This window comes from Loxodonta africana, chromosome 19 (genome assembly GCF_030014295.1).
Source record: "Loxodonta africana isolate mLoxAfr1 chromosome 19, mLoxAfr1.hap2, whole genome shotgun sequence".
Classification (NCBI taxonomy): domain Eukaryota; kingdom Metazoa; phylum Chordata; class Mammalia; order Proboscidea; family Elephantidae; genus Loxodonta; species Loxodonta africana.
The window spans coordinates 80767756-80911934 of NC_087360.1; the positions used below are offsets into that span (position 1 = coordinate 80767756).

Sequence of the window (144179 nt, forward strand, 5' to 3'; positions counted from 1 at the left end):
TTCAGTAAATATTTGTTGACCCAATAAACCCTTCTTGGATTCAGCAAATTTTAGACCATGAAAGGATCCTATGTATTTTTGTATTCTAGAACAAGACTTTAATTTTATAAATTAAGAAATTCAGACCCATAAAAGTGAAGTGATTTGTCTAAGCACAGTACAGACCAGGCTCAGTACTGACACCCACTTCAGCACTACAAAAAATGTAATGGGAAGAGCAGGCACCTGAAAATTCCCTAAAACTTGGATTGTTTTGAATTCTGACTCTGTCACTCACTGTCTGTTGAAGAAATTGTTACTCACACAAGAAAGAAAGTTGCTAACCCCTTGACTTATCCATTATCTTTTACTCATTCCCAATATAAGCTCTATTTCTTACCCTTGATTCTGACACTGGATGGGCAGACAACCGACATTCCGATAATGAGTTCATATTAAAAATTTTCTGTGCACTACATGGAGTCCCTGGGTGGTGCAAATGGTTGATGCTCTCAGCTGCTAACTGAAAGGTTGGTGGTTTGAGTCCACACAGAGGTGCCTCAGAAGAAAGGCCTTGCAATCTGTTTCCCAAAAATCATCCATCGAAAACCTTCTGGATCACAGTTTTACTCTAACACACACGGCATCACCATGAGCTAGAAGCTACTTGATAGCAATTGGTGGGGGTGGGGGTGGTGCACTGTATAAAAGCAGTCCCTGCCCTTAAACGTGTTTGGCTATGAGTCCATGTAACCGCACATGGTCACATACAGTTTCTACTGCCAAATACGACAACATAATTAAGGAAATACTTTAATTCTCCATTAAAAAGAAGAAATAGCACCAAAGTCAATGAGTATCAGACTTTTGTCATGACGATGTCAGGCAGATACTGGTGGACCTGACGCAGGACTGTGTCTGAATGTCAGGTAGAGCCTATGTGAGCCAGAAGCCCCAGCTGCGCCCTTAGGTCATTCCTGATCCCGTGTCTCAGTGTCGGCTCACTCTGGAGGGAAACCATGCTGCCTGAAAGAGGTCATGTCTTCTTGCAGTCAGAAAGTCAAGATGAAGCCTTTGCTGCTTTTCAAAGACCTCCAAAGATCCCAGACTAAAGGAGGAAAATGGAGAGTTTGTTTCTGAGAACTAAGGGGAGGTGGGGCGGGAAGCAATATAGAGCAGATTGATGACATTTGGCTTTGTATGTTAAAGCGTGTCCAGTGACCGTCTTAAAGACTACTCCAGCCATTTCACAACTTAGTCACCTTTGACTAAGACCTTTGTTCAAATAAATCCAATGTGTCATTTAAGTATAAATTTTCAAGTTGTTTTCTTTGCCTATTTTTGGTAGATTGAGTGAAAGTTTTAACTTTAAATAGTCCCAGGGTATGAAGGACTATATTAGGTATAAAAAATAAAGAGTACTGGGGCCACATGAGTGGGTAAGAACTAGGAGTGAGGTCACTGGGTCGGCATTTTGCAGAACAAAAGGGCAATAGGTATCGAGCCCCATTTCGTTGTATAATTCAGAAGTCTTAAAGCGCTTGCTTCTAGGATGAACTCGTTAATCCTTTCTGATGAGAGCCATAAACCATATTGTTAAAAACTATCATCAGCTAATAAACAGTCTCACCTGGATATTATGTTTCTTATATTCAGGTACATCTGAAGGGAGTATTGAAGCTTCTAGTTACAATGTTACCCATGCATCTGTCTGTCAATCAAAGCATAAATCATGGGTAACTGAGAGCATGAACCCTCAGGACTACTGGGATGATTTCCCTGAGATTAAAAAAACAAAAAAATCTGGATACACCTTGTCTTGGCTACCCAGTGTTACCTTAACAGAAATACCTCAAGTGGATGGCTTTAAAGGACAGAAATTTATTTTCTCACAGCTCTGGAGGCTAGAAACTCAGATCAGGGTCTCAGCTTTGTCAGTTCCTTCTGTGAACGTCTCCTAGTTTCTGGTGTCTGCTGGCCATCCTTGATGTACCTTGGCATGTGTCCCCCTACCTGCCCCATGTGTGTGTATGTCTCTTTTGTGCTCTTTTTTTATAACTCAGAAATGATTAGATTTAGAACCCACCTTACCTAAGTCACAAAACAAAGAAAACCCTATTTCCAGACATGATCATATTATAGGTATAAACCAAAACCCCTTGCCATTGAGTCAATTCTGACTCATAGTGACTGTATAGGACAAAGTAGAACTGCCCCCATAGAGTTGCCAAGGCTGTAATCTGTATGGAAGCAGACTGCCACATCTTCTTCCCATGGAGCCACTGGTGGGCTCAAACCACCAATCTCAGTTAACAGCCGAGCCTGTAACCACTGTGCCACCAGGGTCCATATTTACAGGTATACCAAAAAACCAAACCCATTGCCATCGAATCAATTACGACTCATAGCGGCCCTATAGGACAGAGTAGAACTGCCCTATAGAGTTTCCAAAGAGCACCTAGTGGATTTGAACCGCTGACCTTTTGGTTAGCAGCCGTAACGCTTAACCGCTATGCCACCAGGGTTTCCATTTACAGGTACAGGGGCCAGGATTTCAATACATATATTTGGGGGACACAATTCAAACCGTAACACATGTCAAAACGCGTCAATAACTCCCCTTTCAGCTGTTAACACTCCGCTGGCCCCATATAGCTTCCACCAAATCCTTGTGTCTCCTCACTCAGCCTCCCTACAGAGCCTGGTGTGGCCTCACATCCATGCCAGGCTGACCAACAAACACAGAAGGACTTTTATAAGTGAGGCAGCTGGCCTCAACATGGCCATTGAAGTGGCCACACATCCTCCTTGATTTATGTAGCCACTGTTCTTGAGTATGCTGAAATAATTATATTTTTTAAACAATTGTATTATTCTGAGCTCACAGTCCACTAAAGCCCCCAGACTTCATTCATATAACCTAGCCATGAAATGATTCATTTTAACCTCATTGCAGGGCTTGATGTTTATCTCTGTTAAAGTTTAAATCGGCCTACCAAACACTCTGTCTTTCTACTTATCCTCTGTTCCTCTCATGTGTATCTTTCTGTAGCATGCCACCTCCTTCTTCCCAAAAATAAAAATATTAAAGACACACAGTCAAGAAAGGGCTGTGTGGCTCCATCAGAAAGACACCTTGCAAGGGACGCCTCCATGAAGACTCTCAAAAATCAGTTTTCATTTACCTAAGATTCATCTAACAACATTTACGTTTAGTACACAGAAAAGTCACGAAGGGTTTTGTCAAATTCCTTGCGAAAATCAAGTGCAGGGTTCTTACACTACAAAGACTGCTACAAATAATAACAATAATATTACATTTCCAATATCAGATTAAATAACTTAACAATGAAAACAGAAGGTACCTGTCTTTACTGCCTATTTTCATTAGGCCCAAAAAATAATCTAGTAAACTACCTAAAGCTCAACAATAATATTAAAAGTTTCAAATCTGAATATGTTCAAAATTTTTTCAAAGACAGTATCTTCCCACATTTCATTATTTCCTTCCTTGGATTTCCCCAAATGAGCCAAATTACCATAAGATGTACCTAAAGAGATTTAAAATACATTTTTATTTTAAATAAACTTTGTAAAAGAAACATTGTTTAAATTTTAAGATTAAAAGACCAAATGGGAGCAAACTTCTACCACCGTACTCTAAAAAAAAAAAAAAATTAAATTACACATAGCAAGTAGGATTTTACCATTTTATATTTGAGATACATACCTATGTATAAACACGAGTTTGTAGTAATCCTGGCAGTATGCAACCACCTTTGACATCGCTTAGTTATGTAAACATTGTTTCAGGTGTTCAGGAAGCAGATACAGTTCAATCAGGAGAAGCACGTGGCTGTTTAACAGTCGACAACAAGCAGGATTATAGCTGTGGTCGTTTATAAAATTACATTGCCATGGAAGTACATCAAAATAAACATTAGCTTAAAGTTCTGAAAATTACAGAAAAAATATCAATAACTGTTGGTCTAGACATTAAAAACAAAAACAAAACCTGATGCCATCAAGGCAATTCTGACTGACAGCAACCCTATGGGACAGAGTGTTTCCAAGGAGCCGCTGGTGGATTCGAACTGCCAACCTTTAGGTTAGCAGCTGAACACTTAACCACTGCGCCACAGAAAACTTAAATAATGCTTTCCACTGGGACTTGGGCAGGAGCAAGAGGCGTCCTTGGCGTGAGCAACAGTGATTTGCCTGTTAGTCTTAGAGGACTGGCAAGCTGGTCTCTGCCAAGGCCCTTGGTCTCTGTCCTCCAGAGCAGCTCCCGCCGGCCCTCCCGGTCTGTGTCTCTGCCCCCGAGTCCTGACACACGATCCAGACCTATATTGTACTGTATTGCAGTGTTTTGAGGGGAATGATCTTGATTTCAAATGACATTTTCCGTTGTCTTCAAGCAAGGAGCCTGTCTTGACTGAGGGAAAGGAGAGCGAAGCTTCTTTTCAGTCTCGGGTTGTGACTATTTGATCTTAGATCAGTCATTTCTCTTCCTCTCAAATGGTTGGTCTCAGAAGGAGGTGCTTGACCTGACTTCCCTTTCAGAAGCTGGAATTAAACAAAACAAAACGTAAAAGGAAATTCAAGTCCCACCAAGACATTTGAGTTTTGAATCAAAGTAAAATGAAACTAAAACAACCGCCATCAAGCGGACTCCAACTCACAGCGACCCCGTGTGTTTCGCGGTAGAACTGCCCTCCACAGGGTTTTCCATGGCTGATTTTTCCGTGGATCGCCAGGCCTTTCTTCTGAGGCACCTCTGGGCGGACTCCAACCTTCAGCCTTTTGGTTAGCCACCAACACATGAACCATTTGCAGCACGCAGGGACTACAAAACTAAACTAGTCTTATAGAATTTATTTTTAAATCAGCTGCTTTGTGATATAAATATATAAAAACCGAACCTGTCAGTTTTAAAAATTAAAGATAGGGAGAAACTTAGCGAAGCACCCATAGGAAACTGTGGCTCTTTTCAAAGATCAAAGATTTGCTCCTGGAAGCGGAATTCACGCTCCCCCTGTACAGCGGTGGAGAGAGGGGAAGGCACTTTCACTAGGTGAAAGAAGCAGAAGCGGCTGCCGTCAGGGTGTTAACACCCACAATCTGTCACACAATTCTTCATGCGGCATTTTATAGACCTCGCTTTTCCTGTAGCCGTCACCTTGGGCTATGAGCTGTCAAAGGGAATGGGAAAGGCCTTAAAAAGGGCTAATTGTCACAACCTTTAATGTGACCTCCCCTGAACTTCTGCGGCAGGGACTACAGCTGGGCTGGGAGGTGAGCATTTGATGTAACTGTTTAAGGAAGAAAGAAAAGCTGCCTAGAAAGCAGAATTCCTTTTCAGTTCCAATATGTTGCTAAGTTGGGGGTGGGAGAATCCATACAAATCGGCCTAATAACCATGGTGGCTTGCTTCTCTCTTAAAGAAGACAATAACATCCTCTGCGTTTACAGGGAAGTCCAGATTTTGTCAAGACCCAGTTGAAGGCAAAAGTCTGCCTCAAAAGATGTGAAATATTTGTGAGTGGGAATGGTGCCAGTTTGGGGATGATTCGCTCTTGGGGGTTTGGGGGGTGACAGGCTCCCTACAGCTGCTGCTGCTAATAATGAAGGAAAAAGAAAGAAGAGGAGGAGACAGGACAGGAAAGTAAGGAATGGGAGCAGGAGGAGGAGAAAAGGGTAATGATACACATTGTTTAAACCAAAAAACAAGCCTTTGCCATGTAGCTGATTCTGACTCATAGCAACCCTATAGGACAGAGTAGAGCTGCCCCACAGGGTTTCCAAGGAGCAGCTGGTGGATTTGAACTGCTGACCTTTTTTTTGGTTAGCAGCCAAATGCTTAACCACTGCATCACCATGGCTCCATAAATTGTTTAGAGGACTAAAAATTGGCAGAATGGGGATTTAAATCCAGGTCTACCTAATTCCACAACCTACCCTTCTAACATTATTCAATTCACTTATAACTTAGGTTCCTCTATTCTAATTTAATTAACCCTCTTATGTGTCTCTGATAATGTGCCTGACTCACCAGACCTGGTTTATTTTCATTGGGAATCCATCCATTCGGCTTTTGATTTACCTGCATAAGCCCCACTGGCCCAGCGGTTAAGAGCTCAGCTGCTAACCAAAAGGTCGGCAGTTCAAATCCACCAGCTGCTCCTTGGAAACCCTGTGGGCCAGTTCTACACGGTCCTGTAGGGTTGCTATGGGTCAGAATCGGCTTGACAGCAACGGGTTTGGTTTTCGGTTAATGTACAGGGAGTTCTTTGCTGTGTGGATCGCCCGCTGAGGTTCAAGATATTTTATGGTCAGTTTTCATAGTCTTGGCTCTGGTTCAATTCCATTTTAAGAGAATACTTGAAATTCTGTCTCCTCCAATAGCACGCAAACACTCTAGGAATCTGATGCTTTCCAGAACGATCTGGGCTTGTTATGTAAGCACAATCAAAGACACTTTTTCAGAACAGAACAAAAGGGATTAGTTTCGCTTTAGTTTAAATTGTCTAAAGAGGGTTTTCAGCTGTGCATCTGTTAATGGCTTCAGTACAAATAATGGAAATAGAACCACGCATTTTTGTTAGTCACCCAAGAAGCCTTGCAGTTTCAGGTTCTTCTTGAGAGAACAGTTACTGTGGCTCTTCTTTTAACAGCTTGGAAAATGTCTTGCCTGATTAGGAAGTCAGCCATTTCACATTCTGACATCTAAAACAATGTGAAGTTAGAAAACCTCACTAATTACATTTCTAAGTAACAGGATACATCACTTTAAAGATGAAAAGCTCAAGTATTTGTGGCGCCTTTCCTTGTTCTTGTTAATCCGATTTTACTTGTTGTCAGATGTTTTATGGGTACCTGCAGCTGAGTTCAAACAAATTGTTCTCTAACTTGTTATAAAAATATTATTTTATATTAGCAGACTTTGTATGCTGAGAATTAGCCTTCCTTCTACGTCTGACGTTTCCTTTACCCATCAGTGTTGGTCCAGACACTTCTCTTTTTTGTTTAGTTTTAAAACTTGAGACAGCTTTGAACTTAAAGTGCTGCCTGGTTTTGAAAGGAGTGCTGATGTAGAATCTGAGAAATGTCTTTGCAGTCCTCATTTTCTGCAGTCTGTTTATCCCTTCTTGTTTTAGAATGCCTCAGCCTTGGTCACACACATCCCCTGAGGCTCTTCTTTTCCGTTTATTTTCTCCATTTAAGGTTAACATATTAGGAGATTAAAATAAGTACGTTTGAAGGAGCTTTCTCAAGGCTCCTGCACTGATGGCTGCCTTCTCCCCTGGCTTCCTTGGCGTCCTCGCAATGCAGGCAGCAGTAAGGCTACTCAAGTAGCATTTCTTAGAAGTGCATCACATTTTTCTGTGTATTCTGGGGGAATAAAGGACACCAAAGTGTCTCTTTATTTGTATCCACTGAAAAATAAGAGGTAAAATTAGCCATAATAAAGTTTCCCTCAGTCACTTTTTAAAGTCAATTGACCTGTGAAATCTTTCTATACAGTTCACTGAAGCGTGATGTAGGTCTTTGAGTGCTGGCCATGGCGGCGCCAAGCAGGGTCCCCGTCCTGCCTCCCCTGCCCTGGAGTGTAGTGCCCGGGCAGAGGGTGGGAGTGTAGCACTGAACACAGCCGGGGGGTACAAAAGTGGGATCCTGCAGAAGTCGTCCGTGTCACTTTCAGCTTACAGCTCAAACAAGTAAAGTGGGGTGAATGGCAGTACTGTGATTTTACACATTCTGTACAAACGTTGGTATAATATTCATTGAGTGCCATGGTTAGTATTCAATTTAAGTTAAAAGGAAAAAAAAGGGTAAAATCCTTCTTCATTTTGTCCATAATTATATCCCTTTTAAGTATATTTTTGTTGCTATTTCATTTCAGTATCCCTCCCCCAAGAAACACACACACACACTGGAAGAGAATAGATACCATTACATTTCGCTGGCATTCACACGTTGATTGTCTTATTAGAATTTCACAGTAGTGATGAGCAAAGCCAGGTTTCTGTAAGAGGTGAACTGCAATAACCACAGAAAGGAAAAGATGGGTGATGAATACAGCAGAGCATATAACGGCAGGAGAAACGGTCAGAAAGGAGCAAGGGCAAGAACCCTGGCAGACAAAGCCAGCAAAGCCAGGAAGCCCCACTGATGCTCTTTTTAGAGACTTAAAAACTTATTAGTTGCCATCAATTTCAACTCATGGCAACCCCATGCGTGCAGGGTAGAATTATTTCATAGGATTTTTAAGGCTGTGACCTTTTGGAAGCAGATCACCAGACCTATCTTCCTAGGCAACTGTGGGTGGACTCAAACCTCCAAGCTTTCGTCTAGTAGTTAGTTGAGCATTTAACCATTTTTACCACCCAGGGACAAAAATCTGACCTTACAAATCAATCAACAGGTGATTTCATGTCAACCCTATCCCCGCTTATCCACTTTATATGAGGTATAAATGAAGCTTTTAAAAATTATTAAATGTTAGCATGCTAATGTGCTGTGTGGGGGAAGCTCATGTGGAAATCTAACAGCCCCCACTCAAGAGCGAAAGTGAAGTGGCCAGGGTTAAACTTCTCTTTCAGAGACCTCTCGCTCTTATAGGCTTTGCTTCCTGTTTGAGCATGTCCTTCCTCTCTAGTCTTAGAGTATGGATAAATAAGAAACTCTAAAAATGGGCCAAGAGAACACACCAGGGAAAGAGTTCTATCTTCTCACATGTCATAAAGTAATAAAGAATATTAAAAACTTTTTTCTGGGACAAGCAGCATTCTGCCAACCGTTTCTAATGAATTGATCCCAGTTGCTATAAATCAGTTCAAGCACTTTAATGTAAAAAAGCGCATTATCTGATATTAAAAAAGAAATGATTTTCTGTAGTAATCATTGATTTCCTTTGTCTTAAAAAAAATAGAGATGAATCTCGTCTTCCTTTATTGTGCCATCAAAATATACATTAAATATTACCTGGCAATAAATTGATCCACGCATGTAAGGTAATGATTTCAAAGTACCAGGGTACTTTTTAAAATTCTGAAAGAAGACATTTAATAATCAATGATCCTTTCAGGTTTAGAGAACAAGAACTATTTGTATAAGTGTTTGTGAAAGAAACTTTTAATGTTTTAAAATTAAAATTCCTCTACATCTGTTCACTTGCCATTTTCATCCATATTGGTTACCATTAAAATATATGTATGTCTATGATCATAGGAAGGAGCCCTGGTAGCACAAATAGTTAAGCGCTTGGCTGCTAATCAGAAAGGTTGATGGTTAGAACTCACCCAGTGGCTCCGGAGGAGAAAGACCTGGCAATCTGCTTCCATGAATATTACAGCCAAGAAAACCCTATGGGGCAGTTGTACTCTGTTGCATGTGGTGGATATGAGTCCAAATCAACTTGACAGCACCTAACAACAACAACATGATCATAGGACTAAATAACAATTTAAATTTAAGTTAAATAGAATTATAAATTCTTCCCACCTTATTAAACACACTTAAAATAAAACTAATGATGATGTCATCCATTTCTGTCCAGTCAATTCCAATTTATAGCAACCCTATGTACAACAGAACAAAACACCGCTTGGTCCTGCACCATTCTCACAATCGTTGTTATGTTTGAACCCATTTTTGCAGCCACTGTGTCAGTCCATCTTGTTGGGGGTCTTCCTGTTTTTTGCTGACCCTCTACTTTACCAAGCATAATGTCCTTCTCCAGAGACTGGTATAACTCATAGATTACATATACACCAAAAACAAAACAAAAGCACACTTTCATATTTTGTGCCAACATACTAGTGAACAAATTAATGCATCATTTTTTTTCTACAGGAAAACTGAAGACTTTAATAACAAACCCTCCAAGGTCAAAATGAATACAGGTATGACATCTCCGTTAGTTATAAACTCTTCAGCCTTGCTCTGTAAAACTTATCCTGGCCCTAAATCATTAGAATAGTGCCCTGCTGATCCTAAATGTGATACTGAGTTTGACTAGATATGTAGTCTAGATCTGTTGCCTTATTTCTTTGTCTTTGTGATCTAACCTGGTAGTCACAAAAGTAGAATTTTCTCTTTTGTTATCTACTCTTACTCTCTTTTTCTCTAATCATATTGCAAAATTTATTCCTATAAATCCTAGGAAGTACTATGTAATTTGTATGCATACACTTAAAATCCCCCATTAAAAATGAGCTAAATTCTAAGGCAAATTGCTCTAATGGAAAATATTTAAAGCTCATTATTCTATAAACTCTTTGTGCCAGAGAAATAAGGCATAAATAAAGTTTTTTAAAATTATCAAATATTACCATGTTAATGCACATGAAAACTTTATGTTTACAAAGTAAGCAGATGGGGTCCCAAAGCTTCATAGGAATCAGCCTCATTAATACAGTCACAACACATATAAACTCCTAAGCATTATATTTTTGAGTGTGAGAACATCTCCAAATAGCCCAATAATATGGACTTTGTAAATGTTTTTGTGATGCATTCTATGTACAAAAATTTTTCCCCAGTAGAAATATTTTGGCTTATATTTTCACCTTTCCACCCTGGAATTCTTATATTTAATATTAAGTAAATAGGTAAAACTACTTTCTTCTTGACATTGTGTAACTTGTTTTAAAAATACCATTTCCTATATGTAAAGGTCACTGGAAAGTTTTTTTTAGCCAATCCCCTTATGGCAGGGGAGAAAGGATGATCCAAGATATTTTCTCACATCAAGCTTGTTACCTCTGTGCTGTCTTGTTATCAAAGTACCTAGAGGGAGGATTAACAACTGATGGTGAGAACCAGTATCTAATCCCTAGATCAAGTGTAGAAGCATGAGCCACTGTCCATCTTTTTGTGGCTGCCCCTCCCGGAAACCTGCTCTAAATGGCTTCAGAGAATGCTTATTTTGCCTGGCTCCTGAGGATGCAGAACAGGCAACATGGGGCTATTAGAGACAGCCAAAAAATAAAAGGAAGGCTTAGAAGACAAGTGAAATTATCACCTTATAAATGAACCAAGTGAAGGCATTTGGACAATTGAAGATGTCCAAATTAAACATGGGAATTGAAAGAAGAAACACTATTAGGCAAAAGAGATTAAAGAAAGCAAATAGAATATAGAACCCATGGCTGATCTAGGATATATCAAGTTGTGAAACTGCAGTTACTCCAGCAGAATGTCCACTTGAGGAGGTTATATTACTCATTGTTTGAGGATTCTCCCTCCAGACTTAATTTGAACATAATTTCCAAATATCCATTATTTTCTTAAGTGCTTATTTTCATATTTATCATAGCACTATTGGGACAGAGGTATGCAATGTGATTATGCTAAATATATTGTATTGATGTACAATGAATTCAACAATTAATCTTTCTATTCATATAATTTAATCCCTTATAGCCATTCTTAAATCTTTTAAGGTTTCTAGGGTACTCAAGTCCAAGTCATTGCTATAGTGACATGAATAAAACCCTCTAAAGCATCTTCTCATTTAGGAGGAGTGAGCTTGATTTTAGATAAATGCAAATTTGCATAGGATTACTTTCCCTCTGGGTGAGTTTAAACATATATGAAATTACAACATACTAATATAAAATAATGCAAATTTATCCATAAAATGTTGTTTAGAAGTGATTGGAACCCCTTGTTTGAAATTCTAAAATAATACCATAATGTTGCTATGAAAGCACACCACTTTTAAAAATACATACACCCTCTGCTCTCTTACTGACATGGTTAGGTTGAATCGACATGGAGGATGACCACATCAGATCACAAAATGGAGGGTGGGTAGATCATTCCATAACTGCCAAATTACATCATTCCATAATTGCCAAACCACTGAGAATCATGGCCCAGCCAAGAAGACACATAACCTTAACCATTACAGCCAGTATTACTGTCATCTTGCACCTCAGTGTTCATTACTGCCAGATGTACATTGTTAATGTGCAAAATAGTTGGATAGTAGATTTTTTATTAAATGTGAAATGTTAGATAACAAGATAGTCAATAAGGGAGGAATTAGTATATTAATATTGCTTTAAGAAGCCTAAGAAAGCATCATTGCTGTATGTACAAAAATGAAGTAAGAACCATTTCCTAAATATCTAATAAATAAAATTGGACTTAGCAGTCATCAAAGAGATGTATTACTACTTAAATACCCATGTGTCAATCACTAAGTTAAAAAAAGATCATTTAAATCAGCTCTTTGCTTTTAATCAAGTACATAATAAACTATCAAAGGGAAATGCGGTCCATTTTTCATCTAAAGTATCTAAACAATGTATAAAAAATATGTGAAGCACATTGTGTCTCCACTCTTCTTAAAATCTGTGCCCAGTGTAATATAAGGCAAGAAAGGAGCGAGAGGGAGACGTCAAATAATCCGTGTGTGTGATTCACCCATACGAGTGTTTTCTAGCAGTAGGCACAGTTTCCAGGGGTCTTGCAGCTCTGGAAGGGGGTCCCAAAAGGCCACAGGTCATTAACGAATTTGAAGGTAAGAGCAGCATTAGAATTCTTAAGGCTGTATGAAAGGCAGCATCCTTATTTTGAGAAATTTAAAAAATATCCTCAAGAAATAGCAGAAAGTATGGGTATATAGGTTCCCTGGTAGTGCAGTACTTAAGAGCTCAGCTGCTAACCAAAAGGTCAGCAGTTCAAATCTGCCAGCTGCTCCTTGGAAACCCTATGAGGCAGTTCTACTCTCTCCTACAGGATCACTGTGAGTTGCAACCGACTCGACAGCACCAAACAACAACATAGGTATATCAGTAATTAGAAACGGAATATAATAGATTTCTGGATTTCAACACTTTGACAAATGTCTCAGCTTTTTCAGTTAAGCTCATTAAAAAACCAAACCCATTGCTGTCAATTCAATTCTAACTGTGGTAGCCCTATAGGACAGAGTAGAACTGGCCCATAGGGTTTCCAAGGAGGGGCTGGTAGATTCAAATTGTCAGCCTTTTGGTTAGCAGCCGAGCTCTTAACCACTGCATCACCAGGGCTCCAGGCTCATTATTGAACTGTTAATAAAGACCAATTTTCCATTTATTTTATCTATGTCCCAGAATACAGAAATTGTTTAACCCAGAGATTTCTCAACTTTTGTGATTCTCAGTGCCCTTTAATTTTTCATAACCCCCCTAAAAAAAAAAAAAAGTTGTCATCAAGTCTACTTCAACTCATAGCAACCCCATGTGTTAGATTAGAACTGCTCCATAGGGTTTTCAGATCACCAGCCCTTTCTTCAGTGCTGCCAATGAGTGGGTTCAGTCAACGTTTAGATTAGTAGCCAAGTACAAACTGTGCCACCCACAAAAGAAATACCTAACAGATCTATTTATTAATTAGATGCAAACATCTTAATAAGCACTTATGTTCTATCAACTTAGTAGCCATATGACAAAATAATACACATAAATTAAAAGAAAACATATTTTTATTTCATTCTGAATAGCCACAATTACTTACTAAGGGGATGTGTGTACCTGTCGGGCAATGCACAGCTTCTTAGACCTTGGAATTAGATTGTACGTTGGCAGTCTCCTTTCCTGGTCCAAAGTGATTTTCGCAGGTACTAGCCCTTTATCACAGCAACTACCAAAAACCAAACTTTTCAAAGAAGTGATGTCATCAAAAGGAATATTGCACAATCTATTATGTTGGAGCTGGGAACCGCCTCAAGCTGGGGTCTACACGGTGTTAAATCACTGTTTACCTCAAAAATGTAAAACACCACCCAACACCCCTGTGAATTCATTGAGTTGCCTGGGGCGCCTCAGTACACATGTGGGTATCTTGGGTTTAACCAGCGACCCTGGATCTCCTCCTTCTGGAATTTTCCTTTTTATCTCTCTGTTTGTTTTCAGGTGTTCAGAATTAAAAAAAAAAAAAACAACTAGAATATAGAATCTCTATTCAGTGATGTCAGTTTTCACTTTCAATGCCCTTGACTCCACACAACCCTTTGAAACCATCAACAACTGCCAGATACCACATATTCAATAAGATACTTGATCTTCTCAGACACGCTCATCCCTCACAGCTATTTTCAATTTGCAGAGTTTATTAAAATCTCTTTGGTGTCTCTTGTGAGTGTATCTTCAGTTATCAGTTTCTACCATTTGCATCTTTATCTTCTGGTTCTTAATTTATAGTCTTTGATTCATTTGACTTATTTCCTTTTAATGTTGTTTCAAGTTATTTTTGTGTTGTTACCCGAATTAGGAAATTGTTACTTTAAGCATGTATTTTAGAAATTGTATTTTGATATGAGAGCCAATTTATCAATTTTGAGGTCTATGTACCTTACTATTTGTGATTTTTACCAATAATTTATTCAAATCAAACTTCCGAGAATCTTTATTAATCTAATTTCCTTCATGTCTAAGAAATGAAAATAGATACTTTCCCTATGAAATAGAGGAAAAAATCTGGAATAGCATGTGGTAATATATAATGACTGTGTTTCCATATTGGTGATTATATTATTTGTCTTTTTTTGTCATGACTTTCAAAAAGAATTAAATTTTAGTTGTTTTGACTCCAGGGGAATGAGCAAAGCTATTTATTGCACATGCCATATGACACAGGAATGTGGGAATGGAATAGAACCCATTCGTAAATAGAACACGAACCTTCCAAGTTTAGAAGTCTTGTTCCTCTAAACTTCTCACAGCACATTAAGGTGGCTTATGCATCCTCACTTATTTTACTTCATGTTGTGATTTGCTTAAGTGTAAATATATGGATTTCAATACACATGTCATTCAAATGTATAAAAACAAATCATTTTTTAAATGGTCATTTTAATATACCATAATTTCAATGCTGTCTTCAATATCAATTTGGGCCAATTATTTCTATAATTAATAATAACTGTGGGAAGACATGAAATTTCCATAATGTTGTGTGTTCCCTTATGAGCCCTATATGTCAAATGCATTGTGCCTAGATCAGCTAGTAACTAACCTCGAGCTATTTTCAGGAATCATAATAGCTAGAATATGGTAAAACCTGAACAATAGATGTGAAAGTATATCATACTGTAAGTCTTAATCCTGACAAACAGAGTAGCCGTAACCACAAAAGCTAGCCACGTGGCTTATAGATTTGATGTGAATTAAATTTAAATGGTATAAACAAAGTTGAGTTCTGTGCTTGTGTCTTCGTTAAAGAAGAAGCATAAAATGTTGACTATAAAATCTTCTGCTGTTTTATTAGCACTGGGATCTATTTCTAAGGCAGGCCCCTGGTTTTTCCTTTGGTTTAGTTTGAGGGTGGGGGTTAGATTTGCAGGTGTTCTCCACGGTTACTAATCCTGACTTCATCTTCCTCGTGAACACCCAGCACGTTTCACTTAAACCGCATGACGTTGCATGTGCTTTCTCCCTTGCCTCGGCCTCTGCTATGTCATGTTTTTGCTTCCAGATAGCGGTGGGTGTGCTCGCAAACGCGCTGCCATGTCCGTCACGTTAACATCTGTGAAGAGAGTTCAGAGTTCTCCAAACCTATTGGCTGCAGGTATAACATCACCAACTAGTGGAACGCGATGGGCGAATGGCTTTACCTGACCTTTATCTCTTTCCAGGATTATCTTGTTTGGATGATTAAAGTGGTTGTAAATAGCTTTCTAATGCCCCACAAGGTCTTGTTTTTCCCATCCCAGTAATAGCTCCTATCCCCTCTGAATGTTTTTGTCCTAAAAATAAAAATCCAAAAGAAACTGATATCTTGTAGAAAACATTTTAAAAATCTAATTAAAAACAACAGTCACCTGCCAAAAATGTGTTGAGTAATTACTAGTGTTGAAAACTATCGAAGTTTCCATTATCTCATGAACTAAAGAAACATACTATTTAGTTATGATAACTCACAGATTCTTTTGTTGTTTTTTACCTAAAAGCTGGGGGGAGGGAAGCAGATAGGAGGTTAGGGAGAAGAATTGGCAGGAAATCCAATCTTTGTTAATTTACTTCTTCCTCAAACACTGCAAACAGAATGATAGAGTATTTGTTTTGAACAAGACCTTAACCTTCCTTAGTCCAATCAGCAGACTCATGTAATATATATTTTTAAGCATATCAAAATCTTGACCAATTAAGATTAATCCACAGGTATAAATATACTCTATAAAGTAATTTCAGCATCCACGAGGGTGGCCGTCTGTATAATAAATGCCTCTCATAACTACCAGATGGCTCAGGCTTGCCTAAGCCTGAAGGCAGGATCTGCACTGACAGTGGGATGCCACTGGGAACCCAGTAACCCCATTGTCTCCAGACCCTGAAATATTCCTAAATCTTTTGGTTGACTGGTTGGTTGGTTGGTTGGTTGGTTGGTTGGTTGGTTGGTTGGTTGGTTGGTTGGTTGGTGGCTGGTTGGTGGCTGGTTGGTGGCTGGTTGGTGGCTGGTTGGTGGCTGGTTGTCTGGTTTGAGGGTTCCTTGGTTTTTATTTATCATTTTAGTGGGGTTTGGGAGCAGAAGTGGGAAAGGGATGGAGAGTATTTAAATAATTTTAACTCTCCGTGTGTTCATCACTGTGTCCTTCACACACACACATTCAGTAGCTGATTAAATCCTCAGGTGTCATTGGCTTTAAGGCCACTTGATCTTACACTGCCAAGCCTTGTTGGGGAACAAACAAGCTTCTGTGTAGAGAATCCCACTCTGCCCACCACCTCCAATCTACAAGTGATTTCAATTTCCAAACTTAAATACCAGGCCAGGGGCCTCCATGAAATATTAAAGACAACAAACAAGTTGCATTTTAATGTATACAGTGTGATATCAATTTGATTAAAAACAATATATATGTGTATGTATGTGTGTATGTATGTGTATGCAAGTGTTTTCTAATGAAAAAAAAGTTAGAAAGATTACAACTGTTGTTAACATTGGATGCCACAGGGAAACGAGAATGAAGGAAAGTAAGAAAGCAAATAGAGTCCAGGGGCATCACCTACTTGGAAACCACTGACGTTTAAGCAAGTGTAGCCCTAGCCTAAACGACTGGGATGTGAGCCACTAATGCACATGCCAGGGAATGTGGCAGTGCTTCAACAATGCCACATGGTTACTATTTATAGAAGCAAGCACAGTATTAGATGGAACCATAAGAGATAGCTATTTTGGAAGGTCGACTTTGGCTGAGTATCAGCAATTTCGTATTATTCAACTTAATAGAAAATATTTAATGCTTTGGAATTAAAATAGTAGAAAAGATTTAATACTTCAAGAATATGAAATTATCTTCAGTAATAAGAATACTTGGTGGCTCTGGGCCATTTTAAACTTTACATCAGAAGAGTAATAAGATTTCTAGAGTACGAAATTAATTCCCCTGAAGTTTGAGTTTAATTGTTATTTAAAAAGACAGATCTTTTTTTATCAATCTGACACATAAGGTATGATCTGTTTTTCAAAGATGTTTTAACTGTGTTTTAAGGAAGAGATTAGCCTCTTTTTGCCTAATAGTAGCTTTCATTAGAACTTATTTGACATGGTGTCTTCATGTGAATCAAAATGGAATTCATAATGGAATTCAGTAGATGTCAGTAGAATACAGCTGCCTTCACATAAAACTTAGACTACCTCCACAAAGGTTCCAAGCGACGGACAAGACTCCCCTGTGAACCTCAGACGCTCCCACACGTCCCCCTAAAATCAGAGAGTCATTATGAATCACCAGTCATCAACCTTTTTCCTCCTAAACCAGACTATCTTTCTCTTTTTCTTTTTACAATAGACAATTCATCTTGACACCACTGGTGTTTTAAACCTAAGCTAGAACCCAAACTTTGACTGTGGGGAAACAATAAGCCTTTTCTAAGTACATTTTATTTCATCAAAAACACTTGGCTATCTAAGTAACATTGATAAGTGTAGTGTGTTCCACTGACAACCACTCCTGCAAGAGACAGAGTCCTGTCAACACCTCCTGTGTGCTTTATATCCTTAGGAAAATTTGTCTGTCTGTTTGAACCTCAGCTTGCCTTTCTTAAAAAAAAAAAAAAGGATTTGTCACTTTCCCACCTTGCTGGGCATTTAATTTCCCAAACTCATAGGGACTTGTAAGAATTAAATGAGAGTAAATGAAAAAAATAAATGAAAAGGCTTTGTCACAGTGCTTAGAAGCACAGTAGGTGCTCAATTAGTTGACTTGAATTTAATTAATATGTTTAAATTAATTCTCGCAAACCTCTTGATCCCTCTAAAGAAAGGAGTTGTAAGAATGAATTAAAATCATCATAAAATTCAAGACACTATAGTTTATAGTGTCAATATATCACATAAGGTAAGAGGAATTTAAATAATGCCTGAGAGGAGCTGTGGCTTTTAGGTTTCACAAACACAGCCACAGAAAGGACATTGTGTTGAAGCCCTAAAGCTGGGAGGACATCTGAGGGTGTTTAGTCCGACCCCAGACCCCAAGCTGGAATGTCTTGAACAATTTCCCTAACAGGTGCCCACCAGCTTTCTCCCTAGGCACAGGGAGTGCTCCTGGTATTAGTAAAGAGCCTTTGTGGTTCTTAATTTTTCTTAATTCTCAAGCACCCTTTTTATATTCACGTGCAAAACAGCCTGAGGGCCGATAAGCCTGTCCCATTTAATCATTCATAAGTTTCCAGAGAAGCCATGACTATCTACTAAACAACAGTTGGAGTTAAGGACTCTGATCTTGAGAATCCTAGCCTTGTTTTTTCACATGTGAATGATCTCAAGTAATATTCAAAAGATTTGGCAAAACCATTTTCCCCATGCATCTGCCAAATAATTTACTGTTTTTTAAACCTATGTTCTCTTAAACCTGTCTGTCAGTTTTTTGTACTGTGGTGGCTTGCATGCTGCTATGATGCTGGAAACTATGCAACCGGCATTTCAAATAACAGAAGGGTCACCAGTGGTCAACAGGTTTCAGTGGAGCTTCCAGACTAAGACAGACTAGGAAGGACTTGGCAATCTGCTTCCAAAAAAGCAAATCAGCCAGTGAAAACATTATAGATAGCAGCAGAATATTGCCTGATATACTGCCAGAAGATGAGCCCCTCAGACTGAAAGACATTCAAAATACGACTGGGAAGAGCTGCTTCCTCAAAGTAGAGTCGACCTTAATGATGGGGATGGAGTCAAGCTTTCGGGACCTTCATTTGCTGATGTGGCATAACTCAAAAACAAGAAACAGCTGCAAACATTCACTGGTAATCAGAATGTGGTGTACAAAGTATGAATCTAGGAAAATAGGAAGTCTTTAAAAAATGAAACGGAACACATAAAGATCAATATTCTAGGCATTAGGGAGCCCTGGTGGCCCAGAGGTTAAGGGCTAGGGCTGCTAACCAAAAGGTTGGTAGTTTGAATCCACTGGCTGCTCCTTGGAAACCCTGTGGGGCAGTTCTGCTCTGTCCTGTAGGGTTGCTATGAGCGAAATTGACTCAATGGCAATGGGTTAGGGAGCTGAAATGAACTGGTATTGGCCATTTTGAATTGGACAATTATATGGTTTATATGCCAGGAATGGCAAATTGAAGGGGAATGGTTTTGCAATTATCGTCAAAAAGAATATTTCAAGATCTATCCTTAAGTACAATACTATCAGTGATAGGATAATATCCATGTGCTTACAATGAAGACTAGTTAATAGACTGTTAATTCAAATTTATGCACTAATCACTAATGCCAAAGATGAAAAAAAATTGAAGATTTTTACCAACTTCTGCAGTCTGAAATTGATCAAATATGCAATCAAGATGCACTGATAATTACTGGTGATTTGTATGTGAAAGTTGGAAACAAAGAAGAAAATATGGCTCTAGTGATGGAAACAACACTGGAGATCCCATGATAGAATTTTATAAGACCAATGTGTATTCATTGGAAACATCTTTTTGTGACACCATAAATGACAGCTGTACACATGGAACTCACAGAAATCAAATCAACTACATCTGCGGAAATAGATGATAGAGGATCTCAACATCATCAGTCAGAACAAGGTCAGAGGCTGACTGTGGAACAGACCATCAATTGCTCATATGCAATTTCAAGTTGAAGCTGAAGAAAATTAAAACAAGTCCACGAGAACCAAAGTACAACTTGAGTATATCCCACCTAAATTTAGAGACCATCTCAAGAATAGATTGGACACATTGAACACCAATGATCAAAGACCAGAAGAGTTGTGGAATGACACCAAGGACACCATACATGAAGAAAGTGAAAGGTCATTAAAAAGACAGGAAAGAAAGAAAAGACTAAAATGGATGTCAGAAAAGACTCTGAAATTTGCTCTTGAATGTATAGTAACTAAAGCAAATGGAAGAAATGAACCAGAAGGGCTAAACAGAAGATTTCAAAGGGCAGCTGGAGAACACAAACTAAGGTATTATAATAAAATGTAACCTGGAGTTAGAAAACCAAAAAGGAAGAACATGCTATGTATGCTCAGCATTTCTCAGGCTGACAGAACTGAAGTAAAAAAGCCTTAAGTTGCAATACTAAAGGATTCTATGGGCAAAAATTGAACAACACAGGAAACATCAAACCAAGAATGAAAGAATACACAGAGTCACCATACCAAAAAGAATTGGTTGATATTCAACCATTTCAAGAGGTAGAATGTCATCAAGAACCTATGGCACAGAAGGAAGAAGTCCAAGCTACACTGAAGGTACTGGTGAAAGACAAGGCTTCAGGAGTAGGTGGAATACCAGCTGAGATGCTTCAGCAAATGGATGCCGCACTGGAAGCACTTATCTACTCCAAGACATCTGGACGACAGCTACCTGGCCATCCGGCTGGAAGAGATCCATACTCATGTCAGTTCCAAAGGAAGGTAATTCAATGGAATGCAGAAATTGTCAAACAATATCATTAATATCACATGCAAGCAAATTTTTGCTGAAGATAATTCAAAAGCAACTACAGTGATACATCAAGAGGGAACTGCCAAGCTGTATTCCAAAGACAACATGGCATGAGGGTTATCATTGCTGCTGTCAGATGGATCCTGGCTGAAAGCAGAGGATACCAGAAAGTTGGCTACCTGTGTTTTATTGACTATACAAAGGCATTTGACTGTGTGGATCATAACAACTTATGGATAACAATGTGAAGAATGGGAACTCCAAAACATTTCATTGTCCTCATGCAGAGCCTGTACATAGACCAAGAGGCAGTCATTTGAACATAACAAGGGAATACTTCGTGGTTAAAATCAGGAAAGGCGTGCATCGGGATTATATTCCTTCACCACACTTATTCAATCTGTACGCTGAGCAAATAGTTCAAAAACTGGTGTAAATAAAGAAGAACACAGCATCAGTATTGAGGAAGACTCCTTAACAACCATAATATGCAGATGACACAACTTTGCTTGTTGAAAATAAAGAGGACTTGAAGCACTTACTGATGGAGATCAAAGACTACAGCCTTCAGTACGGATTGCACCTCAACATAAAGAAAACAAAAATCCTCACAACTGGACCAATAAGCAAAATTATGATAAATGGAGAAAATATTGAAGTTGTCAAGGATTTCATTTTACTTGAATCAATAATCAATGCCTATGGACACAGCAGTCAAGAAATCAAACAACATATTGCAGCAATGGGTACATGAGTGCAAAAGCTGGACAATGTAAAAGCCAGACCGAAGACTCGATGCATTTGAATAATGGCGTGGGTGGGGAATACTGAATATGCCATGGACGGCCAGAAGGGTAAGCAAGTCTGTCTTGGAAGAACTACAGCCAGAATGTTCCTTAGAAGTGAAGATGGCCAGACTTCATCTCACTTACTTTGGACATGTTATCGGGGGAGACCAATCTCTAGAGAAGGACACCCTACTAGGCAAAGTAGAGGGTGAGCATAAGAGAGGAAGACCCTCAACGAGATGGACTGATGTGGTTTCTGCAACAATGGGCTCGAGCACAGCAACCTTTGTGAGGACGGCGCAGTGTTTCCTTCTGTTAGACATGGGGTCGCTATGAGTCAGAACCAACTCAACAGCACCTGACAACAAACAACAACAACATAGTCTCTTCACTTGGCATGGATCCAGGATGCTTGCGTTGCCTGCTGCAAACCACGCTTGTCCTCCCTTCCCTAAGAACAGGACGGTGGCAGACAGTATCCACACGGGAAGGCATCTACCCTTCATACCCGTTGCCACTGAGCTGGCTCTGTTCTGTGTGCTGGACCTCATGTGTGTCAGAGTAGAACTGTGCTAGACTGGGTTTTCAGTGGCTGGTTTTTTGGGCATAGATTGCCAGACCTGTCTTCGGGGACACTTCTGGGTAGAATCAAAACTCCAGCCTTTCAGTTAGCAGCTGAGCGTGTCCACTGTTTGTACCACCCAATGCCTCTGAAGAACCTCAATAAAATAGGGTATCAGGACTGAGGGTTTAAAATATCTGTAATTGGATTTTTTTTAACTGAAATGGTGTGCACTTGAGCACCCTTTAAAGACCACCCACTTAAAAGCAGCCTTTAATCATTAATGTAAGCGTCATTAAGATCTTGGTGTATCCTGTAGTTTTAATCCTTGACCCTTTTTTCTCATTTCTCTTGGTCCTGCACACTCATGTCGACTGTGCTCAGAGAGACCCCTCAGTGGCTCACAGTTACTAATATCACGTCTTGTAGCGGAGATCCAGTTTCATTTGGAAATCCCTGGGCCCAATATCCAGGGAGAGGCCGACAGCTGACCCTAAAGTAGTTGTCCTCTGATTCTCCTAAGCCAAAAAAAAAAAAAAAAAAATCACTGCTGTTGAGTCGATTCTGACTCACAGCGACCCCATACAGTTTCCAAGCTGTAAGTCTTTACAGAAGCAGACTGCCACGTCATTCACTGATTAACATTTATTGTTGTTCCGTAATCCCCAGTGTGGTCACCAATGTGAATATCATTAAAGGAAGTTTATCTCAAGCATCCTTGAAGTCTTCTCCATACACCTTTGTGTTCCTTCCAGCATCCAGTCCTTGAACCTCCAGGCACCGGGTGTCCTGCACATACTCACACACCCTTCTTTTTCCTCTCAGTTTTATCAAACCGAGAATAAGATAACCTCCTTGTTCACAGGCAAATAATTACAATATAAATAGTAATTATTGTTCATGCTGTTTCCTTTTTCATTTCCATTACCACAATTCTCAAAATTTGCTCCTTGTCCTGTGAGGGTACCCTAAGTGTTAATAAGTGACTCTAGGGTCCTATCCTAAGTTAAGGCTTTGTGATTCTAGGTGAAGATGACCACGTGATAGGGTAGAATCAAGCGATACAAATTGTTTACCTTGAAATGTGCGTAAGTGGATTCTTGAATGTTTAGTTCCAGTAAAACTGGTAGGAAATATTTATTGAACCACTTTCCAAGTACATTGTCAAAAGCAATTTATTAGTACTGAAATTTATTTTCTACAGCCTACTAGCTATAAGGCAACGAATCTATTGTATCAACTCTTTCATATTTAAACATAAAATTATTTTAATGGGATAAGAAGAAAATTCAAATTAGCGAATGGCTTGAAAATATTATGTAATATGGTGAACACATTTGCACTTTCCTATAGCAAAAATAAATAAATAAACTATTAAAAAAAATTAACCTCTATTTGGAAACCCTGGTGGCATAGTGGTTAAGAGCTATGGCTGCTGACCAAATGGTTGGCAGTTCAAATCCACCAGTCACTCTTCGAAAATGCTGTGGGGCAGTTCTACTCTGTTCTATAGGGTCGCCATGAGTCAGAATCGACTCGACGGCAATGGGTTTTTATCTAACACGGGAGTTAAATGTGGTCTTAACAGCAGGCACTGAAAACTCAGACCTGGTGGTTTGATTTAATGACAGGAGACACGTCCCTTGTTTTTAAACTAGATCCCTTTTAATCCTTTAATCTGATATTTAGAAATTCATGTACCCAGAACAGGCAATAATAAGATGAAAATTACCTGGTTGCATTATTATTGACAGGAAAAATCAGTGCATAATTTGTGAGTGTTAATTACACATTATAGATATTTAATGAAAGATGCTTTAACTGAACTAAAGATAAATGCGCAAGCCTCCCGTTAGTGTATCTGACATACCAAGAGTTTTAGAAATGAGATAAGTTTGCAAAAAAACATGTATATATTCAGTTGTTGTTTTTTTTCTCAAATGGTTTTTACTCGATTGCCTATTTATTTTACCCTACTATTAATTTCAACGTTTTTTTTTTTTCTTTTAGGGCGTGATTCTCATTCACCAGACTCAGGTACAGAAAAACTGTTCCAAATCACTAAGATGTTTTTGTGGGGTTTTTTTAAAATATATTCATAACTACATTTTTTACCTCACCTTAAATTTAGAATTCCTCTATAGTTAAACATATTAAATTAAATTTCTAGAAATAAAACTTCAATTTTGTAAATAAAAATAAATTTTATTTAAAATCTTATAAGTGAATGTAGATATTTTTGTATCCAATTTGTTTTCCCTTAATAAAAGCTTGGAGATCTTACAATGATCGAAACCAAGAGACACTGAACGGAGATGCTACGTATTCCTCTCTTGCAGCAAAAGGTTTCAGAAGCGTTCGCCTGAACCTGCAAGACAAAAGGTCGCCCATCCAGGTAACCCTGCACACTCTTGTCTACTGTCTGTCTTTCAAGATTGATTGCAAGAGCACTGCTTTAGCGCCTCTTGGCTAGTAACACGTGCACACTTTGATACTTTTTGCTCTTAGTGAATCTCTGCTTTTGTCTTTGTTTTGTTGGTCAAAGTTGTATATACAACACTGAGGAAAAATTTTAATTTAAAAAAAGTTTTCTGTTTTTCTGATTGATTAATCTCATAAAACTAGGTCAGTTTCTCACGAAATGCTAGCCATATATATACCTTAAGTTTTAAAAAATATGCCAAGAGAACATGTGTTCACTTATTAAAATGATTTCCCAGAATGAAGATGGAGACAAACTTTATAATATATTCTCTATAAAAAAAAAGGTTTTTTTTTTTTTTTTTCTGATGGCAACTGCTGAGGATAAATTAAACTGTATCCTAAAAGAAATGAAAAACCATCATTCCATTTAGCCAACAAAATGTGTACCGTAGTGAGAAGATAGAACGTTGCTTCACCTTCTTTACGGGCAAGGTTGACACTGTTTTCTTGAATGACTAACTATGACTTTCTCTCTGTTTTTTTCTTCAACATTATTTCTTCCTCCGGATGCTTTTGGCAATCCAGGCACTCCTTCCACCACCCAGGAAAGAGAGTTTTTGTAACTCCTTGATAACCAGCCACACAAAGGGTGACATTTTAGACCAATCACTAACTAACACACAAACGCCCTCCTGTACAGAGTACTTTACTAACCAAAAGCCTGTTCACAGAACTATGTATTCTAACGACGATCCCAGCCAGACAGTTGTATATTCCGAAGAATCTAACACAACTGTGTCATACACACAAAAAATCACTAGTCCACTGCCAACAGCTTCCAGCACAGGTCCCCCACCACTTGCTGACGTCAGAACCCCATTTCTGCAAGAGAACTACATGCAAGATTCTCAGACTCGGAGAATTTCTACCTTGAAACTAACCCATAGCCCGGATCTAGCTAGTAGCAGCCCCTTCAATCCATCACAGCTTTCCAAATCGGCTGAAGTGCCATCATTTCCCAGAAGGCCTTTCCCACCGCCCCCTGACACGGTGCCTGAGACACACACAGCATCTCTTTCCATTCAGATCGCTCCCCTTTCAGGACAGGGTTCTGAAGGCCGCAGACAGCTCCCTGACCTTTCTCCAGAGACTGCAAAGATTCCTCTGCAGCAAGAGAGACAAAAATCTGCGGTTGCTGCAGCCTCGCAGCCCTCCGACGGCCGGGTGGTACCTTACACTTTCCAGTCTCTTCTTACAGGCCTGTTGGAGGGACCCTCACTAACTCCTTTGGTTTGGGCTTCTTATATAACTGAATGCTTTTTTAGAGTTTTGAAGCAGGAAAGGAAAGGAGAAAGAAACCATCTTCCAATTCGAAGGCCTATTAAATTCACCAATAAATTTGGAGGTTTTTTTTTAATATGTAGATCTTTCATCTAGAAATCATCTTCTAAATGTTTCCTACTTTCTGGATGTTTATAAGCGAATAATTGATGGGTCAGTTTTCACAACACTGCAAGCCGCTTCAGTACTTAAAATACTTTTAGGTTTCAAAACATTATTTTTTGTGCCGGACTTTTTGGTACCCGCATTTGCTTTATTTGCATGTCTAAAACTTCTTAAAATAATGGTCAGTTTTAGTTCTTCTTGGTAGAAAACATTTATCTTCAAGCACTGTTTATTCTTTTGTAGCTTGATACTCATTTTCACTGAAACAATCAATTCCTACCTTTTGTTTAATTTGATGTTTCAGAAATCCTACTAATCCACCTTCAATACTCAGACTGTTGGGAAAAAAAGTTGAGAAGTAAACCTTTATTTCCACATTTGTAAAATTCTGTCATAGCACAAATCTTCTGACATTTATTAATCTGTTCAAGAGAAGAGAAATGCATTCCTCTTCTCAGCTCCTCCACAAAATCACGTCGTGTCAACAATACAAGTTTCAAGGACAAGTCGGAGATTTCCAGCCGAGCTTCATCACTGCCAGTGTGATGGGCTGCTGTCTGAACTTGTCTGTGAACCTGAGCCACAGAATGAGAATATTAACCCTTAATTCATAGGCTGCGGCAACACTGGGGGTACAGCGGAGACAAATCACTTAGGACAGAGCAAGCACTCAATAAACGGTAACCGTTAATACAAGGTACAATACCGCTAGCAAGAGCAGTTGTGGTAATACTGAAATCGCTACCGCCTAAAGAAATTTTTTTGTTTACTGCTATTTCCTGAAGTTGCATTGTTGAAGATCATCCAAAGCACATCCTTGAAGAGATTTTTAAACTTCATGGACAATCTTCAGCAGATACCTGACACCAAACACCCCCTCCACACATGTGCATGCACACACACAGGCACACACACACACACAAGCACACGCACACACACAAGCACACGCACACAGGCACGCACACATACACACACACACAAGCACACGCACACAAGCACATAGGCACACAGGCACGCACACAAACATGCACACGCACACACACAGGCACACACACATACACACAAGCACACAGGCACGCACACATACGCACACACACAAGCACATGCACACAGGCACATAGGCACACAGGCACGCACACACACAAGCACACACACACATACAGGCATGCACACACAGGCACACACACAGGCACACACACAAGCACAGGCATGCACACACACAGGCACGCACACACACGTGCACGCAGGCACACACACAGGTGCACACACAGGCATGCACACGCACACAGGAATACAGGCATGTGCACACACACACAGGCACACAGGCATGCACACACACGCCCACAGGCACACGCACAGGCACACACACTCAAGCACATGCACACACACACAGGCATGCACACACATGTGCACACAGGCACACACAGGCACACAGGCACATGCACACAGGTGCGTACACAGGCACACACACAGGCATGCACACACACGCACACAGGCACACAGGCACGCACACACAGGCACACCAGCATGCACACACACAGGCACACAGGCATGCACACACACACCCACAGGCACACGCACAGGCACACAGGCATGCACACACACACGCACACGAGGACACGCACGCAGGCATACACGCACACAGGCACGCACACACACATGCACACACAAGCACACGCACACACACAAAGCCCAAACCTTAAGCACAGATGATTAAAAAAGCAAGTGTATAGGAGAAGACATGAAAAACATGCCACATTCACAGCTCAGTTTGCTCATCTAAAGTGGTTTATCGAGTTTGGTTTTTTCATGTTTGAAAATGTAAGTTGATAACTGTCCTTTTAGACAGTTTTGTCACTATCCAGGCTGACCAGAGACAGCTGGTTTAATTGTGCAATACCCAGAGAATTTGCGTGATTCAGAAGATAAGATTTGAGCTTCTGACACTCATTCAACAAACATTTTTGGGGCACCTGCAATATGCCAAGTACTATTCTGGTCACAGAGCTGGATTTGAAGCCATTGATACTTAAAATTTTGTGGTGGGGGGCTGTGGGGGAGACATTTAATTATATACATAAATATATAAATTACATACTTATACCAACAACAGAAGGAGCTATGTCAATGGAAGTAAAACCAGGCAGTGCTAGCAGGGACGTGGGGAGCAGCCTCCATCCTGAATAAGGTAGTCAAGTCCACCTCATTGCAAGACAGACAACTTTAAAGTGTGGAAGAACATTCTAGGCAGAGAGAACATCTTTAAGTCTGAAGCATGCTGCTGCCATTCAGAACCACCGAGGAAGCCCCTGGGGAGGGGGTGGAAGGATACTAGGTAAAGGTAACAGGAGGCGAAGTCAAAGGTGGCAGAGGCAGACCACAGAAGCCCCTCAGGGTCACTGCAAAGATTCCAGCTTGTTACAGTAAAAAGAGAGTCATCAGGGGATTAGGCTTGACTTCTAACAGAATCACTGGCAGCTGAGTTGAGGACACACAACAGTGGGTCCAGGAGGAGAGCAGGCAAACCAGTCAGGCTGCTATTGCGATAACTCAGGGGGGAAATGACAGTGGCTCGAAGCAGTCTGGAAGCAGTGGAGGTGGTGAGAACTGATATGAACGTAATTTGAAAGGAGGGCAAACAGGGCTTCTTGACAGATTGCATGTAGGATGTGAGGGAAGAGAATAGTCAAGGTTGACTCCAGTCTGCAGTTGGGAAGAATGAAATTGCCATCAGCTAAGACTGACAGCTGAGGGTAGAAGAGGTTTGGGGAAAGATCAGAGGTTGCATATGGGACATGTTAAGTTGAGATAGGAGTCCCTGGGTGATGAAAATGGTTAAGCACGTAGCTAGTAGCTGAAAAGTGGGCGGTGCGACCCACCCAGAGACACCGCGGAAGACAGGCCTTCTTCTCTAAGGCCACAGCCTTGAACACCCCATGGAACAGTTCTTCTCTGCACACACGGAGTTGTCATGAGTCCGAATAGACTCAACAGCAGCTGGCCACCACAAGGTCAAGGTGTCCACAGACAGCCATGTGGAGAGGTGGAGTATGCAGGTGGAGTTCCGCAGAGAAGTCTGGTTTGGAGATATGTGTTTGGAGTCATCAGCTTGTAGATGATTTTTGTGGCCACGAGAAGTGAGAGCGTGAAGGAAGTGAATACAGAGAAAAGAGGAGGCCCAAGGCCTGAGCCCTTGTGCTTCTCGACATTAAGAAGAGCAACCAGAAAAGGAGAAAGGAGCATCTGCTAAGGGAGGAGGAAATCCAGGAGAATATAGCGTCCTAGTCACCAAGGGGAGCCCTGGTGGCCCAGTGGTTAAAAAGCTCTGCTGCTAACCAGAAGGTCGGCAGTTGGAATCCACCAGCTGCTCCTTGGAAACCCTATGTGGCAGTTCTACTCTGTCCTACAGGGTCTCTCGGAGTTGAAGTCAACTCAATGGCAATGGATTTGGTTTGGGTTTGGTAAATACCAAGTGAGGAAAGTGTATCAAAGAGAAGGGACGGTCAACTGTGATAATACTGCTGATAGGCCAAGAGTAAGATGGATCTCAGATCTCCTGTTAGTAATACGGAGGTCATTGTGATTTCATAAGTGTTGAGGGGGAAGGACTCTCGCTTGGGGTGGGTTTAAGAAAGGCTGGCAGGAAAGCAATGGGACAGAGTTCTTTCAAGGTGTTATTAGCATAAAATCTCACCAACCCTGAGTCTCAGTTCCTTCATATGTAAAGTGGAGATGAAAATAGCATTCACCATATAGAGTTGCTATGAGATTTGAATAACGCATATAAAGAGCTTGTTGGCACAGTGCCTGCTACACGGTGGACCTCAGCATGTGGTAGCCATTGTTATTTTAACATAATATCCTTTTCTAGATTAAGTATCTGATTGGAAAAGGGAAATATTTGTTATATTATGTACATATTATAGATAATGCTTTATTTTTATGTCTGATTTTTCATGGAATGGTCTTTTGCAGTGGTGACCTTTCCATTTTACGTACTTAAGCTCCACATTCTGGCAGGAAAGTTTAGTAAATGCCAAGAGCTATAAACAATACACTTGGAAACAGCCAAGTACCAGAGACAGATGAACAACTAGCCTCCCAAGAAGTTAGCAGACCCAAGAAACAAAAATTCTCTACACGGAGAAGCTAAAAGGAAATATCAGTCTTCTAGAAGTTTCATCTGCTTACTTTTTGTTGTTGTTAAGGCCTAACCATTACTTTAACTAAAAAGAAAACTGCAGCTTACCATTAGGGATTTTAATTTTGCCCATACTTGACCAATTAGTATTTCTTAAACTGAATATGTTTTGATTTACCTCCTACAAAATTACGTATGAGGAAACCATAAAATGAGGAAAGTTTCATGAGCAATATCCTATTGCTAAAACCATCACATTGTTCTCAAGGTCAGATAAGTGGTGGTATAAACCAGACGCTTTGAAAAGACAGCAAAGAGCTACACCCAACCAGTTTTCTCTGGCATTTGTGAGTGCTGTGCCCTGTACTTCGGGGAGATAGACTTGACCCTTCTATTATGAATTGACATAATTGATCATTTTCCAAAGCCTCCCTGTCACAGCAGCTACTGCACAGGGGTTGGGGACTCAAAGGAGGTTTAGTACCACTGTCATGTAGAGGACAAAACAACATCCTCTCTCTTGCTCTGTGGGATCAACACGTAGAAGATAAGGAAGGGAGAATAATGAACACATGTCAGCAGTGTGAGATAGAAAATGTGCAGAACTGCAGAGTACAGTTTCTGGACCCTTTCTGACCATAGTAGCCCGATCACTGATGTATTCTATTAGTGGGGCCACCTATATCCCAGGACTTCTTTTCTGTGGGTTTGTTACACTGTTAGTTGACCAGGTCTTAGGCAACTTCTCCACTGGGCTAATGTTTGTTTGGTTTTTTTGTTTTGTTTTGTTTTTTGTTTTTCTGTGATTGAGGAGGGGAGAATATTCAGGTGCACAGCATGAGTTTAGAAATCATCAAGGTCCCCTCTACATTACCCACCAGTCAATGGGCACTCCGCCTTTTCTTGACTACCTTCAGGAATGGTGAGCTCAGTTACTTTATGAGGCAGCCGTGAAGCACTGGGATGATTCTCCAAGCTAATTATTAGAAAACATTTCTAATGTTGAGTCATAATCCGCCTTCCTTCCTGTCTGCATATTGATCCCATGGAGCCAAAAAGATGTCCTCTCCTTCTTCGTGATGTCTTTCATGTGACTGTTCCCCTCCCCACTGTGGTGTCTGCTTTGTGGAAAACATCCCCGTGCTTCCACGTGTCCTGACATTTAAAACAGCTCCTGTGGGCCACACAGCATACCAGGCACTGGGCTAAGCCTTTCGCTTGCATCCCCTCACTTAGTTTTCACAGACTCTAGGAGATGGGTTTTATTAATGTCTTTATTTACACATGAGGAAGCTGGGGTCAGAAGAGGTTAGACAGCTTGTCCAGTCTGACTTCACCAAAACCATTGCCATGGAGTCAATTCCAACTCATAGTGACCCTATAAGACAGAGTAGAACTGCCCCAAGGGGTTTCGAAGGCTGTAATCTTTGTGAGTTCGAATATAACAATGATTGTGATCATGGCGCAGGACCAGGCAGTGTTCCTCTCTGTGGCACACAGGGTCACTATGAGTCAGAACCAACTCGACGGTAACTAACAACAACAACAATCTTTATGGAAGCAGACTGTCACATCTTTCTCCCATGAGCGCCTGGTGGATTTGAACAACCAACCTTTTGGTTAGCGGCTGAGTGCTTAACTACTGCACCACAGGGCCCCAGCGGGAACATTAGTCCCCTGATTAGATACCACACTTCCACCAATGAATGCAAATCTGTGCAGTGTTTTAGACCACCCACCACTCAGGTGGTGATTAGGGATCATACAGCGGTGAAGACGCACGGTAAAAAGTGTCTTTATAACCAGGGTCTAAGGCCATCTTGTATCACTGAAATGTGGTGATACAGCCCCAAACCCAAAAAACCAAACCCAGTGCCATCGAGTCGATTCCGACTCATAGCGGCATGAGCAGCCGACCACTCTCTCTCAGTTTTAGGGCCATGCCTTGTCTCTTCCCTCTGTGAGCCTGTTGTACACTCCTCTCTTAGCCTCTGCCCTCTCATTTCTTCGAGTTTCCTGTGGGTTCCCACAGCATTCTCTGGCTCCAATTATGCACGTCCTTGCAGCTGGGCCCCCCCAGCTATCTGACTGGGATGTTCCCAGCCATACAGTTCAAATTCCCTGGGAGGGCCGTGCCTAATTGACCCACCTCCGTTCACTTATTCCCCCTCCTAAACAATCAGCCTTGCCTACCCCATTTGGGGTCACCTGGTACCAACATGGTTGCCAGGTGCTTCCTCCCACACTCAGGGGAGGCTGCCAGGGGAAGGCAGGTCATCCCAGGAGTGGGGGACAGGGGGAAATAACTGGGTTTACATAACCTGCTTCCAGAGATTTTTTTTTTAAATTACTATCGCCTCAACTTTTTTCCATTGAAATCTAGAAAACAAAAACTGTACCTCCTTTACATATCCGCATATGCTCCTTGGAGAACAAGGGAGAAGTTAACTCCCAGACCACAGTGCTGTGCCAAGCCACGTTAGAGCCCGAGGCAGAGGGGAAATATGTGACCCTATGTGTGTGTGTTTAAGCATTTTTAACCGTTACTTTTTCTAGACCATTTAAGTGGTTTAAAAAAGATTGGAGAATTGGAAAGTAGGCATGTTAAAACTCACAACGTTATTTTAAGTTTAAATATTTTGTTTACACCAAAACAGAATGTATTATAATTTTACTTCATCTTAGATTAATTAAAGATTATATAACATCATCGTTGGTCAAAGGGAAATTGCCAAACATGGTGAATCTCTCAATTAAAAAGGAGATAAGCAAGAATGTAGATTTTGGAAAAATTATTGATGAATTTTCGTCCATTAGATCCAGGATCACATTTTTCTCTGCGCCTCAGTCTCCAATATGGCTTGCACGGCACTGGTCTTTATGTAAATTTCTTTATATTTTGTTCTTTATGGATTTTTTTTGCATTGATTTTCCTGTTTCCCATATTGCATTAAAATAGCATGTATCTCAGTCATGAAGTTTCTGCTGTTCCCTCAAACCTATAGGCGAGGTTGGCGCCTCACTCACCCTCCCCAGGCCTGGCCCTGCCAGACCGTGCTCCCTGTGGCCACATCCCAGCTCTGTACCAAGCCCTATCCAATTATCCTTAGCTGTACTCCTCCTCCCCTCCAGCTTTTACACTAGAGAGTCACAAACTGATGGCCTGAGGGGTTAGGACTACAGATCTGTTCTGTGTGTGGTTTCTAGGAGTTAAAATAACTCGTAATTCAGCCACCTTTAGAGGGAGCCTGCTCTTCCAGTCCCCCACAGTGCCAGCGCTCCTTCTTGTCTCCTAAGCAGCCTGGTTTGCACTATTCGGTTACCTGCCTGGCCCATGGCAGGCACCTGAGCTTGCGATGCCTACATCCAAGACAATAAACTTCTTCCACTGCCGAAGCTCACCCTTCCTGAGTTCCCTTGGCCCTTAGTTCATCAGGGAATCCAACCTGGAGTTAGTGATCTCTTTCATCCTCGTGGCACAAATGGTAAAGCACTCAGCTGCTAACAGAAAGGTTGGCAGTTCAAGTCCACACAGAGGCCCCTTAGAAGGAAGGCTGATGATCTACCTCTGAAAGATTGTTGTTGTTGTTGTTGTTGTTAGGTGCCACCGAGTTGGTTCTGACTAATCGCGACCCTGTGCACAACAGAACAAAACACTGCGTGGTCCTGCGTGGTCCTGCGCCGTCCTCAGAATTGTTGCTGTGCTTGAGCCCATTGTTGCAGCCACCGTATCAATCCATCTCATTGAGGGTCTTCCTGTTTTTCTCTGACCCTCTGCTTTACCAAGTACAGCGCGACACACTGACAGACATGTCGGGGTCTGGAAGGTTACAGCCACTGGAAATCCTGTGGGGTGCAGTTCTACTCTGAAAACACACAGGGTTACCAAGAAGTCGAATCTACTCTACAGCAGCTGGTTTATTTTTTGTTTCTGTTTTCACCCACTAATGCTAGAGCTCTCCTCGTCATTCTGAATTGAGCTTGTCTGGACCAAGAGCCTCAGTGCCATTTGGAGTAAGTAGGAGCTCTGCGTGTATGAAGTACGTGGAGGTCCGGGCATCGCGCCTTCCCTTTGTAGACCACGCAGCAGCAAGCTGTCGTTTCTGGCTCCTCCCTCCCTTATATCTCAACAGCTGGGGAAAGTAAGAAAGAACTAAGATTTGGTGACTCTTGGTCCTTATTCAGACACCTTACCCTTACATGGTCTTGAAAAGAAGACACAATGGCTTTCTGCATCTGTCTGCTTCAATAGGAAACAAAACTGTCCTTGTTCGAAGGTAACTTATCCTACTTCAGCCTAGTCCAGATTAAGAAAATACTTCTTTCTTCCCCTTTTCTCACTTTTCCTTGTACTCTTCTCACGTTTTTTTCGGGGGAGGCCTGTATAATGTGGTCCTGTCTCCTTCTTGCATCTAAGAGGGCATCTTGTTAGTGTGGAGATCAGGGTCGTGTCACAGGAGCTCCAAGTATTCGAAGAAGCCCTTTACATCTTTATGGGAAGATACTCCAGAGCTTTGTGTGGGTGACAGATAGCCTACTGTATCATTCTCTTTTTTGAGCTTCATCTGCAGAAGTTTAAGTGTGACATGACTCACCAACCAAGAGGCATTACACCTGTTAACTACAGGCACACACATACATATTACACTCAAAATTATGGGCCTATAAGGAGGTGGCAAGAGAAATTCAAAAGACGAAATAGTTCTGTTGTCTGTAGGATACTCTTTTTGAAAGGACAAGTGAACAGATTAAGATCATTGCCAGGCACAATGCTGTATAAACAAACATAATCATATCACCCATGACACTGGTGATTTTAGAGAGAAATATGCGTTAGCTTTTGAAATGTGTCCGGTCCAAGGATATAGGCAAGCCCGTCCAGTGAGTGTTACAGTCATTCAATTTCTTTCCTTTGAATTTTAAGGAAAAACTCCTTTGAGCAGGTAACACAAATCCACTAGCATGATTTCCATCATTTAACAGAATTTTCACTTAGCAAAACTAGAAAGAGATTAAATCTATATGGAAACTTCTTAAGCGAAACTGCTTCGTTGTTAAGAAATTCCATTCACCCAAGGCTGCATCCTACTGACCTCCATTCAGACCTGTAGCAGAATTCTGACATATTAAGTTGTAATTATTATAGTGTCAAATTATGGTGGTTTGACCTCTAACAAGATCTCCAAACATTATAAGCATCTACTAATAAAAAATATATTCCTGTTAAACATTTTAAGTTCTGGGTAACTAATATTTTTGTCAATTAATTCTAGAGATTTTTTAAACCATATATAGTAAAGTTCACATTTAAAATGAGTGTGTTTTCCTTTTTTAAACTTACTAAATAAGGAAATATCTCTTTCACCCAGGATTGTAACTACCTAACCTATTAAATTAAGTATGCACTTTAGAGCATCCATGAACCCCTAAAATTGTATGTAGAATTTTATGTGCATATGAATTTGTGCGTTTTTCCTAAGAGAAGATCAATAGCTATCATCCAGAGAGCCCTTTTTATAGGTAGGATTTTTTAAAAGTCTGAAGAAAAATTTTAATTAAGGCTTTTCATGAGACCAGCAGCACGGATGATGTCAGCTGTATACAAACGATGACTGGCCAAGAACTCCAGTGGTGCCACCTAAAATCTTTATTAGACAAGATTTCTCTTTAAAGTTCTTTTGACTCATTCACTAGCCATGTACTGGTTTCCCATAATTTTTCTGGCCATCTGTTTTACAACTGACCTTGCATCAAACACCTAACCTCTCTATTCTGGGGGTGGGATTGGGGCTCATAAGGAAGAAAATTTGCTTCAAGATTTCATTCACTCATGTTGGTGCATTTCATCACGTTTGAACTGTGGGAACAGACATTATCAAGATTGTAACAGATGGCTATGAAAATCCGTAATGAGCCATCCTCTCTTCCTCCTGCAGTCCACCCCTCCATCAGTGTTAGCCTCCTGGGTTTTATAACCTTAGAGGGTATTAAACTTTAATTTCTCTTTCAGTTTCTTTCTCCTTTACCTAAGATTTAACACCAAGAATAGTTCTAACCAACTAGGATACATTCCAACCATTTTTGGTGAATGGTTTTCTCACCCCATTTTCCCACACAGGAACCTCCATTTGTACTGCTAGTTTATCTAAAGTTCAATTCTTTTATATTTTAAGGTGAAATCAAAGAACAGATCCAGTGAATGATGAGGAACCAAAATACTATCCCCACGTAGCTATTTTTAGGTTGATCAAGCTTTAGATCCACAAGTTAGTGAAAAAAGGGGGTGGGGGGACTGATTTATATTTTGGGGGTATTTTGGAAGGGGGATAGTCAGGAGCGAGAATTACGCTACAAGAATTTTTCTAAGGAAGACAGAACTAATTCTGCTGACCAACAGACATCTAATATCATGTCATTGCCACAAGTACAAAACCTGAAACTCTGAAGAAAAAAATTATCTGCACTCCCCTTATGCCAACTCTCTCAAGCCCTCACCCAAAATGGCATTGCAATGCAGTGTGAAAACTGGCCTTGTTTCCAAAAAAAAAAAAAAAAACACTTACTGGATTCCATTTCTTCATGTTTTTACGCTTTCTTTGCAGTGTGTGGTTGACACCTAACCCATCTGAATGTACTTCCTCAAGTGCTTGCAGATAAAACTGATGCTTTGCCTTCTCCTTGTTGATTGGATAATTTATCTCTCTTCTTATTTTTTCCCTCAAACTCAGCTTGGAAACCAGAACTTAACTGCCCATGGGCTAGAGGTAAATGCTTCACAGATACACAGTCAAACTACACCAGAAGCGTCTTCTCTGTGCCCCCTTCTGTGGTGCTTTTTACATGGACCACTTCTTGACCAGACAGTGGCTCCGGCCCAGCATTACGTACCCTTCCACCACGATGACCCGGGGCCTTCACACTTACGTAAACCCCAGGCCCCTTTCGCACTGTTTATGCAGGCTGCCTTCCCTAGCTCCTGAAAGCCTTGTCCACAGCAACGTCCGTCACAGGCTGTCTCACCACAGACTCTTCTCGCTCTGAGAACAAGCTCCCCACAGCCGCCCTAGAGGAGCGGTACCTGACACCACCGACAGTTCTGAAACACACCCCCTACCTTGGGTCAGAGATCTGCTGTGACAGATGGTACCACCTTAGCCACCTGCTGCCACTCAGTCCATTACCTTTCCTTCCTTGGCCTCCACCAGTTTTTACACAGGTCTCCACAGGCCAAAATACCTCATTTCTTATCTGCATTTGGCAGCTGTTGATTGGTAAACTGACTCTATACTGTCTACCAGGGACACTCATTACAGTCATTCTCGTAAGCCTACCTACACATTGCAGTTGAGTTGATTCGGACTCATAGCAACCCTATAGGACAGAGTACAACTGCCCCACAGGGTTTCCAAGAAGCAGCAGTTGGATTCAAACTGCCGACCTTTTGATTAGCAGCCCAACTCTTAGCCACTGCACCACCCGGACTCCATAAGCCTACCTAGTGTTGAAAAGCTCAATTATATTCTCTTTGTTCATTTTAGAATTATTTCTGTTCACACTATATTGCCGTAGTGAATGTGTTTTACCGTGAATCATCTTAATGAGAAGTTATCTCAGAAACTTTAGAAAAGCTTACATCATAAAATCATTACAATTAGAGTATAGAGAAAACCTAAACAATTTTTAAAATTTTAACCCATATTAACAGCTGGCAGATAGCAATTTAACTCAGAAACTTGTATTAATGTGCCCTGTGTGAACAGGTCACATGTCCCTGTTTCTCACAGAAGTCATTACTGAATGCATGAGCTGACTCTTCTTGCTTCCGTTTCACTAACAGTGACACCTTTTGACTCTACCTGTCCTAGGGGGAGGAATGATGCAGACAGTCTAAATCGAGATTCTAGAAATTCACCCTTATGATTTTTGGAGGGAATTATTTCTCCTGAGCCATTCCAGTGTAATAACTTATAAATGCGTGTATTGTTTCATCTATATTTTCATTTGTATGTAATATATAAATGGTTTTCTATACATATTATATCATTTAAAGGTGCCTACATGACAAGCCCAGACCCCAGTAAATGATTTATGAATAGCTAAAATGCCTCAAAATTTTATGGTACAGATTTTCGATTGCATATAATGTATTGATCATTGCTTTAATATGAAAAGCACATAACTTCAGGCAAAAATCAGAAATTTATTTCTAAAAATGGCATCATAATGAACTTCCAAACAAGCACTGTCATAGCCAAAATTTTCTTTGTGCTACATGGTATTCTGTATCAAGGTCATAAATCTGTCAATTTCATATATGGAGAAATATGCATATGTTTTCCAACGCCACAATTACAGATAAGGAAAAAAAAAACCTTTGCCGTCGAATTGGTTCCGCTCGTAGCAACCCTGTAGGACAGAGTAGAACTGCCCCATAGGATTTCCCAGGAGCACCTGGTGGATTCGAAGTACTGACCTTTTGGTGATCATCTGAACTCTTGACCACTGCACCACCAGATAAGAAAACCCAAAAAACCAAAACCAAACCCAGTGCCCTTGAGTCGATTCCGACTCATAGCAACCCTATAGGACAGAGTAGAACCGCCCCATAGAGTTTCCAAGAAAAGCCTGGTGGATTCGAACTGCCGACCCTTTGGTTAGCAGCCATAGCACTTAACCACTACGCCACCAGGGTTTCCCCAGATAAGAAAAGACAGTATTAATTGGGCTGGGTTTAGTGTTCACCCAATGAGTGTTTGCATTGACAATGTTACATTCAGTGACAGTACAGACAGAGCTTCGTTTTCCAGGGCTAATACCATCAAGAGGAGCCCTGGTGTTGCAACGGTTAAGCTCTTGTCTGCTGCTCCAGCCCACCAGGGGTTCCAAGGGAGAAAGGCCTGGTGATTTGCTCCAGTAAAAATCACAGCCTAGAAAACCCTGTGAGGCAGTTCTCCTCTGTCTCCTGGGATCATTGTGAGGACAGCACTCAACACCACTACCATCAAGAGTCCCCTCCTGCCCTGGGGGGCAGTCACTGGGGCCCACCAGACATGGGCCTCACTCGAGTTCTGTGCTGTAAATGGCTCTTAGCTTTTAAAACTTTAAGGAATGTTATCAGGGCCTTTAACCAAAAGGACAAAGGCAGCGGTTGTTTGTGAATTTATGTACTAATCTATTTAATATTCTGTTCTTAACACTGTCTGGGAGCCTGCGGTTTACACATTCAGTCTCCTAAGCACCATCGAGCTAGCTGTATCTGGAATTAATTTGAAGTAGCAGTTTAAATTGCACTTAGATTTTCCATGAGGTGTTTTTCCTAATAATTCATTATGAAGTACTTCCTAAAATTCAAATGTTATTGTTTTGTTAGTAAAATCCTGATTGGTTTAACATAAATAGTAAATCTACTTTCTGGGGTTATTTTTTGTTAACACATAACCGACATTATTGAAATCATCAAATAGAAATCAGGGCAACTTTCTTAAGTTTTTAAAACCAACGAAAAAAGCCAGTCCCATTGCCATAGAGTCGATTCCAACTCAGAGTAGAACTGCCCTATAGAGTTGCCAAGACTGTAATCTTTACAGAAGCAGACTGCCACATCTTTCTCGCACAGAGCAGCTGGTGGGTTCAAACAGCCAACCTTTCGGTTTGCAGCCCAGTGCTTCATCACTGCGCCACCAGGGTTTCCTCAAGTTTAAAGCCAGTTACTGGCAAATAATTCCAACTCATGGTGACCCTATGTGTGTTGAATTGTGCTCCACAGGGTTTTCAATGGCTGAGTTTCAGAAGTAGATATCCAGGCCCTTCTTCCAAGATGCCTCTGGGTAAACTTGAACTTCCAACCTTTCAGTTAGCAGCTGAATACATGAGCCCTTTGCACCACCCAGGGACTCCTTCTGAAGTTAGTAACATAGCAACATGATGGTTTTTAATAAGAAGGTGTCTCCTGCTTTTAGCACGAATTATAATACAACAATAGTATTAAAAATGTATTTATAATGATTAACCACACCTGATTTGGGCAAAGAGGCAAAAATACTCTCAAGTCACTCATCAAAGCTACCTATGGCCCTGAAGCATTTGTGCGGACCTTCGCCTCATGCTATTTGAATGTCAGGTGTTCACCAGGTGGTACCTCCCCAAGACATGGCTAGTTACGAGGTGAGGGCAATTTCTATAACAGCTCAGAGAAGTACTTAGTAAACACAGCCCCTGTACTAAAACGCTGAGTGATTTAGGACATGTGTGGTGTGGCTATGAAGTAATGAAATTAGATTTATTCTAGATCACTTGTTGGCCTTAATGTGCCACCATGTATATATGCAGTTGGTTGTTGATCAGTGTTTCAGGCCTCGAAAATAGTTTATTTTGCTTTAGGATAATTAAAAAAGATTCTCAAGTGATGGCTCTTTATGTGCACATTTGCGTTTGTGTATATGTCAGGCCATTTGAACAGAATGTTTTTACTAATGTTTTGTCTCATTTGCATGCGTTGTGTAACCTCCACAATGCCCAGTGTGTATTGTGGATAGATAAGAGTGCTCAACAGAGGTGAGCGCAACCTCTGTGAACTAAGCTGCTTCAGTTTAATTAGAATCTGTGTCTGCCGACGTCTGCTGTTATTACCAAAGGGCTGCAGCTACTAAAAAAGAGAAGCATATGTATGGCCATCTCCAGTGAGAAGCTTGAAATACCATTGAGGATATCAACCACTCAGCTGTAAAACAACCACAACAATAAATGTTTAAGAAACCAAACAGAGGTTCGTAAAGGGCTAACAGATTGGAGTAGGGAGAAACCAGCGTTTTGAAGTGTCTTTCTGATGCTTTGCCAGGCATTTGCTTCTTCTAGAACAGGTTGCTTCACGATTTGTGAATCCAAACATTAGGTCCCTCATGTTAGCCGTGCTCAGGAAACATCTATTCACCAATGGTAGCCCTGACTGCGTCTGAGAGCCAACCCCTTTCCGCACATCAGAGAACGTGCCTTTGCATCCAGCATGCAGAGCAGTGTGACGGTGTTCTGACTACTTAGGTCGTAATCGTAGGAGAAAATTCACCCTCCACGTTCATTTTACATGGACTCCTGCTGATGCCATTCAGCGTCTCTCTTGGTGGAGTGCCATGCCTACTGACCCGCAGCCGATGTTCTTCCTGATCACCCCTGTGCCCTCTGACATATAAAAGAATGCTTTGCAGGGAGAAAGAAATACAGAGAAGACACTGGAAAAATGTACCCTGTCCCTCTAGACATCAATTTTCAAAGTAAATAAAAACTTGACGGCTGACTACTATCATGGGAGTAAGAGTCGTTTGCTGTCATCTAACGGAATTGTGTTCACTTGGGGCCGTGTACTTTAACCACGGGAGAAGGACGTGGCAGTCTGCTTCTGTAAAGATTACAGCCTTGGAAACCCTCTGGGGCAGTTCTACTCCGTCCTATAGGGTCACAATAAGTCTGAGTCAACTCCAGGGCAATGGGTTTTTGTTACGCACTTTAACAGGATGCTTTTGTGCTTTTCCCAGAGCCAGATAACAGTGAATGGAAACTCTGGTGGTGCTGTGAGTCCAATGAGTTACTACCAAAGGCCGTTTTCCCCTTCAGCTTACTCTCTGCCAGGCTCGTTCAGCTCAAGCATTACCATGCAGCATGGGCGATCCCTTGGTAAGTAATTTGATAGTCATGATTTTCATCACAATTTCAATATGGCAAGTACAAACCACAAGAGGAAAATATAAGGCATGAAAGTCACTTTCCAAAAAGGAGGCAGAAGCATTCAATACCCTGAGGAATTAGGGGCAGAGGATTCAACGCTGGAGAACTTAGGCATCCAGCTGATCCAAGATGGTGGCTCCATCTGTGGCCGAGCCTGAAGAGGCCATTAGATGTTTATGGGGTAGGGAGAAAAGAAGATGGCCCAGCTAGGGAGAGTCCACACCACCAGGCGAACATTAATGAAACACTTTTCCACGGGTAGATGCCATCCATGTTTGAGGCAGCCCGTGTCTTTGTAGAAGAGATTTCATGGTAGAAAATCATTTTGCTAAATATAAAGAACTGCATAACAGTTAAAACAGTCCAACAAGGGGACAGGCTGCCTCACAAAACAGTCAATTGATGCTGAATTTATTCAAACAGGCTGAGAGGCCATCAGTCAGGGAGGTGGTAGTGGGAAGCCAAGCAAGAAAAGTTTGATGACGATTCTATAATCTTAAAGGGTTAAGATCGTTCTTAACCCTTTGGAAGCTAAGAATTAAATGAAAGGCATAGCTCTCCTCCAGAAAAAAAAAAGGTGAACATGTACACATTCACATAAAATTTAAAGATGTAATTTCATGGGGCTCATGAACGTTTTGAAGCCTCCTGGTAAAGAGGCCATGCTATGTAATGATAACATTTTTATGTGGTAAAATGTATTAGGAGAGCTAGAAAATAATCAATACTTATTAGTGTTATAAATAAATAAATAATTGGAAAAACAGTCCAAATTGGACTATCTTCTGACTTCAGGCTGAAAAACTGTTCATGTCTCTGATCAACTCCAAGGCTCCCAGGAGGGCTGAAGCAGGGAGGAGGGCTGAGGACTGGGTGGCTAGACCACACCTCCCAGAAAGAGCAGGGAGGACCCATCCTTTGATCACCACCAACCAGCCACAGAGAGCAGACTGAGCCCAGAACTTCACACTAGCTGCTATCTCTACTTTGAAGGCAGGCAGCACCTCCCCTTCCTCTTTCAGTACACGGATTCAGGTCTTGAAAGAACAGGACACTGTTAGACTAAAGCAGAACTTTATGTCACCATCCAGATGCACTTTGTGGAACTCAGCTTCTGCGGTCAACAAAACCTTCATAACTACAAGGCTTTAAATGTAGCCATGGGACTCGTTAAAGAAAAGTGTAAATAGAGCTGTGCCTTCTCTAACGCTCCTCCTGGGGACCATCTGTGAATCTTATAATGAAGTCCTTTTAGGGAATAACAAAGTAGAACTTCCTTGTGCCAACGCGTTACCCTTCAGCAATCAGAACATAATATTACAACAGGAGCTCACTATATCTAGGTTTTTTATGGACCTATGCGTTATAACACATAGAGTAAAATTCTACAAATTGTTTTAGCCCTAATGTTTTCCCAAATTCTTATTACCAAAGTCTTCTCTTTGTCTCATTGCCTGTTTTAATAAACACAATCTCCCCTGACCCCCCTCAAACAAAAAACAGTATGAATGCACATGGGCTTTGATTTAGAACATATCAATGGATAGATTTGACATATAAACTATAAGACGTGAAAAGAAATTTCTTATCTTAGCATCTAGCAAATTCCAGCTGCCCTAAAGGAAGTTTATATTTAGTTGAGGAAAGAAGACTGAAAAAGTAAGAGTCAGTGGACCACATAAGAGAATAATAAAATAAAGGGCTAATTTGTATTACATAAACTGTTGTTGTTGTTGTTAGGTGCTGTCGAGTTGGTTCTGGCTTATAGCGACCCTATGGACAACAGAACGAAACACTGCCCGGTCCTGAGCCATCCTTACAATCATTGTTATGCTTGAGCTCATTGTTGCAGCCACTGTGTCAATCCATCTTGTTGAGGGTCTTCCTCTTTTCCGCTGACCCTGTACTCTGCCAAGCATGATGTCCTTCTCCAGGGACTGATCCCTCCTGACAACATGTCCAAAGTATATAAGATGCAGTCTCACCATCCTGGCTTCTAAGGAGCATTCTAGTTGTACTTCTTCCAACACAGATTTGTTCATTCTTTTGGCAGTCCATGGTATATTCAATATTCTTGACCAACACCACAACTCAAAGGCATCTATTCTTCTTCGGTCTTCCTTATTCATTGTCCAGCTTTCACATGCATATGATGCGATTGAAGATACCTTGGCTTGGGTCAGGCGCACCTTAGTCTTCAATATCTTTGCTCTTCAACACTTTAAAGAGGTCCTTTGTAGCAGATTTACCCAATGCAATGCGTCTTTTGATTTCTTGACTGCTGCTTCCATGGCTGTTCATTGTGGATCCAAGTAAAATGAAATCCTTGACAACTGCAATCTTTTCTCTGTTTATCCTGATGTTGTTCATTGGTCCAGTTGTGAGGATTTTTGTTTTCTTCATGTTGAGGTGCAGTCCATACTGAAGGCTGTGGTCTTTGATCTTCATTAGTAAGTGCCTCAAGTCCTCTTCACTTCCAGCAAGCAAGGTTGTGTCATCTGCATAACGCAGGTTGTTAACCAGTCTTCCTCTAATCCTCATGCCCCGTTCTTCTTCATATAGTCCAGCTTCTTGTATTATTTGCTCAGCATACAGATTGAATAGGTATGGTAAAGGAATACAATGCTGACGCACACCTTTCCTGACTTTAAACCAATCAGTATCCCCTTGTTCTGTCCGAAACTGTAGGTTCACAGAATCTCATGAAGCATATGTGGAGACACGGATGATACTGTTTGCTTAGGCTAAGACTTCACACTCAATAGATGCTCAAAAACATTTGTTGCTTAATAGAAATACTGGCATCATTGTTGCTCACTTGAATTCTTTTTTGGAATTAAATGGAAAATTAATCAGCATCAAATATCACATAGTGTCCTAATTTGGTGTTGCTTGGAAAAAATACTACTCTAACATATAATGGCACATAAAGGAATTTTATTCCTAGCCTTATCCGCTCTCCATCTGAAATGGATTGAAATGCTTTTCTATTGCAAAGTAAATTGAAAGTAGCCATAATAATAGTAACAGCAATAATAAATGTTACAATGGATTTTAGCTTACACAGATCTTATCTCTAGTTATCCTTTAAGGATAAATTCAATTTTTAAAAGCTTACTTATGATGTTTTATATTTAAAAACACATTCATAACATATTTTTACACGAATAGCTCATACCTTCTAAGTTTGCCGGATGCTTCCTCCCCCCTTGAGGTATTTTCATAAGTGCCTCTATGCCAATTTATTTTTAAATGTTGCTGGGAAAAAAAAAAAAAAAAATTAGCATAGTGCCCTCATGAAAATACCTCAAGGAAGGAGGGAGAGGTTGGCAAACAAACATAGAAGATGCTCATTATTTGCTTAAAAATATGGTATACATATGTGTGTGTGTATATATGAAATTGGAACCCTGGTGGTGCAGTGGCTAAGAGCTCAGCTGCTAAGCAAAAGGTTGGCAGTTTGAATCCACCAGCCGCTCCTTGGGAACCCTATGGAGCAGTTCTGCTCTGTCCTATAGGGTCGCTATGAGTCAGAATTGGCTCAACAACAATGGATTTGGTTTTGGGGGGTTTTTATATATGAATATGTATATATGCGAGTATATATTCAATCAATCCTACACCGAAACATCAGGAATTTTCTAATTCCAAATAAAAGGAGAATTTTCTGAGTGGTAGACCTACTAAACCACGGCAGAAGTGATATAACTGAAGTATCATTCTCGGTCCCCAAAATTTTGAAATTAATTGTAGAAAGACAAAAAGTCATAATATCAATTGTGCCAGATGAATAGTAATGTTGATTTTCATAAATACCTATAAGCTAAGACTAAGTGGAATATATAGTGAATACTGCACTAAGTATGGATTACACCTCAAAATAAAACAAAAATCCTCACAACTGCACCAGTAAGCAACATCATGATAAAAGGAGAAAATACTGAAGTTGTCCAGGATTTCATTTTCCTTGGATCCACAATCAGCATCCATGGAGGCAGCCAAGAAGTTAAGCAATGTATTGCAATTGGGCAAATCTGCTGCAAAAAAAAAATTTGAAATGTTAAAAAGCAAAGATGTCATTTTGAGGACTAAGCTGCGCCTGACCCATGCCATAGCATTTTCAGTTGTCTCATATGCATGCAAAAGCTGGACAATGAAAAAGCAAGACCAAAGAAGGATTGATGCCTTTGAATTATGGTGTTGGTGAAGAGTATTGAATATACCATAGACTGCCAGAAGCATGAACAAATTTGTCTTGGAAGAAGTACAGCCAGAATGCTCCATAGAATCGAGGACGGCAAGATTTGGTCTTACGTACTTTGCACATGTTATCAGGAGGGACCAGTCCCTGGAGAAGAACATCACACTAGGTAAAGTAGAGGGTCAGTGAAAAAGAGGAAGACACTCAACGACATGGATTGACACAGTGGCTGCAACAACGGACTCAGCCATGGCAAAGATGGTAAGGATGGCAGAAGACAGGGCAATCTTTCCTTCTGTTATAAATGGGGTTGCTGTGAGTCGGAACTGACTTGGCTGCACCTAATAACAAGAAAAACATAGTGAATAATGTACTCTCTGTTGCTTATGAAAGTATATTAGAAGTTCATAAAGATAACATGAAGATAGTTTACATCCTTAGGACAATTATCTTCAAAGGACAAAAAGTCATGGTTTGGGGTATTTTGAAGTACAAGCTAAGATATCATGGCCCCCAGGGCTATTTAAGTAAAAGTTATTACCAATCATTTAAAATCATTCATTCATCCATAGCCTTCACATTTAAGTATCTGTTTGGATGTGAAGTTTTTTAAAGCACTTTTCGTTTTTGCTTTATTTTTATAAAAATTGCTGTAGTTGACTCAAGAGTCACATTTGGTTCTAAAAGTACATTTCTGTACTTTTAAATTGTGGTAGTCGGCAATATCACAAAAAGCATATTAAAGTAAATTATGGCCTGAGAAGCATTACTGAACTTGTCTCAGCTTCTGCCCCTTCAGCTGTGTATGGATTCTCTCCCAAGACTTCGATCTGTGATCGAATCAGCCCCACTCCTGGTGACCCCACGCACAACAGGAGGAAACTGCCCAGTCTTGTGCCATCCCCATCATCGGTTGCAGATGGGATCATTGTGATCCACAGAGTTTTCATTGGCTAATTTTGGGAAGCACGCCCTGCTGGCACAGTGGTTGAGAGCTCGACCAAAAGGTCAGCAGTTCGAATCCACCAGCTGCTCCTTGGGAAACCCTCTGGGGCAGTTCTACTCTGTCCCATAGGGTCACTATGAGTCAGAATTGACTTGACAGCAATGGGTAATTTTTGGAAGTAGACCAGCAGGCCTTTCTTCCTAGTCTGTCTTAGTCCGCAGGCGCCACTGAAAGCTGCTCGGCATCATAGCCAACAACTAGCCTCCGCTGACGGTGGGTGGTGGCTACCTCTGAGGTGCACTGACCAGGAACAAACCGGGTCTCCTGCGTGGGAGGCGAGAACCCCACCTCTGAACCACCACCGCCCCCATCTCCCGAGATCAGTGGAGGGTAAAATGAGGCAATGCAAGGAAAGTGCTTACTCCCTGTAGTGTCTGCCACACGGTCGTTGCACAGATGGTACCCTTCCCCTTACTCTTCTCTCTAAAACTGCAGAGGTGTTGATTTTGTGAGCCCGTTCAATATACACCTACACGTTGGCAATGAATTAAAAGTAACCGAGTTAAAGGATTTCGCCACATTTCTCCGCAGATTCCACCGAGACGTATCCCCAGCATACGCAGTCCCTGGACGGCACCACGAGCAGCTCCATCCCGCTGTACAGATCCTCCGAGGAGGAGAAGAGAGTGACGGTCATCAAAGCCCCCCACTACCCAGGGATCGGGCCTGTGGATGAATCCGGAATCCCCACAGCAATTAGGACGGTAGGGACACCAGCGTGCGTCACTCGGGCAACGGCGTCACTAGGGTTGTTGTCACCCAGTGCAGTAACTCATGGTGTTACCCCCCCACATGCTAATTACCTCAATATTGTGGCTAAAACACCAGAAAATTTGACAAAATCAGCAACTATTTAAAAACACCGGCAGCAGTGAAAACAGCAGGCCTTCTTATGGCACGTGCAGACGAAACACATCATTGTAATTGAGTGATGATGACAGCTCTGACCAGGGCGCACCAGAAGGTTCAAAAAGTAAATCTGCATTGCATTTTAGCCTTGTAGATGTATTGATGGTTAAAAGCTACGGCTGCTAACCAAAAGGTTGGCAGTTCGAGTTCACCACCAGGTGCTCCTTGGAAGCCCTATGCAGCAGTTCTACTCTGTCCTGTAGGGTCTCTATGAGCCAGAATCGACTCCATGGCAATGGGTTAAGCTGGGCTTATGAAAAATGTTTTTGTTGTTATAACTAACTACAGGGGTATTTATATTAAAGAATAATAAATTTCTGCTGAAACACTGCGCAGAAACTTTATAGACAGTCACTTTGGTGTCACTCCGTCTGACAGTGTCACTCAGTGCAGCCCACATCCCCTGCTCCTCCTTAATGACGCCACAGGCTCTGGGGGGTGCACAGAGGGTACAAAGGCTGCATTGTCAATGGCTTTGTGCATTCCTAAGGTCTTATGTAATGAGGGTCGGGCCCTGCGCCATCTGAGTTCTCATGAATATCATGCTGTGTGTGGTGGAGAAGGAGAACCGTCGGCTGAAAATAATTGCATATTTAAATGACAGTCTCAGTTCTTCCATTTTAATTAAAAGTCATCCAAATTGCAATTTTGTTTAAATGATAAAACTATGCTTTTTACCATTTAACACTACCAAGGAGTGTTAGGGCAATAGAGAGAAAAGAGAAGGAGCATGTGGACTCTGTGGCTGGACTGAGTTCTCACAGGCATTGCAAAAAAGCCAGGGATTTGTTTCCTGAAATGGGTGTGCGTTAGCGCCGGAGCTTGGAAGGTGAGATGACAGGGGTGTAGGGAGTGAATGTCACTGAAGGGAAAAAGCTGTCAGAGGAAAAACACACGTTTTCGTGTCCCTTGTCAGCTGTGCCCGCTGAGAGCTGTCCAGGGATGATAAGCGAAAGTGTTTGGATTTTTTTCTTTTCTTTTTTTTTTTTTTTTTTTGAGTCTTTAAACCCTGCCAAAGCAGTGCTGTGTGTGTCAGGGCAGCCCCTTCTGGCAAACTGCAGCACTAGCTAAGACGCCTGTTGAGAGCTGGGCAGGCAGCTGCTCGCTGACCAGGTCCACTCGGACAGAAGGTCTGTACAGCTGGCGAGGAGGACAACTGTGAAAAGCAGGATGAGAGCAGCAACACCTCTGCAGGTGAAACTGGGGGAGGGCAAGGACAGAGCTCTGGCTGAGACACTTGTCCCGGGACAACGCCAGCGTAAAGGGCTGAGGAGCTGACAAGAGCTGCCTCCCTGGAATGCGGACCTGGGGAGCAGAAGCGAGTAAGGGCGAGAGGAAAAGGACAGGAAAGAGATATTTAAAAAAAAAACAGTAGTAAAATTGGAAAGACTCAAAAAGAACTCGAGACAAAATGCGGGAGTTTTCTTCTCCTTTTCCTGAACTTGCATTTGTTATTTGGGATCACGGGCTCTGTATATAGAGGGAAGAGTTAACAATTGCTTGTCTCAGGCATCTGTGTTAGAATTAGAAGCCAAAGAGTAAGTCCATGTAGCAATCGCTGGGGCTTTAGGATATTGAGATTGTGGGAACATGTCAGAGTGACTAACTGTGAAGTCCTAAAAATCTACGATATCACATTGAAATGACGGAAAAAGCTCAGGAGTTGTGACTAAATATTTCTAGTTTGTGAAGATTTTATGTTTCTGGTAATGGTGTTTATCATTTGTTTCCTTTTTAAGACTTCTGACTCCACAAATTGTGTTTCATTGTTTTTGTTTTTCCTGATAATGTAGGGATACAATCTCAGAGAGGTATAGTATGATTGGTTTTATCTAGTGACACTTGAGTGTAGCGGATACACAGATTAAGAGATCCTTAATTGTATTTTTAATTGTATGTACTTATAGATTCAGTCTGAAAGGGTTTTACCCAAGACCTTTGGGTGTCTTTTTAAGTCAATGAAAGATATTTAAAACTGGACATGTAAACATGGTCCATTTTTTCATCCTGAAGACACGATTTTCTTAAATAGAAAGATCTTCTTTCTTAGTTTCTTAAAAGGAAAGCTAAGATATTGTAGATGGCTGATGAAAATGAAGTAATATTAAAATTTTTGTATAGCTTATTTATCTACTGGCAAATCAAAAGCTTGGTTAGATGTGCATAACCACACACAAACAGTAAACTTAATTCCAGTTTCTTTTTTATGAAGTAGAAAATGAAATATAAGCAACTGGAAGTTCTTTATAAGGAGCCATAATTTTTATGCACGTGATTTTTATGTAATTTTTGTGCACTTACTTAGACATTTAAAACTTTACAAAGAAGGCACGAGTCTGCAAAGGCTCTTATTCACGTTTACCGTTCTTCAGCCCTGCAGAGCACATCCAAGTATAGCTGTGTTTATAAATGTTGCGTCAGGCGTCTCTGAGCCACAGCAGGCTAAGAATCTCCAAGGTTGTTTTTCTTTCTCATCTGTGATCATCAGACTCCCGGTTGGTTCACATTCGCTGTCTGTCCAGTGTGCTCGCCGTCAAGGGCACTGCTGTCTCAATATACCACATTACTGCCTCGTTGAGACAACCAGCAGGCACCAAGGACACAGAAATATGCAAAGTAACCCAGAAATTCTAGGAAGCCCAGAGTCAACAAACAGCACATTTGAGTTATTTTAACAAAGGGAAGCAGCTTCCCAGACTTCGCTCTCTCAGGTGACCTGGGATGTCTGTCTAGCCTTTTACTGCCGTTCTCAACAACAGCAAAAATCACCAGGGTGCAGGTCCCTTGAGATTACGTAATTTCAGGCCAGCTAGTTAAGTGAAATACAAGATTCTTTTCTGCTTGTGCAAATATAACAGTTGTTTGAGAATTTTCAAAGCTAGAAAGGGGGCAAAAGCAGAAGAGAGGAACTCTACGAGTCTGTAGAAAATGTGTGTCTTTTTCCTTGTTGAAAGTCTCTGCTTGTTACATCCATGACAGGTCTGAGGCTTTGCAAACTCTGGGAAAGTAAAAATTCAGATATATACAGTCAAGCTTGCAGAAAACAGCTGAATAGTGAGTCACCAGTAGGAATTGTCCATCCAAAATAATTTTGAAAGATACATGCACAAGTGAAATTCCTCAAATTCAAGTAGACTTCTATTTTCTGAATCTCTGTATTAGGCGTAACCATCTGGGTTAAAAAAGGAGCTTTTAATGCTCAGAGGACTTCTTTTAGAAAGGGACATAGAGTTTTAGTTTTCCCTTGGGCCAGTTTCACGTTCCCTTTGCCAAGGGGCTGGGCATTTCCTGGCATCTCTGTACTCACCATATAAAGCCAGCAGATGGACCAACTCTAAGATCCTGCCTGATATTTGCCCTCCAGCAAGTTGGGAAAAAAATCCTGTCTGTCAAGATACATTGCCATATACAGTGGTATAATTTACAGTGGTTTTTAATTTACTTATTAGGCTTCCTTGTTGCTATTGGCTGAGTCCAGGTATGGTTGGAAGACATTTTTGCACAGAGTTAAGTCTTATGTTCTGTTGCTTAATACTATGAAGGCAATAAAACTTAATGAAAGAGAAACAGATCTTCTAAGAAAATACCTGTAAATGCCCCTTAAAGATACGTGGCCTGCTACTTTGTTGGAGCCAGCAAGTAATAGCTAGACTCTGCTTTGTCACTGCGCGGCTTCCATCGGCTCCTACCACCTGACTACATAAAAACTCAGTGAATATTTCAACCCCCTCAGCTCTTCCACTGTAGAAAGAGCCCAGAATGAATGAAGAGATGAATCCCCGCAAAGCCAGGTTGCCCTTAATGTTAAGCTACATTTGTGGAGATTGTAAAAAATCATATGTTCTTAGAGACCCAAGTAAGTTTAGCTACAGCACAAAACCGTCATTTTTCAGATGGAACATGTAATGACCACATTCTGAAAGAAAAATCAGGATATAAAATCTAAACTGAAGCTCAGTCTAACAAGTACAAGGATGTTTTTGTGGCAGTCCTAGGAGAATATTTTAAATCAAGAAGACTGTCTTGGGAAATCTGGAATATTTAGTTACTGTACACAGAGTCATCAAGTTTCTTGTCCCGGTAGCTTTTGGAAGAGTTAAGGTAAAGGCCTTGCCTGGCAATAAAAGCACATGTCTGTAACTCACAGGTATGCAGTAAGGCGGGTTTCATCTGATAACCTAGATTTGTGTGTTATTCTATAGATACTGTGGTTCCCTACTGTTGTATTAAAATGGGCATCTATTATATCCCAGGCACACTGTTCTAGGCTCTCTTGTATACCTTATCTCATTCAATTTCCACGGCACTGCAAGAAGTAGGTATAATTATTTTATTTTATGGAGAAAAACACTGAGGCTCAAAAAGACTGTTAACTTGTCCAGATTCATATTGCTAAGAAGTATTAGGCAGTAAATAAAAAACAAAGATTTGAATCTAGGTTGGCCTGACATTAAGTTCATGATTTTCCAACACAGTTTATTGTTTCTATTGTCAAAAGCCTGGGTGCGTAGGGGAGTTATAAGTTCAAGGGACTTACAATTTAACAAGGCACTTTGGGAGCCCAGGTGATGCAGTGGTTAAGAGCTTAGCTACTTACCAAAAGGTTGGCAGTTCAAATCCACCAGCTGCTCCTTGGAAACCTATGGAACAGTTGTACTCTGTCCTGTAGGGTTGCTATGAGTCAGAATTGACTCAATGGCAATGGGATCACCTTCCATGTTTTAGCAACTTTAACTAGTAAATATTAAATTTATTTCTCTAAGTCTAAGCAGATCAGAATACAGTTTGAGTCAAAAATATTTACTAGTAAATTCTAAAAATAATGCCTTGAACAGAACATTCAATAAAAAGCTTTCAAAGATAATGATAATTATCACCAAAAGGAGTTAAGAAAACTCCTTACAATTATAACTTCTGTTCAGAGAATTTTATATTCAGTGAATTTTATATAAATAAGCCTGTGGAAATATCAGCCATTTCATGCTGGGTGCAATTATGTTTTGAAAAACAAACAAACCAGGGCACCTGATAGTCCAACTCATTGTAACCACGAGCAATGGTAATGCGTTTACCAGCTGCTTCTGTACCTGGATAAAGTGCCGATATTGTCATTGTGTAGTGGTAAAGTGTCAGAAACTTTTCCCAAGGAACAGAAATCTACTATTAGGAAAGATAAAATACACAGAGAAGAATGCTGGTGAGCGATGTTAGGCTGGAGACCGGGTTTGTGATATGGGCCCACTCTCTCTCTCTCGCAGACGGTTGACAGACCCAAGGACTGGTACAAGACAATGTTCAAGCAAATCCACATGGTGCACAAGGCTGGTACGTGTGGTCTTCCGGTTTCTGGTCGGGCCTTGTGGGCTGAAGGATCGGTTCTCCCCTTTTGGGTAGTTTTTGTTCACACAGAATGTTAAGACCCTAGCAAACATTGTCTCCCCTCTTCTTTTCAACGTCCTCCTTGTTCCCCTTACGTCACCCCTTAAGTCAGCAACACCTGTGCCCCACATCACCCCTGAGCTGCCAAGAAGCCTCTTCAAGGTGCCCCTTGGAGAAATCCCAGGTGCCCTGGTCTTACCCCCGGTCCTTCCATATCCGCAGTCTAAACCTGTGTGTTGTCTCCTTGAACAGGCTCGTTATCCCTCTGTCCTCGTGAGTCTTCCCCTTATTAGGAGAGTGAGGATAGGTGGGGCTAGCAGCACTTGCCCAGCACCCCGACAAGAGGTCTTTAAAGTACTTACCGAAGGAAATGTAAGGCCCCCAAGGTGGCACAAACAGTTTGAACCGGACTGCTAACCTAAAGGTTGCCTGTTCAAACACACCCAGTGGCACCATGAAAGAAAAGGCCTGGCGATCTGCTTCTTAAAAATTACAGCCAAGAAAACCCTATGGAGCAGTTCTACTCTGTTACATATGGGGTTGCCATGAGTCAGAATCAGCTCGATTGGCAAGTAACAACAACAAAGGAAATGCACGATCCAGAAGAGAAGGCCACCAGGGAAGGACATTGTACACGGTGAAGAGGGCAGCAAGGCAAGTGTGGAACAGACCAGAGGGTCCGGCTGGACAAACCCAGAAAAAAGCAGTATTTGAAAATAAGTGTATGGTACCAATGAGGAAATGCGCTGGTTTTCTAACAGATTTTTGCTGTTTCTCTGAAGTTCTACTGTCTTGTGACAGGACCTATATCTCCATAATATTTCTGTTTCCTTTTCTAGATGATGACACAGACATGTATAATACTCCTTACACGTACAACGCAGGTAGGATGGGTTTCCTTGCTGGCGATGAATATTTTCCACTCTGCAACATTTGAGAGAGCTGGACAGGCACTTTGTGGCCGCTCCATTTGAGCACATGTTTTCTGTTTATGTGATTCAGAGGAGCCTAACAAAAGGATTGATCTTTTCTCATGGAAATGAGAACTAATGCTGTTTAATCTCAGGCAGGAGGGAACCCACAGTAACCGGCCACAAAACCAGATAAAGATCTTCTTTTATTAGCAAAGAGGGAGGGATTACCATTGCGTAAGATCTTTCAGATACATGTCTCAAAAAACAAATCAAGCAAAGTGTTGTGGGACCTTATCCATGCTTTTGCTCCAAAATGCTCCCGTTCATTGAAAGAGAGGGAAAAAAAATCTCACTTTACAGGGGCCGTTTACTGAGTCAGAGCTGCCAGTGGTCGTAATGGGATGGCTTTGACTATGGGCATTTCCACTTGAATTTGAGTATGCTAGCATGTTATGAAGTGGTCTGCAGGCTGGTGGACAGAGGCGACCCCTAAAAAATTTTCCCTCATGTGGCTTTCTCCAGAATGTGGCATCAGGGAATCCCACGGTCCCCAGCTCAAGCCTGTAGCACTGTTGATTTTTCCCTTTCACTGGAGCAGACCCCAGGCTCCGACTGCTGCTCTCTGCTCTTTACCTGTCTTGTCTGCTCAGCTGTGACCTCACTTAGGGGTCCCCTTGCCACTCTGGCCTGGAACTGCATGAGATTCTCCCTTCCTTGAGGCCTGAAGACCAGCCCTCAGGCCCTTTGCTCTTAGGGATTTTGCCACTTATCTCCAAAGAAAAGAAACAAATACAACAGGCTTAGCAAGCTGCAAGACCCCTGGCTGTAGGGCCTGGCTCCCCGGGAGGATAGCAGGAGCCCACTGAGATGTTTCCTTCAACTGTTATTCCTGGGGAGGGCACCATGGTTAACAGTTGGCTGTTAGAATCCATCAAGAGTCAAGCCTCAGAAGAAGGGCCTGGCAGTCTACTTCTGAAAGATTGCAGCCACTGAAAACCCTATGGAGTGCAATCCTACTCTGAAACACATGGAGTCGCCACGAGATGGGATTGACTCGGTGGCAACTGGTTTGGTTTGTGGTTTTTACTGTTCCTGGGGATAGATACACCAACCCACTTCCTTTACTTAGCTCTGAAGTTAAAGTCCAGCTGTGGGAAGGAGGCAAAACAGTAAGTGCTGACTTTCCCTCTTGCTCTTTGACATGGAAATTTGCATGGACCTTCAGGAGGAACTAGCCCATAAGAGAGAAGTCACAGGCAATCAACAGTTTTTGTAATTTTTTTAATGTTCAAACTTGTATTACGTAAGTTAGTAAATTAGACAGTAGTTACGTATTACCTTGCACAGCCTTTCAGAGATAGGTTAGTCTCATCATTTAATCAACAGACAAAGCAGCTGCAACCAGTCTTCACTTCCCAACCTCCCACCTGCTCTGTGTCTTGCTCTTTCCTGCGCTTTTTCCTATTCCATCCCTGCTACCTTCTTCCCCAAACCCCCAGCTAACCCTTCAGGGCCGACTGGTTCCGTGACACCTTTTCCGATCAATCCAGCATCTTCTCACATCCTTGAGTTCTTACCGTGTGTGTTCCTCATTTGGCCTCTATCATATACCCCCAGTTATTTGACTCATCCCTCTATGTGTGGCTCACTCCCCAGGTGCACTACAAGCTTGCTGAGGTTTACCTTTCTTGTGCCCTGCACAGCACCACGTACATGTACCTTCAGTATTCTGTTTGATTGTAATTAACTTGTCAATTGTCACTTGTAAATCATAGCTTTTAAAGTATTGGAAGATACTTGGAAATGGTGCTGTTAAGTGATTCTAGTGTCGTTCTTAGACCTTAACTATGTTATTAGTTTATATTAGAAAGGAGAAAATTTGCTGAGTACCTGTAAATCTATGCCTAACAGCAGTCTAAATTATAACTAATTCCGAGTAATTAATGAAAGTTTATTGTAATCAGCGCCCATGTATAGAATGACTTAAGAATGATAACGTCATAATTATTAATTAAAAATATACAGTCCAATATATGCATTGTGAATATGCTTATTGATAATTACTTTGGTAAAGTCATTGGGTATTTACGGGAGGTACATGTATTTAACGCACTTTTAAAATGCTGTTTCCTACTGGGTTTGTTTATTTTTCCATGACAGGCCTGTACAACCCACCGTACAGCACTCAGTCACACCCTGCGGCAAAGACCCAGACCTACAGGCCTCTCTCCAAGAGCCACTCGGACAATGGCACCAACACCTTCAAGGACGCGTCCTCCCCCTTGCCTCCCCCTGTTCCACCTCCAGTCCCACCACTTCGACCAAGAGATCGGTCTTCAACAGAAAAGTAAGGCATTTCCCCTTCAGTGGCCTATATAGAGATTAGAATAAAAATAAGGCCACCTGGCATTCGGTGGCAGAAACAAAGCTTACCTGACAGAGACAACATGTGTGTGATGTTATCAGTGACTACGTGCACCATGTTGACCTCCTCTGTTGAGATGCTGGCAAACATTTTCATAATCTCCGTCCATAATGTTACTAGAGTGAACAAAGAGGTAACATGGGCACAATCTCTATTTTTTGATCAATAAATGCATTTAAGAAATCAAATACATAGAAATAATTGACATGTACTTCTTTTAATATACCTGGGTGGTACAAACAGCTAACATGCTCAGCTGCTAACCGAAAGGTTGACAGTTCAGATCCACCCAGAGGTGTCTTGAAAGACAGGCCTAGCGATCTACTCTGAAAAATCACCCACTAAAAACCCTGTGGGACACAGTTTTGCTCTGACACGCACGGGGTCACCATGAGTCAACACAACTGGTTTTATTTATTTTGGTATAGCTGGTTAGAGATCATTTTGGGGTTAGAGATCATGCAATTAATTTTTGGTTTCCTCAGATTTGAAATGCTAGGTTCATTAATAATTTAAAATTTACCCTCTGGTACACAAAAATATCTTTTTGAAAGCGGGAAAGATTATTCATAAATCGTAAATAAAGCATTAGTTAATAAGTGTGTATCTGTGACCTATTTTCCACCAGCCCCTGGAGATGATACTGATACTCATTTCTCCACTGAAATATTTTTATAGAAATTGTTCACGCTAAAATAAAAATTAATAAGCATACTTCATTGTGTCACTTTTTATTAGGACCATGACTAATAATCCTACTTATAGGCGACCTCTCGTAAGAGCTCACTATGAGACAGCCGCTGGGTTGTGCACTTTTCCTGTGTTATATCACTTAATTCTGAGAAAAACCCAATGAGGTGTGTTCTATTTTTAACTGACTTTAGACAGAAAGAGACTGCAGTTTGGGAAATTGAAGCAGCTCGCTCAGCTCAGCTAGTCTGTCCAAGGCAAGATTCAAACTCAGCTCTGAAAAATCCAAAGCCCACACCACACTGGCAATGAATAAATTAGGATGTAAAACTTATAGCATTAGTACTGGTGATTGGGCATCCGTCTATCACACCCATCCCAGAGAAATTATATTCAATACCCCGATGTGCCGTTGAGAGTAACTGAATATAATATATGGTGCAGGATGCCATGAATATTGACATACATTATGTCTGAAGGAATTTTGATTTTAGTACCAATCTTTTCATGATTAATTATGTGTTTAGAAAGTCTTATGGCTTAAAATTTGAGAAATAGTTGTCTAGACACAAAACGGTACATCTGCCATAAAAAAAGAACGAAAAATGAACTGAGATGTTAATGTATCATTTTTCCTATGTGTTTAATAGAAATAAATTTCTCTATTAAATATGATAACCCCTTAGAAATCGCTAGGTGACTTATATATACATTGTCTCATGTAATCCTCAAAACAGCTCTGTAAGGAAGGAGGGACATAAATTTACTATCTGTGTTTTATAGATGAAAAACAGTTTGACTGAAAAAAGGAATTTGCTGAATTTTACCATCAATTTAGTAGAAAATCAGGACTTGCTTGCAATTCTTCGGTCTCTTGTTGTTCGTTGTTGTTGTGTGCCCCATAGGGTTTCCTGGGCTGAAATCTTTATGAGAGCAGATAGCCGGGTCTTTTCTCCCCATAGAGTGACTGGTGGATTCAAACTGCAGGGCTTTTGGTTATAGCAAAAGTTTTACTTTCTAAGTCTTTCTTTGACAGCCCCTTGGAAGATACTAATTCAAGAGAAATAGCTTATTCCAATGCAGCATACTCATGGAGATAAATGTTTGACTCTGGTTTGTCAAGGTAACTCCCAGAAGGATCTCTCGTGCTGCACAGCTTGCTCCTGCGTGCAGCAAACCAAGAGATACTTTCATACTTTTCACAGAGAAACTGTGATGCCACTTGCAAGATAAACGAGATCAAACGTGGCATACGCATTACCCCTTGTCACTTTGGATCAAGGATGCTAGGTCCCAAGTGGTGGGACAAGCTCGCAGGGTGTAACCGAGCATACTGCTGCATATTCTAAACACAAACATGCAGCTGGTGACCCAGGAGTTGACCAGTGGGCCACCCGCTGCACGTCTACAAATCCCTGATGTCAGTTTTTGAGTCGGCAGTGGGGTAGCCATCATATGAAAAAAGAGGGAAATAGAATATGAAATGGCTTTCTTAAAATCGTTTACCTAAAACAAAACATAAATGTGGTACCATTTACTGATTAACTTGTTATCCTGAGAGAGTGTTAGGTTATACTAAAACCGACTTTGAACACAGTGAGTGGTTTTACACAACTGCTTTAAGCTAAGAGATAATATCAGTGTGTGTCTTGTTGTATTCCTAGGCACGACTGGGACCCTCCAGACAGAAAGGTGGACACAAGGAAGTTTCGTTCTGAGCCAAGGAGTATTTTTGAATACGAACCGGGGAAGTCATCAATTCTCCAACATGAAAGACCGGTAAGTACTTGTCACTTAAACAGCGTGCCAGTTCTCCAGTCTTCCTGGGTTCCCAAATAAACCTGAATTTCATATTGTTTAGCAATTTTTTGTCACAATGGTAACAAATTTGGCATTATTTACAAGTCCTCTATTTATTTTATATCATGATTTGAGCATCTTGTCTCAGACCTGAAAGATGCACTTTGTAATATTGTCCCTAACTTGCATGTACCTATGACCATGCTTAAATGTGACCATGAGTTTAATTTAAAATAACAATAATAATTCAACACTGAACAGCTATTTTACATTTCTCTGTATAAAATAATTTTCTGTATACATGGACCTAGGCAGTTCCAGCCCTTGGTTTACATATTGGTCTCTTAATATTTCTTTGAGTTAAGGGAAAATTTTCCAATTGCCTTTTTATAACAAGTTGTTTTAATTGATTTTTATTAAATCCCTCTCAGGTTACCAAGCCTCAAGCATCCTGATTGATTGTCAATCTAATGGATCAAGATTATATTTAACTTTGCAATATTTTTATTCCAATTATTAGTTTAATTATATGCAAACAAAAAGACACATAAACTTGGGGGGGTCACTTGCTTCTTCAAAGTGCAATTTAACAAATAGGTCCTTCCTTGGCCCTCTTTGATCTTTATTCCCCCCGCTCTTCTTTCTGTGCCTTTACTTCTCCTCCTACATCAGCGGCTCACAGTCTCTTTGAGACTCTATGGTTCCTCTGCACCTCCATCAAACCTTGCTTCTAGAAAAGAAATTGGTGCCATTTGCTTTTTACACCCATCCTGGCTTTAAAAGAATTGTAGATGTCAGTGAACAGGAAAAAGAGAGTTTTCTTTGTGAGCTCATTCAAGAGTATCCAAGAAATGACATATAACACAAGTTCCACCTTGAAATATGATTTGGAAACCCTTGCCTCACCACACCCAACGTGAATGTCCTTGACTTAGCTTAGGAAGTCCTGTATTTGTGGTTGTGTTCTTGAGAAGCTTGTCCAAAAACCTTATAATCACATAATTCATACATGAGATTTATCTAAGCCTTCTTTGTCTTTCTTCAAATAACTTGTATGTTTTAGAGTAACAGGACTTCAATAGAAAAACTGAAACAAAAAAACAAGAACACACTGACTTGCAGGCTCCGTTGCAAACTCACAAGTTTATGATTGTATGTCATGATACAGAGATATTCCGAAACTTCTAGGGTGAGAATTGAGTGAACCATGATTTTGCCATTGCATAAAGTGGAAAATAGCCAAATAACTGTGCAACATTATGAATCTCAGATTTAAATGTAGTTAACAAAACTTTAGTTATTATTCTAATAATTTATGAAATGCTTAGGATCATGAACATTGTAATTGTATTGAGCACTTTTGCAGCTGTGGTGTCAGGAAACAGGATTGATTTTAGAAGCTTTCCCATCAGAATGCCTCTACTATTTCTATTATTTACTCATTCAATAAAATTTATCAAGCCAAAACTCTATGCCAGACATTATATAAGGTGCTAGTGACATAGTGGTGAACAAGACACAGCCCCTACCTCAGGAAACTTAGAATCTATCATTTAATGTAATCGCAGGGCTAGACCTTGGTGTGTGCAGTGTAGACAGCCTCCTAGAAGGTAAAATGGAGGTGCACCTAAGGGACCCTCCCTCTCTGTGTTGGTTCTAGGAAGAACAGAAAGATCTGAAGCAGGGGTGTTGTCAGGGAATTGGGTCTGGACGGGTTCTGCAGCCACAGACCAAGAAGACAAGGAGAGCGGAGTGGAAGGAACTGGGAAGGTTGGAAGGAAATGAGAGTTGATATCCTGTGGAGAAATGGGGAGGTCCAAAACTTTTTTCCCTCCTGAACAACTTTGCTGAGGTCTGGTCTTACGCAAAGACTCGATTTGAGCTAGTCATCGGCATCATTTTGCCTGGGCTCTTTTTATTACGCTGTTGTAGGTGCCATTAAGTCTATTTTCAATTCACAGCAGCCCCTTGAGACAGATACCTGTAGAACTGACCCACAGGGTTTTCTAGGCTGTAATTTTTATGGAAGCAGATCACCGGGTCTTTCACAGAGCTGCTGCGTGGGTTCGAACTGCCAAGCTTTCAGTTAATAGCTGAGCACTGAACCATTGTACCACCAGGGCTCCTTCTTATTATAATAATAGGACCGGCCTATTATTTCTTTTTATAATCAAACCTGGATTGATTATAATTGCCTCTATAAATAAGAAGAAGGGGGAAAACAAAAACCAGAGGGCTAAGTACACAATGGTTGCAGAGATTGCTGTGTATTGATAAAGTTTACGTGAGCCTCTGAGGGCCTTGAACACACAAGGCATAGAAGATGAAGAGCAGGTTTGCTGAGCAGGTGTGGTATAATGGCAAATGGACAGCATTATGGATTTAAAGGTTTCACAAATGCACTCCCACGTCTTTTCACTCCAAGACAGCTTGTGAGCATTCCTGTCCTCTGTCCATATTTTATTTTATGCTAATTATACACAATCTCTCAGTAATTCTGTGTTGCTCTTTTGAATTCCTAGGTGACATCACCATCCGCCCAATTTTCCTAGGTGCCATCTTGGATCCTCCTTCTCCCCCTACGATCTCCAAGTCCTGTCCCCTAGGAGAAACGCCGTTACCACTCTTCTCATCTGGTCCACAGTTACCTCTTGCCTGTGACAGCCAATGACAGCCTCTTCATCCATTTAGCTAATTCTCCAATCTAGTCTCCACACCATAACTAGGACAATCTTTATAAACCACCTGCCCAAAACTTTCTACTGGCTTCACTCTGCCCTTAGGGCAAAACCAAATTCCTTGACATAATTTATAAGACACCTTTGTAATCTGCCCCAAGTTGACTTCTCCAATGTCATCTCTCTTCTCATCCTTCCTGCCCCCTTCTCTCTGTTCTAGCTATACCAAGAGCTTTCAATTCCTCCTTGCTGGACCTTTGCACAGACTATTCCCTCTGCCAGGAAGAAGCTCCCTACCACCTGTCTCTTCACATGGAAAATTCCATCTTTTCCTTCAGATCTCAGCCTAGACACACTTCCCCTAGGACTTCTTTCTCAGCTCCTCAACACTAGGTTTAAAGAGCCCACTGCTGTGTGCCCATGCCACCTGCAGTTCCCCACCACAGCCCCGACCACACTATTTGCCTGTATCCCTCACGAGACTCTAAGCTCCTTGAAGGCAGGGACCATGTCTGGTACACCAGCTGTATGTACCCAGCACCTAGCACAATGCCTGGCACATAGTAGGTGTTCAGTGAATACTCGTTGACTCAATGAGTGAATGAATGAATTTGGGTTTTATCCTTGTAGTTAGTGGTTAAAGCTGGCGGGAGATCAAATCTCTGTTCTGCTGCTTTTATCTGAAGTCAGTACATTTCCAGTGACAAAATGCACAGTAGGGCTCAGACGAAGCACACAGAACAGGTCTGACACACTACTGTTTGTAACTGTAATTCACTAATTCCATGATTCCCAGGGTACACAGGGGCCAGAGGGGGCTGCACTATCTAAATAAAAGCCCCCCAGAGCCCGACAAAAAATCCCTATCTTCCTTAGGAATTGGTGGGGTATACATTTAGGTTCTTTAACAGGAAAATAAAAGTGAATGCAATTTGAAGCTCATAGATACTCATTTGACTACAAATTTGGAAGAGTTGCTCCTTGCCTAGTGTTTGATCTAGAGAAGTCCTTTGCAATCACCAGGAATGTATGCATAACTGAACTGAACCACAAGTCAGGGCCATGTTTCCACAATGCGATGTGCTTCATGAGATAGCGCCATATCTCATCTGGAATAGACTTGTTGGCCAGAGAGCAATGTTAAAGTAAGAAAGCACCTGTGTAGGGTCTCTCTGTGCTTGATTAAGTAGAAAATAACAGGAAGATGCTACCTTCCGCTCTAATAACTAAACCAGCACAGAACAATAAAAGCAGAAGGAAATAATAATCAGTGAAAACTGCGCAGAGATAACTGCAACTTAAAACCTCTGGGAACTTAAGCTTCTTTACCAATGAAGGTTGTCACTCAAAGCTTAAGCTGTAAAAATTTAGGTCTTTCATTTGATGGTTTGAGCCATAAAGACTGTCCCAAATAGGAAGACGTATAACATTTATTGTGAAATCACAGTAAGTATAAAACGTAGCTGCCAATGCCATTAAAGCTCAGAATCTAATGAGCATAAAATTTAAAGAACCATATAACATTGGCACTTTTTTTGTTGTTTGAAGCAACATATAGAAATTATAAGCCTGCATTGAGAGTACTGAGAATAGTAAAATTTCTATAGCCATAATAGCAACTAAGTGTTTTTAACTTGCAGAAAACATACAAAACTTTAAAATGGTTCACCCTCAGTAGCTTTTAAATAGGATCGAGTTTTAATTCTTCTTAAGCACTACCCCCACCCTCCATACTGAAAACAGGAAGTCAGTTGTCAGCAAAGGTTTGCTGGTTTTTAATCATGTTTCTTAAATGAGTTTCTGGGTGTTGATATTAGCGCCAAACTCAAAGGAACTTCCAAGTTACAAGCAGAAAGGGTTGAATTAGCAAGACGATTAGCGTGTATGCATGTCTGTAGACCAACCATCTGTATGTCCTCTCTGACTGTTGGGAGGCCTCTGTGTACTTTGGCAGCAGATCTGGGTCCCTACATAATACGTTTAATTGTTGTATGCCTAAAAGAACTCAATAAGGTCAACCACAGCAAAGTGAAAATTCTAGTTCTGCCACTTACAATTTCTTTATTGACCGTAAAGTCTCTGCTCAAATCTGTGCCTTTGATGACATTCCAAAGTGATAAATAATTACCAGTGGTCATTGTTTTCTATGTTTTCCATGGCCATGGATTCTAGATAATTGCCCATTGTGATACAAACTGAATATTTAATCTGCAAAGTCATAATCAATGAAAAATTGCCACTCTAAGATATGGGACAGAACGATAGCTATTCTGCTCCCTTTCCCATATTCTATCATGGAAATATATTTCTAAAATCAGGGCTGAGTGTATCCGTTTGTTATATATTTTCTTAAGGGGGAAATCAAAGTGAAGTCATAATCGCTGGTAAATATACTTGCTTAGTAAATTTGCTGCCCTCTGCTGTTCAACATGTTTTTAAACAAATTTGTTTCCTCTGAGAGAAGTTTCAGGAGCCCTGGTGGGGTAGTGGTTAAGCACTTGGCTGCTAACCAAAAGGTTGGTGGTTGGAAGGCACCAGCGACTCTGCGGGACAAAGATGTGGCAGTCTGCTTCCCTAAAGATTCCCAACAATTACAGGCTTGGAAGCCCTATGGGGCAGCTCTGCTCTGTCCTGTAGGGCCGCCATGAGTTGGAATCCACTCTACGGCAGTGAGTTTTTTTGGAACACAAGCCTCTGTGACCCCTTAGCAAACAAAACGCTGTACTTGAAAGCAGAAGTCATAAAGTCAGGAATTAATAACATCATTAAATATGTAGCATTAGAATATATGAAAATCAAAAGATCCAGGACTTAGTTTTCCTGTTGAAGAATCACTGTGCCCCTATAGACAAAACAAAATTTGCTGCAAAATCCTCTCTAATGTCAATTACCCTAAACACCAGTTCCAACAGAACCACTCCATGAAATAGTTAAATGGTGCAGCTTTTATGATCTAAATTATAATGGGGGAAAAAATTTTATTATCGAAATCTCAATTAATGCTTTTGCAACAATTGAATCAAATATAAACGTAATCAAATTTGTAAATTAAGCAGAAAATGGCAAGTTGCTTACTAGAATTCTCCTATCCATTTTGCTATATTGCTGAGATGTAAACCAAAGAAATATTGGCATAAATAAAGGAACTATCTCAAGATTCATGCAAGATTTTCCCATACATAATAGTAGGATGTCCTCTCTAATTTTTATTTATTGCACAAATAACATTACAAGTAAATCAAAATCATGTTTCAAAGAATGAAAGGAACAATCTCAATACCAGGACACGTGTGGTCTTTTACACATCTTTCCTCCTTACACTCATCCAGATACAGGCTTTGTAATACTATTGTAACTACTGTATAATTGCATGGCTATATTCTGCTTTCATCACTTAGATCCCATCATAAACACTTCCCAGGTTAACTGCAGTCTTTATAATCACTACATACTTCAGATAACTTAGACCCTTTCACTATTTAGTTATGATGTCTCCAACTTTTCTATCATTGTCTGTAGTTATCATTATAATCTTTTATTATACAATATTGAAATAAAATCACATTGCTAAAAACACTTTGGATATAAGTCATTATTAAATACAGGCCAAGAAACATCAACAGAACTATTGTAAGTGCAACAAGTCAGTAAAACACTAGGATAAGCTCACGTCAAAAGAGGGGCTTTTGTTTGAATAGGCAGTAGCTCAAACTCCCACCGTTATGAAGGTTATAGAGCGTTTCTTCCAAAGCTGAGATGTAGTTACTCAGCGGAAGTCCTTGAGTTCCCTTATTGTAAGGAGATAACACGGAAGTCCTTGGAACGCAAGTTCTTACAGCCCTCCTGGAATATGTTGGTGGAGTTGCAGTCCTGTCTTGGCCAGGGTGAATAACTCATTGGGATCAGGAGTTTGGTTTTTTCCAGACTTAAGGTACCACCATACTGTCCAGTTGCACGATGAAATTAGTGTCTTGTGATAATGATCCAAGAAGGGGTAACCCACGTGTAGTAGCTTAAGTATCCAGTTTTAGTATAAGATCAACAGCCTGAATCAGTCTAGTCAGACCAGCATTTTTTGAAAGCACTAAGGATATCGTTTGGTAGAGTAAATGCTGTATGTTTGATGTTTCTACTAAATTGTATGTATTTTCTCAAACTCTACTTTTCCATTTATGAAACATTCAGAAAGCCCTGGAGGGGAGCAGGTCAATTATAAAAATTGGCTTTTTGTCTGAATTAGAATGTCACCACACCGGGGTGGGTTTTTCTCCCTCCTCTTCCTCCTTCGCTGCCCCTGCTATCCACAGTGATATCAAACACCTAACCCCGTCCTGCTGCCTAGCTCAAAGTAGGCAGGTGGAAGGCGACGTGGGGTGTCTCATAAAACTGGTCTTGCTTCACTTTCCGAGATTCCCAATCTCAGACCGTTGCAGGGGCCCAGACTCTGAAACTCATCCTCCACCTTGCCTGAGGGAGGGCCCAAGCGCTGCTAGCTGGTGTCCTCTCGGCTTGTAGACAAACTACCTAATGAATCAGTTTTTCCTTCACCCCTCTTTATTACAGCCCCCTCTCCCAACAACTCTGACACCTGTCCAAAGAGAGCCCGGCCGGAAGCCTATTTCAGTTCCACCAGACCAAGAAGTAACTGGTAGCCCCTCCCCTCCGCCCAGGAGAGTGGCCCCCACACCGAGCTGGCGCACCCCGGCTCTGTCTCCCATCCGGGTGAGCTCCCTCCTTCTTTGACTTCTCTAACACCTGTCAGGAAGTCCAGGTGTAGCTCTTGTTCTCCAGAGGCAGGAGACTGGGTGAGAGACTGTCTACTCAGGCACCCCCCCCACCACCACCACCATGCTGCCTCTTTCTCACGTAGATCCCAGGTTCTTCCTGCCAGTAGCCCCCTAACTGTCTCCCAGCACCCCACTTGCCTCCCCACCTAATATCCCTTCCCACCTGTGGTGTCCCCTCCCCCACCCCCAGCTCTCCACACTCCTGCACCTGAGCAAATGTTTGCATATGCAAATCATTTAGACTTACCTGTAGGGACTGCTGTTCACCAAGGAGGGCAGGGATGTTGGAGTGAGGCACCCAGAAGAGCTCCTTGGTGACTTCTTGGGGATTATTTTAACCCTCTGGTGTGTTAGAAATGCCCATTCTCTCTGTCATGGAGTTGTCCAGTTTTTACCACCCAGCTACGGAGAAAACCAGAAGTGGTGGGTAGAGGACAGAGCGAGGGGCCCAAGGGAAGCCACTGACGCTCACCTTCATGTCTTCATTTTACCGTTTTCCTGTACTACCTTCGTTTCCTCCTGCTGAGATTTGTAGGACGAGAGTTGGCGTGTGTTTGCGTGTGGGTGCATGTGTGTCTTCGTACCACACAGCATTTCCCTCACCCAGCTCAGTGTGCCTTTTCCTTCCCTTTTCCTTCACTTCTGCTCCAGACTGACCGCATAAATCCAGATGACATAGATTTAGAAAATGAACCCTGGTATAAATTCTTTTCAGAACTGGAATTTGGACGCCCGGTAAGTGAGGCTAGACTCTTACTATATGAAAATTAGGAGAATTGTTGTTTCATTTGTAAAAGTTATCATTTTCAGAAGAAATATGTGTCATTTAGAGAACAAAGGCTGGATGCGCAGTGTGTACACAAATGTGGTACAGCGGAGCCCACATTCACTGCCATACCGAATGCTGAATTAGGCTCTTCTGATATGGTCTTTCTTTACCACCAAATCATGCAGTATCATTACTTTGTATCTCGTAAATTCAAAACGTCGGGGTGGATTCTGTGTTGGAATATTCAGGCAATTGTTACAGCTTTATACAGATTTGTGTTTGTTTACAGTCCATTTTGGTCTAGTTCAAAAAAAGGGGCACCATGAAATGAACAACGACAGTAATTAGAGCCATCATTATAGCTCCATTTGCTGAGCCATCTGCAAGCACCTGGAAAGGGCTAGTTCCCTTCTCACTGTCTCCGTGAGTTTTCGCACCCAACGCCCCTCCCAAAAGAAGAAACTTGGGACCCAAGATAGTAAATGGCAGAGTGAGAATTTAAACCCAGGCCTGTCAGACAAAAGCCTTGGGTGTTTCCCACTGCAATATACTGCCAGAATGTTTCATTTACTGACAGGAATAGGAAGAAAGGGAAAAATAAGGAAACCCTGCAGACCACACACCTTGATTTCTAGTCCTGCTAGTGAAAACTCCCCTCCCCCCCCCCCCCCGCCCACCCCACAATCTCTAGTTCCCAAGCCCCCTCCAGAGGAAGCCCTGCCTGGTTGCCTGGCCTTACGGGAAGTGCTTAGTCTTGTGTAGAGTCAACTCAGGCTTCAGTAACAACAGCCTTTCTTAGCTCAAGTTTCATTTAGGAATGGTATCTACCAATAGCAATGCATTTGATAACTGTCATTTACATACTTTTTTATATTCTTATTGGTATTAACTAATTTTAAATTATTAAGTAACGTACCCAGATTACATGGCATAGCAGGTTATTAGAGATCAGAAAGTAAAATCTTTCTTTTACCATATTGTATACTGATTTATATAGTTGCATACTGACCTTGAGGAAGCCCTGGTGGCACAGTGGTTAAGCACTCGGCTGCTAACAGCAAGGTCAGGGGTTTGAGCCCATCAGCCACTCCGTGGAAGAAAGATGTATCTGTGACGATTTCCGACTTGGAAACCCTACGGGGCAGTTCTACTCTGTCCTGTAGGGTCACTATGAGTTGGAATTGGCTCGATGGCAATGAGTTTTGTTTTGTTTTTTGAATGCTGATCTTAGTGGTTTACGGTAGATTCTTTTTTTCCAATAAAATGCAGTGTCATTATGTCTTATTGAACTGAATCAAAAATGACTGTAAATGAATATAAACTGAAAAATTTTCCCTCGAGTTTATACTACCAAATAAGATTTTTTTTTCTTTCTTTTTTGGTTTCAAATTTGTATCCTGGTATAAACATAAATGTATTTTTTCTCAATGAAAAAAATTTCTCTAGCTTTTTTTGTGTGTGTGTTGTTGTTGATTAGCCTGTAGAGACTATACCAGTTTCTGTTCTGAGCTTAAATGATCAGCGTTTCCTACAATCACTACCACACGTGGAAACTCACCAGCATGCTCTCCACTTGCTCTTCAGTGTTTCTTTAATATCCCCTGCCTTCCTCTCTGGACAGAGACTGGGAGTGCTAATTCTGATGTGATGAAATAAATTTGTAAAGATACTAATTGAATCACTGGCAAGTTTACCCAGTGCTTGAGGATATTTACAAGCTTTGCACTCCTAGGCTACCCCCATTTTGCTCCTTCGTGTCCTTCTTTACGTGTTTCTGATGCTGTCGGCATGCGGTTCTAACTGTTGTCACCTTTTCCACATGTTCACTCTTTGCTGCCATTGATCCTCCTCCATTCCATCTCTGCTTATGTGGCGCGTCTACACCCAGCCTCCTAAAAAGGCTTTGGATTATGTTCAAGACCATTCTCCTGGTGTTTCCAACGAGGTAAAATAAAAAAATTAAAATTATTCTCTCTTTTTCAGATTTCTCTGACGGGCTGTTAACTGTGATTCTGAACACCCATGTTTTACGAGTCACTGTAGTGTCTAAGCTGTTTTTAAAACCTGTCTTTACATCATTGGGTTGTGCCCTGTATCATTGCTCAGACATTGATTATACCAGAGTTATTGGCCATTTCTGATCTACAGTGAAGAATTCTTCCAACCATAACTTTCAGTTAAACTGTTAGTATAGTCCTGGTATTCAGCAAAGTGAGAATCAAAAACCAGAAGTATTAGTCTTAGTGCATATATGAACCATCTGTTTGATTAAAAAAAAAATTTTTTTAAGACTGAGCAAAATATTACTAGAAGGATTCTCAGGGCCATTTTGTCATCATGCTTGGAGATACATATTAAAATTTAGATTCTTAGATAATCAGATGTTTATGCCTCACATATTCCTAAAATTTATTTTAATCCTTCCACTTTTCTAAATTACTCACAACTTGTGGGTTTTATCAGTAGTCAAGAGTAGGGCTGACAAATACCTGGCACACGTGTCACAACTCCCCAGTTCTATACCCTTGACAGACATTACTAATCGTTCTGGACACTGTAACCCAAGCAGCCACTCTAGAAGATCTTCACTGGCATGTGCAATGAAATTAATTTGTCATCTCTATCTGAGAATATTTATGACAACCTGCTAGATGAAAAACAGAAAAATTATTTTGGAAAGCAGATTTGGGACTCATGAGAGGACACAAGCAAAAGTGACACCTTGCTTTGCTGAACACCAACTACGTAAAAGCCTGCCGGAGGGAACTCTCAGAAGCAGTGAGGACAGAAGCAAAGTGAATAAACTGGTTTTCACACAGTAGTTGCTCTGTGGATCTAAGGGAATACGATAACATTTAATTTAAAAAATTATTTTTATTTAAAAGTTTTAACTCAGTTAAATATGTGCAACTGGGAAATAGTAGGTCATTTGTGCTGTGCGAGGCGCCACTGACACACGGTGGTGACCACTGGAGTTACAGACATAGAGCGTCAGGAGGAAAGGCAGACAGTCTCTGGGTTACGAACGAGTTCCATTACTAAGCCTGTCTTTAAATCAAATTTGTACGTAAGTCAGAACAGTTAGGTACGGTTCGGATCTAACGTCAGTATATAGTATATAAGGTACCTTTCTGTGCATAAAAAACATTAACACTTCTGGAAACACTAAAACATCTTTAATATAATACAGTAACAATAATAATAGTACTGGCTTGATGTGCGTCACAAAGCAGCGCCCATTTGTTATCATGAACCACTGTATGCACCTCGAATTTTACAGTAAAAGGCTTCACCGGGGTTGGTTCACAAGTACAGGTTGTACATAAGTCAGACATTCATCACCTGGGGACTGCCTGTACCCCATTTGTAGAGCTTATACTTGCTACTCCAACTATTGCCCCTATGGTAAGCATCAGAGTGTGTTAAAACGGGGACGTGACAGAAACATTTATATATTACATAGAAAAGAAAATAGAGTAATCAGCAACACACTAGGTTATTGAACTCATTCACTTCTAAAGGTTTATGTTTTGTACCCAGGTATACAGTCTGAAGGATACCAGGCAAAACAAACAGCCCTGTCCTGTGTGCCATGTCACCTTCATGTCTGAAGAAGGGCATCATTTCAACTTACGAACCCAAGAATTTGCATTGGACAATTTGGGCAGATATTTCCCTCAGTATATTTGTAGGATGTTTTAAGGTGGCTGGTTCATTAAGAACTGAAATGGAATTTAGAGAGCCTTGTATCCAACTCACTAATTTTCAGTCGACAAAAATAAGGCCCAACAACTTTAAGACACATGCCCAAAATCACAGTGTCAAATAGGGCAAAGAAAACACAAAACACAGATCTCTTAACCTTCACTTCGGTGTCATGTCTTTTATTCCACACTTCTTAGTTCTTCCAAGAGATGCAATTAGAGCTCAAATCTATGAGAAACATTATTTACTTAAGACTACCCATTGCTAACCATTGATTTTCTATGAAATGAGTTCCTATAATTAACATTACACAACAATTCTTGGCATAAAAATAATAGAAACTTAATTCTATGCATTCTACAATGTTATGGTAGAGGCCAAAAAGAAAAAAAAAAATCACAAAAAATGTGCTTTGCTTATGGTCAAACTGGTGTGCAGTCCTCTCTTTGGGACTGAGAAGCCACGCTGAATAACTCTGACCGCATGTTAACTGTGTCGTTAGTTTAACATGATGGCTTTTTCAGAGTGTAAGAAACCACGCTTTGATGAGGTGTCTGGATTCTGTCTCTAAGAGCTGTATGTAAAACATTTCTGATAAAAATTATAATTGATTAGACATTACCTTAGCTACCATTTATCCAGTCCTAGTTTTTTTAGTATATACCATGAGTGACGTAGTTTTTAGTTCATAAATATAATTGAGAAACTGATGTTAACGAAGAAAAGTTAAGAATTTTCAGGGAAAGTTTAATCACAGGATCACTCAGCAGGAAGAGCAATTCGGTGTGGGCACTTTCTTCAAAGAATGGCCTTCTTCTGGATGTGTTAAAATAGTGGCAATACGAAATACTCAGTAGGTCATAACAGGTAAAATGTGTCCCTCTTTTCTGGAGACACCTTCTGTTTCAGTATGAGTACCATTCTTATAGTACAAGTTTTTTTTCTCTTATTCATCGATCTAGAATTTTTACTGTCACCTTACACTTCAACACCAGACCTTTTCCTTCGAGTACACATAAAATTACAAAACGGTTTCAGTTTGTTTTGAACCCAACACCAGGAGGAATAATTGCAGTCTCTGAGCGTAACTCTAAAACACAGTTAGCTTATCAGAGGCAGAGACTTCACTTCTTACAGCCTGCAATACTGCTTAGGCTCATCGCAGGCAGACAGGATCTGATCTCCCTAGAGAGGTCCAAAGGGTGTTCTAAACTTGACGCTTTTCTGTGTTCAACTGAGGCTTGTGGTTGGGAGTACCCCCAGAAAGCTGGGCTCTACCAGAGGCAATACCCTGAGGCTCTCTGGTGTTGCACTTCTACAAACATGAGGAATTAGCATTTCTAAATTGGAATACAATTACCTAGTTACACTTATTTACTTGTTTGTCTTCTTTCTTATTTATTTGGTATTTATTTCTCCACCTTTCCAGTGTACAATTCAGAGTTCAGAAAGGTAAAATGATTATGTAAACTTATCAGACTAGCAGATCAATTTTCTTTTCTAATTTTATATTTTAGAACCTAGGAATCTAAATATTTTCTAAGAACTAGCAATATTAAAAGATGCTTTTTCTATCTAAAGGGAGGTGTTTTTTTGGCAAAAAAAAAAAGAGATGCTTTTGTTTGTTTCTGGGCAAGATTGCATTCTCATTCAGGATGATAAAATTAAAGTATTAGCTTATAGAAGCAATTTCAGAGCTATGCAGAAGGGGGCTTGTCAGATTGACCTAAATAAAGAATTGCAAAATTAAACACTAATTTTTAATTGGCTAATTGGTGCTAATTTACAAATACAAAATAGAATTATCAAAATCATTTTTAAAATGTACTTTATTTTCCCCTAAGTAAGTTTTTAATATTCTGGTAAAATGTTCCTATGTGACAGAAGTTTAAGATACAATTGTTCAAATCCTGTCCTTCTGGCAGACTTTTTTAAACTTTCATATAGAAGAATACTTTCAGGCTAGAATCTCAGTTCTTCATCAAACTGAAGTTTATCTCTGATGAAGAACTGATCATCAAATACGAAGAAAGCCAAGACTATGCATGCACATACGTAACAGTTGGTATACATTTTCGGGTACGTTCTAGACATCATTCCACAGCTGCTTTCGCCTGACAGTCAGTCACCTCAGAGATCCAGTAGCTCAGCGCTCATCTTCTCTTGCCTGTTAGATATTTCAACAGCTAGTCCAGTAGATGGCTATGGAAAATGAAAAATTCATAGCTATCTTTTCCGCTTAGTACCTATTTCAGTGTTCTGTTCAGAATGAAGGAGTTTGAAAATGCTGTGGACATACAATAAGCATTTGGAATTATTTATCAAGTTGTTTTATCTGTTTCTACAACCACGGGAAACAGAGTAGATTATCTGAGAAAAAATGTTAAGAGTCCATTTGTTTTAAAAAAAAAAAAAAAGAGGTTATATGTTGGTTCATTAAATGGTTTATTTTAAACTACCCCTTAATTAATTTAAAAGATATAAATATGTACTGATTGAAGTTCCAGGTAGTTAGTTTAGTTCAATTTCAAAACAAATTCTATGTTTTTTTATTAAAATGTCCTTCATGTCGGTGTTGTTGACAGATGAAAGAGGTCTCAAGTTCTGCTAAACATCACGTTTTAAAGATATCACCTGGCAGCAAAAACTTTTAAGAAGTTTTATTTTATAAGGACCGAATGATGCTTACTAATATTTTTTAAATATCTGACTATTCTTTCGTGTAGGAAATTTCTATTTATAGTCAACAGGCAAGATTCTGAAGTTAATATTGTAGTGTAACTTTAGCTTTTTATTCAGTATTCCTGAGGAAATATCATTGGATACCACACACACACACACACACACACACACACACACTCCGTCACATAATGTTTGGGTTTTGGGTAATCTGAATTACAGGGCAACATGCAATGCTGTGTACTGAAGAGAAAGCAGATAGTAGGAATGTAGAGATTAGGCTGCACGAGCACAGTTAGGCCTGGTGGTTACAAGTAGATACCACACTCCCTTTAAAATATTGCAGAAATCCAGAAACAATTTAATACCAGTATTGAATAATACACACTTCCATCCATATCGTACCACCAACAACAAATACTTACATAATACTTTTATAATCTTAATGAATGTTATTTTCACTTGCTCAATTTTTGCAATATTCTTTTTAGGATGCCTAATTTAATGTCCACATACAGAATAAAATTTTTCCACTGTAGAAATCTTCATGGAACTCTTTTTCTCTCTTAACAGGCCTCTTTGTATCAGTCCTCTATAGACAGAAGCCTGGAGAGACCCTCCAGGTAAGACTGTCAGTCCATAGTGTGGCTGGAATACCCAGCATAGTGCTTTACTTATCATCAGTAATACTTATCAGTGGACTAGTAATGAAGGTTATTTATCACTCATTTCCATTTTAAGCATGCATACCCCGTGAGGTTGTTTTATTTTGTCTCTGCAGCATTTTATATATTCATATCCAAGAAGTTGTAAAAATTAAGTGAAATAGCTCTGGATTCCTTTACAGACTGAGAAATTCCTCCCTACTGTCTCTCCTCTATACCCAAATTTGTCCTATTTAGATAAGGCTTAGAAATATCTAATTCTTATATTGTTAGATAACACTCATGATAATGTTTGCAAAAATTTTATAAATTACAAAGTGGTATACGTGTTTGTTAATTATATTCTGCCCACAAAATGCCAAAATGTTATTGCTACCAATGAATGAAGGCTCGCTATCCACCGGGTAGTCTAAGTGCATAAACGTGTTCAATCCTTAAGAAAACACTATGAGGTAAGTACTGTTATCCCCATCTTATCTCCGAGGAAGCTGTTGTTGTTATTGTTGTTGTTAGTTGCCATCAATTCGGTTCCCACTCATGGCAACCTTAAGTTTAACAGAACAGAACGTTGCCCGGTCTATGCCATAACCTTAGGCTAAGTAGCTTACACACGGTCACACAGCTGACAAGTAGCAGAGACAAAGTAAGACTTGAACCAAGATAGCTTGTAATCACTAGGCCTAAGCGAGCTACGAGGCTGCCCAAGGTAGTTCAGAGAGTTTAATAGCGATATTGAAACACACAAACTTCCATCCATGTCATCAACAGCGTCATCAGCAAATATTTATATAACATGAATCTTCCCTTCCATAAGGTTTCTGTCAACATCCGAAGAAAGCTTTGTAACTTGGGTCCTTTGTAAACTGGCCTCCTGAGTGCCGTTTAACTGCCTTCAAGTCACTTAGAAAGGAGCCCCCCACCCCTCCTTTTATATCCTTTGCATCTCTATATGCACCTGAAACATTCCCGCTTTAGACTTTTCATCTGACCTGAGGATTGAGGTAAAGACACACAGAGCCTCACAGACAGGACAGAGACAGAGGCGACAGGGCTAGGGGAAGACTGGGAGTCCTGCTAGGAGAGTGAAGACAGATGCTGAGCCCTGGCTCCACCTCTATACCTGCCAGGTGTGTGTTCAGTTGGCTGCCTCAGGTGTTTCCCGCTGGGGCTAAATAAGACAATCACGTAAATAAAGCAGGGAGCCCAAGACCTGGCCCGTGTGAGCCAATTTGTTGCTGCTGCAACAAACATAATTTCATGTAGTGTAGACATAATTTCCTCTAGTATAGACATAATTTTCTCTAGTATAGACATAATTTTATCTAGTGTAGATGTGATTTTATTTTGTATAGACGTAATTTTATCTAGTGATTTGAGAGACAACATTTTGTCTTAAAATGACACTAAACTCACACCCAGAACCACAATACAAACTCTCTACCATTACAGAGTGTCAATAACATGCTTTGCAATTGGATGAATGGAATCTTGAGTAGTTTATTTGCTGACCTGATGATTGGTCATTCGTTATTTAAATAGAAAATGTTGGAATTTTGGTGTAAGGTTTTTCAAGGCTGGCGTTCTTAGGAAAAGCCACAGGCAAAACCTTGAGGTAAGAGACATTTGTTGCACTAGATGTCTTGCCATTTTTTTCCAGTCCTTTTCCCCTGTAAATATATTCCTTGAGCCCTGGCGGTGCAGTGGTTAAGAGCTTGGCTGCTAACCAAAAGGTCGGCAGTTCGAATCCACCAGATGTTCCATGGAAACCCTACAGGGCAGTTCTACTCTGTCCTGTAGGGTCGCTGCGAGTTCGAATCAACACAACGGCAGTGGGTTTTGGGTTTTGGTGGATATACTCATGTTGTGGGAACTCTCCCTTAAAAAGAAAAAATGTGATACATGAAACAAATTACAACACTCAACTGTCAGTCTCAGCATGTTACACTAATAGAAGAATTTTGACTTTAAAAGATTATAAAGAAATAGTGCTTAATTTAATGTGAAGGAATCAATTCCCTAAAACGCAGTTTGGGGCATGGGAGATAGGAGTTATATCACTGCCATTAGCACAACCCACCCGTCTTTCTGGTTCCTGTAGTAAAATCCCTTGCCATCGAGTCAGTTCCGCCTCACAGCAACCCCGTGTGCTACAGAGTAGAACTGTGGTCCATAGGGTTTTCTTGGCTGTAATCTTTATGGAAGCACACCTCCAGGCCTTTCTTCTGCAGTGTTGCTGGGTGGGTTCGAACTGCCAACCTTTAGGTTAGGAGTTGAGCACACCAACTATCTGCATCACCCAGGCGGTGTTCACATAGTAACCTCCCCCAGTATCAATCACACTGGTGCTGATCTTTTTTTTCAGTTCTGCCAGTATGGCCAGCGACTTTAGGAAAAGGAGGAAGAGCGAGCCTGCAGTGGGTCAGCCGAGGGGCCTGGGGGATCACGGCGCAAGCAGGATCAGCCCTGGTCGAGCGGACCACCCGGGCTCAAGCTCCCCGTTTACAAAGTCCTTCCTTGGTTCCTCCCCTTCCTCCCCATCGAGAGCAAAAGGTGAGCAGTAATTTCTTGACACTTAATCAATTTACTAGTTTAAGTTGTAGTCTAGGGTACCAGTGAGAGCTGCTCCAGCGAGAATACACGTGTGTTAGTGTTTACATGCAGCGTCTTGAATCATGCTGACTAAATCATGCTGGCGAGCTATTTGGTTTGCTTAAAGGACTCCTTGATTATTAGCACCTGTTAATGTTTATTTCAGATAATGTATTGCCAGGCTATTTAAAAGACTACATTTATAAACATCCACCTGCTGTCAAAATTTTCTATTGTTCTTACAACTAGAAAAAGTAATCAAATGTACAGAATGGGAATTAAAAATAGCAACAGAGAAAGTTGTTGCCTAAATTGATTTTTTTTAATTATTTAAATCTAGATTAAAATCTTTCTAACCTACTAACATCATTTCTTTAATTATTTGCTCTGTAACTTTTGTCAGCATTCACATGTACAGTAGAGGGTCCGTGTGCTGTCACATAACATAGTGTTCAGTTCACAACTGTCCACAGATAGGAGCCATCTGGTTTCAAGCCATAGTTATAATATTTAGAAATCACCAAGCCATTTCTCTTTATGGCCTGACTTAATCAGATTCTACTCATTTATGCAAATGCATATCTTAAGATAAGAAATAGATCAAAAAATGCCACTGATTCACTATGCTTGGATACTAACCAAAATTAAAAAGGATTTTGGTTAATTTAGATATTTGTTTTCTAGGAGGGAATCTTAAATTAACTTCCTTTCCCAAATACTGCATATCCACTGAGGGTACTTACCGACTTCTGGAGAATTTGGTGAAGATTAGAAGCCGTCGGGTTTCCATAGGGACATTTTTCTCCAATAGGTTTTATTTCTAAGAAGAAAATGTCCCCTTAGATGTAGTAATTTGGCCCCTCATTTGTTAAAGTTAACTTAGCAGAGCAAAATAAAATAATATTTCTGTAGGTGTTCCAAGTTAAGGTCAAGTTTAGCTCTCTGTTATCAAATTACAAAAGATCGAAATTGAAAAGAAAAGAAAAAAAAAACTGACAGAAAGCAAGATGCGTTCACCTCTGACGAAAGTTTTACATTATTTCCTGTTATCATCATGATGTTGAAAAGAGAGCAATTAAAGAGGAAAATTAGTTTGTTTTAAGAGGCCCTACTAATTTTTTTTCTTAGAAAAACATGAGCAGCAATAGTCCATAGCATCTTAATTTTGCAATTTTGCTAAATATTTCGAAAATATTTTGTCTCATAGCTTTTTCTATCTAGTGCCCACAGAAAACTATTTTATATAACTATGGGATTTATTAATTAAATACAAGTTTATAAATTACTCTTTACCTGTAATTATCAATCAATTCAAACTCAAAGCCTAATCCTAAAAAGCTGAGTCCATAACACTTTTGACATTAATCATTAGACATTGAAGTTACCACCAAATCATGCTATCAAGTAGCTTAAGGGTACTGTTGTATTTTTGGTATGTCCTGTTTGCAGAAAGATGTATCTGCTATGCAATAGAAAGAAATGTATTAGCTACACTAATTGTTATACATGGTTTTGTTAATGCTAATATCTGCAAAGCTACATTCGTTTAAAAATCATTACCTCGTTCTTTAGAAGTGTACATTTTTTCTCTAAAGCTGAAGCTACATGTGTAACAATTGGTGTGTAGAACAAACCACACTAACGGCCTTCTCTCCTCTGTGCTATCTGATGCTAACTGACATGCTCTGCTCTCTCTGTGAACCTTTTAACTTCTCAAAATGTCTCTCTTCTACCACGCTGCTCTCTGGATTAAAAGGTGGGGATGATAGCAAAATCTGTCCGTCCCTTTGCAGTTATTCGGGGCTCAACGGCAACCCCTCAAGTGAGTTAGATTACAGTAGCGTGTATAGACAGCATCTGGACGTCCCGCAGGACTCGCCAAGGGCTATTTCTTTCAAGAATGGTTGGCAAATGGCCCGGCAAAACGCAGAGGTCTGGAGCAGCACTGAAGAAACGGTTTCCCCCAAAATCAAATCCCGGAGCTGCGATGATCTCCTAAACGATGACTGCGATAGCTTCCCTGACCCACAAACCAAGTCGGAAAGCATGGGCTCTCTGCTGTGTGAAGAGGAGTCCAAGGAGAGCTGCCCCCTACCATGGGCTTCCCCCTACGTGCAAGAGAGTCGCAGTAATGGCAGGTCAAGGATTAGACACAGGCCAGCCCACGATGCCCCCGGGTTCCTGAAAATGTACAAGAAAATGCACCGAATCAACCGCAAAGACTTGATGAATTCCGAGGTGATCTGTTCAGTAAAGTCGAGAATAATACAGTATGAGAAGGAGCAGCAACACAAGGGTCTCTTCCATGGATGGAGCCAGTCCTCCACGGAGGAGGTGCCCAGGGACATGGTGCCTACCCGCATTTCTGAATTTGAGAAGCTGATTCAGAAGTCAAAATCGATGCCCAATTTGGGGGGTGAAATGCTATCTCCTGTGACCCTAGAACCACCACAAAATGGCCTATGTCCCAAAAGGCGATTTTCCATTGAGTCTTTGCTGGAGGAAGAAAATCAAAGTAAATACCCTTCTCAGGTACAACAAAGCTACAAGCCTAAAACACTGGTACCAATTCATATTGAAGTCACCAGCGATGAGCAGCCGAGAACTCACATGGAGTTTTCAGATAGTGACCAAGATGGAGTTGTTTCTGACCACAGTGACTTCATCCATGTAGAGGGGTCATCCTTCTGCAGCGAGAGTGACTTTGATCACTTTTCTTTCACATCCTCTGAAAGCTTTTATGGATCCAGCCACCACCACCATCACCACCACCACCACCGTCACCGGCATCTCGTCAGCTCCTGCAAAGGGAGGTGTCCTGCCTCCTACACTCGGTTCACCACAATGTTAAAACACGAACGAGCAAAGCAGGAGAACACCGACGAGCCCAGAAGACGAGAAACGGACCCTGGCCTTTCTAAGCTTGCCTTTCTGGTCAGTCCTGTGCCTTTCCGGAGGAAAAAAAATCCGACTCCCAAAAAGCAGACTGAAAAGACAAAATGTAAAGCGTCTGTTATTGAGGCTCTGGACTCTGCCCTTAAAGACATCTGTGACCAAATTAAAGCCGAGAAGAGAAGGGGAAGCTTGCCAGACAACAGTATATTGCACCGTCTTATCAGTGAACTGCTGCCAGACGTTCCTGAAAGGAATTCATCCCTTAAAGCTCTGAAAAGGAGCCCCATGCACCAGCCTTTACACCCACTGCCTCCAGATGGTGCTATCCACTGTCCATTGTACCAGAACGACTGTGGAAGAATGCCTTACAGCGCCTCTTTCCAAGACGTGGACACGGCCAACAACAACTACCAGCACCCCGACCACGACGGTGCACTGAGTCTCCAAGGTGGCTTAGCTTTTCTTTCTTTTTCCTTGTGGTTGACATACCCTCCCTCCGGCTCTTTCATTGTCCATTCCTACATCTCGTCAGTCCTGAGCTGGAAGGCCACGTGGCACCATTACGTGTTGCGGAGCAATTGCTAGTTGTGAAAACATGTCTTACTGAATATTTCTCATTTACTCACATGTTATTTTGATTTCATGTGTAGCTTAATCACCAATTCACAAAATTTTACTCACTCAAAATTCGAAAGGAAAGTCTTTTGTACCTTAATGTTAGGGTTGAAACAACTGCTATGGACATCAAGACAGCAAATAAAACAATTTACCAAATTAAGAAGAATATTTCAAGACAGAAATTCTAATTGAATCTCAGTATCCTTAGGAGGCTGAAAACGTTGCATTGGCTCTTTTTCATTATAAAATTATTCAAAATTGATCGTTTAACAGGTAATCTTTTCTTTGGTTTTTATATCAACCTGAGAGTCATTCACTTAATAAATAATTTGATGACATTCTATATGGAAGATACTACATTAAAACACTCAGGAAGCAAACCCAAAATATGTAATGAAGTAGCTGATGGATAATTAAAGAGAACAAGGTCATTTAATGACTGTCTCCATTTAAAGGATACATTGGAAGTAAAATTTTTGTGAATGTATCTTTAAGGTGTATATAAGTCCCATTTTCTTCATTCAGTGTATTCTTTTTCTCTTTTTTCCATCACTTAGTTTATTCATCTTCTGCATCGACTAACACAGTTCTGTATCGATCTAAGAATTAGATTACTTAGGCTAAATGCGACTTCATCTTCATTTTCACAGATAGATTATCACTTTCAAGTGGCAACACAAAGGCAAATCGCAATTCAAAAGCAGAGGACTTTTAGGTTCATATGACTAAAAAATACAAGGTGTTTTGATATTTTTATCCAGTTATGTTTATTAACTACTAAAGTGCATCTGTTGACTTTGTGAATTTTAAGAATCTAGAATGGGCATTCCAGGCTGAAGCTTGGAGGGTCATCAGAGCACCTCCCAAGTGTGCAACAGACCCTGCAAAGTGCCTCACTTGCACCATCAAATTACAACCGGCACAGACCTGAGTGGGAAGTGTTACTGTAAGCACGGCTTTATAACAGGAAACTGAGGCTCAGAGAGGACAAGAAACTTGCCCGAAGTCACCCAGCAGTAGATAGCAGAAACAGGATTCGAACCCCTAGCAGTTCAGAGTTTGTATTACAATACATAATCTGTACAGACAAAAAAAAAAAAAAAGACATAATGTATATGGACCAGTTGTGAATTATAATTTCACAAATTTATTTTATTAATATTTATCTTTTCATTCATTTACTCTATGCAACATGCTTCACAAATAACAAATTAGAATTTTTGAAATCAATTTCTGCAATTTGAAATTTCCAGTGACTGAGACGTGTCAGCATCTAACTTTTTAATAAATTAGCTACCTTTTCCAGATTTTCTGTATCCTAAAGCCCAATTACTCAAATATCCTAATTTCTCAATCTTATATGTAGACAAAACCAAAAACCAAACCCACTGCCACTGATAGTTACTTTATTGAAACATATTTTGAGAGGACTTTGAAATGCATTTAAATGGTTTCGTTTTTAAACAAAATATTTAGTTTCCATCTGTGTTTAGTTCAAGTGAAAATAGTTTATATCCCATGGATTAATAAAAGTAATTTAAAGTTCATGGTCCTTATTAAAGCCCTATAACCGTAAAGTTGTTTGAAGTTAGAATGAAAACGACCCTGTACAGAATCCCCTTCTGATCATGAGAATACCTGGCTGAGACCCCCTCGGCCACGATCCCTTCTTACCCCAGAAGGCTTTGTAGGACATTCACATCCCAGTTCACGGAGAGCTAGACGTTGTCCTTACACGTAACCCATACCCCACCTGCTAGAAGGAGTCAATTCCTTCTTGTAGTAAAAGTAGCCAGAACCTTTCGACAATGTTTTCTTTTTATGAGTCAGCATTTTTAATTACTCCACAGATGCATTTATTGATTTTATTTTTCAAGCTTTTTGTTATTTGATATAACTAAATTTATTAAAGTGATGAAAGAATTTGAATTTGGCTTAGTGACAATGGTAAAATTCTGTAACATAGACTACTGGAATACTTTTAACCTCTAGTTACATTTCCATCTATAAGTCACATAAAGGCATAAAGCATAAGATACTGTTAAGAAATGCTTGGAACCATACTTTCGTAATGTAATTCATCTCTTATACTTTTGTTGATGTAAAAAAAAACAGTTTAATGTTTCATAAACAATTTGAAAATTGATAGGATGCTTTCTGTTTAGAGAAATTTTATCACTTTGTTTTTGGAATAAATGTTTACTTTCTGATAAGATAGTTTATCAGCTGGGTACAAAAAGGCCACAGATAAAAGACTGATACCTTAAGTCTTCAATTATGTAAAAACAGAGAGGAAGAGAGACTGGGCATAATTAAAGTTCGTCATCATTTTTTTTTTTTACTTTTCTCTCTTTTTCTTTTTCACTACTACATTTTTTAATTGTTGTTCCCCAAAATATTTCTGTTTCTATAAATTGTTGTTATTTTCAAATTTCCTACTGTCTATTTGGCTACTAACCAAAAGTTGGCAGTTTGAATCCACGCAGAGGCACCCCAGAAGAAAGGCCAGGCAATCTACTTCCAAAAGCCATGAAAACCCTGTGGAGCACAGTTCTTCTCTGACACACGTGGGGGGACCATGAGTCAGAATCGACTCAAGGGCAATAGGTTTGTTTCTGCTTCACAGGCCTTGTAATAATTATTACTAAACTGAAGGCAAAAAAAAGAACAGAAATAGAAAGTATTAAGAAATCTTTGAAATGAAAAACATCTGCACTGGGTGCTGCAGTATAATTATATCAGAAATGGAGCCATTAAATGTTTATACCATTACAGTCCTTCCACAGTCTCAGGTGTACTTTCCCTTTTGAAGTGCTGTTTTTTGTGTGTCCCTGTACCACAATGTTATAATTACTCATGAGTTTTACACTCGTGTTTTCATTTGTGGTGCCTCTCCAAATTTTCAAGGAAAAACAGTAGCCACTAGGGAAAATGGCTCACCATGCCTGCTTGTAATTAAGTGGGTGCTTGCTCTGACTGGCCCTGTCGCTCCCAATAGACCGCGAGTCCCCTGGAGGTTACTCATCCCCGTTGACTGACTTGGGGAGAAGCACATCAAGGGAGAGAAGAGGAACTCCGGAGAAAGAGGTAGGAAGTTCAACAGCACTTGAGTCTTTTTAAACAACATACTAGATAAACCACTTGCCAGTCAAAGTTACCTGCAAAATCCAGTAAAGGACCTGCACTTAAAATATAAAAATGACAACCAAGAACCTAGGGTACTCCTGGCAGACTGAGAGTAGGGCTTAGAATCAGTTGGCACTCTGACCGTAGCTCCAGTTTTGCCCAGTTGTGGTCCAGCCTTGGCAGTGTGGCTTCTCTGAGTCTGGGCACCTGTGGATTAATGGTGGTGGGACAAGAGTCCTAAGCTAGACCACCTCGTGGGAAGAGGAGGTTGCTCTGTACAAATTCTGGCCCAGTGGTCTTGAGGAGAGCTCTGGGTCAGCAGTGTTGCAAATCAATACAAATTGCATGTAATAATATTTTCTGGCCCACTGTTGTCAAAGGAGAGCCTCCAGAGATCTGCTAACCCACCCCGCTCTCGATGGTACCACCCTTGGGAATCACCTACCAACTGGCTCTCAGTCCTTGGCCCTGAGTCAGGACCAGAGTTCTGGTGTGTCCCGTCTTGGAACCATGAGGGTGTGAGGGAAACTGAAAGCTGGTCATGGGCTGGCAGACACACCACCGGGACCTCCACAGGGGTCTGATGTGGCCCAGTCCCTGTAGACCCCTAAGAAGACAGGAATGAGTTTCAGCTTGGTCCAAGTTTCCTAAGGTTTGCCAGAATCACTGGGAAAGACAGTGGGGGAAGGGGGCTATGTTGAAGGGGAGTGATGTAGTTGCCACAGAGTGCAGGCAGTCTGTGGGCCCCGGTGTTTGAGGCTGGACACGTGTCCCATCACATTGTGACTAAAAGATGAGCAGCGGGTTGACGGGTGCTGAAGGATTCCTGAGCCCCCCAGGCAACACAAGATGGCCATGCCTACACCTCCCAGTGATAATGTTTGTTTGCTAATATTTCAATACGCTTTTAGTAAAAGGGGTGATAGTCATGGCTTTGTCCCGTCTACTTACCATGATTCAGAAGGAGTTGTGCCAATACATAGAGCAGAGAGCAATTGCTCCTACAAGTGTCCCAGGAAAAGCCTGGGTTAGTGCCAGAATCCCTCCTAGGAGAGAGTCCTCTCCAGGCATTTTGTTCCCCAGTAGGGTATCCATCTCCCTTAGTTCCTAAATGAAATGTGATCGTCAGTGGTTACGGCGAGCCGGTCATCTCAGAGGTTTTATTTCTGTCTCTGTAATAGCTTAAATATCTAAATGCAGAACCAATTGACTTATTTGTAAATTGCACATAGGATTTACATTATGTAAGTTTAATCATTCCTTGAGGTTTTAATTATCTTTAATTTATATGAAACTGCTTTTTTGTAGGAGATTCAAATTTTAAGTTCGGTGCTAATTGTTTACCTTCCTTTTAGAAACTGCCTGCAAAAGCTGTTTACGATTTTAAGGCTCAGACGTCTAAGTAAGTAAGAGAAGTTTCCATCACGTGATTTAAATTGTCTTTCAATACTTCAGTAAGATTTTCTGAGAGAAATATTGCAGTGTGATCTGTTACAAATGAGTCCTAATTCCGAATTCAGCAATCCACTCTAATTGAACAGTTTCTGCAGAATTCATTGGAACGAGGCTAATTTTGTTTTCATTTTGAGTTTACTTGTGACACATTGCATTTTAATTATCGTTAAACATGTGAGAGAACAATGAGGTCAAAAGACTAGAGTTTTTATCTCAACAGTGGAGTAAAAATAAAGTGTCGGAGAGCAATTGTCACTAATGGGGAATTTGACAACAATTATTTATCTGACTATATCAAGTATAGTTTGTGGGGTTGATCACTAGAACTCTGCTAACAAAGATTCTTGTAGTAAAACCTCCATGTCTCAACGCTCAAAGCTGAGAGATTCTGAGCAAAGTTCTATCCTGCGGCCTTTTGATGTTGGTGTTTTAATATTCCTGGGGGTCCTGGTGGTGCGATGGTTGAGAGCTCAGGCTGCTAACCAAAAGGTCAGCAGTTCAAATCCACTAGCCACTCCTTGGAAACCCTATGGGGCAGTTCTACTCTGTCTTATAGGGTCGCTATGAATCAGAATCGACTTGACTCAACGGCATCGGGTTTGGGTTTTTTTTTCTTTTTGGTGTCGCAATATTCCTTTTACCTTTTTTCTTTAAGAACTTATACACCATATAGGCACTTGGTTGAGGACAGTTAGTAGTAAACAGGTAAGCAGGCGTCAAAGGGAGGAGAGCCTTCCAGATCTGGAGAAGTCCATGGGCGCAGGCCTTCTTTAAGAACCTGGTCTCCATTAGAACTCCCAACATTGACTTCATTGCAAATTGGCATTAAATTACTTTGTTTTTTTTTAATATATATCGTAACAAAACATTTCATGGATAAAAATTTATATGAATATTTCCAGAAACTATCTCTGGAAGAAAGCAGGTAAGAAAAAAACTTGCTCAGTAGAATCTGGTAATGCTGCTGAAATAGGAAATGAAATAAGTAAAAAATGTTATTTAGAAATTAAGATATGAGGCATAGCTTAAGTCCAGTGTAAAGAAAGAAGCTCTGAAGAAAAGCTTACATCTTCTATTTGATTAGATAAGCAACGTCTGCTTTGTTTCTGCTACCCTCTGTGAGTTCTTCTCGGGGTTTTAACCGTTGTTGTTTGGACATGCTGACATTTGTCCCATGCAGGACAATGAATCAAAAGCATATTTAAATGCATAAAACCCTGAGAAATGAAAGGTATATAAAATAGGAAGAGGATATTCACTGAGGGCTTACAAGGTTTTTGAGACTCCTTAATAAAAAACGAGCTTTGAAGAGAAAGACAATGCGACGCAGACGAAAGGTGTTTGGAGTGTTGATCGCATCACTGGATTTTGTTTGCTCCGCGTGCTAAGCCCCTTGCCTTCCTCCGTGAGCTGTGCCCTAATGGTGGGTGCCCCCAGTTAGCAAACATTCAGAGAAGCCTGCCTCCCGCACCTGCCAGGGGAGAGGAGAAGGCACAGCCTTTCGGAAAGGTGGTCTCCACCACTCCCCAACTTTCACAGAGTTCACTTCTAGGTCTTTCTAAACTGTCAGAAATCTAGCTGTATGATTGAGAGAAGGAGATCAAACAACCGCCCATGGAAGCCAGCCCATCACTCTAGTAGGAAAAAATGTTCCCTCAGACCATAAATAAACTTCTCTTAAAAACAGCTTAATCACGTTCCTCCTGCTCTGTTCTCAGGAGACGTAAGTAGCAGTTGTTCATCACCTTCAAATATTTGACACAAAAATCAGAATTACGGACATTTTAGGCAGCTTTAAAGGGCTGCGAGTTATGGGACCAGCCATTTCAATTAACAGCTTGTTAGATGTGAGTGCACCTAACAGCTTGTGAGCAAGAGACAGATACGTTTGTCATTAAATAACTATCTGCTTTAAAAGCTATTTTCTTTACCTAACTCAAGAAAATTTCATTTAAAAAGTACAACTCATTGCATATACTGTCTCAATTTTTAAATACAAAAAAGAGAAAATGCCATTTCCAAAATGGCATTATTCAAAACGAAAATAATAATAATAAACAAAAGCAAAAAAAAAAAAAAAAAAAACAGTGCAGAACTAACCATCACTTTGCCGAGCTTCGGAACTCCCCTTCTGTAAACCCACAGTTAGGTAGCAGTAGTCTTTCCCCTCCTTTGCATTTCACGTTCATCAGTCTGTGATTTATAACAGACGTAATGTTCATACTCGTTCTTTTTTAAATAACGTATTAAGTTACATTGTCACAAGTGAATTCTAAGAATTTGTGAGAAAAATCCTCACAAACATGGGCTGAAGACTTTTTTAATACAGGACGTGTATTTTCAAATAAAATGTAGTTCAAGTTCAGGTGTAGCTCATAAGAATAATTGATATGCATCAAGAAAATGACCATTTAAATGTGTCTCTTGCAGGGAATTGTCATTTAAGAAAGGAGATACTGTCTACATCCTCAGGAAAATTGACCAGAATTGGTACGAGGGAGAGCACCACGGGAGAGTTGGCATTTTTCCTATCTCGTACGTAGAGGTAGGTCCTTTCCTCTTCCATCTTGGATAGTTGTTTCAAAAGTCATCACAGATTTCAAGAATAAATAACTGCTTTCTTTCATAGAAACTCATGCCTCCTGAGAAAGCACAGCCTGCAAGACCACCTCCGCCAGCCCAGCCTGGAGAAATTGGAGAAGCTATAGCCAAATATAATTTCAATGCAGACACAAATGTGGAGCTATCTCTGAGAAAGGTAACAGGGCTGTTTACTTCACTGGTGCATTTGAAAGGCTGTGTATGCTCGAAACAGAAATGTTATTTCCTTATTTAGACATTATTGCATTTTCCCCATTTCCTACAAAGGACTCCATAAGTTGAGCTGAGGTACTGTTATTACCTTCCACCCTGTGTCTTTCCAGATGAAGTTCTCTGTGGTGGACACAAAGCTTCTTTGAATTCCCCCCTGTGGCTTAGCCTGGGAAGCAGGACCCTGGCTCTAACAGTCTTTATCCTCTCCAAGGGGTATCAAAATTGTTAAATGATTTCATTTACTGGAGTCCACAAAATGATGCCCACAGAAGCAGCAGACAAGAAATCAAACGACCCATTGCATTGGGCAAAGTTGCTGCAAAAGATCACTTTAAAGTGATAAAAAGCAAAGATGTCACTTTGAGGACTAAGGTGCACGTGACCCAAGCCATGGTATTTTCAATTGCCTCATATGCATGTGAAAGCTGGACAACGAATAAGGAAGACTGAAGAAGAATTGATGCTTTTGAATTATGATGTTGACGAAGAATACTGAATATTGAATATACCGTGAACTGAACTGCCATAAATCTGTCTTAGAAGAAGTACAGCTACAATGCTCCTTAGAAACGAGGATGGCAAGACTTCGTCTCATGTACTTTGGACATGTTGTCAGGGGGGCCAGTCCCTGATTGGTAAAATAGAGGGTCAGCAAAAAAGAGAAAGACCCTCGACAAGATGGATTGACACAGTGGCTGCAACGATGGGCTCAAACATAGCAATAATTGTGAGGTCGGCTCAGGAACAGGCAATGTTTCATTCCGTTGTACGTAGTGTTGTAACTGACCCGATAGAACCTAACAACAATAACAACCAAGGGATGCCTCGGGCAAAATACCAAGGACTTCCATACGTGGAGGAGTGGTGGTGCAAATGGCTAACACCTCCACTGCTAAGCAAAAGGCTGGAGATTCACGTCCACCCAGAGGCACCTTGGAAGAAAGGCCTGGCAGTCTACTTCCAAAAAATCAGCCATTGAAAACACCGTGGAGCACAGTTCTACTCTGTCGCAGACGAGTAGGCGTCGACTCCACGGTGACTAGTGTGTATGTGGAAGCAGCAAAGGGAAAAGCACTTTAAGACACTTCAAAATATTGCTCTTCTGTTGCCCTACTATTCCTTTTTTCTTTTTTTTTAATGACATGTTTCAATGCTTACTCTTACCTTGGAATCAAGGCATGGTCCTAAAAGTAAAGAAGATGTTCTCTCTCTGAGGAGCCTTTTTGATGAGCCCTCAGCAGAGTGCTGTTTCCGTAGTTGGCCTTCTCTGGGCACCAGCCTCTTGAGTGACCCAAATTCCAGCAGCAACCTATCTGATTCTGTCTCTCGTCTTAACGGTAACAAAAAGGACTCTTTTAGCTTGCTGATTTGCACAGTTGAGAATGATTAAATGACCTGTTTTATTGTTTTCTAGAATGTTCATGTTTGAGGTGACAGCGTGTCTGCACAAGACACACACAGACAGTAATATTCAAGGGTCCAGGAACCTCTGACACCTACTTAATAACTGGTGAAATCTTTAGCCAGGCGAGGTGGGAAAAGCCACCGTTCTGGTCCTGGCAGGAGCTCCTGTCGTTCTCTCAGCCCTAGTTCTCGGTCGTCCACTGACTCACTTCTGCCTGCAGGAAGCCCCACTGCCCTCAGACAGCCACGCAGCATCGCGTGACATACATCACCTCACGGTTCCTATTGAAGTAGAGGCTTCAGCTAACGCATACTGTCTCTCCAGCAACAACCCAGTCTTGGTGTACCGTAGAGAAAATCCATGCAATTTTCAGATTTAGGGAGATTCACTTTTCTTCAGTATTCTCTGCTCAGTGGTAGGGACAGGCTAAATAAACCAGCGTTTTGGCAAAAACAGAGCTTTCTGTTGGAACGTGACCTGAAGAAAGCCCCTCTAACGTGATAAAGTTACTGATTGTGCGGCACTTCCATCATCCTTTTGCTGTTTGACCCCATCTTGCCTAAAATTTCTGGGCCACATGTGTTTTTGAGTTAAAACATGAGCTGGGTTATATGGCACTGGCCTGATGACTGCAGGTAACAGTAATAGTCCTGTTACTGCAAAACTCAGGAGTGCTACTCAGATATTTAACGGCCCGTATGGCAGTTCTACCCTGTCATATAGGGTTGCTATGAGTCGGAATCGACTCGACGGCACTGGGTTATGGTATGACCACCAAGCAATCAGAATGGTTGCTGGGGTTACACTGTCCTGGTACAGGCCTGCTGGATGCCCACCCTGGTCACAACTATGGATTATTGCAAGTGCCATCTTTGCCCCCCACCCCCTTGTTGCAGTCTTTGGCACTCCTTAGCACAGGTAGAATTAATGAAGTAAAACCAGGTGCTGTTTGGCCTCATCCCTTCTGAAGGTGGTTCCTGCAGCCCATTGCAGTCAGTCCCTTGTAGTGAGCTATGGTTCGCTTTTCTGACGCTCTTCCTGCAAAAGGTCATTTCCTTGAATCTGTTAGTGATAGGATTATGTCATTCAGACATTTCCGGTTAAGCTATTCTAATTTCTAAACAATTTACACAAGTCAGTTCACACAGTAGCAGTATGAACATGTTTAAACGCATCCACAATTCGCCAAACATCCTGAAGGAAGCCTCTGGTTTGTGAACGGACGATTAAATTGTGTACGTGTTGGTAATCTGTCATTTGAGAGTAAGTTCAGAGACCTTACTTGCATTCGCTTGACTAAACAAAAGCTGGAGTTCTAAGACCTTTCCCAAATGGAAAAAAAAAAAACAATACCGTGTATTAGAAACCATTGGCAATTCTATTTTGCAGGTTATCACTTCTCTGTTTGTAATACATTTTCTAACATCCATTTCAGGGAGATAGAGTTATTCTTCTTAAAAGAGTTGATCAGAACTGGTATGAAGGTAGAGTTCCAGGAAGTGACAGACAAGGCATCTTTCCCGTTTCCTACGTGGAGGTCGTCAGGAAGAACGTGACAAAAGGTGCTGAGGACTATCCTGACCCTCCACTACCCCACAGCTACTCTAGTGAGAGAATCCACAGCCTAAGTTCCAACAAGGTAAGGAGATGGTCTAGCATATTCGTACAAAACCTGAGATCTTGTAAGATAGCCAGTATGTGATCAGTTTTAGAACAGCAGACTAGAACTTCTTATCTATGGCAAAGAAAAGGATTTGTGTATGTTTCTAAGTGTGTGAGTGCCATGTCAAGTAAATGCAATTTTATTTTTCTTCAGTAGGCACTGGTATAAAGGTTTAATGCTTGATTTTGACCATTCCACTTTTAGATAAAATATTGAAAAGCAGAAACCATTAGTAACATAAACACTCACATGATATATATCTGTATTTCTGTATGCATATATGCTTTTCTGAAACTTGATTTTTTTTCCGAAGCTTGATTTTTTTTTGAAGATATATTTTTTTCCCAAAATGGTTTATCTCAAAAATGCTTGTTATGAGATTGATAAAATTCTATGAAAGTCTTGGTGTTTCTTACATAGAAAGAGAGCTCAAGCAAAGTTTTTAATTAGAGCCTGTAAGTCAGTTTGTCTGTTAACTTGAATGGAAATGTCATGGGTTATTAGAAGTCCTCAAGTTTGTTAGTTTTAGGACAATAATATGACAGTTCTATTGTCTCACTTGACCTAGTGGCTAAAGATAATTATCGTTTCAATATGTACTTTGAAAGGAACTTTGCGTCTTGAATTGGTTAATTAGAAACAGCTTTTCTACTTTACTAACAATGTGAATTCTTTCTTAATTTTCTGTTGAATTAGAATATATTCTGTTCTCTTTATGCATGGTATTTAGGGTTTTCTTTCTCCTTTTCATTGACTTAAAGTATAAAATTTTAATTTGCAAAAACATTACTTTCAAAATATTGTAAGTACTTCCCAACATTTTAAAAAATTTATTAAGTTGCATAATTGATTACTTTAATTGAGATCGAGGCTGGGACATGGAAAAATGAGTCATCTAGAGTAAGCAAAATTAAATCAGCATATCACACATTATTAAAATACAAATTCACTTCACGTGCCAACAGCTCAAGATAGTATCCCAAGAGACCTAAGCTGCTCTTTGAAAATTAGTATTAGGAGAAGATTTTTACTTGAGTAAGTGGTCTAAGAATCCACTATCCTAAGAGAATTTTCCTTTAAAGGGCCCACACCAGGCATTAACTTTATTGTAATCCTTTTTGAAGACTGGATTTCAGTTTCAGAATAATTTCTCTCAGTCCTACAGCGCTGAATAGGGGAACAATTTGGTACTGTCCGAGTTTGTTTGATTGATTATAAAGTTTTCCAGAATCTCCTTTAGTGTATATACACTTCACTACCAAAGCTTAGCTTAGAGAACAACATCCCTCCTTCAGCAGTTGCTACTGATAAAGAGAAAAACAAGGACCTTCATCCACTAGTAGTAAATACGTGTGTCTTATCTACCATTCAGTATCTTAAAGAACTACCAGATACATTTCAAAGGGGCTAGTGCCTTCCAATAAAATTTCCTAAGAAAAAATAAGCATGTCTCTACATTTTTTTTACATAGGTTATTTAGCATTTAAGAAATTCTTCTATAATGTCCTAGTAAACAAGGGCAATAGGATATTTTATAATTTTTAAAACACTTGAGAATCATTTAAATATGTATTCAGATTTCTACATTTTTTCTTATAATACCAGACTTTGAATTTTATAAACAGAGAAACGCATCAATTAGTTTTATTATCAATGCTGGGGGAAAGTATGTTAAAAAGCTGATGTTCATAATTTGAAAAAAAAAATAATAGTTTTATGCCAACTAGTAATCCATGCTAAAATGTCACTGGCTTAATGAAGAAACTTCCCGATAGTACTAAACTGAATTGTTTTAGTTCGATATGTACTTCTAAAGGATGACATCTAAAATATACCAACTGCTATATATTCTGTTTTTTAACTGGTATTTGCACACAGAGGAAGGAACTCATTAAGAGATTTGTGAATCACGCTTTGTCTTACTAAAATCATGCTTCTTGATGTACTATCTCCATGTTAGTGGAAACTCAGATGTAAGTTGATATTATCTCTGATAGTTCTACTTTTATAGTCCAGTCAAATCCAATTCTAATGCTTTTAGAAGACAGAGTAATCTTATGATTTTTGTGTTATATGCACATTTTTGTGATATAGGAATTACAGAATACTTCATTGGACTTTCCATAAGAGCAAGTTCACTGTAAAGCTAAGCACTTGGCCTGTTCACACATACGTTGGTGAAGATGGTGGTAAGGGCGGGCCCTAGCGTGGTAGCAGCAGGTGGTAATAGTTACAGTGGTCGTCATGACAACAGTGGAGTTTAAGTATCTTTCTTCCTCAACCACTTAATATCCCTGTCCATGACAGCAATGGAAAGTTAACAAACAGTAATCTTGAACAATAGCGTATTTCAAACGTTCACAGATTATTAAACAGAAACTCTTGTGTTGTAAAACATAGATCTCTAGCCAATAAGAAGCATTCTGTAGACTACCAAATGAGACAGGTCTTTTCTATCTTGTTACGAATTCAGCATCTACAGGACTTGACAGTGGTAGGTATCTGCCCACATGTACAGTCTACTTTATATCAGGTGCTAAGCAGCCTTTAGTCCTTAGTCTTGTATTCAGATGCTCCAGTGAGTGTTGTGACACTCTGTGCCATTTTATCCTACCCCATGATGAGATATTTCCTTTAAAAAGAAAAAGACAGCTAAATAAATTCAACGAGCTGCCTCATTCCTGTTATAGGAAACAAGTCAAAAGCCCCGCGAGAAATGCAGTAATGCGCTGTGCAGTGACGCACACGTGGTCCTAGAACCCAGCGCGTACTGCCTGTGTGAGATGTCATCCCAAACCATCACCTAGAAAGTGCTTCCCCAAAATCTGTCTTGAAGATTCCTTTCTTTCCAAACCAAAGTTACCTACCTGGGAAGAGCTAAAGCAGAAAGTCATTCACCAACCTCTTTCAAGACTTTTATGTGTAAAACATATAATATTCTTTCTAGTTGAGAGAGAGATATTAGAAAGTTACTTGGCAGAGGTTCTAGAACCACTTTTAATGCATTTACATAAAAATTTAAATTTACTGTTTTGATTAATAGATCAATCATGTTAATACATGGATAATATCATGTACAGAAGTATATTTTTGCTCCAGGTGATTATGCTTCATAAATTGTATCTCAGCAGGTTTACATCAAATGTCGAGCTTTTGAGAGAGAACAGGAGCCCTAGCAGAAGCTGTGCCCATTAACGTCACATGCTTCCTTCCTATGTAAACACTGACTTTGACTTTTTTTGACTTTGAAGTAGTAGCTATGTAAGTTCAGTTCCCTTCTTATCGTGGGTTTCTGTTCTTGAAAAAATATTTTTCAGAACTTCTACATTTAGAAATGTGTTACTGTAAAATTTTTTAACTTGTTTAAAATGTAAGGTAAGCTTTAAAATGATGAACTTTCAAAAGAATTGGCACTACTGCAGGAAGAACACTAACCAAATCCAGGGAATAAAAAGCTTACCTGTAGACTTTCTAATGTTAGGTGAGCACTTTCTAATGTTAGGTGAACATAATCTAGGTCATCTGTACTATACTAAATCAGTGTGTAGAAGCCTAGTCTAAAAGAGGCAGACTATTAAATTAGACCTCTCGTGGCTTCATTGTCCTTATAATGTCTGTGATTCAGCTTGTCATTTCACATTTGGACCCCATCCAAAAACTAGTAGAGTTTCACTCTACAAACAACTTTTCTAACTGACGTGCTAATGATTTTACATATTTGAATTCAGCAAAGTATCTTCAAATATAGAAGATGTAACATAAAATATTTTTCATATTCATTACCACTCCTTATCTGCATTTCTCTCTGTCTCTATGTATGTTTTGATGCATTACTGTTGCTTTCTTGGTTTATTTACTCTTATTTCATCACCCTTGCTTATTTCTAAGTTGACTTCAAGTGAACCATGCCCTGCCCCCATGCACAAAGCTTCACCTGGCCCAGGTAAAGGAGCTCTCCGGGCAATCTCTGCAGTCCAGTGGCTGCCACTGATGGCTGGGTGTCCACCAGCAAACCCTTTGGCCCCAACACCATCTCCTTTCCTGGACAGCTTCCTGGATGAATTAGAGAAGCTTTGCGCTTTAGCCTTACCAGCTGACAAAGCCAAACCAAGTATCCTAGAGGAGATCACCCTTGAAATTAAGGACAAACCTTCTGCTCACCTCTCATTGCTGCCGGCATCTGTACCTGCTGAACCATCATACCCTCTGCTATCTTACCCCAGCCTGGGTGTGACATCAGCTTCAGCCCAGCCTTATGAGGCGACGCCACTTCAGGATCACATAAAGACAACTCAAAAAACGTTTGCGGACTTGAAAAAAATTAGGAGGGGCTTTTCAGATCCTGAAAAAGCAGCTGAAGTCCTAGGTGATAAGTTTGTAGCACCTGCATGCACTAGTGTAGGTTCCTTGTCCCAAACCCTCCCTGTGATTGGAGAGGAAGATGAAGAAGTCTGTGAGCGGGTTCTATCAGGTCTCCAAAGGAGGCTGCCAGGATCTCAAGAACCAGGTTCTCTGTGGTGTGGCCATGATGACACAGAGGTGACATCAACTCTGCACATTGAAGAAGAGGAAGAGGAGAGAAAACCTGACTGGTTAAAATACCCAGTAGCAACCCCCACAGATCCTAGGATCTCTAAGGAAGACTGCAACACAGCCAACACCAGTAATGAGGTATTTTAATTCCGCCTAATTACTGAAGAACTAACTAGTCTTGCTACGACGAGCTAGTGTAGTTAATCATATTGATAAACATCCATTTTGACATTGCCTTAGAAGGTTTCCTTATGAGACCCACAGACACGGTATAAGTCAGGGGTAGAAGAAAGATTGTACAAAAACAAACTATATTTTAGTAAGATGACATAAATATATGATCTAATCCCATTATCCCATTATTTCCTTATGGCTATAAGTTTTTTTTTTTAATAAGTTAGTACAAAAATTCAGCATCATTTATACAGCCTTTCTAATTTTCCAACATTGATAATGATAGCTAGTATTTGAGCTCTTACTGACAGATGCTGTTCTGAGAATCCCATGTCTTTAACCTTCATACCCCAATCAGGGGGTTATATTTTCATCCTCACTTTAGAGATGAGGAAACTGATGCACAGAAAGATGAGTCCAGTTCCAGGATGAGAAAATTATGCACCATACCTTTGCTGTAATGGCGGCTTGAAAAAAGAAATAAAGAGAGAGAGAAGGAGGGAGGGAGAGGGAGAGAGAGAACAAGGAAGACAGAAAGGGCGGGAGGGAGGGAGGGAGAAAGAAAGGAAGGAGAAAAATCTTACTACAAGACTGGTTCACACCACACACAAAGGAGCCCTAACTTCTCTACTTCTGTAGCAAGCTGACCATTTACAAATCATGACCTGCTTTACAAGTAAATCCCAAATAGTCATTGCTGGGTTATAGACCCTTATTTTTCCTTCCCATTTAGAAGGAGCCATCATATAAATCAATTACAAAAGTGTAGAATGTGGGTGCTCTTATCTCTAGCCACTACATCATAAAAATTAAACTGATCCGTTGGGAATTTTGAATCAAATTCAAAAGAAAAGGTTACTGCTTTTGTTATAAACATCAGTTCTCAGGGTATTGGGCGACTTTAAAAGCATTTAAGTTTGGGGGATGTTACCTAAGACCAGGAGCCTTGCCTGCCACAAGATAATCACACCCTGTCTTCCCTCAATGTTTAAGCCACCTTCATTTTCCTCGGGAGATGGAACGACTACACCTTTTCCCAGATGTCTGCTTGCCTCCCCTTCCTGTCACTCCCCCTCAGCCTCTGTCTCTGATCTGGTCTCTACACTTTCTCAGCTTACCCAGCCCCACCCACCTCCTCTCCTCCCTAAGTACTCTCACCAACAGGAGATAAGTTCACCAAAATCAAAGGTAACTGCATCTTGAGTGTGGTTTGTTTGCATGTCTTTAGATGCACTGAATTAAACAGATGTGCATTTTCACATTTGTGCCATCTCACAAGACCTAAAAAGCTATGTATATACTTACTGCTAAATTTTAACACCATTAGCATGGCCTCTACCCTAAAATTTAAAAAGATTTATTCACATACCAGCTATACCTTGGTTGAGGAGCAAAACAAACTAAAACTTTTGTCAGAATAAAGAGTACTAGTTAGATTTTTTTTAAGTTGAAAGTCGACGTGAGAACCATCCCATTCAAAGGCATCCGTTTTGTGCCCGTCACACTCCGCCACTTCCTAGCGGGCTCCTTGCCTCTCAGCATTTCCACTCTCAGCAGGTCCAGCAGAGCCTGAGGCAGCGACTGTCATAAGCCTTCTTCTTCCACACAACTGAAGTGAATTAATAAGGATGCAGGAACTACTCTAGTTTTATAGCAGCTGACAAAGCTCCCATCTCTGAGACTTGCAGGCTGGCAGCTTTGCTGGCATTGAGCTTCTCTGAAGTGTACCATTAAGGAGTCTCTGGGTGGTGCAAATAGTTACACACCCCACTACTAAGCAAAAGGTTGGTGGTTCAAACCCACCCAGGGGTACCTCAGAAGAAAGGCCTGGCAATCTGCTTCTGAAAAGTCACAGCCTTGAAAACCCTATGGAGCAATTTACTCTGCAGCATGTGGGGTCACCATCAGTCAGAATTGACTCCATGCAAATGGTTTAGGTATACTATTAAAAGATTTTTAAGAAAATTGATAAAAGAGATTTAATGACAATCACAGCATGAAATCAGTCCATTCCAGAAAGTTTTGCTTCTGTGCTTGTAATGATCATGAAACCTTTTCCTCCGGACAAAAGGTGATTGACTTCAAATAGTAACTCATCCTCATATTCAGTCTTTTGAAGTTGGATGAGAGTCTCTGCCGAGGAGTAAAAACGTAAGGCTTTGTTTTTTGTTGTTGTTGTTTGTTTTTTTGGTGGAGTCCTAGCTCTGTAGTAGGAAGCACCATTGCCTGACAAAGGTCACTCGGCAATCTTCAAACTCCCCATCGAAGAAGCCAGCCACCAAAATAGCCACCTACGTGAATTCGTCTTAAGTATGAAAGTAATTTCGGAAAAAATGGAATGCCTTAAAGACTAATTGCTCTTTGTCCTTTGAGTTTTTATCGTAGCTGGGAGAAAATAATGAGGAAATTTAAAAAATAATGGTACTTTATATATAACGTCTAAAGCTAATAATTTGCCTTTCATTTCCTTCCTTCTATGATTTTACTTTTTTTTTATGATTTTACTTTAGAGTTAGGGTGTTTATTCCTCACTTTTTCCTATTTGTTCTTCCCCCATTAAGCTTAATCAGTAAGTGGGAAAATAACTTTAGACACTGAGTTCTTTAACTTAGAGAGATAGAGGACTCACCATTGTAGTATCAAGGACAAAACCAGGATTTAAATGGGTTTATTCTCCTGTTCTCCTGGGAGAACCAAGCTCATCTTATACTTTCTTTAAATTTTACTTATTTGCAGAATATGAGAGAAAGAAGGCATTCAAAATAATTATATTTTAAAAGAATGCTTTATTAACTACATCAAATAACTATAGAAAAATGAAGCTTTTTTTCTGGATTTTATCTCATATTTGGGGAGAAATGTCAATTTTTAATCCTCCACTGAATTTTTTCAAATTTAATACACTTATTTTTCTATTTATAGAAGTAAGTTGCCTGAAGTTATTCATATTTGCAAATATAAATACAAATTGAATAAACTCCAACTTCTAGGCCATTCTGATAGTTTAACCCTGCATCTGACACAATGACAGACTGTGCTGATTTGAATCCTTTAAGAAACTTCCTATTTCTTCCATTTCAGGTATGTTCATTACAAAGAAAGATAGTAACCTAGCACTGAAAGCAAAGAAAAAAATACACATTTTAATGTTTGAATAGGCATAGCATAGTATCCATGAAATCATTATAATAACATATTTCTCAAGCAGTTATACTCTGTCTTATAAGGTCGTTGTGTGTCAGAATCGACTCTGCCACAAGGCTTAAGCCAACATGTCTAATGCATCTCATTCCCTGCTTGGGGCCTGAGGTCAGTCATTGCTAATGACTATGAAAACGTTCCAAAATGAAAGTTAAGAAAAACCTCACACTTTTATTTAGAAGTCTTTCGAAATGCTAAAGTTTTCTTAATCAAATCCCAGCCAATACATTGATAGATCTTGTCCACTATAGCGAGGAAAACAGCGTGTGCACTTGTGTGCACGTGCCACACGCACCAAAAAAATAAAACTTAGTCCATTCACTGTCATATTAAAATCTCACTTTGAAAGAATACCAAAATAATCATAAATGGCACAGTACTTAGTTATATTTCACCATTTTCCCCAGAAAAGCTGTATTCTCTTCTTATGCGTTTTGTTAGAAAAGTTGGCCTCCAACAAATGTTTGACACTTCCTATAAAATTTGATGGATATTTAAATCAAATTTTTCTCCATCTTACCTTGCATGTATTCAAATAAGCACAAAGGAAACAGGTCCAGGTATGAGGGTGTCTTGAACCCAATTCCTAAGCTTTCTAGTAAAGAGGTAGAATTTCTGGTATGTGTTTTTAGACATCTACATTGCATTCAAATGTCTTCTCTAAGCCAGCTTCCCTTTTTAAACCTTTCTCTGCTATGCCTGAGTCTCGCAGTAAAACAGCAGCCTGATGCCTGTGGTGTGAAGCTGTACAAAGCAGCCAGGGGTGCTGCCTGCAGGCTGTTCCCCTACCCGCTCCGCTCTTATTCAGGGGTTTCGCATGCTGCGTGTGCACAGAAAATACAAAGCAGGAAAACTCCCCTGGAGGCTCTATCATAGAGATGATAACTAACTCACTTCTTGTGGCTTTTCCAGGATGATGTAAAAAGAGAGCTATTTGTCCTGGGCAAGCCTCCGCGTAGCCCGGTAACGTCCAGGAGGTCCTGCGGCTCACCTGTCCGAGGGCTCGGCGGTTCCCACAGGGTAGGGTTGGAACCCCCCCGCCTTGTGGCAGACAACCTAGCCCCCCTCCTCTCCGTGGGTGGTGTTTCCATTGAGCTGCCTTTGCTGGGCATCTGCAGGAAAGTAGGGCTGGAGGTGCCCTAGCAACGAAATGACCAGCTGATAAGGAGCCCTGAAGTCAGCTCCACACACAAGTCCTATCCTCAGTCTTTGGCTAATGTGCTTCCTTTTTACATGTGTGTGAGGTTTCCAGAATCCAAAAAGACATGACCAATTCTCCACTATACAAATAAGAGCAAGGCATGTGCTGCTTTCTGCTGTCTCTGGCTTCGGCGCAGATGTTCTCTGTAAATGGCCACTTTCTAGTCATTGTCTTTAGTGCAAAGAACAAAACTGTTACCAATCATATAACTCACACGCTTCCAATAATGTTTGCTTCTGTGTCATTTGGTTTATTTAGTTTTTTTTTTTTTAATCCACAATCCTTGTTTCAAAATATTGTGTTGCTCTGGTGAAATGTGCTGTATCACTTGACGACCAAACCCTCCGAACACTGCTGGTCTGAACCCTGGGTACTCCAGCCTCAGGGCACCTTTGATTCTACTTAAAGGTCAGATTACTTTCCCTGGAGCTACTTAGTTCTACCCTATCTACAGCATTTTTAAATGAACGGATTCTTAATGGTAGAATCAGTTCTGAGGAATGCAACCAGACTTTGGGAATTTCCATCTCTGCACAAGTCAGGATTCCTTTCACCATTACTGTTTTAATGGTGCCTGGTTTAACCTTAAATGGTCTGTGACGTAAACATGGTTCATGCATTTTTTAAGGTCATTAAAAAGACAGGAAAAAAAAGAAAAGGCCAAGATGGATGTCAGAGGGACTCTGAAACTTGCTTTTGAACGTTGGACAGCTAAAGCAAATGGGAGAAATGATGAAGTAAAAGAACTGAACAGAAGATTTCAAAAGAAGACAAGCCAAAGTAATATAATGAAATGTGCAAAAGCCTGGAGTTAGAAAAGCAAAAGGGAAGAACATACTCGGCATTTCTCAAGCTGAAAGAACTGAAGAAAAAATTCAAGCCTTGAGTTGCAATATTGAAGATTCTATGGGCGAAACATTGAACGACACAGCATCAAAAGAAGATGGAAGGAATATACAGAGCCACTGAACCAAAAAGATGTGGTCAATGCTCAACCATTTCAGGAGGTGGCATCTGATCGAGAACCAACAGCACTGAAGGAAGAAGTCCAGCCTGCACTGAAGGTATTGGTGGGAAACAAGGCTCTGGGGATTGATGGGATATCAACTGAAATGTTCCAACAAATGGATGCAGCGCTGGAAACGCTCACTCGTCTACGCCAAGAAATTTGGAAGACAGCTACCTGGCCAACCAACTGGAAGAGAGCCATATTTGTGCCCATTCCAATGAAAGGTGATCAGACAGAATGCAGAAATTACCAAACGGTATCATTAATATCACACACAAGTAAAATTTTGCTGAAGAAAATTAAAAAATGGTTGAGCAGTATAGCAACAGGGAACTGCCAGAAATTCAAGCTGGATTCAGAAGAGGACGTGGAACAAGGGACATCACTATTGATGTCAGATGGAACTTGGCTAAAAGCAGAGAATACCAGAAAGATGTTTACCTGTGTTTTATTGATTATGCAAAGGCATTCTACTGTGTGGATCATAACAAATTACATATGACATTGCAAAGAACGGGAATTTCAGAACACTTTACTGTGCTCACGAGAATATACCAAAAGGCAGTCATTCGAACAGAACAAAGGAATACTGTGTGCTGTAAAATTAGAAAAGGTGTGCGTCAAGGTTGTATCTTTTTACCATAATTATTCAATCTGTATGCTGAGCAAATAATCCAAGAGCTGGACTATATGAAGAAGAATGTGACATCAAGATTGGAGGAAGACTCATCAACAATTGTGATATGCAGATGACACAATCTTGCTTGCTGAAAGTGAAGATGACTTGAAGCACTTACTGATGAAGATCAAAGACCGCAGCCTTCAGAATGTATTACACCTTAATTTAAAGAAAACCAAAAGCCTCACAATTAAACCAATAAGTAACATCATGATATACGGAGGAAATATTGAAGTTGTCAAGGATTTCATTTTACTTGGACCCAAAATCAACACCCACGGAAGCAGCTGTGAAGAAATTAAATGACATATTGCATTGGGCAAATCTGTTGCAAAAGGCCTCTTTAAAGTGTTAAAAAACAAAGAAGTCACCTTGAGGACTAAGGTGTGCCTGACTGAAGCCATGGTATTTTCAATTGCTTCATATGCAAGCAAAAGCTGCATAACGAATAAGGAAGACCAAAGAAGGATTGATGCCTTTGAATTATGGTGCTGGCGGAGAATATTGACTATACCATGGATACCATAGACTGCCGAAAAAATAAATCTGTCTTGGAAGAAGCCCAGCCAGAGTGCTCCTTAGAAGCGAGGATGGCAAGACTTTGTCTCACATACTTTGGACATGTTGTCAGGAGGCACCAGTCCCTGGAGAGGGACATCATGTTTGGTGAAATACAGGGTCATTGAAAAGGACGAATACCCTCAATGAGATGGAGTGATACAGCGGCTGCAACGATGGGCTCAAACATAGCAACGACTGCGAGGATGGCACAGGTCCAGGCAGTGTTTCATTCTATTGTACATACAGCTGGCTGCTGTGAGTCAGAACTGACTTGACAGCACCTAACAACAACTGCGTTTTCAGTTATTAAGGTCTTGATTTCAAAGAAGTTTTCCTTTTCCACTTTTTAAAATGTAGATACTTTTCTGTATATTATTTTATGTTTTTTGCTTTGCATGATATTGTTGTTGTGTGCCATCAAGTCAATTCCAACTCCTAGCAGCCTTATATGGCAGAGTAGAACCGCCCCCATAGGGTTTCCTAGGCTGTCGTCTTTAGGAGAACAGATCACCAGGTCTTTTCTCCTGCGGAGCCGCTGGCTGGGTTTGAACCACAGACTTTTTGGTTAGCAGCTAAGCACTGAAACGTTCTGCCACCAGGGCTCCTTCTTTGCATAAGAAGACCTCGTTTTGTTCCTGAGGCAGAAATTTGTGTTACCATAGAGAGAGGAACAATCTGTAAAGATTCTTAGACAGCACGGAGGGCCTTCCAGAGCTAAAACACAAACAAAATTTTTCCCGAAATTGATATGGCCCATCCATTAATTTCCTGTGGGTCACAGAGATTGTATGCTTTAAGTCACCTTAAGTTTTTTTCTTTGCCAGATTTTACATTATGTATTTGTATGTCATATTGTATGTTTGTGTGTGAAATGTAAATACTCTATTTTCTTGAGATTTCTACAAAATTGTCTTATCTTCATAATTAAAGAAGGAAAAATAAGCCTATAAAATGTAAACACGGTACTGTTTTTAGGAGAAATCTGTCTAATTCTAGTTGGCAAGTACTAGAACTAACATTTTCTGGGGGGAAAAAACTGACAAGAACTTTAGAACTGCTTATAATTCTTTCAAAGATTTTTTCCTTGTTAAATATTTAAAGTCACAGTCAATATTTATCTAAAAATTATTTAATGGTATATATAGCTAATCCTGAGAAATGACTCTGCGGAAGCACAGATGGACGGCTTTCAGACAGACTTATCTGATCACCTGAGAGAGGGAAGTATTTATTTTAGTGACACCAGGGAATTTAGGATATTTCAAACCAGCTTCCTCCTGAAGGGTGGTTTGTGATGGATCTGGCTGGTAGCATGTGCTTAAAACCTGTCACATTTGTATCAACTTTTTGACAACATTAAAAAATAGCTACCTATAAGAGAAAAAAAATTGTTACATTGCCAAAGAAAGCACTGAATACTCAGGGTACCATGAAAACAGCATGAGGTTTCATTCAATTTTCTAATTTTTATTATACCCTTAAGACTCATCAAGGAAATAAAACCTTGATGGAATTCGCACTCAAAATTTCCAGCACAGTGACTGTAATGTATTAGCTTGAAAAACATCTCTCTTAAGTTCACAGTTCGTGTCAGCCTCACTGAGGGTCACAAACATATATTGTTTCTATTTTTTTTATCACAAAACTGCTAAGAAGTTTCAAGTCTTAGAAATGCTGAACCTGGTAGTTAAGAAATGAACACAGCCTGAAAATATTGGTGGCTAAAGAGCGATCCTTTCGCAAGAATTTACATCGTAGGAAAGGAAGAACATGGTCAGAAAGCAGATGAGTATCTATGTCACGTTGCTGACCCTGCGGTATTTAAAATGCCCTTTTTTAAAATGAATTCCGGCTGGAGGAACTTGGTAAGAACTAGCCAAAGGCAAAAACGTTAGCATGTTGCTGTCATTGCCCATCACTAGGTGACAGTAGAGTACAGCTGGTCTCAGGTAGGTGCGCTTGGCCTTGTAGCACCAGAGGAGAAAGGCGAAGAGGGTCTCCAGAGATGACCTTGGTTGTCCACAGAGACTATAAACACCTGCCTGAGGAACAAAAGGAGGGGGAGGATTTTAACCAACGTTGGCCATCTACTGCATCATAGTCATCTTTTATGCAATAAAAAATGGCAGTCAAAATTTTCATTCTGTTCGCCTTTTTACCTATTTGTGATAATAAGAAGAAATCACTCAATATCTTTGGCTTTCAGCTTACTGATCTACAGAATGAAGTTGAATTATTACTATTTTTACACGGCTGAGACACAGGAGACCTAACTAAAAATGTCGGTTGTCACAGCTCCCTAACAACTGAATGTGTGTGGTCTGTGACGGGCCCCTTTACATAACAGAAATACATTTGTAGAAATGTAGATTCCGCTGTGAATTTCTTGAAGGGGAAAATCTTACTCATATCTTGTCAAACTTTTTTGTCATAGAGATATCTTGAGTTTATATATTCTGTAGGCAGACTATTGAGTGAAATTTCTAAGAATACTATTTTTAAGCACTTCCAGTCAATAGGTTCAAAGCTTTAAATTTCAGTAATGTAAATACTGAATCTTCTTATGCTAGAAAGGCAGCTTGGGTGAGAAGGAGGGGATAAAGAGTTTAGGAAGGGGCACATCATAGACTCGGGCTGAAAAGAACCCAGAGTTCTCCATCCAAGTGTGGACCAGTAGGGTTTATATGGACAATTTGCAGGGGAAAAAAAAGAAAAAAATCACAGCCTGTCAGCAATCCACTCATAAGTCTAGAGTCCAGGAGTTGGTCCTGAGGTCTGGACATGAATCTAATAACTAATTCAGTAGTCATCAAAAAGTCACTTTTAATAGTTGTTGTGCAAACTCTGCTTTATCTTGTTTCACCATAGAGGTATTGTTTAGGACAGAATGCTTTTGAAATGTGTTGTGAATGAATTTTAATGCATTTCCCCCCTAAAAAGCAGGATTTCAATCTTTCAGTATAAACTACACTGAGTTTTCGTGGTCAGCAAAAGTATTAACTTGTCATTCCTTGCAATAATGACGTGGCTGTATGGGATGCTAAGGCTTGTCATTTCCAATATTATAAGTATCTATTACAGATACTGGTCTTGATGCTTAGTTTAAAAAGAAAGGAAACTCTCTTGAGAGTTCAGTGCACTGGAAATTTCTACCAATATTTCTCTTCTAAGGTAAAATGTTACATGTTACCTGGATATTGTGTGTTGCATTCTATTTCAAGCCCTCTGTTTCCTCTTTTAAAAATGCATGTTTCCTCCATGTCGAGAACAGAGAGTGCCGATCCAAACATAGCATGGGGTGTCTGCCTATTGATATTTTCATCTGTGCTGTTTGTGTGAATGTCGTCTGTGAAGGAAAAGTGCAAAGAATGAGTGTGGATACTCTGCCGTTCAACTAAATGTGGTTTATTTTCTGCTTGTTTGAGAAAACGCTGGAGAATAAGGTTGTATGAAGGTGTCTATACTTCCCCTCCCAGTGGTTTGGTGTCCCGTCCCTGCCGTATTCCTGGCCTTTGAAAAATCAATGGGACTAAACCCTGACTTTTGCTTAGGGCTCGAGCAGACCAGATTGTAGATGTGTTCAAAACATTTGAACCTTGGTTATTTTGATTTAAAACACCCTTCAAAATATTTTATTATTAATCCTGAAAAAAAGTTTTTATTTGTTTGTTTGCTCATCCTTCCTCTTGGTTTTTTATAACAGGAAATATTAAATGTTAAGAAAAGTACCATGCCATTATCAAAATTATCTTTTAATTAGTGCCAGTTGAAACATTGATTACATTGAGAATCATTTCATTTCAGCCACAGCGTCCTGTGTTTACTCATGAAAACATTCAAGGTGGGGGGGAACCGTAAGTATTCTTCTTATATTCTAAATTCAAGACTAACCTTGATCCTCAAAATGAATAATTGAGGTACCAAAGCAGAAGATGGTACGACTTTGCAAGTGAAAGAGACCAGAGAAAGTAACGTAAGACCTCCTAAATTAAGAGAAATTGTAGTAGTCCCCATCTTTTTATAATGCAGAGCCGAAGCTATTTTGAATTGCTTTTATAAAGCATGATTTTACAGAGAAGGCCTTGGAAAGTCTCCCAGTGCTGGAGAAGGTCCTAAGATTTATAAATCCATCTCCCTCTCTGCTTCACTGGCCATGTCGAGTCTAGTAACTGCACCTTTAAAGATACCCAGAAAATGTTCTAACATGTTTTTACATGTATTCGTAGACCAGGAAAATGAAAGAATAGAACTAAAGTGAAAAGTTAGCAACGTAATCCCCAAACTGCATTTTTAGACGGATCTTTTGAAAATAGTGGTATTGAAGGACTGTCAGTTCTGAAATGGTATTTACTTCCTCAGCACCAGGAACATCCTTTTCACGCTTTCCTTTTAGATTTCCTCTCTCTTCTGATCCGTAAGTCACATCAGCCTGAAGGCGTCACACGTTGCCTTTAAGATTCTCTTTCTGCTCCACTTTTGCCTTCGAGAGGTTGTCACCATCCTTTGCCCACTGTCTGTCCTGCGAGTCAGGAGCTAGACCCCTGCCGAGGAGCGTCTGTGGCACTAAACCCCGCCCAGCATACCTGAGCACAGGCAGTGAGCCCCCAGACCCTGCCCACACTCTGCCCACCTGATGCATGCAGACAACAGACTTCCTGGTGTTCCGACCAGGTTCTACGTCACCTTCCATCCCCACCTCACTCATAGATCTCACACTGAGCTAAAGCCACGCTCTGCAGAAACCCTCTCTCACCTGAGACTGGCTTCCACCAAGTACAGCCAGCAAGGTTTACGACTGAGAGAAAATCTATATCATGGGGGAAGGGGGGCGGGAGGGGGAGACAGTTTGAAGTAAGAATAAATTTTCACTTAATTGGAAAAATTTTAAATACAACTTGTAATCCTAAACTTTTTGTTATTTACTTATACAATGATAAGATCACTACAAAAAATTTAAAATTCCAGGGCTGTTTAGGTTTATTGCTTTACCAACACTTAATTTAAGGAGTTTATGAATTACAAGGTGTGCTGTGTTACACTGTCTATTGTAATAGGGTGTTAATACATTCCACAGTGGTCCTTTGGGTGTTTATGCAACCACAGAGCCCATTTTTAAAATCCTGCTGTAGACATCATAAAACATTCTATATTAAATGTATTGGATTACAACCTCGGTTAATGGGATTATGGGATGTCACTTCATCTCTTTCGCTTAAAAAATGGGTTTTGAGTGAGAGTAGGAGCACGATGTTTGTGTCTCTAAGACTCAGGAGTGTAGTGAGATACATTATGCGTCAGGAGAGAGCTTCAAGCTTGGTTTAATCTGTTTCCTATTTAAAAGACGAGTTTCTTCCTGAGGCATCCTGACTTCATCACCAGCATTCATCTCACCAACGTATCTTTGAAAATGGCATTTTTGTGTTGCAATTTGACTGCATTTCCTGTCCTGCATCACTCATTTTGAAAGCCAGCAGAAGTGGGAGGGTTTCTAGATTTGTTTGTTTCCTTAAAACTCCCAATTTTCTTCTTCTTTCCTTTTTTTTTTTTTTTTTTGGTCTAGTTAAATCAGAATGGTAAGTAAAGTTTGACAAGCATGCTGGCTTTCGTCATTCCAAAGTGAAATAGGAGTCCGTGCCAATTTTGGTTTTTTAGCTCTGGAGACCTCGAGATTCTTCAAGCAGCTGGGGATTGTGGCCTTAAATAGGCCTGTCTTTCTGAGTGGCTGGAGACGTGCCCGGGGAAATGCTGACGCCCGAGAAGCCCAGTCAGTGAATCAGTGTCTCTCAAGTGAGAGAGACCGTGCATATCCAGGGAGCTAAAATAATGACTATCTCCCTCAAGGATGAAATTGGAAAAAGGGGCCATGACTATCTAGTTTATTCCCTTTTTTAACTAGGAGTTTTCATTTTGGAGCCCTGGTGGTGCAGTGGTTAAGAGCTCAGCTGCTAAATAACAGGTCGGCAGTTCGAATCCTCCTGCCCCTCCTTGGAAACCCTATAGGGCAGATCTGCTCTGTTCTGTAGGGTCACTGAGAGTCAGAGTTGACGCAAGGTCGATGGGTTTGGTTTTCGTTTTTAATTTTCACTTTATGTTGAAATCAACTACCCACATGGATATACAAAGGATACCACTCGTTCACCTGAACGGCCTCAAATCAAAGCCTTAACGCAAACAGCAAAATGATTTGACTTCTTCAGTCAGGGCCGGCCCTCCCAGTTAGGCAGCGGATATTCCTCACTGTGGGTTCTGAAATGTCATTAGAGTGGGCTAATTTCCACGAAAGTCTACATAGTTCTACTGATGCCTACTGAAGACTTACACGACCAAATATGTTAATAAGACTAAAAGTGTTAAAGGTGAAACGAGTATTGCACTGTCTGCCGTAGTTTAGCAAAGGAGTGGAGATTTTTTTAAACACACCCATTTGTGCCGTTGAAGGTTTCAGGCTCTGTATAACTACACACCCAGGAACGAAGATGAGCTGGAGCTCAGAGAGAGTGATGTCATTGACGTGATGGAAAAGTGTGACGACGGATGGTTTGTGGGTACGTGCAGATTTCCTTTCTGACCCGTTTGGCTATTTTGTAATTTGCTTGTATTTGCTCATTTGCTTGGTTTAATTTGATAGGTCAGCTTTCTTTGAATTCGCGATGCCTTTGATCTTTCATACACTCATAAGCACTGTGTAATCCCAAGGCAGCTGCCTTGTTAATATAGTTTAGGATTTACTGCTCCAGGGACCTGTGATAGTTCCACTAGTTTTCTTTCCAATTCAAATGAGAGAAAAAAAATTCTTTAAAAAGAACCAGCCAGAATGAGACCTAAGGGAAAAAAAATTTTTTTTTCTGGATGAAAAAGATTAATACTCTGTTCAGTGGAGAATATTAGTTGCCGAAAGTGAGGATTTAATTTGAGAGGGAGCAAGATTAAGTGAACGACTAGTCCACTTACTGGGTCTGATGTAGGTGCCCTAAAAGTCCAATGATTCACCTTAGCTTTAATTTGTGGTCCAAGTGGAGAGAAATCCCCTTCCTACCACTTAAGAGACAACCTCAGAAGGGCAAAAGGTAGGGGGACAAGTTCAGAAGGTTCAGTCAGTGGTAGAAAATGAAAGAACTGAGGCCACGTTTTCACCCACCAGCCTCTGATTTTCTTGCTATTAATTCCAGCTTAGAAGACACGTTAAGGGGCTTCCTACGGCGGGGGGACAGTGGTCAAACCAGGACAATATGTTCCATAATATAAATGATGAAACAGAGCTCAAGGGGTTCTGTTTACTCTATTTGAAATGGAGATCCTAAAGAAGACTTTTCTGTACCGACTATTACAAAAAGCTTAAAGGGATCATGTCACTGGAAACTAAAGGCAGTCATAAAGATGGCTATTGGTGCATTTGGCTTGACTCACTGTGTGAGAAATCATGCCCCAGGATGGGACTCTCACCCTCAGATAGTGATACATCTTTTTGTTTTTTTAAGTGACTTTGTAACTTGTTCAAAATTTCTCTGTTTTATTAAGGACTCTGGCAGTGCTATTCTTAGATGATGGTGTGTTCAGCGAGATTGTCCACGAGACATTAAAAATGTTTGTGGATAGTGACCATATCCTAGATAAACCCTGTGTTATTTCAATGCACTTTTTCTTTTTCTTTTTTTTTTTGCACTTTTTAGAAGTGCAAGCTGCAAGTGAGTAGGTGAATAATTAAGGCAGGCCTCTTGCCCTTTGAATCAAGCCTGGCTTTTGTCATTTCCCCATCTGTCCTAACACACTGCCAGCCCTGCACCTTATTTAGAAGATTGTACTTGAAAACATCTCTTCCCAAATAGTCTTCACATTCCATTCCTCACTCTTGGTTAGCTGCCTTGGTGACTGAGATCTACCAACCACCTGCTCGGCTGGAAGCCTTTCCCTTTAGACTGAGGGGCTGTTTTTCTGTTTAGCCGGATATCATGGTGACAAACATTTAAGCTTAAGAGGCAGTGGGTATGACATCAGGCAGTCCAAATAAATCTGCTGGTTTTGTCTTCAAGTGAGTTTTCTTTTTTTGTTTGCAAGCCCTGTGGGGCTTGCTCTCTAAGGGAAGCCCACATGTAGGACTGAAATTCACTGTCATTGCCACCTTTCATTTATTGCTTCTGTTTTCAGGAACCTCAAGAAGAACCAAATTCTTTGGTACTTTTCCCGGAAACTATGTCAAGAGGCTGTGACTCACTCCCCCTCCTTATTTATGCCGCATTCAGCAACACACCTGCACAAACTTGCCTGGAACACCCGCAGGCCTCCTGCTGCCATGCCTTCTGGTTTCCAGTAGGACTCGTCCACCCTCACCATCTCCACCTGCCACCAAACCACCAGCAGAGTAACTGCGGCTGCCCAGCCTTGGGCAGACATGGCAGGATTGCTTCCGCGTCAAAGCACATATTTCTGCTTTCTGCTCGAAACTTTCAAAAGTTGGTATGTGGGATTACACAGAAAAACATTATACTTGAAAAGGGTAATATATTTAAGACAAAAAAAAAAAAGAAATAGTGTCTCAAGGGAGCCCTTCTGAGCTTGGTAATTTGGGAAGACGCCCTCTCCTCAGGCAACCAGAAGACTGTCGGTCGTTAAATGCTGTGGTTTGCATCTCCACACTCTTGGCTTGGAGTCTATTCTCTTTTCACCAGTTTGCCTAGTGTCCTGGTTTACGCGCTATGACAACCCTACTTCAGCTATTGTTTGCCTGCACTTATACGTTGTAACATGCGCAGCGATTATAAAATCTAAAGAAAAGTAGGAACCTTAATTTGGATGAATGTGATTTTTGTTGATTGAATGTGCGTTTTCAAATAGGAGTCTTTTCCTTCAATTTTTTTTCTACTTTTTAGAAGTGCAAACAGTAAGTGAATAATCATGAGAATACAAGAGGTTTAGCTAGATTGCGAAAAAGAAAAAAAAGAAACTATCGTGTTGTAAAGTTGCATTGCTACTTTATATTAATATGTAATCATCAGCATCCTGACCAATGAGCTCTTAGTATTTTATTTATCGGACAAAATTTAAAGGAAAGCAGTGTTAGTGAGAGGTGCAAAGAATTATTCTAACATAGACACTTGAAAGTAACTGTAAGCAATACTCATAGGTTAGAGAGTTCACTGTGTGTTCGCGCACATTTGAGATTGTATGAGATCACGCAACTCGTGATGTGTTGTATGTTGTATGGAAATGTAAAAGATTCTCACATTATTTTATAGAAATAGAGTACTTTGGCAGCATCACAAGTATTAAGGCTGGTTTTAGCAAGGATTGTGATCAATACAACTATTTTTACTATGATAATTATTTTTCTTTGGAACGCAGAATCCTGGCTACATTTGAGGACAGGAATATGTTGAGCCTGATTTTCTTGGTATGTCGTGTAAAATATTTCCTGGGAATAAATTAGGCACTTTTTGGAGGCGATGTTAAATCACTCAGGTTACATTTTATGCCCTGAAGCAGAAATTTACAAACCGATATTGGAACCTGAAAGATTTAATATGGTTAACAGTGCCTGAACTACACGTACCCTGAGAACTAGCTTTGTATTTCTATAACTTTGCATAAGAACTCTTCAATTTTCGATCTTGAGCACCTTATAGATAAAACTTTTCATGGCATTTCTTCTGTGGGCAGTGATCGACCCTTTCACCGTGTATGTAGACTCTAGAATTTTGTACATATGTTTGCTCTTTTTTTGTACAGACTATTTAGTTGTTGAGAAGACAGGGGATTTCCTAATTTGGTCTTTATTCTTCACTTAACTAAGCTAAAACACTTTCAGCAGATTTTCCTTGACGTATCCCACAGATTACAAGCACGCCTTGATAGTGAGGTTCACTAGCATTGATGAAAAGTTCATGAATTTAAAAGGTCTTAGCAGCCAAACAGAAATGTATATAGATATTGATTACAGAGGAATTTCATTAGACAGAAATTTAAGAAACACCTTGAGTAGCCTAGCTTGATTACTGTCAAGTTCATGACCAGCTTTGTATTTCCAAGGCTTTGGGTTTGAAATTAGATCAACTGCATGCCGCTTTGCTGGAAATGAGTAACTATCTTGGATGCCATTTGTGAGAAAAGACTTCAATATCTGTTGCCTGTCATACTTCAGAAAAATTATTGTTTCAACTCTCTGTATCTGATTTTGAAAGGAAAAATATTCATACCTGACTCTCGGTAATCAACTTTGGATTCTTACAAGCAAAGGCCATTGTGTTTTTTTCTTGAACAGACATCTAATAAATTGGCTTGGAAGTGTACTACTTCAGTTTTTCTTTTTCATATTTATCCTTAAGTGAATTGTGTCTTTTATCTCAACCTGTTGGATAAACTAAGAGAAAATGCATTTCCCTCTGTTCTCTTAACACACAAACGAAGAAAAGACTTGTTTGCATCAGTTTAGAGAAGAGATATTTTAAACCCATCACCAAAGCTCATTAAACCCACCACCAAAACCCACTTGCTAAATACTCTTTGGCTAAAGGTTTTTCTTCAGCTACAAAAACTCATTAAAAAAAACTCTGCCTCAAAAAAAACAGCTGTTTTTCCAAGAAGGAGAAATTACAAAAAGTTGTGAGCACTTTCCCAATTCACCTATCTTGAGTTTTAGAATCCTTGCACTAAAAGGCTTTGCCATCCTTGGCATGACAGACTCTGCTAACACCTGCCAGCTCTCAGTGAATTTCAAATTACGTGTGCAGTGCGTTATCACTTTCTCTCGTGCAAACGGTAGCGGCCTCCTCTCCTACTGGGATCCTTTCTAATACAGCTGAGACCTCCTGGCACTATGTGTTTCAACCCTTTTCCATATCTATCTCTCAGATATTCAGAAGCACATTCCTGTGTTGGCAACTCAGCATAAAGATGTCTTCTCACGTTGCTTCAGCTAATACCCACCCCGATCCTCTCTATTCCGCTGAATAATATCCACTATATATTGACTTTCACTAAAACATGCTCTTTTTCTGTGAAGAATATACCTCACACTGCTCTTTAGTTCCTGTTTTGATCAGAGCATTTTGGGAACTTTGGTTTAAGTCTGACGCTTGTTGGTTTCCCGTCTTCGGGTAAACCTGTCCCCAAGTGTTCAGCACACCCCAAAAACATGATGTCTGCAATTTAAGTACCAAACCCAAACCAAACCAGCTGTGTAGAGTCAGTTCAAACTCATGGCAACTCCATGTGTTACGGAGTAGAACTGCTCCATCAGGTTTTCTTGGCTGTAATCTTTTCAGAAGCAGATCTCCAAGCCTTTCTTACACAGCGCTACTTGGTGGATTTGAACCATCAACCTTTAGGTCAAGTACAAACCATTTGCACCCCGCCAAAAAAAAAAAAAAATCCATGGCCGTTGAGTCGATTTCAACTCATAGCGACCCTATAAGACAAAGTAGAACTGTCCCATAAGGTTTCCAAGGAGAAGCTGGTGGATTCAAACTGCCAACCTTCTGGTTAGCAGCCTGAGCTCTTAACCACTGTGCCACCAGGGTTCCTTGAACCATCCAGGGGCCTCCAATTTAAGTTCACATGCATCAAAACATGCATTGCCCTTCCCCGTCTGGGAATTAGTCCTTTGTGGTTTTCCATAAAGTCTGCTCAGGCCCAGCAGCTGCTTTGTGAAAGACCTGCGCTCAGGAACTTGCCTGCAGTGCTGTGGTTTGCCCAGTCTGCTATCACAGCCTTCTAGCCCCTGCTCCGGGGTCCAGGACAGCCCCAGCCACAGCTTGTCCTTCTGCCATGCTGCCCCTCTGTGGATGCCCGGATTCTGGGTGGAATACTGCAGTGTTTCTTGCTTCAGAGTTCTTTAATGTGTAGTAACCTATGTGACTTGACTTTATGCCGGAGCACGCTCGTCATGATACACCAAAAATCCTTTACGGCATCTCCTCTTCTGCGCTGAAATCACACCTGGTGGGTGAGTAGGATTTGTGGTTGTGCACTCAGCTCAGCAAGGCTCATGAAGCACTGACCACGCATCAGACCATCTGCCTGGGGACCCGCCATCTGGGTGCTGACCGGCCACCTAGGCCAGGGGAAGGGCAGCGGGAATGGATGCTCGGACACTTATGTGCCACGTTTTAATCCCTCCTTAGCTATACCCTCACTAAAAACAGGCATATCCATTTCTTACTTGATGGGAAGCAGAAAGCCTGTCTGAGGAACTGTCTGTTTCCATGATCTTTCACTCCTTGATCTCCCTCTGTAGGTGGTCAAGTTGTGTGGCCTGATAATTTCTTCCTACTGTTTCCCAAATTTCAGCCACAAAGGAGGATACTTTTAAAATAATAACCGGTTCAAATAAAAGTGAGCACTTCCAAGAGCATGTTTATTTACAGATTTAATTATTTTGCCCTCCTTTCCAGACCATAACCCTTGTGTATGCATCGATTGTGATTTTCAACGATTTACTTGTCGTTGATGAATAGGCCAGAGCAGACACAGAGATGGTCATTATTAATAACTGATCTGTGCCGGGGACTGGCAACTGTGACCTGTGGACCAGATTCAGCTGGCTAACTCTTTCTGTGTGACTTGAAGACTAAGAATGGTTTGTACAGATGAAATTTGGAAATTAATTTAATGATTAAAAAAAGTTCCCGTCCAGTCGACTCATGGCTACCCCATGTGCGTCAGAGTAGAACCATGCTTCATGGAGTTTTCAGTGGCTGATTTTTCAGAAATAGATCACCGGGCCTTCCTTCCAAGGTGCCTCTGGGTGGACTTGAACCTCCAAGCTTCCAGTTACCAGCAGAACATGTTAAACATTTGCACCTCCCAGGGACTCCGCAATTTGATGGTGGGAATACTAACTTTGAGCCCTAATTAAGTGAAATATTATCCCCCCAAAAAGAATTTCTTCCTTTTCATTTGTAGACCTATATTACAAAAATGTATTCTCTATTATTATTACATTTTTAATTTCGCCAATAAAAATGTGTGGAAATTTGGGTTTTTTTTAATGTAATATATATATAATTATCCTCAATTTTGCCTCAGGGTCCACAAAACCTGAAATATTTACTATTTGCACATCTAGAGAAAAAGATTACCAACTCCTGGTCTATGCCAATTGCCACGACAAACCTGGAAGCCAGCTAGAGGGAAAGGAACACGCAGCACCTGCTATACACCAGGCTGTTCCCTGAATGTGTTCTGTCTCTTTAGCCTCACGACAAATCCAGGAGGAATTCTGCTTTGCGCCCATTTTGCAGATGAGGAAGCTGAGGCTCTGAGAGGTTATATAACTTCCCCCAACATATTATATGTAATATGGGATAGGAACAGGATTCGTGGAGCCTGTGCTAAACCGACTGCTCTAAGCTTGGTGCGGACCACACTGCTGACCACGCTGGGTGCTGAGCTGGACAGCCCAGTGCCCCACCTCCCTCCCTGGCCACCTTCTCACACTTGGCCATCAAGAGCAGCTACCCATGCAGGGCAGTGTCTGACTGCTCAGGATGGTGAGAAAGAGATCTATACATGCTCCATCAAATAAAACAACATTTCCCTGAGCAAAGCCACCTCTGGCTTCTGAAAGCACACAGTAACCAGGGGGGATATAATTTCAAGGACTGACATGTTTTAACTGAGCACGAGCCTGTCCGTGAGCTAGGTGGGATTCATTAGGCCCCCCAGGCTGCTGCCAGTGAACCAGCGAGGCATTGCTTCCACCTTAGGGATGTGCTGGGTATTGGTGAGCCGCTTGGAGTCAGGCAAGCCCAGAGCTTACTGGAGATATTTGAATGTACAAAGTGTTTGAATATGCTCGCAGTTCTTGGCCAGATGACTCACCGGTGACCAGAGTTCAGCTCACAGCTAAATCCAGCCCCTCTGCAGCTCAGGAAAGTTCCATCTGAGCTCACACACATAAATATATCTCAACCCAAAAAACTTTCAGTACAAGACAGAGAAATCTGCCTACCTCTTCACCTTTTCCTTCAGGGTTTCTTGTTTCATCCTTTTCCCTAAAATATGATGGTGACTCAGTTGTCCCAATGTCATCCAAAAATAGGTGTCATTTCAAATAAAACTCTTGTTATCACTAACGCCAGTGAATAGGTGCCAAATCTTGCAATGAAATTATGGAGAGCTCAAAGACGAGTTTTTAAAAGTTTTTTTCTTTTTGTTACACAAGCAACATACACTCATTGTAGGAAAAATTAAAGAATATGTATGAGAAAAAAGAAGAAACAAAGAATCACTGAAAGCCCCACTTCAGGTAAAGATTACACTTTGGAACAGATCCCTCAGGGTGTTTTTCTGCACACGTGTATCTCTGTGTGTGCGTGTGTGCATGGTGTGTGTGTGTGCATGTGTGCATGGTGTGATGTGTGTGCATGGTGTGTGGTGTGTGTGCAGGTGTGTGATGTGTGTGCATGTGTGCGTGGTGTGATGTGTGTGTGCATGTGTGCATGGTGTGTGTGTGCATGTGTACACGGTGTGTGTGCATGTGTACACGGTGTGTGTGTGCATGTGTGCATGGTTTGTGCGTGTGCATGGTTTGTGCATGTGCATGTGTGCATGGTGTGCTGTGTGTGTGGGGAGTGTGGTGTGTGCACTTGTGTGTGTGGTGTGTGGTGTGGTGTGGGGGTGTGTGTGGTGTGTGTATTTGTGTGTATGTGGTGTGATGTGTGTGGGGGTGAGTATCTGTGGTGTATGTACTTGTGTGTGTGGTGTGGGGTATGTGGGGGGAATGTGTGTGTGTGGTGTGAGTATGTATATGTGGTGTGTGACGTGTGCACGTGTGTGTGATGTATGTATGTGTGTGGTGTGTGATGTGTGTGTGGTATGGGGGTGTGGTGTGCAGGAGTGTGTGTGTGGTGTGTGTATGTGTGTGTGGTGTGTGATGTGTGTGGTGTGTGTGTGTGGGTAGGCAAAAACTGAATCATATTGAACATACTGTTTTATAACCTGCACTTAATATTCAGTAAAACTCTGAGATAAAGGAAAAGTTATTTTTTCCAGTCAATTTGACATTACCAAGGTCTATAAAAAAAAAAAAAAAAAAGTAGGGAAAATGAGGAAAAGTCAAAGTCAATCACCAGGACCCATGAAAATGCACTAGTTCAAAACCATGAGGTAAGAATTATGGAGTCACCACCAGGCTAGAAAATCTGTGCAACCTGAGGCATTGGTAGAGGAAAGGAACGGAGAAAAGAAAACAACGTGTATTGTCTGCCTACCACGAGCCATTATACACATTAGGCATTTTTCCAGCTGAGAAATGGAAAAGGAAAAACGATATTAAATTGAGAAATCTGTGTGAACTGCAGAGCAGCCAGACACAACGTCCAAACCATCCCAAGGGGTAGCCACGCACACAAGGTTTTAATCAAAATTGATGGAACAGATAACAATTTACTTTGAAAATAGAAATATTCCAGAAAAGTTAGATTTAAACAAATATTTTTATAATGCATTAGCTCAGTGTTCCTCAGCCAGGATGATTTTGTCCCTCCCCCAGGGGAGATTTGCCAGTGTATGGGGACGTGTTTCATTGTCACCACAGGGGTGCTGTTGGTATCTGGTAGGTAGAGACCAAGAATGCTTCTAAACTTCCTACAATACACAGGTCAGCCCCCACAACTAAGGATTATCAGCCCAAAATGTCTATAATGCTGAAATTCAGAATCCTGTCCTAGGGGAACCCAAACACCTTCAAAGAATCATACCGTAAATCATTTTAGCAAAGGGTTTCTTTTTTCTTTAAGAAGAGCTGAGAACCATAGCCTGTTTTCTTCATATTCCACCCTAAGAGTGTCAGATGCAGGTCCTTTGGCAGAAAGCAGTCCCTCCTCCCAAATTTTGGAGGTAAAAATAGAAGGAGTAAGATAATAAGTGAGGCTGGATAACAAGTGCTCATAGATCAACATTAATTCTGGAAAATCTCCCCAAGAAAAACAGCTGCTCTGAGAGTGTCTATGTGTGATGATCAAGCCCGTCACAGCGGAGCTGCTCTGCTCTGCAGTGGAGGTCAGACCCATTGCAGTGTGTCAGGGTTGACTACACAAGGCAAGATGGTCCCGCAGATGGGAAGATAGACTGGGCTTCCTTCCAGGAGACAGGAAGGTGGGAGAAAACTCATGGAAAGGCTAGTCTGGGTGCTAGGTGAGAACCTCAACAATTCCACGTCCTTAGGCTTAAACTGGAGTCCCTGGGTGGTGCAAACAGCTAACATGCTCAGCTACTAGTGGAAAGGTTGGAGGTTCAAGTCCACCCAGAGGCACCTCAGAAGAAAGGCCTAGTGATCTATTTCTGAAAAATTAGCCACTGAAAACCCTAGGGAGCACAGTTCTACTCTGACACACATGGGGTCACCATGAGTCAGCATCTACTCAAGAGCAACTTGTTTGTGTGAGTTGTTGTTAGGCTTAAACTGGGGCATCCAATGGTGCTTCTCTAATCACCTGCGACATAAGTGTCACGCCTGTGTTCCCAGTGGATAAAAATGAGTGGTGACTTTCTCACACCTCTGGTCAACAGCCCTGGTAATAGTGACTGTGTGTTTAAACACAAAACCAGCACCTCGGTCTGCTTTTCAAGACCACCATCTCCACTCACTCTTCTCTACTCCACAGTCCTCAGTGGGTGATATATGCAGAAGATCTTTCTCGCCTCAAAGGGCATCAGCAATGAAAATCCCCCTCCTTCTGCCCCATCCTGTTTGGGATTTGTATATAAAAATAAGATATATATAACAGGAGATAACTGCTAAGTGGCTCAGCTGATGCCTCCACAAAGAGAAGAGACACCCCTCTCTGCTACACACACGCACAACCAACAACCCAAAAAAAAATGCTGTTGAGTGGACTCTGACTCATGGCTATCCCATGTGCCTCAAGTTGAACTGTGCTTCCATAGAGTTTAACCGACAACAACCAGAGATACATTTAGTAATGCAGGAAGAAATTCTAGGTCCCCACAGGGTAAAAACTGAGCTGTCTTCTTACTCTTTGTTACACTTGAACAAACTCCTACAGTGATCATCAATCCACCCTGCATCACATGGGAGGCCCTATCTACGTCTAGAGGTACTCCTCCACAGGAAGTGAAATCATTATCTCTTAACTTTCTCCATTGTCTTTTACACAACTGCATCTGAACCAGAGCCAGGTGAGTACCTCCAGTGAGTTCAGAAGTTTCAGTAATGAAATACGTTACAGGGGTGTCTTAGGTCATTGAACAACCTTTGGTTGAGTCTTTAGACTGTAAGAATAGGTATTGAAGTGTCCTCTACTTCTGATGAATCCACGAACTAACCTTGGTAGCTGAAGCTCTCTACACGGGCCTATCACAAAGTTATTCAAAGCCTGTCATGTCTCCACAGGCTCCAAGGATTCTGGATTTTTCTCTCGTCAACCCTTTAGAACTCTGAAGCTCCTCAAGTTTGGCAAGGACTACTTCTGTGACGGCCACATCCTCAGTGGGAGAGGCAGCACTTTTTTTAATTATAATAGTGCAACTTGGAAAGGGTGAGTTGAGGAAGCAAAAAAGAAATCGGAAATGGATCCCTGGATTTCTTCAGATGGCACCTCAGGCACCCAGAACTCTTTTGAGATCTCTGGTTGGACCTAACATCACAACAGACTATTTGATCCACTTAATTTTACCATATATTCTCAATCCTTCACTTCAGGCTAGAAGTCTCAAATACACACACCAAAGAACCTTCAAAAGAAGCATCAACAGTCTCCTGGTTTCCTGTCTGCAAAGGACAGAGGATGGCATCCAGTCAACCCTATTGGCTCTGAGTACGTAGATATATAGGGTCGCTGAGTCGTAATCGACTCTACTGCAGTGGGTTTTTTGTTTGTTTGTTTACATAGATATAGCTACAGATACAGATTTAGATATAGATGCGCACACACACACACCTCTATAAACAGTGCTAGTTAAAGTATGAAAAGATAGAAAATGAAAGCTGATAATATAGAAAGTTGTTAATTATATAATTAAGAAATATCAATGTGCTTCACCAGAGACAGGCGTAGATAAGCATGATGAGGTACAAGATCAAGAATCTGCAGATAACATTCACCCCAGAAGAACCCCCTTGGACAAAATAGCAGTAAATTGGTATATCTTTCTGATGACTCACTGACCATTCTTTAATAGTATCAAGCAAAACTGGTCTCACAATTAGACTGGCATAAATATAAAACTCAAATCCACTGCTGTTGAGTCAATTCCAACTCACAGTGACTCTATAGGGGAGCATAGAACTGCCCCACAAGGTTTCCAAGGAGCAGCTGGTAGATTGGAACTGTCAACCTTTTGGTTAGCAGCTGAGCTCTTCCCCACTGTACCACCAGGGCTGGGGCATAAATACAGATTTTATTAGTTCCATAACACAGTACCAAGCTGTAGCATTTGTTTTTCCATCATTGCTACGCAGACACTAGCCTTCATCTGAGCCAATGACACTGCTTTTCTAGGCAGATGAACTTTGACTCAGGGAATGGGATATCAAGACCAAAATTCCACTCAAGCTTGGCATTCAGGCATTCTGGCTTGACAATCTTGACTAAATGCCACCAACGTCTCAACTGTCTCCAGGGGCCAGGACTCAGAGCTGTTGAAGCAGCAGGACCTGGCTCTTCTTGATAATTCCACTGGGCTCATCCTGGTGACTTGATATTTATGTTGTTGTTGTTGTTAGGTGCCCTAGAGTAAATTCTGACTCATAGCTATACCATGCGACAGAGTAGAACAGCCCCATAGAGTTTTCTTGGCTGTGATCTGTACAGGAGCAGATTTCCAGGTCTTTCTCCAGTGGAGCCACTGGGAGGGTTCAAGGTGCCAACGCTTTGGTTAGCAGCTGAGCGCTTAACCATTTGCACCACCAGGGCTCCCGTTCAATATTGATATATATCGATAGAGCATGTTTAGTTCAAAGCAAGAGAACACACACATACACACAGACATCAAGCTATTCAGAACCTGATACGTCTATCACCATAAACTAGACTAGGGATGTGAGATTTCCTTACTTAATGGCCTCCTTCAAAGGCTGCTTCTGCACAAACTAACCAGTTAGACAACTTATCAGAGCTGCTGATAGCATAAGCTTCTCCCTAGAATTACTAACATTTCTTCCTCTCAGCTGTTTGCTGTCAGACATAAATGAGTTGGAACAAACACGTTTATCTTTGACCTATTTCCTAGGAAAAAGACTGCGCTATTTGCCGAGGAGCCCTGATGGCACAGTGGTTAAGAGCTCAGCTTGTAACCAAAAGTTTGGCAGTTTGAATCTAGCAGCCACTTCTTGAAAATACTGTGGGGACAGCTCTACGCTGTCCTATAGGGTCAATATGAGTCAGAGCCAACCTGACAGCACCTAACAACATAACAACAATTTGCTCAAAGTACTTGTAAGGAAACTTCTAAATCATTGTCTTCTCTCTCTTTCCCTCACTCTCTTTCCTCTCTGCTAATGAGAAATTTCAAAATGTTTATGAACTCAGGGCATCGTGTCTTAAGAAACCCAAGACACACACACCTACACTTGTGGTCAGCTGTCAGATGAGATGACAAAAAGCTTAGCAGACATCTGTCCATGGATTAATGGGGCGCGGAAGTTCTTTCACTATCAAAGATAAATTGCTAGACAGCTGTATTGGAAACCACAACACACTACTCAGCACTGATAATACATAGACAAGATGACCTGTTTCTAAATGGGGTCATGAATACCTCAGGAACCCTTTACCCCACAGGAAAAGATTTCAAGCAGTAACAAGGACCACTGTGTAAACTTCAAATCCAAACGTGTCTAAGCTTCTTTTTTGACTGAACGTGAGTTCTGATATTGACATATTATTTGGGGACTGTTCTTGAACTCAGAGTTTACAAAAAGAAAAAGTAAAAGAAAACACATGGCTTGCTTTGCCAACATAATTCCTGTAAAACAGTGTGAAGAGCATATGTTTTCAAACTCAGGCTCACTTACGTTTCTAATGAGTGACTTTCAACTGGTGACAACCTCAGTTAGCTAATAAAATGCGTACAATAAAAATTATCACATAAAGTTTATCTGAGGAGTAAATGAGATAAAATATACAAATACGTTGTTGACCCTGAATAAAGGCTAGTTGCCTGCCTTTCTTTTCCTTTTGAAGTTACCATTTTGGCTGTTTAATGAGCATCAAACATTTAAAGTTACTTGTTAGATACGCCTCTCGACTACACTGCTAAATTTTAGAGTCCAGATTTTTTTTAAGGAGACAACTAAAATATGGCATTTAAAAATATTTTTGAAATCAGTGAGAGATTTTTAAAGCAGATATCCAGCATTGTTATTTTTCACAGTAAGCTAATAGTTCTTAAAAAGGAATTGACATAAAAACAGAGTTAGAGTCGAGAAAGAGAAACGGAACGGAGAGAAGAATTGTAGAAGAGATACCAGCACTAGCTGTTTTAATGGTTCCAATACAGAGACCTAGTCTGTTATAGAAGCTGTGGGACCCTAGCAGACTATAGTGAGATGGATATACAGCCATGCATGCTAGCAGTCTATAGTCCAGAAGGATGGAACCCTGCATTCTAAGCTAATATGATCCGAGACCTTGACGAAGTTACTGGAGTAACCAGGATGTGAATGTCCTCATGGGTAAAATAAGGAAAACAAACTAAATCATCAAGATCCTTATATTTCTAAATGATCCACAAAATCTTTATGGGGCATATTTCACATAAAATACCAGCAGACTGAGTGACAAACTGGATGTGGACCTCAAAGAAATAAAAATTCCTAAAAACTGGTTCCAGGCAAGGAATGAGAATGGAAATGAGAGCAGGAATTATGAGAGGCCAGACTGTGAGCTCAGCTGCCTACGTGGGTGGTTCCAGTCAGGAGAACAGCACAAAACAGGGCAAGAAGAGCAGTTAGGAAAAAAGATAAAGGCCAAAAAAAAAAAAAAAAAAACCAAAGAAATACTGAGCATACGAATAATTGTTCAACCCCAAGAATCAAAAATAAAACAATTTACAACTTTTCACCTTTAACAAATGAACAACTGTGCAGAAATTCATCTTCATATACTATTAGTGGGAATGCAAATTTATAAAATATTTTGAATGACAAATTAGTAACTCATAACAAAAATTCTAAAGTGTGTTAAATCCATTGATCAGCAATGTCGTTCCTATATATTTACTCTAAGGAAATAATTGTGAATGTGTTCAGACATTTAGCTACAAATTTGTTTATTACCACCCTATTTCTTAGATAAAATCATCATTATTTTGTGTAAGAAATAACATCCAACAAAAGGGAAATGGTTAAATAAATTGTGACACTTTTTATAGTAAAATATTATGCAATCATTTTAAAATGGCCTTATGGAAAAATATTTAAAGATGTTCACGATATAGTGTTAAGTCAAAAAATATAACAAAGTAATATGATCCCATTTTTGTAAGAAAAAATGTATTTTTTACTTATGTACAAATTTATCTAGAACAGAGGGGTACATGTGCACGTGTGTGGGTGTGTACGTGTGGAACTAGAACAAATACAGTTCCAGGCTTATGAAATTTCCAAAAATAGTTAAATATCAGTAATTTCATAGGGTTTGACCTAACATATGAATACATATACATTGAAATGGAGCCCTGGTGGCTCCGTACTTAAGAGCTTGGCTGCTAATCAAAAGGTCAGTAGGTCAAATGCACCAGCCACTCCTTGGAATCCCTACGAGGCAGTTCTACTCCATCCTATAGGGTCGCCATGAGTTGGAATCATCTCAACACAGTGGTTTGGTTTTTTGGGTATACGTTGAAATAAGGTAGTAACTATGACCAAATCTTGAGTGATTACAGATACTTTTATTTTCCAAACTTTTTACAATTAAGATGTATTTCTTTTGAAGTAAGAAAAAATTTGTAGTGAGGTTAAATATTTAATCTACACATAAACCAAATAGGCTTAAAATATGTTATTTCTTAACTGCTCTGAACTTTCAAAGCCCCACTCTCTGGTTAACAGGAAAATATATTTATTATATATACATGTTGTTGTTGTTAGGTGCCGTTTGAGACAATTCTGACTCATAGTGACCCTGTGTGACAGAGTAGCACTGCCCCATAGAGGCGAAGAGGACTTGAAGCACTTACTGATGAAGATCAAAGACTACAGCCTTCAATATGGATTATATCTCAACATAAAGAAAACAAAAATTCTACCAAAGGGACCAACCAGCAACATCATGATAAGCGGAGAAAACATTGAAGTTATCAAGGATTTCATTTTACTTGGATCCACAATCAATGCCCATGGAATCAGCAGTCAAGAAATCAAACGACGTATTGCATTGGGCAAATCTGCTGCAAAAGACCTCTTTAAAGTGCTGGAAAGCAAAGACGTCACTTTGAGGAAGGACTGTGATGCACCTGACCCAAGCCATGGTGTTTTCAGTAGGCTCATATGTTCGAAAGCTGAACAGTGAATAAGGAAGACCCAAGAATTGATGCTTTAGAATTATGGTGTTGGTGAAAAATATTGAATATTCCCTGCACTGGCAGAAGGATGAACAAATCTGTCTTGGAACAAGTACAGCAAGAATGCTCCTTAGAAGCCAGAATGATAAGACTTCATCTCCTAGACTTTGGACTTGTTATCAGGCGGGACCAGTCCCTGGAGAAGTCTGTTATGCTTGGTAAAGTAGAGGGTCAGCAAAAAATAGGAAAATGCTCAATGAGTTGGATTGACACAGTGGGCTCAAACATAATAACGACTGTGAGGATGGCACAGAGCTGGCCGGTGTTTCCTTTTGCTGTACAGGGTCATTACAGGTCAGAAGTGACTCGATGGCACCTAACAACAATCACAAGAAATCTTTATGGAAGCAGATGGCCAGGTCTTTCTGCCACGGAGCCACTGGGTGTGTTTGAACTGCCAGTCTTTCAGTTTAGCAGCCAAGCTCTTAACCTTTTCACCACCAGGGCTCTATATACATACATACATATTTATTTATTTATTCATGAACTACAAAGATTTAAGTAATTATATGAAGAAATGATATCTCATCCAAATAAAAATGCTCAGTATTCAGGGAAGATAATAGCCTCCCCTCCTATTCTTCCTTCCCAAAATAGTTCCCTGAATGGAAGGAAGGAGAGTTTAACATCCCCAAGGTGTTAGGAGAGAGCTGGAGTCTTGGGCACAATGTCCTCTACTTCTTCTGGTCTCTAGGACTGCGGATGGTGTAGCTGGTAATTCCATTCCCCTTGGTTTGGTCAGGATTATCACTTCCAGGCCGACTCAACCTCACCGTAACTCCTGCAGACTGCAGACCCCTGGGCATCTGCTATGCTTTTCCTCCAGCTTCAGGTCCAGCAGTGTGCCCAGCCTGTGCTGTGCGGTCACCTCACCTTGCCATTTGGCATCGCTGGAGAACTTCCCGTGCTCAAATTTGCATCTCCATCATAGGTAGAAAAATGACAGCTGGGGAAAGCTAAAGCCCAGGGTCCCTTTTCTGCCCAGCCACACAACTCTGCCGAATTTACTTTAATGTGACTGAGGGCTGGATTGCTCTTGAACTTAACCCTCCTTACAGCACATTCCTCTAGAGAGGAAGTCAAGGGACACGTCACTCTCCTTGTTCCTTCTCCGTCTTTCTGCCAGACCCCAGAAGAAGAAAATTGTCAGGCTTCTCTTATACTTCCACAATGCCCTAGACTTCCTCCTCCCTACTCCCTCTGAGTATGCATGGGTCTCTTCTCCACGCTATGAAGAAAGCTCTCTGAACTAAGCCCTTCACGCTCAGCTGTTCATTTGATAAAGGGACGTACGAATCCTTCCTCAAGAAAATAGCTTGCTTGCATCGCTCTATTTTTGAGTCACAAAATATTAATATTGAATATTACCTAGGTTTTTCTCACAGCATTCTCCTATAAAAATTATATTCAGATGAGGGACAAGGGCAGAAAAGGCAAAGGTTTTTGACTCACTAAAGCAAACAATGTTAATAAAAATATTTTAAAATCTCATCTCCACTATGAAATTATTTAAGATAAAGCATCAGCCAAAACATATACCTAGAGTAAACAGGGAGACAAAAAAAAAGAGTGAGAAGGAGGCTTTGAACTGAGACTTGGAGGATAGTGAAATTTAATAAAGGAAATTAAGAGGAACCAGTGCAAAAGACAGTGAAATTTTGAGTGATAAGAATGAAAATGTCTTGTGTATTTTTATTTTTAATATTTGATGATTCCCTAAGTACTTAAGTTCCTTTAGAGAGAGACAATTATAGGACACACAGTCTTCTTGCCATGGCATAAAAGTTAAGGGAGACCAAGATAATCAAAACATCAATGTCCACGGTTTACTTATACGCCATCTATTTCCAGAAAGGATTTCAACTGACAGAGATGACTCTCATTCTATAGGAAATATGACTGGTAAATGGTCAAGGATCTTCAAAGAACAACTCTTCTAAAAAAGATGTTTAAAAGCAGTGTTATGAATTGAATTGTATCCCCCCAAAATCATGTGTAGTAAATCCTCACACTTACACCTGTGGATGTGATCCCATTTGGAAATGGAAGTTTCTTTGTTATGTTAATGAGGTCATGTCAGTGTAGTCGATGTCTTAAGCCAATCAATTTTTGAGATGTAAAAGACTGTATCAGGCACAGAAAAAAAGCAAGCAGAGATGGGGGACAATAGAGCCTATGCCACATGAAGATGGCCAAGGAACAGAGCAACAGAAACTGAAAAGAGTCCTTTCCCCAGAGCCAACAGAGAGAGAAAGCCTTCCCCTATTTTTACTGGGTAGAAACCCCAGCGTTTGCTTGGCATGACTCAAATCAGCCAATAAATGAGGTGGGAGAGTGCAAAGTTGCCTTTATATTGTTGGGCAAGGAAGGAAGTCATTGGGGCTGCTGCTGCCAAGGCTGCTCCAGGAGGGCAAGGGGAAAAAAATTACTTTTAAGGGGTTTACAAGTATGGAGTTCATTTAGGTTATGTCAGCAACATTCTTAATCATACCATGTAGGCTCCAGAATTTTCACAGAGCAGGTCAAGCAAAGGAACTGCAATTCTGTTGCAGATTACAAGCCTGGCCGAGCAATGGAACTGGAAATAGCGAGGCCAGACAACCAAGCTGCAGTGGAATTTTCTGCAGCCTGAAGACCTCTGTATTATTTCCTCATTTTCTTTTTTTGAACATTGGCCATTCAAGGCCAGTATCCATTCTGAACTATATACTTGGCTCGAAATTGTTTGGCATGTTCTCCGGGAGGGGGCAAACATTGGACACAGTCTTGAACAGTTGGCCTTTTTAACCAGGATGTACAGGCAGTGGTACATTGTACAAAACAGCAGGAGCATATACCTATGACCATTATTAATACTATAAAAGTAACCAGTGATTTTAACCATCCTAGGTTGAGTAACCATGATGTCAGCCAGCTAAAATCAGGACCCGAAGGCATGATTAATTGTTCATTGGTCACACAATCTCATTGTAGTTGTCTGACTACTGAACTGAGCTTTTCTTGGTTATGTTCGATCTGTTTAGATGCATTGACTAAAGAGCAACACCTAGCATTGAGATATATATACAAATTCCTCCTTAAGAAGCTAACATTAGATTTAAGGCAACTCAATTTTGTATGACCATGGTTTCAGTGGAGCTTACTCCAGACTGAAAAGTTTGGGTCAAGCTTTTGGTGGTATTGGCTTCTGTCTCAAGCGACAGAGATACATTCTTAATGAACTGGTACAGGGTATGAATGTCATCATAATTCTTCCCAGCCCCTAGGAATAACCATATTACCCTGTTCATGGTTGGTTCTGCTCACTCAAAGGTCTACAGCAATCACAAGTCCAGTTCGCACAGGTCTGGCGATTTTGTTCCTCAGTGTCCAGCAAGGTGGGTTTCTTCACTTGAGTACGGTAGATACAAGCTTTGAGTCCATTGAGTTTGACAGCCATCAGGGTAGCCAAAAGGATGTAAAGGGGCTGGTCCTCTTCTGCTGAAGGGGGTTGGCTTTCCACGCCTTGAGAAGGACCCAATCACCAGGCTGGAATGGATGGAGGGGCACCTCTGGCTCAGGCAGGCTGCTCAGGTGAGTATATGTGTAGAGAGAAGACAGGGTCGCCCAAAGGGACTGCAAGAATTTAGTAAGTTGAACATCTCCAGCCTTGTGGAGGAGAGAAGGTTGGTCATCATTAAGGCAAGCTATGTTGATGATATTGGGGTTCTCTAATAAAGGGTGCCCATGTAATTTTTTTTTTTTATGTAATAGCTGTATTACTATAGCCTGTGTCCTGAATTTGTACTTCCGGCTTCTTAAACTGAGAAAGTAAATTTCTCTTTGTTAAAGCCATCCACTTGTGGAATTTCTGTTACAGCAGCACTGAGAAACTAAGTTGTTGTTATTAGGTGCTGTGGAGATTGTTCCAACTCATAGCGATCCTATATATGACAAAACGAAACAGCACCTGGTCCTGCGCCATCCTCACAATCATTGCTATGTTTGAGCCCATTGTTGCAGCCACTGTGTCAATTCATCTCTTTGACGGGCTTCCTCTTTCTCACTGACCCTCTACTTTACCAAGCATGATGTCCTTCTCCAGGGACTGGTCCCTCCTGATAACATATACAAAGTATGTGCCATCCTCACTTCTAAGGAGCATTTTGGTTGTACTTGTTCCAAGAGAGATTTGTTCAATCTTCTGGCAGTCCACGGTATATTCAACATTCTTTGCCAATACCATAATTTAAAGGCATCAATTCTTCTTCAGTCTTTCTTATTCATTGCTCAGCTTTCACACGCATATGAGGCAATTGAAATGAAGATGTCATTTTGAGGACTAAGGTGAACCTGACCCAAGACATGGTATTTTCAATCACCTCATATGCATTCCAGACCTGGACAAAGAAACAAAGACAAGTGGCAGAATCTCTCTGTTTACAGGACAAAACAGAATTATGAAAAGAAATGTCAGAGATGATATAGCTTTGTAAAGAAAATAAACTGAGGAAGAGAAGAAAAGAATGACTTTATCAGAGTAAAACATGGTGAGAGAGTATGTGGGAAGTGATTTGGGCAGCATGGCGCTTTAGGGAGATGACTCTCGGGACACGGGAAGGAAGGAACGACATGAAAGCCAAGGTGCCATCAGGGATCCTGGGTCAAGAGGGGGAAATGATAGTCTGAATTAAGACCACAGCAGTGAGAATACACGCGAGAGGCGTTACAAAAATAAAATAAACTAGACAAGGCCACTGGTTGGCTATAGGGACTGAAGGAAATGGTGGAGTGTTGCCTGTGAGCCTTCAAGCCAGGCCAACTACGAGAATGATAAAAACAGTAAAATAAATAGCCCACTTTCAGTCTTGCTCTTAAAATAGAATGATGGTAATTTATTTTCCATATACAAGTTTTTTTGTTGTAACAATAAAAATAGACATAAAAGTAAAGAAGGAAAATGTTTTAAAATTCAAAAATGTATACTAAGTGTATTTAACTGCATTAAGAAGAAGCACAATGTCTGCTTTTGACAAGAACTCTGACTTAGAAAATAAAGTTTACCACTTCTTATCTTCCAAGGATGAAAGAAATTAAACTTGCATGTGTCAAGAGACTGACCAAAAATAACATTGCATCTCACATTTAGTTTATGCACTTTGTGTATTGCTTTATTATTTTTGCATAGTTATCTAAATATTTTTTGCTTCAAGAGGCCATTGAGCTAAAATCTAATTGCCAATTAAGTTCTTTCTGAAGTTTATTATTTTAGTAGAAATAACCTAACGCTGTATATAGACATTAACTAACATGGCACAAGATTAGGACATTTGGAAAATCAAAGTTTGACTGACAATTATATAGAGTGACCTTCACTCATGCTACTGCTCAGATGTGTGAAGAAAATCATAGCTTCCTTATTTTTTTAACTAGTCTCATGACTTCTATTTTGTTTTTTGAGATATAATTCACATATCTGAAAATTCTTCCTTTAAAGTGTAGAGTTCAGTAGCTTTTAGCGTATTTAAAAAGTTATACAACCATCACCACCATCTGATTCCACAACATTTTCATCACTCCAAAAAGAAATCCTATACCCACTAGCAGCCACTCCCCATTCTCTCTTACCTCTGGCCTCTGGCAACCAGTAATCTACTTTCTGTCCCAATGGATTTTCCTGTTTTGTATATTTCCTATAAATGGAGTTGTACAGTATGTAACCAACCTAATTGTTCCCATGAACCCCCATTCAGCTAGGTAGCCGTGAAAACTTACTTTAGCTCAAATTCAGCTAAATCGATAATACCTTAGACTCTTCCATATTGCTCCTCCTCCTCCTTAAAGTTTAAGGCAATTTAATTTTGGTAAATACTCATTAAGCTTAAACTACACTCATTGACTCTCATTAACGCTTCTCTTCCTTCTTCCTTCCCAAGTTGATCTGGATATAGCAGACGACCTTATGAGTCTTCCTGGCAATGTCGGGAGGGTGGGCTGCCCTTCTCTGTTGGCCTCTGTGTTGTGGTGGCCTGACAGCTCTGGTCTCTGAATCAGAGCTTCTCAGGTACAACCAGTCCCAGCTAGCCTCTTGGCAAATGATGGCATCTATTGCTGCTGACACCTGAGCCCGACGCTGCCTCCAGCCGTCAGGGTCACTGCCTGTGGCATCCTCCTCTTGCCAGCTCCAGGCCTCTGCCAGCTCACGATCCTCTCAGCACCTCTGTGTCACTCAGAGGTGGGCCTGGGAGTGTTTCTTTTAACAGTGTATACCCTTCACCTGTCATAGTGTCTAGCTCATTGTAGGCATTTAACACTATTTTTGGAATGAGTGAATGAATCCTTCAAAACTCAGCAAATATATTATCTCTACAAATCCTTCCCCAATGATCCCATGCCTTCCCCTCACTGCTTCCTCTGAGCTTCCATAGCAAGCTAATTCTGCTGTTGGTGGCCTGTATTATAGCCGTGTGTGTGTGTGTGTGTGTGTGTGTGTGTGTGATCTCTTATACCTTATAAATCCCACCTCTCCCTCCCTGCCCAGGTGAGGAGCTTACCAAGCCCTCCCTCAGATCTTTTCCACATAATTGAAATACTCAATAAATAATAAAATTAATTCAAGTTTGATTATTTCTAATTAGCTAGATTTCTATTTTAAAATAATAATGTGCCTGTTTTACAAGGTATTCATATGGTACATGTAGGCATAAAACGAAAAGTGAGTCTCTACTCAGGCCCAAACAGTTTAAGCAACTGTCTATTTATGGAAATGTATGTTGTTCCCAGTATTTTGTTATTCAAGTTTGTTTTTAGCTAAATGTGGGAAGCATTGTGTGATCACCTGAGCAAGTAAAAGAAGAAAACCACAACAGAGGTTTCTAGGGGGTGAAGGTAAGGAAGGAACTAAAGGCAGAGAATGTCATTTGCAGACTCACCTGTCAGGAGGATGAAAAGGTAACTTGGGGCCTTCCCTGCTAGGGCTTTGAATTTAATCCTGAAGGCAATGGCAAGCCCCGTTTAATCGATTGTCTATTAACATGTCAGTTTCTCAGCTCTCTAGCTAGAGGGAAATCTCTTCAACAGGAACTCAGGTATTTCTCCACTGATAACTGGTTTGTTCCCCCAACACTACGTACAGTTTCCAACTCACTCTAGACCTCGGACTAAATAACCAATCCAAGTACTTCCGGCTAAAAAAAAAAAAAAATTAAGTAGTGGTATTGAATTGAGACATTCAGAGCTGTACTGTGTGCTGGCTTAAAAAAATTAAGATTAAATCTTTCATATTCTTTTCACATCAAAGTTCCATGTGTGTCCTCTAAAGTCATTTCAAGAGTCTACACATACAATTTTTTTACACATACAATGTTCTCTTAGAAAAGGCTTAGGGGAAGAGAGGCAAATGAGACATTCTCCTCTAACAAGTCGGTGGAAGACAATTTTTTCAGGGCAGTCTCCTCAGAACCAACCAACGGTGTTGCTAAAACTAAAAGATAGACAACAAAATTTCAGGCTTCGAGAAACACTGGGGGCTAAATAGAGGTAGCATAGTATAATGTTTATCAGCACCAGTTCTGAATCAAACCAACTAGATTCAAACCCCAGCTCTGTCATTTACTGCATAGCTGGACAAGTTATTTATTCCTTCCGTTTCCTTGTAGATTGGGATAATAACAGTACCAACATCCTAGAGCAGTGATGGGGCTTGAATGGGTTGATATATACATAAAGAATGCTTAGAAAAGTGCCCAGTACCTTGCTGATTGTAAATGTGCCAACCACCATCATCATCAACATTATCATTACCTCCACCATCGTTACCACCACCATCATTACCACCATCTTCATTACCACCATCATCATTACCACCACCATCTTTACCACCATCTGCATTACCTCCACCGTCGTTACCACCACCGTCGTTACCACCACCGTCATTACCACCATCTTCTTTACCACCATCATCATTACCACCATCTTCATTACCTCCACCGTCGTTATCACCACCATCGTTACCACCACCGTCATTACCACCATCTTCTTTACCACCATCTTCATTACCTCCACCATCATTACCTCCACCATCGTTACCACCACCATCATTACCACCATCATCATTACCTCCAGCATCATTACCCCATCATCATTACCACCACCATCATTACCTCCACTATCATTACCATCATCCATTGCTCTTCTGGCCTTGGTTGTTACTTCTGACTAAAGATATGATGCTCATTCCATCTCCTCTAGGCCTCTCTTCCAGTAAGCATCACTTCAGGACCTTCTAATTTGTCCAAGGTAATGATTTCTTGTTAGGTTCCTGGGTGGCTCAAACAGTTTACATTCCACTGCTAACCTTAGTGGTTTGAACCCACCCAGTGGAACCGCAGAAGAAAGACCTGTCATCTACTTCCGTCAAGACTATAGCCAAGAAAACCCTATGGAGCAGTTCTACTTTGTAATACACGGGATCACTGTGAGTTGGAATCAACTCAACAGCAACAGGCTCAGTTTTGGCTTAACCATTTCTTTTATACTATAACTATGAAATGACAAGCCTCAATATCCACTTTTGATAAAAAGATATCTTTTTTTCTCTTATCTTTATGTACTGCTTTTCTAAACTCTAGCCCAACAGTCACCATTTTTTCTCAAATCCCCCCAAGAAAAGTGCAAGAAAGGTGAAGATGAATGAGCCCACCCTTGGCTCCCCTATACTGGTTTGTGATACTCCAGCCTCTGACTCAGAGGTCAATGAATCTTGCTCTGAAAATGGATACAAACAGAGCTGAGGCTTGGCTCCTGTTAGGCAAAAGCTACTTTGAGATCTAAAAATGACCATGTCACCTTACAATCTTACCAAGTAATACGACTCTGGCTGATTTCTGGAAATAAATTTGTCATTGAAGGCATGAGGCAAACACCTTTTTAAATTATTTCAAGCAATCTGTGGAAGCGCAATGCCAGCCAATGCTCTCAAAGGCCGCATTGTGAGCGTTTGTGCTCGGAGCCTGCTAATTGCTGGCCTCCTTCCCTCTTCCTCCTGCAAACACAACACCATATTTGTCTTTCAGCTGTCACTATTTGTTAAGGGCCTATAAACAGAGAAGATTCTTTCTTAGCAACCACTCTGAAAAGTAGAAACAAAAAAAAAAAAAGAGAAAGAAAGCCCTAAATGAGAAAAGAATGGAAAATGAACCCCACAAATTTACTTGGGAAAGTAAAATGACAATCCAACAAGCAAAGTTTCAAAACTGCTGGCTGCTTTTGGCTTGGGGAAAAAAAATTCTTAAGAAGCTTTCAGAAGCCAGGTGCCAACAGATTAAGAGGCGACTAGAAGTGATCTCACCACCGTTCATAGACGTCTGGTCACAGGGGTATCTGCAAGATAACCAAGAATAATCCAGTTACGTGATTCCATTTTACTTCCCTGGAGAATGCTTTGGGTTTCTTCCTGCTATTTTTAGTCTTCAGTGTCAGACGCCATGGGCAGTCATCACCAAGGCAGTTCAAACTTTACATGTTCAGCCAGAACAGGTAAAAGATCTGGGCATCAAAGTCACCAGGAAAGTAGCTGGAGAGTGGCATACACGGGTTCAAGGGAAGCAGGGACCGTGGGAGACAGACTTTTTTGCTGACAGTTGATGGATGCTACGTTTCAGATAGAGAATTACGGAAAATCATCATACACGTAAAGATAGCAGGAACCTTGACCCCAGCAAAGAGGCTGCGGAGCATCTGTGGGATTGCTCATGGCCGTTGAAGCTTTCAGGAAGTTTAAGATGTTTCTGGACTTAAATCAGTTCGCTCTTGCCAGCCTCAGACAGCTAGTTTAGAAAACAGGAATTGTAGGCATGGAAACAGCAGGCATCCTGATAATGAAAGTCACTGTGGGGCCGCCTTGAGAAAAATTGTGGAGGAGCCTCCCGAGGGAAGGGCAGGTTTGGTTCAGTTCTGTGAAATCTAGAAGGAGGATAACCAAAATATGGTCCGCTTTAATCACTGAGAGGAAGTAAACTGTTGTGAGCCATGTTCTTTCTCCCTAAAGTGCTTCCGGTCTACAAGTATCAGGGTTCCTAATAACCAAAGCAACGAAAGTAAAAGACAGTCAGAAAAAGAACTTTTTAATCCTATGTTCCCCTTATGCCCTTAAAGACATACAGCAATTAAAAATGTGTGGAGAAATGAACTCTCATTAAATTGTTTCAGAACCGGAAAAGTTGAGATGTTGTGAACAAAAAGCCTTTATTGAGTGCCAACTTTCACGTTGCCTCTTTTTGATCCTCACAATTGTCCTTTGACAAGGATATTACCTTTGCTGCATTACAGATAGGGAAACCAAGGCCCAGAGGAGCCGAGATCCGCAGAGCCAGGCTTCTGATCTCATGCCGGGGCTGGTTCTTCCTCCACGCAGCCCCCATCCCAACATGCTGTGATTTAGGTACGGATGCATTGATGGGACTGAAAGATCCAGGTATAACAAGTCCTTCCTGTGGTGCTGTATGTATTGCCTTGACACTATATACAGAAGTCGTAAGTGAGTGCTGTCACTGTAAAAATGGGAAACTTTGTCGTAAATTGTTTTTTTATTTCTGAAAAGCTCTTTTCCTTGCTTTTTCTTTGTGCTTTTCTGCACTTTTCCTCTTCTCTCCTTTTTCTCTTCACGTTTACACGTCCACCTTACACTGGGGCCTCCCACACAGACATAAGCACTATTCCCATGTTTGGGGAAGCACTAGACTCCCCAGTGTGCTCACTATCACCAGATGGTGCTTTGCCCCAATCCAGGTGCTTGGTTTACTCTGCGGACAACCTAAGAGTAAAGGCAGTGCTGGGTAGCAACGAGGCCTGCAGAGTAAACAGGAGAATTGGTTCCGGCTACTGTCAGCATCTAGGAGGCCCTGTTAACATGGTCAGAGTGATGGTGGAGAGTGAAAAACTAGAAGAAAGCATCCTGGAGGCTGGCAGGTGTGGCGTGGCTCAATTCAGCCGCCCAGACTGTGAAATCTATAAGTGGAGCTATGGTTTGAGGGTAGCAATGTGACCATATATAATTAGAACTGTTGTGGAAATCGCCATATTCCAATCTAGTCCCTCTCCCCCAAATACAATTTTTGATCACTTTTTTTCCTCCTCTGTTCCTCTCCAGTTTTAAGAAATGACATTGTTTCTGTCAGGACACCAGAAGTGGTTAACCACAGCTACACTAAGTTAAAGAGTCCCCTAGTGACTGAAGAATAGGGGTTTTCTTTCCTAAGTACTAGACTTAATATAACATAAGAGAAGAAAAGGACACAGTTCATAAAGAAAGTGCTCTACATCCTACTTTGCTGAGTAGCATCTGGGGTCTTAAAAGCTTGCAAGCGGCCATCTAAGATACATCTATTGGTCCCATCATGTTTGGAGCAAAGGAGAATGAAGAAAACCAAACACACAAGGAAACAATTAGGTCGAAAGATTAATGGACCACATGAATCACAGCCTCCACAAGCCTGAGCCCAGAGGAACTAGATGGTGCCTGGATACCATCACTGACCGCTCTCACAGAGATCATAATACAGGCTCCCAGACAGAGTGGGAGAAAAATGTAGAACAAAATTCAAATTCACAAAAAAAGACCAAACTTCCTGGTCTGACACAGACTGGAGAAATCACCAAGACTATGGTCCCTGGACACCCTGCTAATTCAGACCTATAAAACAAAAAAATAACAGAGTAAAGAACGTGATTCTTAGTTTAATCAGGTATACAAGATCAAATGGGCAACTACTGCCCAAAGGCAAGATGAGAAGGCAGGAAGGGACAGGAAAACTGGACAAATAAACACGGAGAACCCAGGGTGGAAAAGGAAATGGAGGGAGTGCTGACAGAGTGTGGGGATTGCAACCAATGCCACAGAACAATTTGTGTATAAATTTTTCAATGGAAAGTTAATTTGCACTGTAAATTTTCACCTAAAACACAATAAAATCAATAAAGAGGAAAATGAGCATTAATTTGAATGGAAAAAGAGAGAGAAAAAAGGAAAGTGAGGTTCCAAAAACTTCTTTAACCACTAAAAATCTAATAAATCTCCAGGATTACTTGAATTACATATAGTGGCTCAGTGGTTAAGAGCTCGTCTGTTAACTGAAAAGTTGGCAGTTCAAATCCACCAGTCGGTCCTTGGAAACCGTGTGTAGCAGTTCTAATCTGTCCTATAGGGTCACTCTGAGTCGGAATCGACTCAACTGCAAGCAGTTTGGTTTGGTGTTTACAGTGAAACCTGTGAGAACTGGAACACAATGAGGCTGTTTTGTTTTTCTGGGTCTGGCAAGATTTCCACCTTTGACAAGATGCAGTCGTACCACTTTTCTATCACTCATTTGGAAAATATTTGAGTTATTCATCTCTGACAGATTTCCATTTTACACCGGTTCTGGCTTTCACAGGTTTTACCTTACATTTGCTACCATTAATTTACATGAATTTACACTTTAAGAAAACACGAAGTGTACTGACAATGCCAAATGTTGGTGAGGATATAGAGCAACTGGAACTCTCATAGACTGCTGGTAGAATGCAAAATAGTACAAGCTCTTTGAAAACTATTTGGCAGACCCGTAAAAAGTTAATCATACACCTTCCACAGGCTCCTGTCAGTTCACAGGCTCCTGCCAGTCCATAGGTTCCTGCCAGTCCACAGGCTCCTGCCAGTCCACTCCTATACAAATCCACACCAATACTTGCACATAAAGGTTCACAGCAGCTTTATTCAATAACCAAAAACTGGAAACAACGTAAATACTCAGAAATAGGCGAATCGGTAAATAAACTGTTGTACACTCATACGATAGAACTCTCCTTTGCAAAAAAAAAAGGGGGGGAGGGGAATAGACAACTGATACACATAACAACATGAATGAATCATAAAATGACTATTCTGAATGGAAAAAGCCAAGCACATAATGCATAATACCATTTATACAAAATTCTAAAAAATTCAAACTAAATCCATAATGACAAAAAGTAGATCCATGGTTACTTAAGGCCAGGGACAGAGGGAGGGAAGAATTTCAGAGGGTCAGCAGGAAACTTTCGGGAGGGACAGAAATATTCTGTACCTTAATTGTAGCAGGGGTTTCCTGAGTGTGTGCAACTCTCAAAACTCACCTAATTGTACACCTCAAATAATCAAGCTCTACACTTTAACTGGATATATTTTGCTGCATGTAAATTATACCTCAATACATTTGATTTTTGAGATATCAGAGTAGTTAATAAATTAGAAATGAGTATTTGCATTTGATAAACATTCTTTTTATTGTGAAAAGAGTCCCCATAGAATCTCTCTACAAAGAAACAACCCTAGAACATTTTAAATATAATTTTATTTGCAAAAGCAAAACAAAGGATTTAAGCGCAGCCTTCCAAAAAGGTTACCCTGGGTGGGAGTGTGATGGGATCCCACGGCTAGCCCACTTCTGTTTGATCTTTTCAGACTCACAATACGTTGCATGTCGTTTTTCTCTCACGAATCCCCTTTGACTCTGTGTCCATCCAGACTTGGCTCCATTCTGGCCTAAAATTCTCTTCCTTAAGCACCTAACCTAAACTCCACCAAGGAGCACCTTAAGCTTTGGAAAGCTTGGGCTTTCCTAACTATCCAAGTCGCTGATAGTTTAATGGTTTTTTATCCTCGCTAAATACTGTTTTCTTTCCTTCAGCTGTCTGGCAACTTTCCAGCCAAGTCCGTCTCTGGTTCTGAGATGACTCTATTTTTCCAGTAGCATATTTCTAATCCTGAGGAACAGGTACAGGCAAACACTCCCTCAGTGTACAGCAGGGCTGCAAAGCTTCCCTACAAAAGCTCAGAACCGGAAGGGTATCTGCTTCAGAAGCGCTGGACAGAAATGTTGAAGAAAATGCTTAGAAGGCCTGAGAAACTGAGTTCTGGCACTCAGAGCAGCAGGTCCACGGGCAAGGAGACAATGAATAAATGATCTAGCAAGAAACATTACTTCAACACCAAGGCATCACCTGGCAGTCAGGAAGAGATAGAAGCCGGCCTAGAACGGTGTCGCTTTGGAGAAAATCCCTGTCATAACAGCACTTGATAAGAAAGTCACACAAAGCCTCGTGGTGACTGCAGAGGTTTTCAACATGTGAAGAGAAATAAATGGATTCTAATTAGACAGGGCTCCTGGGAGCAAAAGCACTGTTACCTGCAAGTAAGTGGCACTACACTTAGAATGTTATAAGCGTTCAGTCGTTATCATACAGATCTTCTTTATCCTCTCACAACGTAGAACAGAGCAAGACCTTGAGTCCTGGATGCCATCAGTGAGGAGATAGCTGTCACCCTCTACCAACAGGTCCATCTGCATTTTAGCCATTGAAGCTGCTGGGTGATGCCCTCTACCACGTATGGTTTTGCAACCATGAATTTATGAAGGAGGCACAAGATCCTAGAAGAAAAGGGATAGGACCCTAGCCCTTCCTATGTGAAGGCCAAAGACATAGGGTTGTGCTAGTTCATACACCTGATGAACTAGCATAACGGTAAACAGGGCCCAAGAACAGAAAAGGGCAATGGAGCATTCACCATAATGATGGGGGGAGGCATCTGGAGGATGAATCAGGCACAAGAGAGGGGCCTAGGGAGTATAGAGAAACTTCTGGTCCTGGGCCAAATGTGCCTCTGATGCTGGAACTGTCTTCCCCCAGACACTCTGTTGTGGTGTATATGATAAAAGGGAAAGGGCTTTGCATGGGAATGGGAAGTGATTGTCACCAAGAGCTGTGAGGTCTGTAACCCAGGAAGTTGTGTTGTGGGATATTTCTGGCTAAGCAAGAGCATGAGAGACTACCAAGAGGAACACATTCAGTCCCCTTGGGCAATCACAGGGAAGCAGAGATACCGGGGACCAGGGAGACCTACAGATGCAAGGTTCAGCCTCATAGGGCAGGGAGTGCTGGCATCCTTTTCAGAGGCTCCATCTTCCCAAAGAGCCCTGAGGGCTTATCTGTTGTACAAAATGCCATCACCTAAGGTCCTGTATAGCTGGAAGTAAGATAGATAGAGGTAGCTGACCCTCGCCACCTGTGTCTGGGCTGCCTTCAGATTGAAATGAAGAGACAGAAACAACAAATTGGGCAGATAGGTCCCATTGTATTGAGAAATTGTGCCAGGAAGAGCGACCCAGACCCACCACAAAAACAATAACATTAGAAAGCATGGCCCACGTCCTGTCCCAGTTCTTCCAATTACAGAGGACTAGGGGCTTTTCCAGGTCCCCGGAGTCCCGGTGGTGAAGTGGTCAAAGTAATCAACTGCTAACTGAAAGGTCAGTGGTTTGAAACCATCAGCGGCTCCATGGGAGAAAGATGTGGCAGTCTGCTACCGTACGGGTCCACAGCCTCAGAAACCTTATCGGGTCTCTATGAGTCAGAATCAACTTGATGGCAGTGGGTTTGGGTTTTTTGGTTTTTGGGTGGTACAAACAGTTTGCACCAGGGCTTCAAATCAGTTCTTCCCAGTTCAGTCATGGCCATAGAAGCAAAACCACAACAGATTGGAATTTTTTTTAATTTGGGTGAACTGGAACAGTAACCAGAATGGGAAAAATTACGGGTTGAAGCCCTGCTAGAAACCTAATCTCACTCTTAGAAAACAAGGGCAGCTTACACATTGCACAGCAACCAAATACCTTTCCCATCAGGTTTTGAGCAGAGTTGGAAACATCACTGCCCTGCTCAAAGATGGTGGCCAATCGTACCTTTTGAATGTGTGTCACTTTAAACAATCTTGCCAATAATCTACTGTCACACATCAGGCTCCTGAAAGGGCTCACTATGCTTCTTCCAAGTCTCCCATTCATTCCAGGGCTTTGGCCAATAATTTTTCCTGTTCCAGTTACCGCACTAAAGCACTCAAATTGTAAAACTTCAGGTCTCTTCCAGTTTTGCTTCATTGGCTATGACTGAACTGATCTGAACTGGTTCAAAGCCCTGGTTTGCACTCAACTACTCACCTAAAGGTTGGCAGTTCCAAGAAAGGTCTAGTGATCTGCTTCCACGAAGATTTATTGCTGCTGTCGTTAGTTGCCATTGAGTTGATTCCAACTCATGGGGACCCCATGTATACAGAGTAGAACTGCACCAAAGGGTTTTCAAGGCGGTGACCTTTCAAAAACAGATCACCAGGCCTATCTTCTGAGGTGCCTCTGGGTGGGTTCAAACTGCCAACCTTTGAGTTAGTAGTCAAGCACTTAACAATTTGCATCACCTAGGGACCCTCTCATACAGCCAAGAAAACCAGGTACAACAGTTCTACTCTGTAACATATGGGATCACCATGAGTAGAAGTTGACTCGACGGCAACAGGTTTGGTTTTGAGTTTGAAGGCTTTTCCCTCCTGCTCACTCTGCACCCTGTGAATGCCAGTAGGAAAGGAATGGCAGGGGAGAGCCCCGACAGGGGAGACAGAGTCACTTCTGTGTTAGCATCTATACTGACTCCCCACAGGGTGAAAATTCAAATATATTGATTAGCTTTCAACATTAGATTCTCAGAGTTTATGACTTTATTCTTGACTTATTCACAAGCACATTCTGTGCTTAGCTGGCCAAGTAGGGAGAGAAGGAATGCATGTACTTCCCAGTTGAGAAACGAATGTGGGCTTCGTGCACATCAGTCTTACTTGTCTTGTTGGCTCAGTTCTGAACTTTTTGCTCAGGAACCATAAGAAGGGTTTAAATAAAGTAAAAAAGGAAATTGGATTCCATCAATCAATAACACTAAAACGCAACCAAGATTAGATGTAAGGTTATACTACTTCATCACTTGTAATTAATACTGTTCAATGGCAGTGGGTTTTTGGTTATGCACTTCCCATCTGAGAAAACATTTATGTAACATTTCATTTCTACAAAGAGATTCATCTTCGGGCTTCCCTACAAACTGAAAAATTGCATAGTAGAGCTAAGGAAAAAAGTGAAACCTACTGCACTCCTGTTAGCTAATTTTAAAGTAAAATTTATTACAGAAAGTATTATTCCACTTAAAGGAAAAAGTAAGTCAACTTTAGAATAACTATAGTTTTAGGCCAGGTAAGCATTCCTTAGCTCAAACAATTCTTTAGCTTTAAATCAGGACTAAATTTTTTTTTTTTTTTAATTAAAAGAAAATTTCTGAAGATTACTTTTTTTCTTCCTTACTAGCAATGTCCATTTCTCCCAGCAGATGGGTAAAGTGTACCATCTGTTTCGTTCTTACATGTATTAAATAGGGTCTTTTGGTTCACACAGGAAATTACATTAAGTGCTCCTGGGCTACTAACCAAAAAGTTGGTGGTTCAAATCTACAAAGAAGAAGGAAAGGCTTAGTGATCTGCTTCCGAGAATCACAGCCCGGAAAACTTTAGGAAGTGCAGTTCTACTCTGTAACACATGGGGTCACCATGAATTGGAATTGACTCGACCGCAATGGGTTTATCAATTAGACAGACAGGAGTTGTGAGGAACCCTAGAGCCTGACAGACAGCCCAAGAACTGGAAGATTCTGGGTATAGCAGGTCGAATTCTAAGATGGACCCCAAGATTCCCACCCCTGGGGTGCATGCCCTGTATAATCCCACCCCCTTGAACATGGGAGGGGCCTGTGAATGTGATGGGAGAGTCGCCCTTTGATTATGTGAAGGTTTGTAACACTCCGTTATGGCCAACTGGAATGAGGTTATCTTGTTAGCCTTGAAGAAGCAAAAGGCCATGTTGAGATGAGAGGACCATGAAGCAGGGCAAGGCAGGCAGCCTCTGGGAGCTGAGAGTCTCAGTCCTACAATCACAAGGAACGGAATTATGTCAACAACTGGAGCTTGGAAGAGGACTCTGAGCGTCAGCTCCTATGGACGCCTCAGGTGACACCTTGACTTCAGCCTGTGAGAACTTGAGCAGAGGACCCTGCTAACTCGTGCCTGAACTCCTAACTCACAGAAACTGTAAGATGATAAATTTATTTTGTTTTAAGCCACGAAGTTTGTAGCAATTTGTTGCACAACTTTAGAAAACTAGTAGGCTGGGTTCCCTTCTCCCCGCCCCGCCCTCGCCCCCGGACGGAAACGTGAGGATTCCCTCCATTCTAGTGACAAGCGGCCCTCATCCTCATTCTCTGTCTTTGCTTTCTCTACGTGTGGCTCCCCTCGTGGTCTCCAGGACCCTCCTGCCTCACATCTGTGTGTCTCTTCTATTTATGCTCCCACTAATAAGGGAACGCCTCTCCCGGTCTCACCGTCCATGTCCCAGGAAGGAACATCTGACTGACCAGACCTACAGCATTCTCCCTGTTTAGGTGGGGATTTTCATACCGGCCGCCTCAGATGTCACTAGCCACCCTTGGTCAGGAGGTCACATGGTACCATTAAAAAAGAAAAAAAATTGAACATCAAGACTGTTTATACATAGGGAAATATCTCTCTCATAAATTCCAATGCAAACCTAATAACTAATATTTGTATCACACTGTATTAATCAGGATTTTTCTGGCTGCAAGAGACCAAAGGCGAATTTGAATGGCTTTGGCAACAAAGGAGTTTATTGCATATGCTGCCAACTGTAAGAAAGACAGGGGTGCAGCTAGGGTTCAGGGTTTGTAGTTTCCAGGGTCTTCTCTCCATCTCTTGCCCCTGCTTCTATCTACATGAGAATTTTCTTGCTCAGACTGTATCCAAGGTGGTGGAAATAGAGCCATCAGCACCCCCAAGCTTATATCCACAGCTTCAACATGGGAGGGGCACTGAGTGTAGGTACAGAGAATTCCCAACTTCAGAAAACTCAGGGAATGACTCTGAATCATCCGTTCAACAAACAAAACTGTGTTTGGCCACCATGCTGAGCATTGACTGGCCCATCACGGGTCCTGGGCTCATCTCAGGGCAATTGACTTGGGCCAGAGTGTACACTTTTGTGACGGACACAGCCTGCACCAAGAACCCATTTCTACAAATCACTGCATCCCAGGAACAGGTTCAGGAAAGACTATGGAAGCCCTTACCAGGAGATTCAGTGGAATGAGCAGAGGAGCACTCCCTAGATAATCAGAGGGTGAATTTTTCAGAAGAAATATTGGGGGAAGAGAACTGGGCAGACAAAATGATAGGTGTCCTTACAAGCAACTGACTTAACCGAGGTACCTTCACATAGGTAATACCAA

At 40.8% G+C, this 144179-nt stretch overlaps 2 protein-coding genes across 12 annotated transcripts; both read left to right on the forward strand.

Annotated features, from left to right (window-relative positions):
- Positions 1-9874: 9874 nt before the first annotated feature.
- Positions 9875-112957, forward strand: LOC100672723 (sorbin and SH3 domain-containing protein 2). 11 transcript variants are annotated; one of them, XM_064272917.1, is made up of 24 exons: positions 9875-9884; positions 15448-15540; positions 24243-24269; positions 24503-24627; positions 41772-41910; positions 47700-47872; positions 53336-53402; positions 54296-54340; positions 56531-56717; positions 59150-59264; positions 66527-66685; positions 67402-67485; positions 69408-69464; positions 74477-74526; positions 76931-77118; positions 78914-80500; positions 83669-83757; positions 85152-85198; positions 87682-87796; positions 87881-88009; positions 90906-91109; positions 106296-106345; positions 108930-109036; positions 110637-112957. In XM_064272917.1, exons 1-24 carry the CDS (start codon positions 9875-9877, stop codon positions 110696-110698), a joined length of 3909 nt encoding a protein of 1302 aa, XP_064128987.1. In that variant the 3' UTR covers positions 110699-112957. The 11 variants fall into 11 exon arrangements, with proteins under 11 accessions (XP_064128987.1, XP_064128991.1, XP_010590823.2 ...); XM_064272918.1 differs by lacking the exons at positions 9875-9884; positions 69408-69464 and having other exon boundaries at positions 15457-15540; positions 110637-112956; XM_064272920.1 differs by lacking the exons at positions 9875-9884; positions 69408-69464 and having other exon boundaries at positions 15457-15540; positions 24572-24627; positions 110637-112956.
- LOC135228263 (uncharacterized) lies at positions 25300-26288 on the forward strand. Its single transcript, XM_064272927.1, has one exon. It carries the CDS (start codon positions 25392-25394, stop codon positions 26091-26093), a length of 702 nt encoding a protein of 233 aa, XP_064128997.1. The 5' UTR covers positions 25300-25391; the 3' UTR covers positions 26094-26288.
- Positions 112958-144179: the final 31222 nt, after the last annotated feature.

Excerpts from the sequence above, each read along its gene's own strand:
- LOC100672723 (XM_064272917.1), top strand. Across the intron at positions 41,911-47,699 it reads GCAGCATGGGCGATCCCTTG|ATTCCACCGAGACGTATCCC; the intron begins GTAAGTAATTTG and ends ATTTCTCCGCAG. Across the intron at positions 53,403-54,295 it reads CCACATGGTGCACAAGGCTG|ATGATGACACAGACATGTAT; the intron begins GTACGTGTGGTC and ends TTCCTTTTCTAG.
- LOC135228263 (XM_064272927.1), top strand. The coding sequence starts at position 25,392 with ATGTATTCTAACGACGATCCCAGCCAGACAGTTGTATATTCCGAAGAA.